This window comes from Melopsittacus undulatus, chromosome 6 (assembly GCF_012275295.1).
Source record: "Melopsittacus undulatus isolate bMelUnd1 chromosome 6, bMelUnd1.mat.Z, whole genome shotgun sequence".
Classification (NCBI taxonomy): domain Eukaryota; kingdom Metazoa; phylum Chordata; class Aves; order Psittaciformes; family Psittaculidae; genus Melopsittacus; species Melopsittacus undulatus.
In genome coordinates, this window is record NC_047532.1 from 37169515 (window position 1) to 37313693 (window position 144179).

At 41.3% G+C, this 144179-nt stretch overlaps 3 protein-coding genes across 7 annotated transcripts; 2 read left to right on the forward strand and 1 right to left on the reverse strand.

Annotated features, from left to right (window-relative positions):
* Window positions 1-711: 711 nt before the first annotated feature.
* Window positions 712-85828, reverse strand: VEPH1 (ventricular zone expressed PH domain containing 1). Of its 2 annotated transcripts, XM_005141965.3 has the most exons (13): window positions 85691-85828; window positions 83716-83931; window positions 79422-79596; window positions 64727-64893; window positions 62960-63169; window positions 52223-52443; window positions 45084-45299; window positions 43771-44165; window positions 28145-28284; window positions 24065-24199; window positions 18367-18484; window positions 7415-7551; window positions 712-1828 (listed from the first exon to the last, which is right to left on the reverse strand). In XM_005141965.3, the coding sequence occupies exons 1-13, from the start codon at window positions 85826-85828 to the stop codon at window positions 1592-1594; spliced, it is 2505 nt and encodes an 834-aa protein (XP_005142022.1). In that variant the 3' UTR covers window positions 712-1591. The 2 variants fall into 2 exon arrangements, with proteins under 2 accessions (XP_005142022.1, XP_005142023.1); XM_005141966.3 differs by lacking the exon at window positions 24065-24199.
* Window positions 70154-75800, forward strand: PTX3 (pentraxin 3). Its single transcript, XM_005141964.3, has 3 exons — window positions 70154-70492; window positions 70898-71431; window positions 74491-75800. Exons 1-3 carry the CDS (start codon window positions 70345-70347, stop codon window positions 75102-75104), a joined length of 1296 nt encoding a protein of 431 aa, XP_005142021.1. The 5' UTR covers window positions 70154-70344; the 3' UTR covers window positions 75105-75800.
* A 22154-nt stretch (window positions 85829-107982) lies between the features above and the next one.
* LOC101874960 (solute carrier family 66 member 1 like) lies at window positions 107983-125142 on the forward strand. Of its 4 annotated transcripts, none has more exons than XM_005141993.4 (9): window positions 107983-108182; window positions 110649-110774; window positions 111641-111986; window positions 113228-113357; window positions 114428-114518; window positions 116745-116869; window positions 117771-117866; window positions 118806-118991; window positions 124860-125142. In XM_005141993.4, exons 3-9 carry the CDS (start codon window positions 111649-111651, stop codon window positions 124959-124961), a joined length of 1068 nt encoding a protein of 355 aa, XP_005142050.3. In that variant the 5' UTR covers window positions 107983-108182; window positions 110649-110774; window positions 111641-111648; the 3' UTR covers window positions 124962-125142. The 4 variants fall into 4 exon arrangements, with proteins under 4 accessions (XP_005142050.3, XP_030898570.2, XP_030898573.2 ...); XM_031042710.2 differs by having other exon boundaries at window positions 110654-110774; XM_031042713.2 differs by lacking the exon at window positions 107983-108182 and adding an exon at window positions 108231-108557 and having other exon boundaries at window positions 110654-110774.
* The last annotated feature ends 19037 nt before the right edge of the window (window positions 125143-144179 follow it).

Genomic DNA, 144179 nt, shown 5'->3' on the forward strand with positions numbered 1-144179 from the left:
CTGGGCAGCCAGCCTTAGGTGCCAGCCCTGCCCCAGTCGCTTTCCCAAAGCGAGAGAAGTTCAGCACAGGCAGAACTGAGCTGTCCAGAGCCCCATTCTCAGAGCCACCCACCAGCTGCAGGCCCAGGGAAATCAAGAGATCTGGCAATATTTAGCATGGTGGGAAAATCAGGCTGTGAATTCAGAGGTACACAGCCATTCAAGCTGTGCCTCAACCGCAAGCTCTGATAGAGATATAAACCTCGTGGTGACCGCTGGGAACAGGCTGGACTCAGCAGCAGCAGCATTAGCTTTACTCAACAGACTTTAACCTGAATTTATTTCCCTGTTCATTCCTCTTGCTTCCTGTACCCCATGTGCTTTTGATGACACCTGTCACAGCTGCCCAGGCAGCGCTACCACCCTCACCTGCCTCTGCTGCCCTCTGGGCCACAAGCCAATACCAAAACTCACCCAGCAAATACTATAGGAAGTCGACAAGAGTATTTCTGAAAGCGGGTTATATTGCTGTGCTCTGCAAGGAGCTGTGAAAAAAGCCATGTGCTCCCTTGGCTACTGAGTGGAAGACAGCAGTTACAATAAAAAGCATTACACCATTTTTTTTTCCTGATTTCCCCCTCTCCCTTAAACACACCTTTTTGGCAACAACTTTTTTTGCAAAAAACTACATTTTTCTAGGTTGTAAAAATTCAAATTTTATTTCTGCTCAGCCTTGCCTGATTTCTGAGTTCATTTCATCACTCGCAGACTTCTCATTCATTATTTTCCCCTTTTCCTTTTTTAGTTTCAGTCTTTTCTACAGAACTTTGTCCAGTTTGGAATCATTTGAGAGTGACACAGAAAAGCAAACTGGGAATTTTCTGGTTTTGGAGAAAATTTGAAAAGTTACAGAATGGAGAAGACAATTAAAAAAAGAATAAAATAAAATTAATTTTAAAAAGTACATTCAGGAGGAAGGGGAGGAAAAGCAGGAGAAAGGGGGAAAATCAAAACAGTTAAATATTTTAAATTATTTTTCATCAGTATTAAATCTTTCAAATTGTTCAATATCAAACCTGAAAGGAGCAGCATACAAACAGTAAAAGGATAAAGTACACTGAGATTAAATAAGAAGGAAAATTACCTGTTTACAGACAGACAGTGACTGAGGAAAACAAAGTCCTTACATGAGCGAACGCTTTTGGCAGTGTCTACAGCCACTGAGATCATGTGCCTCTCAGAAGTAGAGGCTGAGGTGTTGAGACCCTGGCATGTTTCTAACCATGTTTCCTGGTTTGCAGGCCATTAGGCTGAAGAAAAAAACCCCTGCATTTCACAAAGCAGTGGAAGCTGGTTTGACCCCAGTGCCTGGGAGCACTCCTACATGGTGGCATTCCATCACCTGGTTGTGTTAGACCTTTCACTGCACAAAGTCCTCCCTGGGCCATGCTAGCGCATGCTCTTACTCACGGTTTCCCATGCTCCATGAGCCAGCAGGGCTTCTGGAGGTAAAAGAGGTCCAGGATACGGGGTACAGTAGTGGGATGCTCAGTACCGGAGTGGTCCCAGACACCGTTGGTTTGCTGGCATGGCCATGGAGGTGCCAGCAGCTCTACAGATAGGTGGTGGCCTCTCGGCTCTCTCTCTCTCTAGCCTGTGCAACAGCAACGTTGATGCACTGAAGCCACTCCTCAGCATTCTTCTCATCTTTGGCCTTGAAAACATAGGTTTTGCTGTCGGTGAAGATCTCAAAGGCCCGGGGCAGGCTGCGGTCCCTGCGCTTCTTTGCCACCACTTTAACGCTCTGCACCTTGCTGAGCTCAATGGGGCAGTCATCGGGGTCATCCTTCTGAAACACAGGGAAGACACACAGAAGGGTTTCCATCATCTTAATAAGCAGTTGAAGTCTGTAGAACTGGTCTTGTAAATGTTGCTCATGTGGGCAAACGCACTGATGGAGACTTCCCAAAAGAGCTTTAGGGAAGTTAGAAACCCTGCTCCCATGCAGTGCCACCCTCCCCCATGGGCTGTCAGGGCCTATTGTATGCAGCAGCCAAAGGTCCACACTGATGCCTATGAGCTGTTCCCCCTCAGCATCTGCACTTTTTAGTTGTTTAGTTGTTTAGGGTTTTTTTAGTTGTTTAGTTGTTTCGTTTTTTTAGTAGTCCAGCTTCAGCTGTCAACAGGGGCTTAGATTTTCTTTTCTCTGGCTTTTCATAATTAGACACCTTTGTTAATGGTGCCAGGCACAAGTGCCAATGGCAAACGCTTCCTAGGTACAAAGACCAGCCAATCCTTGTGGCCTGAAGAAAGCTGTCTTCTCTTAAGCAGTGATAAGTTGTTCCCCTTCTCAGTCTCCACCCAAAAATGGAAGCAACAACTCCTTTTATTGGTTCTGAAAACAGAACAGATACTTTGAGTCTGACCCAGGAATGTGAGGCATTTCTCAGTGGGGACAGGACAGCTGCCTTGCAATTTTGTTTGAAAACATATAAAGTAGGTATGTGTAGGAAATCTTGGCATCACTGTAAGAAATATGATGCAGGGAGCATAAGAGTACAAAATCATGGAAGTTTCCTTCAGGAGAAAAGATCTGTGAGCTCATAAAAAATGTACAAATTGGGTCTCCAGGTGAGAAGTTTAAGCTGAAGGCCCTGATTCCTCAAGAATATTTGGTTTTGCTGTTCAGCTTCTTATGGTTTTTACTAAGAGGAGTACTAAGTTGAGTACTTAGAGTACTTAGGAGAACTAAGAGTAGAGTACTTAGGAGTACTAAGAGGAGTTACTTTACTAAGAGGAGTAAGGCAGATTTTCCAAAAGCTTTCTGCTCCTATCATACTAGAAATATCTGGACAGATCTGAGTGAGAATTAGAGGCTAAGTATCTTTCAGGAGCTAAGCATGACTCTGGACAGGCTGAGGTGTGGGAACTGCAGTATCCAGAGCTGCTCTGCCTGCCCCAGCTTTGTTTGCTCTCCCAGCAGCTCAGGTCTGAAACATGACCAGAACTGGGCAGGGAGATTTCTTGTGCAATAATGTCTCAGTCCTTCTGGGAATGAACCAGGAAAAATATACTGCTTTAAGGAAAAGCTCATTCGAAAATACCTTCCAAAAGAAGTCCCAAGCCCAATGGCTGTGATTTCTCTCTAGGATTTGATAGTCCACTACAATTAGAATCATAGAATCACTGATCATCAAGTCCAACCATTACCCCAGGACTGCCAAGACCACCACTAAACCGTATCACGAAAGGCCTCATCTACACAGGTTTTGAAAACTTCCAGGAATGCTGATTCCACCACTTTCCTGGGAAGCCTGTGAATAAATTTTTCATAATCTAAACCTCCCCTAGTGCAGCTTGAGGCTGTTACCTCTTGTCCTGTTGCTTGTTATCTGCAAGAAGAGACCAAACCCCACCTCACTACAATGTCCTTTCGGGTAGTGGTAAAGGGTGAAAAAGTCCCCTCTGAGATTTCTCCAGACTAAACACTCCCAGTTCCATCAGCTGCTCCTCGTAAGGCTTGTGCTCCAGAACTCTCACCAGCTTTGTTGCCCTTTTCTGGACCCACTTAATGTCTTTCTTGTAGTGAGGGGCCCAGAACAGCAGCAATAGACTTGATAAGCAATACTTTACACCCTGTGAACCTGACCCTTACACTTAGAAGCCTATCGAGGAAAAATTATATACTCCCTTCCTAACCACCCTATGATTCTGTGATTCATTACCACACAGTGTTTGACCTGCTAGAGAAAATTGACTGTACCCTAGGCACATTTCTGTGGGAGGAGTTTACCACAATTTTCCAGGAGTTTAGGATCTGGCTGTTTCTCAGACCTCTTATGTTTTGCTTTTCTCCTGCCTCCCTTTACCCACTGGCCATACAGTTGCTTACACAGAGCCAGCATTGTTCGCATGGTTACTCAGATGAAGGGAAGGATCATGGTGGGGCTCCAGCAATAAGCAGGCACAGCCAGCTGGCCATCTCACAATACCTCCTCTGTCTTAGGCTGTATTTTTAAGTAAGCAGTGCGTAAAGTCCAAACACCCACACAGCACCCAGCCCTGCTCCACAGCACCAGAGATGGTGGGACAGAGCTGTCCTGCTCTGCCAGGTAAAAACCCTCTGGCTTTCAGGACCAGAACAGGCACCAGATACACCTGGGCAAGAATCTCTACTGCTTCCTTAGCTGGGCACAGCCTGGTGCCCTGCATCTTGCTTTGCTTTTGGCACCTGCACTCAGCAGGCAAGCTGTGGGGCTGGTCCTGCTGCTGGGTGCAGAGGTGCACAGGAGGGGACCTCCTGCAGGGTCTGAAAATCACACTTTTATTGTCCAAACCACTGTGTCCAGGCTTCATACCTCCAGCCCTGCTTAAAGAGCTTTAAATTTTGTGTTTGGTGTCTGCATTAGTCAGCCCAGGGCATGTGTGCAACCTAAACCAGTGGGCTCAGGTTTGCTTCAGGCTGCAACCCAAGCAATGGTTAACAGCATGACTTGACTCTCGAATTTAGGCAAAAAATGTAGAAGTAAAGGATATAAAATGTAGAAGCAATGGGATATAATGCACCAGCTTGAAAGACTGATTACTCAGGCGCAATAACTCTGCTGCTGTCCCCAGAGGGCTGGACGCCAGCCTGCTAGGCTGAAGAACCAGTCCAGGTGCTTGTTTTCAACTTGAAAAAGAAGCAAAGAAGCCTCCAGTTTGCCAGGAAAAAAGGAAAAGTCAATCTCTTGAACAAAATCTGCTATTCAACAATCTAAACTGCCAGCTTCACCTGCTTGTGACGCATTGTATGTTCTCTGCATGAGCACGGGGAGCACTGAGAATGCAAATGTAATGAGGCGATTGCACCCAGGTGTAATCAGGGTATTCTGATGTGCCTTATGCCTGTCTTGTTTTGAGAGCTAATTAAAGCCATTCCATTAAATACAATTCTATAAGCCAATCAACTTGCTAAATAATCACAGAATCACAGAATCCCAAGGGTTGGAAAGGACCTCGAAAGATCATCTAGTCCAACCCCCCTGCAAGAGCAGGGTAACCTAGAGTACTTCACACAGGAACTTGTCCAGGCGGGCCTTGAATATCTCCAATGTAGGAGACTCCACAACCTCCCTGGGCAACCTGTTCCAGTGCTCTGTCACTCTCACAGTAAAGAAGTTCTTCCTGATGTTCATGTGGAACCTCCTATGCTCGTTTACACCCATTGCCCCTCGTCCTGTCATTGGATATCACTGGAAAAAAACCTAGCTCCATCATCCTGATACCCACCCTTTACATATCTGTAAACACTGATGAGGTCACCCCTCAGTCTCCTCCAAGCTAAAGAGACCCAGCTCCCTCAGCCTCTCCTCATAAGGGAGGTGTTCCACTCCCTTCATCATCTTTGTGGCTCTGCGCTGGACTCTTTCAAGCAGTTTCCTGTCCTTCTTGAACTGAGGGGCCCAGAACTGGATGCAATATTCCAAGGCAGAGTAGAGGGGGAGGAGAACCTCTCTTGCCCTACTAACCACACCCTTTCTAATGCACCCTAGGATGCCATTGGCCTTCTTGGCCACAAGGGCACATTGCTGGCTCATGGTCATCCTCCTATCCACCAGGACCCCCAGGTCCCTTTCCCCTTCACTCCTTTCCAGCAGGTCAACCCCCAACATGTACTGGTACATGGGGTTGTTCTTCCCCAGATGCAAGACTCTACACTTGCCCTTGTTGAATTTCATCAAGTTTCTCCCTGCCCAACTCTCCAGCCTGTCCAAGTCTCACTGAATGGCAGCACAGCCTTCTGGTGTGTCAGCCACTCCTCCCAGTTTAGTGTCATCAGCGAACTTGCTGAGGGTACACTCAGTTCCCTCATCCAGGTTGTTGATGAAAATATTAAACAGCACTGGTCCCAGCACCGACCCCTGAGGGACTCCACTAGTCACAGACCTCCAGCTAGATTCTGCCCCATTGACCACAACTCTCTACCTTCTTCCTTTCAACCAGTTCTTGATCCACCTCACTACCTGATCATCAAGCCCACACTTCCTTAGCTTATCTATGAGAATGCTGTGGGAGACAGTATCAAATGCCTTACTGAAATCAAGAAAAACCACATCTACCTCTCTACCATCATCCCTCCACCTAGTCACTTCCTCATAGAAGGCTATAAGGTTGGTCAAACATGACTTCCCCCTCATAAAACCATGTTGGCTGTTCTTAATAACCCCCTCATCCTTGAAATGCCTAGATATGGAGTCAAGAATAAGTTGTTCCATCACCTTTTCAGGGATGGAGGTAAGGCTGACTGGTCTATAATGACAATTATTCTGATACTCTTTCAAAAGTGAGCATTAGCTGGTACTGAGCTGCAGTTATGGTACATGTATGGGTTAAATTGTCCACAGAATCTCAACAAAAACATCAGAAAAAGTCACTAAAAGTCAGAAAAAGGCTAATAATAATTTTCATTGTGTAAAGCTGGAGTTATTTTCTAATAATTGAGAAATAATAACTAATGAGGACTGGATTCAGCTACCTGCTCTTCCATACCCTGGGACACACTTGTCTCCAAATCCAATCAGTATGACCTTCAAACAATTTCACAGGCATTTCAGCAGAATTTCTCTGAATTTAGATGAGGACAGAAATGAAAGCAAAAAAAAAAAACCCACATTCCTTTGGGAGAAAAACATTTCAGCAGCACCTTGCTTTACACATGCTTACATTTCCTGCACAAATAACACCAATTATAATGCCATCATCTCAAGAGCAGTTACTAATGTACAAAAGGAGGCTAGACTTTCTAAAAAGGTGAACCATGGCTTGATTATGGAGACTGCCCTGAGGTGTTCAGAAGGGCCTGACTTTCTTGCCCCCGAGCATTGCTGGTCCCATGAAAATTGGGCACCCAGAAATGACAGCTCACTTTTGAGCACATTGGCTGTGGCTGCTACATGCCTTCCTATCCCATGTCATGCACTTTGCAAGTGAAAAAAATACATTTACCTGAGCAGGATTTATCAGATTTATGTTTATACAAGGACATACTTGCTGGTCAAAAGTGGAAGCGATTTTTGAGCCCACTGTAATTCATTCAGGAACAGAAGCTTTTGCAGTATCTGTGAGGTGACCCTGGGATGCCTCGAGGCAGAGCAACAATGCACAGGCACAGGTCACCCGTTAGTAGGGTATAAATTACTGTGTCACAATGTTGAGCCAAAGGCATTTGTTGGCTGAACAAGAGCAGAGCCAGTGTGAGACTGAGTACTTGCAGAAATCACACACTTTTGATCCAGAGAGAAAATTGTAACCAAAGATGGTGAGCAGCCCCTTGGCTGAAGTTGGCCATGTGGCATACAGAGACCACAGGCAAAGCTGAATGGTAAAAACTGCTGGGAAAGGGTGCTGGGGAAGAGGGAGAGAGAGAAATCTAATTGATGGTTTTCTGACTTACAGATTTTCCTTTCCGAAAAAGCAGCTGATTGCCAGCCAGGGTGAAGTAGCGAGTTTTCCACCTTTTAATAAACTTCCACCGGACTTGCTTCTCTTTAAGTTTGCCTTCGATGAGAGGCTGGCCATCCTGATTTACAACTGGGGAGGTGAACATACAAAGAGGAGGTTATTTCTGTTCTCTCACTCCGACGGAAGTCAGGCTCTTCCTATGATGCAGAAAAGGTTTTTTGCAGTTTTGCAGCTCCAAGACCACATTCCTCCCAACCTCAAGCATGCAGCTGTTACTTCAGAAAGACATTTCAGCCTTTAGACATGTTTTGCTTAGGAGGCATAGCAGATGGAGCTGACAGCTCAAACTCCTCTGTCCATCACTTTTTCTATTCCCTTAGCCATCATGTACTTAACCCCACCATTACATCTCCCAGTTCTTCCTCAGCCCTGCAATAATAAGTTTTAATTTAATTGAATTGTCTCTGATGTTTTAATCCCCACTACAGAGTTCAGTACAATATTCGTGCAGTATTTTGGATAGGAATATTTTGGAGATGTCACTCTCCATTATATGCAATAGCTTGCTTCATTGCAGCAGGAGCCCTGTGGAGAAGGAATTGAAAGCCTGAAGCAGAATGTCCACATGGGGCTGAGAGACCAGGCACCATCCTACTGGGACAATTGCCAACCTCTTGTAGGTAATTCCAGCCCAGATATATGACTTTTTGTTGAGAAAGGGGTTGGTGAGTCCAAGGGTTTTGTCTCCCAGACATGACACTTCCCATCCTCACCCTCCCAAGACAAAACTCCTTCTTCTCTTGGGAAAGGGATATGTTTGTTGTCAGCTCTTCCTTATCCAGTGTTTGAGTGATAGCCTAGCTCTACATTCTATAGAGGTCACTCACTGTTACATCTTCGCTATTTTTTCTAGTTCTCTCTTCAGGGATATTTCAGAAATCATTTTACATTAGCAATCCATTTTGTAATAATAATTCTTACAGCAAACTCAGAGTTACTTACATCCTGTAGATCTCATAGTACTGACTGGTTGGTAACATGACATTTTCTATCACTTTCACATTTCTAAAATAGCACAGTTTATTTTGACATCTGTATGGCAAAGGCCAGAGCAACTCACCACTCAGCCCCAGGGCCCCAGTATCCACCCTGCTGCCTCAGGAGCAGTCAAGGTCTTTTCACCATGTTCCCCACTGAGGATATCGATGTTTTTACTGTCTTGAGGCAAAATTTACATACAAACCATTATCATATCATTGGCCAGTAACACTGCCTGGCCTGTGCCCTGGGTGGTAAGAGCTAAACCAGCATTTCTGCCACACATGTGGCAAACTTTCCAGAGCCTGTTTTAAATCTGGGATGGGTAACTCTGCCCCAAGTCAAACGGGAGGACAGAGGAGAAGAAGAGACAAAAACTGTCCCCCTCAATGACCTGTTCTGCAGCACACTGCCCAAGAATAATCTAAAATGTAATGAAAATTACTCAGGGTACTGTATCAATATTCAATACTTGTAAGTGTACAGTACATCAATACTGTAATGACTGTAATTGGCATAGAAGCATACCCAGCTATTTTACCTTCAGCTCAGTCACTTCCCAGCCCATTCATCTTTTATCGTAGTCTGAAAAGTGGCTTCAATTTGCCTTAGGAAAAACCTTATATTTGTCACTAGATTTTTCTTCAATCAACTCCCTTAAAAATAAAAACCAGATAAAGTCTCTAGGAAAGGAAAATAAACCCTTCTTTGTTATCTTTTTGCAAAATTATTCCTATATTTAAAATTACTTTCAGAATTCAGAATTAATTCTAAAATTAATTTCAGAATTCAGAAGCCCTGCACTTTCACTTACAGTGTGTTTGTAAGGTTGTAGCCACCTCTACCTCCAGCCCTGTGCCCATGGTGCTCACCTGCCATCAGTATTCACTGACACCTCATCTTGAAGCATGTGAGGTTCTAAGAGTTGGAAGAGCATTCCCACACTTTGCGTACAAGAAGGAATATTGCAGCACAAGAAAAGCCCAGTAATCAAGGGAATCACTATGGGCTATAAACCACATCCACAGAGCAGCCTCAAGCCACTACCCTTCATATGTAGAACAAACAACTTAAAAATCCTCCATTAACATGTCTGGGTTTCTTTTTTCCCTGCTATTTTTTACACCTATAGACAAGACATTTTTTTACACCTATAGACAAGGTCTAGTGTGAGACAGCCCTGTTCATGGCAGGAGGGCTGGAATAAGATGATCTTAAGGTCCTTTCCAACCCTAACCATTCTATGATTCCATGGATGGATCAGATAAACTGAAGAGCAGTCCAAGGCATAAGCAGTCTAAGAAAAAGATGTTTGTTGATGTGTTAATTTACTTGGAGCCCTTCCCAGCACCTGTGAGGTAGTCAGTTATCCTATGGCTGGCAGTACCTTAGCACAAACGTTCACCCAGTAACACTTATTCTTGGAAGTGTTCATTGTTGCCTGTGGGTGAACCTTTCAGAACCCTGAATACAGTAGGCTGGTGCAATGCTGAAGACGTGAAGTGAGCAGGGTGGCCCAACACAGCCAGCAAAGGTAACACCTGGGGCTTCAAAGGCTTCATAGGTTTTGGGGCACATACCTCTATTCACTGCCTCCTGTCTGGTAGAGGAAAAACAAACAGTGCAAATACAGTGCATCAGATTTAGGTAAAGAATGTATTTTTCTCCCAAACACTGTTTATATACTGGCAGAGAGGCAGGCTTTGGGGGTCTTCAGTGTGTACTATTGCAATTTTCTCATGAAAGAGTATAAATATTTCTGTCTCTCTAGACAGGGAGCTTTTGGAAGGAGATGGAATGAATGAAAAGGGTAGTGGCAAAGTTTCAGCTTCAATATGGAACTGCAGCTGTGATCTCCATGATAAGAACCGGACACGCTCTGCTCCTTGTAGCCTACTTCATTCCTAACTTGATGCAGCAGCTCTTTTCTGTATATTTTCATGCCAGCACCAACATGATACACTGCCGATGCTGGCACAGGACAACGTAAACAGGCTTGCTCTCTCCCTGAGTAATTTTTATCACTGCAAAATGCCACAGGGAAGCAAATTCGAGGCTGCAGTAATTTCACAACACGCTCTTCAGCAGGATGGCGCCACTTTTTACAGTGAGCTGCTTTACAGTAACAGTGCAATTTTGTTAACAGCAGCTTTGTGAGAGAAACATGTCCTGGGAACAGAAGAGCTGGGTTCTTTTGTTTCCAAACCACTTTCTAAGGCTGTATCAGGTATTATCTGGCATTTCTGAAGCTGAGATTTGCTGGGATACCCATAATGGTCATCCTAAGGGTCATTCCTTTTTGGGAGTGGAGGAAAAGGACAGACCCGTAGGACCAGCAACTGTCTAGGAGGTCTGAGTACAAGTCCTCATGCTCTTGTAAGCAGCCTTTACATCTTCTGGTGACCTTGTTCCCCATTTATGCAATCAGCATTATATTTTGTGAAATAAAAAGATATAATGTTTTATAATTAGTTTTAAACAGCATCTGAGCTGATACTTTGCTTATTGTGCAAACACCTCATCAAATTTATAACTTCATGAGGTACAGGGTAATATCCCTGCCGTTCCCATCATTTGTTATTCACTTGCGCACTCTTTCAGCTGAGGATGTTTTGTCACCATGCGAATACAGAGCTTGGCATTGGGAAATTACCACCTCAGTAGCATGTAGGTGATAATGACAGGGCATGGCTGTGTATCATTTCCCAGGATGAAGTGTCAGAACTGCTATGACAAAGTCTACCCAGTAAGAGACAAGAGATCAAAAAGCTGTGAATCTGAGAAGCTCAAACCAGCAGCACCTAGTAGCAAGCTTTCCTGAAGTGTGCATGAAAAAAAGGGGAGAGAACTTCACTTTAATAAAAATTACAAAGATAGGGACAGAAAAAGGAGTTTTTATTGCTACATGACAGCTATAAAGAATAATATGCAGAGTAACTTTCAGAGCACGATGACAACTGTATAAACATCTAGATAGAGCAAAAGGAGGACTTGATATGAAAGGGCAATTGTTCAGTGGTTGGGTCTACTGCATCTACCTGGCTCCTGGTCCCATGGGAATGGCTTTAATACCAGTTCCAATGGAGTAGGAACATACCTTAGTCCAAAATAAGAAGGTGTAAAGCACCTAGAAATAGTTGGTGGTCAGGAATGCAACATGAGAAAGGAAGTGAATGCGTCATTTTGACCTAAAGTAGATTTTTATGGCCAACATCTTTCAAAACCAGAGTTTACCTAAAGAAATGCTGATCTCTCTTCCAGCACCCAGTGGCTAGCAGCAATGCTAACAGATCACTTTTTGCGTACATCCACAAAAAACCCCATGGGGAATTCTGATGTCAGCTTCTGAAGTCATCATAACGAATCTGATGCCAGTATGTCTGAGGGTCTGATTAAAATGAAAAGATTCATGAAAGATAAGAATGACTCTCTTTTCCAATATTTTTCTAAGTCCTTTTGCTTATTTTTATTGCAGTTAACTTCACAGAATCACAGAATAATTCAGCTGGAGGAAAGCCCAAGGGGTCTCTCATCCAACCTCCTGCTCAAAGCAAGGTCACCTATGAGGTCAGACTAGGTTGCTCATGAATTTATTCATCTGGGACTTGCAAATCTCAAGAACATTTCTAGGCAAGCTGTTCCAATGCTCAATCATATTCATGGTGGGAAAGTCTTCCCTTGTAGACGGTCTGTTGTCTCTTACCCCCCCACTACACACCACTGAAAGAGCCCTGCTCTGTCTTCTTGATGACCATCTTGGCGCTATGGACAGACTACCATGAAGTCTCCTCCAGCTCTACTTGTACCAGCCCTTGTCCCTCAGCCTCTCCTAACAGGGCAAAAACATCAGCTCCTAAACATCTTGGTGGAGGTTGTCCCCATCCTTACTGGGGTTTTACTCAGTCATCACTGTAGCCATTCAATACCTGCTGTATGCAGAGCAGGAGTAAGTGCATGGAGGTCTTTTAGCAGAGGACATAATGAGTAAATCTGTATTGCCTCAGAAATGCAGAGCTTTACTCTTCTGTCTGTACTCTTCCCAAAATCAGATTCAGTAGCTGGTGATCCCCACTTCTTTACATGGCAGAGGAGGATTATTTGAAAGAAGCATTTGCACTTCTAATATGGATAGAAGATATTTTAAAAAATGCAATCAAATGCCAATTAGAACGTGAACATTCCCTGTACACATCTTAATTATCGGAAAACTATGTCTAGTTTTGATTTCTTCACCTTGCATAAGGAAAAATTAAAAGACTTCAAAATAGGGATACAAGAATGATATAAACCTGATGTTTCGTACGATTATTCATATCACAGCAAACTAATGAAGTATATTCTCCTTAATTTGCCCAAGCAAATATCAAAATACAGTATGATAAAGCCTACAAATAGAGATCTTCTGCATAGCAGGAGAGGGCATAATGTGATGCATTGCTTAGAGAAAGACTAGAAATACACCCACATTTTAACAACACTGTTAAATTGCCTGAGCAACAACTTAGGTATGTTATGGATTCTTCATTTGACTTTTAAAGATCAGGTTTAGACATCTAAATAAAATATGCAAAGTAATATAGATCAAAGAGAAACAATTTCTTTGATCTAAGTATTATTGGACTAGATTCTTGACTATTGTGTTTTAGAAGGTCAAACTAGGTGATCACATCATCTCTGGGTTTGAAATTACTTTTTGTGGTGGTATGCTGCCATGTATAATGAGATCTTTAACTTGAAAAAAAGGAGTTAAAGGATTCAGAATGTTGTATTTACTATATATTTGTCTTTACTTTTTTTTCCCCATTCAGAACAGGGAATTAAGCTAAAAATATTACCCAAACTCAAAATGAAAAATTATTTCTGTTGAAATGTAAATGGAAAATATTCATTGCTTCTTACACAGTCTCAATATAGACACTAACTCCAAAATCAATTTAATGCTGAATGTAAGTGTCCTTTGGAATAATTTCTGTTAGTTGTATCTTGCTTTCTTTGCAGAACTACAGTGCATCAGTCTTTTAGTAGTTTGGGTACTGAATAAAAAGTAAAAACCACTCCAAACTATTCCAAGATGAACTCAAGACAGATAAAAATAAAGCATTAAATCTTGCATTTGATGAAACATAAAATCTTCCACAAAAAAAAATCAGTCCAATCATGAATGATCTCAATGATAATAAACTTCTATTAACTTGAAAGAATGGAATGTGTGGGTGGCAAGCAGACAAATTCAATTAACCTAAGGGAATATGGATTCATTCTCTCATTAATCATCACATTTAGTTTTGTTGAAAACCTGGGAAGAACACATTACTGAATGCCACTTTTTATAATTTTCAAACAAGCATTATAGCTGGGATATTTCAGTTCACTAGATAATCACCTCTGCTAGCAAAAGATAAATGTGTTCAGAAGTTAATATGGTGTAGGCTATTCTGAGTGAATTGCTTTTTTAAAGAGGAATTCATAAAAGCTCCTCAGTTTTACCCGAATCATTGCCCATGGGCACAATGTCTCTTCTGCAGCCCACAGGGATTACTACAATTTCTTTGTAAGCTTCCAGAATAGGAATGTACTGCAATTCCCTCTCCAGTTATCAAGAGGTTTTACTGATTTTTTTTTGTGCAAGAGCTTGTGAAGCCAACTGTCAATATAGGAGGTTATGTTGAAATGAGGTTCTTAAAGGACAGCTCTTCCTAACAGGGAGCTCACACGGCATTTACCAAAATTTCAAATGCCTTGAATGGTCATCATTAAAAAAAAAATAATAAAATAATAGTGTAACCTGGTTTTCCTAGCCCTGAGGACAGCTGCACAGTCAATGCAGATATGTGTATTTGAGCACGAGTTGCATTTGTGGGAATGCTCTTCCTGTATAACAGGAAAAGCCAATTTGGGATGACTTAACAGCACTTCTGGAAAACTGTGGTTATATAAGAAGTGCTTTGCAATCAGAAGAATGCATGAGAAATGTTCAAACTTTCTCTGTGTTAATTGCTACTTTGGGTATATCCACCACGTTGCTTAAGCATAACTGCCTCTTTCCTCACAAACTCATCCTCCAAGTGTAGCTTAGCTCCAAAAATCCTCCCAGCTACATCCAAACAAAACTATCATTGATCTGGCATCCTAAGGCAAGATTAAGGCTTTAAGGCATAATGCTTTCCTAAGTCTGGAGGATAAATGGCATCTTGCAACATGCATCCAAAAAATGCAACAAACCCCAACTTTAACAAAAACCAAAAGACAATAACAGAAAAAGAATTTGCCTCCAAATTAAGAAGAATTTGGTTGCTAAACAGCATTGTTGAGAGGAAGAAATTACTTTCTTATCTTTCAAAAGTACTTGAGATTTCAAAGGGTCTGTCCCACTGTGGAATGAAAATAAAAGATATTTTACAGCCTTTATGTTTCTTACCAATTCAAGGAGCTCTCTGAATCCTCTTTCTTGTGTCAGACTTTATATACCCAAAAAGACTGGAATGTCTCCAGCTCTGGTACAGCTTTTCCCAGCTACAGCAGCTCTACATCACCAATGCTAAGGCAAATTTGTCATTTACCTGCATATTTTTATTCCATTAAGCACAATCTTCCACATTCCTTTTCTACACCTGAGCTTTCATTTGAGCCATTCAATACTCTTGTTTTCTTGGTCTTCTAAAGGCTTTGAGAGCTGAGAAGCAAATGAAGGTATTCACAATGTGTCTTTCTTACAGAATTTTCTTTAAACTGAGATGAAGAAAGTACTTTCTCACAAAAAGGACAGTTACAGTCCAAAAATATTCTGTGCTTAGTTCCTCCTGTTCCTGACCATCCTCAGAGGCATGCCTGAACTTTTAGCCCTGGCTCTAAAACAAAGAGTAAATGATGATTTTGAGACACTTATGGCTATTAATGTCTTCTCCTACCTCTCGTGGGCTATGTCAGCAGAGACAGATGGAGGCTGGGCAGGAAGGACAGGCTGAGCACCTTTCTGAATGGGGGAAAGGCAGGCAGACCTGTGGGCAGTGATAGGTCTGAAAACTCCAGGCAAAACCCTCTGTGCCTTCAGTACTTGAGGAGGAAAAACCTCCTCCCAAATGTCCAGGCATCCTCCATACTCCTGAGTACTGTGGTGCTCAAGAAAAAGAAAGTGAAGTCTCAAGTTATTGCATCTGTTGAGAATTCATCATTTTGCTTACAACTTCAGTGCTGTATTTGCGTTTTTTTCCACTAGGCTTTAATTGATATCATACAGATACAAGGTGTAAAAAAGGTAAACCTGAAGAAAATAGTTTTCCCACTTCTAGAAAAGGCACTATAATTTACAGCGGCTTACATAAGTATCAGCTTATAGGAATGAAAGTCTAACTTGTACCTGGACCTGCTGTTGGGCTTGATAAAGGCAGTCGCCCCTTGCCCAGCTGGCCAAGTGCTCCCACATTCCTACATCTCCACGAATTTTGGCACTTCCTGTGAAAGACAGCAGTGCTGCACTGCCATTTGGGAACTGCTCAGGTTAGATGGCAAAACTTTGAATATATTAAACTCTTCTTTTCACACCAATGAATGAATGGAGAACTGTATTTACACACCCAAGGAAGAGGGAAGAGCACATGCATTTTGCTGCAACCTTTTCACAGCAGCTAAGGGAAATGGTGAACACTTAGAAGAGATGTGACCTTCTCCCTTATCTCTGTGGAATACTGTGATACCAAATCTACAACCTACAACAGTGCAATGTAATTTTTCACCATCCTGAGAGAACAAGTAGGTGAGAGATGTGGCGTGCTGGACCCCTGCTGCAGGCTTTCCACAGCAGGCATTACGCTCCCACTTCCTAAGGACCACTGGCATCAGGCAGAATATACAGTGTACACAACTCAAAACATCAGCTCAAGTGCTCTGCAAACAGACTCTAGAACCCCTTGTCAGTGGTACAGAGATGGTCACGCTTTTGTAAGCTCTTCTGATACTTACCAAAGAGTATTGAAGAATTCAGCAGGAATTTCTGCCTGCTGTCACAGTCTTTTATCGCTGTTTGCCTTGAGGTCAGACCCGTCTGAAGGCACCATTTGTATACTGGTAGTACTGGTGAGGTCTGGATCCCAGACCCAACTTCGTGCACCTAGCAGCAGAGCCACAGTACTGTGCCACACGGACCTCCCTGCACCATGTCCTGCTTCCGGCCCTTCTTATACCTTTCCTTGGAGGATGCAGCAGGGAAGCAAGGTGTCACCTGTCCTTTGATGTCTTCAGACTAGTGTCATTAGCAAAACCTAAGGCATCAACAAGGAATGGTGCCCCATGTCACACCAAGGACTGCCTTTTCCACCTTCATCTGCTCTGTTGTTTCTACTACAGTTGCCCTATCAGCATAATCGATAGCTTGCTACAAACACCCTAATTTTTGGACTAGTTAAATATCTTCGAAAACTCAGGACAAAGCTGTTTTACCAAGCTTTGAAATTTTAAGCAAGATACTCATAGAATCATAGAAGTGTTAGGGTTGGAAAGGACCTTAAGGTCATCTAGTTCCGATCCCCCTGCCGTGGGCAGGGACACCTCACACTAAACCATGTCACCCAAGGCTCTGTCCAACCTGGCCTTGAACACCACCAGGGATGGAGCATTCACAACTTCCTTGGGAAACCCATTCCAGTGCCTCACCACCCTAACATTAAAGAACTTCCTCCTTATATCCAGTCTAAACTTCACCTGTTTAAATCTGAAACTCTTGTCTTATCAGTCCCTAATGACTAGTTCCTCCCCAGCATCCCTATAGCCACCCTTCAATCATTATCATGTAGCTTTACCCATTATCATGTAGCTTTATCCTCATTATCCACATAGCTTGACGTATGTCTGTCACTGATGTGATGGACAAACAACAGTAAGAGCACGGTACTGACATGAAATTTCAGCTCAAAGCATGATTTCTTTTATGGACATTGAGTCCCATGAGAGTTGTGGAAAAAGGAGATGGTCCTATGAAATGAGCACAGACAGTTTGTGCCTGCAGGCCTGCAGCAGAGTCTGTGCCACTCTTGCAAGACTCACTAAAGACTTACTAAATTCAGGGTTGATGAAATATAAGGAGACGCTAGCTGTTAAAATAATAGCTGAAACAGCCAATTATTCAAAGGCTTAGCCAAAATATTCAAAATTCTTGGCCAGAATTGTGCAGATTTTTACAGAGTGGCAAAAAAACATCTAAGAAAAAAGCCATTCGTCTGAATTTCAGTGCACTGATCCAAAACATATGGGTATCAGAAAACAAAAAAGGAGAAAAGAATGTCATTAGAATCTTTTATCTGTGAAAAAGTGTATTTTCCACTCAGCCTGTTTTTTCGTATAGTTGAAGTAGTATGGCTGTTGTTAAGCACTGCCTTGCTCCTAAAAGGATGTGTACTATGGATCCAATTATATTGAAGCAAATAATACAGAAAACAAAGATGACATGAATCAGGTGTCGTATCTATGCCAGTGTCCCCTGACACATGGCAGCTGTGCAGTCTGCAGAGGACCTGGTCCAGCAAATGCAGCTGCCTTATCTGGACACTGCAAGATGGGTCCAGGTCCCTCTCATGCCCCACAAGTTAGTAGTTATACAGATTTATGAGTCTGCATTAATTTTGGATTTTATCCCTTTCATTAGTTTTGGATTTTATCCCTTTAAGCACACACCTAATGAAGTTTGTGCTTGCCTTGCTCATCAGAGAAACTGAGACCAGAGTTTAATGGAGAATTCCAACTAAAACAAGCGCTGCCTGTGCTATGCTGGACAGTTTGCTTTCCCTTTTCCCCAGCCTCTGCCACCACCACCAGAGACACAGCATTAACTAACTGTGAGCTTCACTCCATCCTCCACCCACCACAACTCCACCACCACACACACACCACCAGGGATGAAGGCAGATGACTTACCTGTTGCCTTTTCAGGGTTATTACACATGAAACACTGCCAGCTTCCTGCTTCCTCGCTGTAGCCGAATAAATCAAAGAACCTCACTTCTGCCAGGTGCATCTGCACATCGTCCAGGTCCTAGACCGGTAATGAGAAAAATCAAACCCACTCATGAGGTAAAGCACTGTGCTCTTAACAGCTCGTAACCCAAAATCAGAGAGGGATGCACAGCTGATGCCAACTAGCATCCTTTCCCATATGTCTCTTGCAGACAAACAACCTGCTGGGGCAAATGTGCTAAGCAGAACATATCTCTATCATCAGTAGTAGGTAATATATAAATTATTTATTAATCTGCAGGAGGCAGAGGGCTGGTCTGGGATTTTTTGTGTCTCTTTAGCTGTGCTGCCCAGCACATTTCCCACCAGCTGAACCACCTTTATTATCTCCATCCCTCTCAGGATTTTTTACAATGATCCAGCAAGTAGTGGTCTCTGCCAACATGCTGCAGTGCTGGGGTCTTCCTCCTGTCCAACTGGACCCCACAGAGTTAGTGGTTGGGGACCACCTTTTTGTTTTTAAAGAAAGAATAGGGGCTGTGAACACAGCCCCCTGTGAGAAACACTGGTACCAATGTTTAATGTAAATGTTCATATGAGCATTTCCAAAAGCGCAGCAACAACAGGACTGATTTAACTCACACAGAACACATCCAGGAAAATGTGACATTATTCTGCCAGTGAGAAGCCAGGAAAGGATTATGCATCTGCCAAGTAAACTGAATGTCTGATAAATGAATCCTACAGAAAGTATACTTGCAGCTTCAAGTATGGGAAAAGCCAGAGGATACTCCTTTTAAAGGAATTGCAATCAATAACACTGTATAATTCAGTGTATTCTAAATCCCATTATTTCATTTCAAAACAGTTTGTGATCTCACACTTAAACAAAGGTTGGTGTTAACTATTTATTTGCGAGGGGTCTTCACAGATCTGCAACAGTGCATGCTGAAGCCCAAAGAAAACATGGATTTGCACATCCAGTGGGGAAAATATAATCCCTTGCCAGGGACATTAGTTCACAGCACTGAACAAGGCTGTGCAAAGCATGTAGTTGTCTGATTTGGGCCTTTTCAGGCAAGCTCTCGTAAAGGAGAGGGAGCAGGAGGCCGGCTGGCTCACAGAGAGCTGTTAGCAAGATGTCTCTCCTTCAGAGCCTCTTTCAAGCCAGGAAACAGCTGTTTTCACAAGAACCAAAACACCCAAGACCAATTCAGACCTCTGCACGTTGCCTTGGATAACAAGTTCAGCTAAGCCAAACACTAAGTTTTAGCTAAATGGGAGCTCTCAGGTGCCCCCTCTGCATGCCAGAGGCCATCTCCCAATGGGTGTTAGGATGTCTGTAGGAAAGATGGCAAGGCAGAACATGAAGCACGGCTCACATCATCTGAGAAACTCCAAACAATAAAGGATTTCTTCCCTTTACAGAAGCAATATGCGGAGAAATGGGCTTCATAACACACAGGAAGACAGTAATCACACAACAAAGGTCTTGGACACACATTGGCTTTGTTTGCAAGGAAGTGCTGCAGGGTAGCATCGTCACAGCCAGGCTTTTCAATCTGAGGCCATGTGGGAGATGAGTGGGCAGGCTGCAGCAGAGAGGTCCCCTGCACTCCCTGGTTGCCTTGGTGGGCTCCACAGTAGCACTCAGCTGTGCAGTTCCATATGCCTCCTGCGCATGTTCGCTGGGGTCAGGGCTGTGTCCATAACTCTGTGCAGTCGGCCTCTGGGCTGGCCTGACCCAGCACACTAAAACTGGCTTGTACTGGCTATCACAGATAAAACTTGGTTATTTTGCTCTATAACTGCTCTTTATACATTGCTGGGTGTTCCTATTGCTGAAGTTCTTATTTTCCTCCAAAGAGGAATTTTATGCATTCGAGAAATTGAGCTGGCTGTTGTGTTGTGCAGCAGGAGCACTGTGCAGCTTCTCTCCATGTTTCTCCAGCTGCTGAGTTGGCAATGGATCTAACAGTCCAGGTCCCTGCCTTCCTTCAGATACTTTGTCTGTGGTGTGGGATCCCCAGTATGTCCCCCCGGGGTGGAGGGACAGACCACACCAGCCCACCATGGTCTCCTCCCTACTTCAGGCTCTCAGTGGAGGGGCAGATTTCCCTTCAAGAAGCGGATGGCAGAGTGGAGCATGGCCAGTAGTGCACCCTGCCCCAAAGTGCCCTGATCTTCCTCATGTATATGGGAGGACTGAAGATGTGCAAAATAACAATGGTACTGCTCTCAGTGGGTCAGCACACGACGTTATAATGGCACATAGATGACATTGAACAGAAAGTCTAGGAGCTTCTCCATCCTGTGAAAAAAACTTTTAGTGGCTGCAATGAGCCAGCTCTAGACTGAAAGTGAAATAGCACTGAAATGTCAATGCAGCAATCTTCCTTTTCCACTCTGTGCTCAAGTACACTTGAAATATCTTCAACAAGCCACTTATTTCAAGGAGGGGAAGCACAGGGGAAAAAAGCCCAATTGGAGAGAAAAGATTAATCTCATCGCCATATTCCTTTGTCTTGAAAACTTCAGTGACTCCACTGTGAAAACATAGCACTTCTTTCTGCTACATAAACAGAGATAGCAAACGAAGGAAAGGAAAGAACAAAACAATGGCTTAAAAATGTTAATTATTCTCTTGCAAGGCTGCTCAACAAAAGACTCTCTTAGAGACATCACATGGGGCTCATAAAGTAGCCAGCATCTCACTCTTCTGACACAGCATGAGTCAACACAAAGAATTCAGAAACAAGCTCAAAAATGGCTTAGTTTTTGTAATGTGTCCTGCGTATACTTTGATAAAGAACTATGAAGCAACTGAACGGAAATCCGTAAGGATGTACATCTGGAAATGCTTTACTTCTGGCATATCTTAAGCCATGTTGTATAAATATTTTTTGTGGCATGAACAGGCTGCCTGGTGAAACACAACACCAGGCAGGTATTTGCTGCAATATCTGTAAACCAGGTATTTGCTGCAATCCCTTGCACACCCGTCCTGGGCTGAAACTGAAAATTGCTTACAGTGATGTAAATCTGAAAATATGTATCCAAATTTACGCTGGAATAATCCACTGATGTTGGGTTTTTTTTGTTGTTTTTTTTTTTCCCAGGTTTGCAAAATGCTGTAGAATCTGTGTTGGGAAAAAAAAAACCAAAACAACAAACCAACAAACAAATCCCTACATTAATTTGTTCTGGATTGACCACAGGGCAAACAGGGATTGCAGAGCAGTATTGCAGTACTGGCTTCACTGTGGTTCCTGTTGGCTACTGGGGGTTGGACCTTCCCTATGTGCTCACAGCACAGAAACTCCTCAATTCTGACAAAGCATTCTGACACTGCTATAACAGAACACATGATACTTTATATAAAGTGTAGGACAAGGAGCAATGGGTGTAAACTGGAGCATAGGAGGTTCCACGTTAACATCAGGAAGAACTTCTTTACTGTAAGAGTGACAGAGCACTGGAACAGGTTGCCCAGGGGGGTTGTGGAGTCTCCTACGTTGGAGATATTCAAGGCCCGCCTGGACAAGTTCCTGTGTGATGTACTCTAGGTTACCCTGCTCTTGCAGGGGGGTTGGACTAGATGATCTTTTGAGGTCCCTTCCAACCCTCGGGATTCTGTGATTGTGTGATTCTGTGTAACAGATTACATTGATGCTGTATTCACATCAACAGATTTAAAAATATTTCAGATTAAAAGTGTTACCCTTACTGAAACAACCACAGCCACATAATTTTGCTTCCTGCTTTACTGGCAAAGGAATAACATGAACAACTAATAATTTTGTCAAGTAATTCACAACATTAGAAGTTCTATTAGAAATGGGAACAACTAATGAAATGAAAAAGTCACATTATAACAGAAGCTTAGTCTGTCAAGCAAAGTAAGGACTGGGTCATGGAAGAAATATTCCCACTAGATTTTCTGGGAAATGTAAAAGCCAAAGGAAACAGCAAGCCTAGGTCTCACTCCCAGAAAACTCAATGGCACTTTTATTGGCAAACCAAACGGAAAGTGCACTAGAAACAAACTCAGGTCCTGTACTACTAAGCAAAACCAAAACTGAGAAAGTAAATTTGGCAGCATACTCTGGAGACCAAGACTGAATGTTAAAGTCTTCAAAAGTGTTTTACATCTGCCTGACCTTCTTCAGCCTTCAAAGGCTCTTAGACAATCTGCAGCTCCCGAGTTTCCAAAATTCAATTCACTGATAATTCATTAAATCACTGAAGATCAGTATGTCATTTTCGAGCTCCAATATTTTGGGAACTCAGAGATACTGTTACTGTCACAGAGTGATGAAAGTTCCCAAAATAGGCCAAATGCTAGTATCAGAGCAGAAGTAGGATTATGCATCCAATGTTCTGGAGACTAATCCTGTTTCTAGGGTGTTTGACATGTTTTGTAGACTTTGTGTGTGATGCACTACATCTAATCCTACCCATGAAGGCATGTTCTTTCCTAAGCTTTTTATCACCCCAAACTCCTTCATACTCTACCAGCTCTGACTTTTGACTGGTAGACCTTGGCACAGACTCAAGTTAAACCAGTATTGAACAGAAAAACAGTTCTAATGCCTTTGGATGAGCCAGCTAGGATTTTAGTAGCAGCTAAAAAAAAATACTTAGTGCAAGCTCCACTGTGTCTAAGTAAAACTGGCCCATAAGCTGGGTCTCAGATGCGGGGATGCCCTTCTCCTCATACAAGTCACAGCAGGAGTTCCCACTTCAATGCAACATTATCTTGGGGGTTCAGCAGGTGTTCCTAACAAAACTCCTATTTTAAAATCAGCCATAGCCTTAGTAAATTAATCTTATTCAGTCAGACATCTTCATGCGTACACTATTCTGAGAGAGAGCATTTTAAAATCATGTTTGACAAATCATTTCATCCAATTAAGCTGGATGGAGATGTTCAGGAATAAATAGATATTTGTTTTACAATCCTACAGTGTTGTTTTCCAAAAAGCCTGATTAATAGCTTTGAAATAGCATTTGCTGAAATCCCAGAGACAGTAAACAGCTTTGAAAGATTAATCTTTTAAACTGATGGGGGTAACTAATGGTGCCTGTGCAAATGATCATTTCCATAAAATCCAAGTCTGTGTTTAACTAGGTGAATTTCCAAGTGGCTGCCAAACAGTCCACGGTGGCAGCTAATCTGAATCTACAGTTTGAAACTGCAAGCGGGGAAACATCCACATGCAGCATCACCATTTTTCATCTTGTTGGGAACAATTCACAGGAAGCAGGGAGAAGGGGGCAGAGAACTAGCCTGAAGACCTTCCAAAGCATGGTACAAAGGAACACCATGGACCCTTTGCAGAGGTTGTAAATACAATGGCTGGTGAACATTTTTCAACCTCCCCACAGGTGAGTGCTTCTTATAAAAGGGAGGTCAGAGGCATGCACCATATGGACATCCAGAAGAGGACTTGCCATGTCAGTAAGTGCGAATGCTCAGAAGATGCTGGAACTAAGACAAAGAAAGGGAAGGGGCAGGGAAGGAAGTTTTGTTTGTCATGATTTGAGCACAACAAGGGCTTCCTGTAGCTATTGTAAGGGTTCTTGTTCAGCTGTTCTAAAAGTCATGGCAAAGTTCTATTTTTTTTTCCTGAGGAAAAAAGAAAACAAGACCACTTACCTTTTGGTGTGGAAATGTAGACTGTATCATGGCAGTTTCAAAACTATGTGTCCCCTTAAGCTGTGTCTTCTCCCACAGGGCTTTAAGGACTTGCACAGAATTACTCTGTATGGACAAAGGTTCTGCAAACAAGCTCTAAAGTGAATGTTGAAAACAGGATTTCAGGCACTTTTAACTTTGTCATTAACAAAGAACATCTCTTTCTTACAGTGGGGCAGGCATGCAGATAACCGGGGGTTAGTTCATTTCTCTGTGAGGAGTTGTGATGGATCAATATGCACACAATTAGATATATCCTCCAATATTTCATTTCCTCTGGGGCTTTTCTTGTTTATTGTACATTACAAGTCTTTACAGTCTGCGGCTCACCAACGATTATCTATCAACAACCACTATGTGCAGCCACTTGCATGTCATTTTTGTTTTGAAATGCTAGTCTATCAAAACACTAGCAGCAGTGGCCTCTGTGAACCAGGTGCAGATCTCAGTGACATGCAGCTTTCTGGAAAAGACACATCGTTTACCAGTTAACGCAAAGTGATGCTTAGAACCACTGCAGATTTGTGATGTTTATCTGGACCTGACTGCAGCTCTTGGTCCTTGTGTGGGGAAGAGTAACAGTGCAACGATTGTGACTGCACTGAACAGAGAGCAGGATGAAATGCAAGAGAAAAAAACCTCCACCAAACACATTCAACACAAATTTTACTGGCAGAGGACAGGAATTTTCAGCCTGTGAACATTCACAAAACAAGACGAAACCTGTGTTGGGTTGGGTGCTTTCACTGCCAAAGCTCCCTCTTTCAAAGGACAGCAAGGATACAACCTTAGACTGCTTCATATTATTCTAGTATTTCAACAGCATTAAGTTCTTTGTTGTATAAACTGCACACAGAGTCAATGTTACAAGAACACTGCTGTGGCTGAGACAGCTTAGCATTTCTACGTCTACTTTATCTATTTGCATGCAGGAGCCATGTTAAGAGTGCACAAACAAATCTGATTTTCCATATTTCCAGTATTTGATTTTGCAATATGAACCATGAACCTTCTTTTAATGTAGGTTTCCTGGATGGACATTCCTCCCTCTCTTTCTAAGCAGAAACTGAACAATCCTAATCCCACTGTTTGGCATCCAACTGACACAGACGCATTTCAGTAAGACTCAACTGGGAAATTTATCATGGCTGAGGCAATGCATTTTTTCCAGCTAAACTCTCAGAAACAGCCAGATCATTTTGTTCAAATTAAAAGGGAGAAGCAGTCAGCTCCAGGCAGCCACCTGGCACAGGAAAATGGCAGCCCAATTAGTTTGTGTTTGGCAAATTTACGAGTGACTCTAGAGAAGGGACACGTTGGACAGCCCCTTGCTTGCTGGTGCTACCATAGTGATGTGACCCTGTCCTGCTTTAATCATTAATAACCTCATTTCATTAATCGTATAGCATTAGAGAATTATTTTAATGAATCTGTGAACCAAAGCATCCTATTGAAACCACTCTAATATTAACACTCCATTTTTGTCCCATTTGTTAATCATCACTTAACTGTAAGACACTTTCTGAGATCTTCACTGACATATACTTCTCTTCCTATTGTCCTACAGTAATAATTTGCCATTTCACAACTTCCATCCAAGGATTTTGAAGCGTGATAAAACTATTCACTAATATTTTAGAAATTAAATAGAACACAGGGTCATGAAGTTAAGGATCTGTTCTGGAGACCTAAGAGAAAAAGTCTCTCTTGCTTTTACTTTTGCAGAACAGAGATATAAATAATATGGAGTGACTGGCAAAAAAAAAGAAAAAAAAAAACATGGTAACTAGCATTGAAACAGTCAGAAACTGTGTATTAGCCATCTGTCTGTAAATCTATGACAGACCTGCTGAAAACGACATTTTTATCACCAGCCTTTCATTTAACTTATTAATAACACACTATAAATACATTTTATGTCAAATTTATCTCTTACACAATTTCACAGGCTTAAATAACATCATCCCAGGGCTGAATTTAGGGCCCTGTATTTAATTTAGTAATAGTTATATACCCGGTACTTAAAAGCTTCAGGATTTCAAACAAAATAAAATCATAAATTATCTGACATCAAACACCATCCTTATGTACAGCAGGCTCCAACACTCAAGTGCAACACAAGAGGAACCATTTGTTTAATTCCCTTCCCTCTTCTCTTCCTCTCCCCCCTCCCCCTCCCATTAATAGAGTATTAACTGCTGTGTTTACAGCATGCTTGCAAAGGCAAACTAAACTGTGATCCTTTGAGCCTGGCTCTGGCAGCATGGAGGATTTCTGCTGTGGGCTCCTTGGCGTGGGAGCCTAGGGCCAGGAGTAGCACTGGCAGAGCTGGAACAAGCTAACAAGACTGTAGTGGAAGAGGCACTGCAGTGGGGCAAATGCAATTACCCAGCCCAGAGCAGGGAAAGCAGCAGGCAATGGAGGGACCAGTGTACAGAGGCAGTGTCTGAAGGAAGCAAGACCCAACAGAGACACATGGGGATGGGGAAGGAGGGCAGTGGGCATCCTAGCGCAGAGGAATGGGGAAGGAAAGTAGTATTCCCCTGTGAGCTGGGAACTATGTGAAGCTCAATAGTCCTCATAAAAGATGGAACAGGCAGGGCTAAATTCAGAAGTACCTGGGAAGGGGTTAAAGGCAGAGAGTTTTCAGTGAAGAAATGATCAGGAAAAGGCAAGGCATGAGGGATTAAAGATGGAATCATTGCTTATGTTGTCAGTGCAACTGAGTCAAACCATCAACCACAGAAAGAGCAGAGGTCGTTGCGCTAAAGTGGAGTGGCAGGGGCAGTGGAGGCTGCAGAGTGGCAAGCGAGAAAAGCCAGTGCTGCTGCCTGTCTCCTCTGCATCTGCTCCTCCTTTCACATTTTTGTGTGGTTTTGTACTTTTGTTCATACTTTCCAATACCTGTTTTCCTCTCATCAGGAATAAAAGGATACACCTGCAACATAATTCATTTATTCTCTCTAGGTCCTGTTAAAATTCAATCTCTTTCTTCAGGTTTTCATTTGCAGAGTAAAATTCACCTCCTTTATTTTCTTTGCTTCCTTTGCTCTGCTCTGTCACTGTCCTGTCCTTCCCCAACCACCTCTCAGCTTGGCTCCCGACCATCCCCATTCCTCATCTACAGCAAAGCCCCCATTCTCACAAGCAGCTTACACAGGCATCTCCAGATCCAGAGAAATCACTTCTTGTACCAAAACACCCAAATACTCCCACTGACCTGCATTTTTTTAAATCCTTTTATTTGTACGTATTTAGGGACTAACACAAGGAAGAGCAATTCAAGCAGTGAAATTAATAGCATAACTTACTGTGAATGTTTTAAATTCATATAAATCCTTTGTATTTCTAAGGTTGCTTTAGCGTTGGTTGATTCTATAAACTACAGCAAACAGATCTAAATAGGCTGAAAAACTGAAGCTTACTATTTTAACACAAACCCCACTTGCTTAATCTTGAAATGTGAATGTAATGATTTCTCTTACAATGTCATACTATTTGTAATGTATTTAGCAAGTCCACATAGGTCCAAATACTGGGCTGGATTTGGAAACAGTATTAAAATGGGGATGTAGCTGTAGGGTTGGTAGGGGAATAGCAATAATCAGATTTGCAAATCCTGCTCAGTCAAAATGTCTGCAGTAAAAAAATCGCAGTGAGTGCTGCACCTCAAACCTCCACTTACAACCTCAGGGTCGACTCTGTTCCCCTGCAAATGTACTGCAATGTTCCTATTCATTTGCAAGGCATCTGGGACTTACTGGAAGTTTTGCCTGAATGAGGGCAACAAGGTTTAGTCCCACTTTTTTATCCCCTGACTTTGTAATCTCACCAGACTTTGAATTTGTTGTGTTTAATAGAAATATAAAAACTTATAAAATGCAAAATCATTTCAACCTACTATAACGGCTTTCTGAGAAATCACAGGGGTCACAAAGCACAGTGAGTTAGAAGTGTATTTAACAAGAGAAAGTGTTAAAACATTCTTTCCAAGTGCAACATGAACAATGTAGAGATGCCATGAATTTGTATTGCACACACCTGCTGGAAGAGGAACATGATATGGATCCACAGTGAAGGCTGCTGGCTGATGAGGGTAAAACTGGATTTACTGTACAGGCAGTAATGGCCCTTCAGGGGACAGCTAAAGAACAGCTTTGCTTCACAGCTTCTAACAGTATCTAGAAATAAATATAGAGAATATTAAAATTAACTACATTAAAGACAAAAACCTAACTGTTCATTACCAGTGTGAGGGCATGTATTTCCAGTAAGGGGGGGTATCTCAGTCTGGGTCAACTCCTGCAGCTTTCAGAACAATACTAGGGAAATTTGGCCTCCTGTTCTTTAAATCTTATATAGTCATCATTTACTTCCAAAAGGTGCAAGACAGTGCACAGTCAGGCTGTTTACCTTCTTGTTGCTTTCTCCTGCATTTGATACCAATATTTATCTTACCAAAACAGACAGATCTGTCAGAACCATTCCTTATTGCAAAACAACCACATGGGAGTCTGATATCTGTGGGATCCTTGCTGAGACTTTGCACAGCTAAAGCTGATGTCTGTAGGGATGGAGGAGTGCATCTCCTAGCTAGGAATGGGCTCATTCAGCCCCTGGTAAAAGCTGCAGTACTTCCCATTTGCAGTGGATTCTGCAGAGCCAAAAGGTGCATAAGTCAATTTACAACACTATCGTGCATGTCGCGTGTTCTCTCTGCAGGCCATCTTGTACATTTATCACCAAAAGTACCACCATTTCAAAGAAGAGCATCAGTGAGTATTCACTGAGCTGTTTGTCACCTCAGGAAGCTGAGTTGCCAGCCCCTGCCCAGCACTTCGAGGACTCCCAGCTGCAGTTCCTCTTCCCATCCACCCAGGAGCTGTAGCTCCAGAGCTCAGCTCCACCTGAACCTACCCATGCAGGGATGCTCTGCCTACAACCTGGCTTTTAAGGGGACCAGGTGCTACAACTCCCACGTTTTAACAAGCATATGTACTACGAGTCTGCTGGTCATACCCAATTTTTACACACTAGGCCAGGGAGCGGCAACTTTTGCAGCTATTCTGAGAGCCAAAACGCACGAGTCAAAGGAGTCATTGCTGCTGCCATACTGCAAGGCACAATGTGACACATTCAAATCAGCAAGCCAGTGCAAGGGCAGCCACTGCCAGAGCCCACTGGCCACAATGCCAGCCCAGCCACAGACTTTGCAGAAGAAAACACATGGAGAAGAAAAGGCACAGAGCTGAGGTCCAACCGGACAGGAGGCTGCAGATGCTTGCACAATTACACGCCAGGAAAGGTGTATAATCACCTTTGAATGTCCATTCACAGCCGCAACTCAGTGTCACACACTCAACACAGAGGTTTTTCACCAAAGTGCAGTGTGGCTTGCAGACCCAGCTCTGGGACACTACAGAGAGGCAGAGCATCTCCAGTCCACACCACTCTGTTAAATACTGGCCATTTATGCCATCAATGATCGTGTCACCTGTTGATAAAAATCCCACAGTGGTTACATGCAATCTGAAAGTGACATTTGGGATCAGCTGCTCAGTACAGAGCTATAATGTCACATAATGTTACCTGATTCTGAATTTCCATACTGGTTTTAACTGGAAATGAAACCCTTGAGATGCACAATTCCACTTTGCAGAATATTGACCTTAAACCCTCATTTTCTGTCTTTGGGTGACTACTCAGAATGACAACAGCATGTTAGGGATAACCTATTCAGACTTTTTTGTTAACTTAAAATAGTGGTGGTATTTTATAGCCCCTTTAAACAGGAACAAACAGCTATCCAAGATAAAGGCACAGAAAACAAGAGACAGAGATCCTTAGATCACGACCTTGTTGCAAACACAGGAGAGCTGTACCCCCTTTACTCAGCTGGAGGGTTGAATTTAGAAGGGGAGAGGAACAACCTGACCCACCAGAAACCCAGTTTCCTAGCTAAAGTCAGGAATGATAGACAGACAGATGAGCTGCCATGCAGTGGCTGATGAGCCCACTAGATCTATGCACCAAACCACTGTTGCTCTCCTTTCTTGGGGCCCTGGCCTGCCAGCACCTACAGAACCAGAGCTGAAGTGCTTTCAAAGAGAAGAGAGCACAGTGCAGGCTCCTGTGACACTGGACAGCCAGGTCTCACCGTACAGCATCCACAGAATGAATCACCAGTTGAGAGGGCTGACATGGGCCAGATGCACAGGCAGCATTACTCAGAGTCTCGTGGTATCCTGGTGAGCCCCTGTGCAGTGAAGGTGTAGGAATAAAATGTTGTAAGAAAACATCCTAACTGGAAAAATGAGCTGTAACTTTTTAGAGAACATGGCTAGGAGGAGACAGTTTAAATAGCATGACCTTCTGGATCTACTGACAGTGAGAGCCAGTAACAAGGAAGACAGATATCAGAAGGCTTTTCTGTTCACCAGCAGACCATCTTGAAATACTTGTTGGTTTTAACATTTTTCATCTAATCAGGACATGAAAGCATAGGAGAGAAATGTAATAAATTCAGCATTTCACATAAACCACAGTGTATGAGGAGTGAGTTTACCAGAGGCACAAAGTCTGGGTCCCTGGAATTAAGGTATCAATGGATCAGATTGTCTCTGAAAATGGAGAAAACTCAAAACTTGGATGTTGGAAGCTGTCAAAGATACTATAGAGAAGCCAGATGGTTGTTAAGGTAGGAGAAAAAACTTCAGAAGCTGGCAAGTGGAAACCACTCTGATATCCTTTGACAAAGCTGTTTGAAATTGCTGAGTAAAGGAGGGCACCAGTACCAAGCTGGGGCTGCAGAGCTCACTCAGACTCCACTGAGGCACAGAAGGGATCTGAGAAGTAGAGGTACAAGAAGGTTAAAGTTAGAGTTTGCAAGGAACAATAGAGTCACTACATGTGCTGTGAGGAAACACACACAAGCCAAAGCAGTGCATAATATTTGGAAATGAGCACAAGAACCAAACCAGATCGTAGCAACCATAAAGCAAAGGATGACAACAGCACTCCTTCCTCAGAGGAACTCAGCAACATTACAGCAGATGAAACTTGGATTATCTGGAAACCAATGGAATGTTCATTAATCTTTAATCACAAGCAGGTGCAAAAGCCAAATAGGGGGCAGAAGGAGCAATAGTGAAAGCAGAAGAAAAGCCAGAGGCACTAGGAGGTCAGAGAGTCAGACCAGGCAGTAAGCTTTCTTCCTAGAGAGGGAGTTCATGAACCATGTCAAAATGATGAGCTGAGCAGGACTACAAGCATCAACTGAATCACTCCCCACCAAAGAGACAGGAGGAAGAACCTTGGTCAGTCCTAGCTCCTTTAGCCTATGGATGAGCCAAAAAGAAAATCCACCCATATGTGCCCCTAGAAAGAGCATTTAGCAAAAGGCTACTTTGAAGATGTTTCTTTTCCTGTGAAACAGTGATGGAAATAGGAGCTGGAGTGGGGCGGGCCACTGCTCTTGTCTTCACCAAACACACCAAAAAGAGAGGCACCCTCTGTGGTGTTAGGAAACACGGCACTCTTTCCTCCTGTGAAGGCCTGAAAAAATGAATATATTACAGGAGAATGTTGCCTTGAAGGAGGAAAGAATCCACACAAAGTAGTGTCTTGATGCCAAGCATTGGGCATTTGTAGACTGCTCTTGAAGAAAACAACATTAATTGTGCATACTGACTAAATCCTGTGGAATTGTATGAGTGCCGTTTGGATCACGTCAATCAACTAAGTGCAAACATACTCTTGAGATCTACAGTGGGATGCTATTAGAAGGGTGTGTATGACCATTAGCTTTCAGCAACAGAAAGCCAGGGCTTAGTTAAGCCAACAAAGATGCAAATGCTGTTAAACTGAGATATTTGGAAGATGGGAAATTTAGATTAGATATTAGGAAGAAATTATTTGCTATGATGGTAGTGAGACACACAGAGAAACTACGGCTGCCCCATCCCTGGAAGTGTTTAAGGCCAGATTGGATGGGGATTTGAGCACAACCTGGGCTAGTGGAAGACATTCATGCTCCTGGCAAGACGGTTGGAACTTTATGATCTTTAAGGTCCCTTCCAACCCAAACCCCTCCATGATTCCATGATGCTCCAAGGAGGCTGCTGACAGAATACTCTTCCAAACTAAAGACCCCTGTTTTATGCATCACAGATGAGAACAAAACTTTAACTTCAGTACACTCCACCGGAAGTAGAGGCTTGGTGGTCTTGGTTCCTGTGTGTGAAAAGTGTAATAGTTCATTATGGGAAACCACTTTTAGCTATAAGCCACATACTGCCACTGTGAAAAGTCACAAATGTATGAATTGACAAGAAACATGGGAGACGTTTAAAGGCTGCAGGCAAATATTAGAGTGCATTTAACAACTGTGCAAGGCAGCAGAGTCCAGAGCTAGATTTCTTGTAACCTACAGTGAGTCCACAGTAAGTCCACATCAATCTGATTATATCCCACCTGGACAATCTTCCACAGAAGTCATTGCAGCTGGGAGCAGAAGGCTGCAGAATCTCAGGATACCAGCCCCCAGTTAGCAGTTAAGAGAAAGGATGCCCACTGCTAGGTGGGACTGTGTTTAACAGGACTCTGAAGGAGGTTTCTAAATGCTGTAGAATAAAAAATTGCAAAGGTTATATGGAGACACACAAACCCCTAACAAATTTCTTAGCAAGACATTGTGGATGACATTGAGAAGAATCCTGAGGCTGATAATACATGCCAAAATAAATGTAATTTCAAGGGCTGGAGTCCATGCTGGCTGAGCAAAAAGTTAGTTCCTGGAAATAAGTAGCATTCATTTGTCAATACCAACTGAAAAAATGCCTCTTACTCAGACACTCTTCAAACCTTTGGCATGAGTGATTACTCATAGCTATTTCTGCATTGGTGTGCTGAATTTGGCAATATCTGGTAACAAGCCACAGTTCACTACATGTCTTTTTCAGTGGTTTGCAATGAACTATGAGTTTCAACATAGAACAGCTAATCTCAGTTATCCCAGGGTCAGCAGAAAGTGGTATTTAAATAATAAGCCTATTCTGATGAAAATTAAGATGACCCAGATACATATCTAGCACTGTTACACTATATACTACTCAACTCCAAACCAACACACCAGTACCATAAGAAGCCAAACCTAAGCACTGAATGTTTCTAGAAATTACAATATTACTCTTGTGTTTCCCCACTTGTGGAGCAATTTCAATTCAGTCTATTCACTATATCCTACTGTAGCAGAGTAATGACATTCACCATGGGGTGTGATATTTCTAGTATACTGTTGCACTTTTATAATACATATTAAAGGATCCCAAAGAACCATTATTTAAATCTCACCATGTCTGTCACAGTAGGTCATTTTTACTGTACCTTGTGGGTAAGTTAGAAGTGTGGCATGATCATTTAGGAACAAAGTGTGCATGTGACACATACGTGTGTGTGCTTGTGCTCAGACATACTCTGAGTGAAAAAGGTGCTTTTAAAATCATTGCAGTATTTATGAATTGCATAAATTTATTTCATACATAAGTATGAATTACTGATGTAATTCATCAGTACAATACACAGTTTAAGAAGATAAATTTTGGGCTTTCCTAAAACACATGTACATAAATCAGGCGAGCTTTAGATAAACTATGTTGCATACTTTTCCCAGTCCATCATTGCAAGTTATATAAAATACTGTGAAACAAGCATAAGCCTTGTGTAATTCCAATGGATTTCAGAGGAGTTAAAGTACAGAAAATGCAACATAGAGCAAGACCAGTTAACACTGTGAGATTGGAAGGCAGTCATTTCTAAGGAAAACAACTCACTGCATTTGCATTTGGCAATGCACAGCATCTGACAAAGGGAAATCTGATGGGTGTGCAGGGATCAGGTCTGTAGCTTTAGCTAGGAGAGGGGAGCATACACCAATTTTTGCTAGGAAGAACAAAAATAAATCACTTGCAGGCTTGGGTTAGCAAAAAAGCTCTGAAGGTGAAAAGAAACCAGTCTCAGCCTATGAGCGTGGAGACAATGTAATTCCCTGAATCTCTGTGTAATTCCATGTGTGGAAACACGCAACCACTCACCCTGACTTTATGTGGTAAGGAAAGATTAATATAGCCTCAAGAACTTTTCAGATTATCAGTAAGGTACAACACACAGGAGAGTCCTGTCAACAGAACCTACTGACTCTGCAACAGCTCCCTCAGTACACAGCACATCTTGATGAGTGTTGGTAATCCAATGTTGATTAAAGGTCCTTTTGATATGCTTTAGAGAAGTGAAGTCCAAGTTATGGCAAAGATGGATTTGCAGCTCTTTAAAACAACTGGTCAAAAGTATGTAAGGGATTGAGGAAGGAAAAAATTAACTAAGTTCCCTGAGGACAGTAGGTCTATTACATTGGTCACATTTAAGCTACACATTTACAGACTCTAGAACCATTTTTTTACTTTAAAACCTATTGCCTCTTCTAAATGTGGAAAGCAAATTTTAAGCAGGGTGTTGATGCTGATTTCCATTTCACCAAGTAACCTGTCCCATGTGACCTAAATTAGGAGTTATGGAAACACCATTCCAACCACTAGGTCTGTAACTCTAATAGCACTTCTGTACTGCACAGGCTCATAGAGGCTTTGACTGTAGACAAAGAAAAAAAAACCAACCCAAAATGAGACAGACTTTGTCTTATGAGTATTTATATATATATATTATATACATATGAGTATATATATATTATGAGTGCTGGCTCTTGGAGCTGGATGATAGATACGATTGTTTTGTTTGGCACAGGAAAATCCCTTGCACATGTCAACACATCGAATGATAACACGAGAAGGAAAGGGGCAGCTCAGTGACAAGATAATATAACACCAGGTATGTCTTTATTGTGGCATTTAGCATAGACAGGCCTGGGTGAATGCATGCATTACCCTGGTCTGCACACCAGTCATTCCCGTAGCCATGCCGCTACTATATTACTGCCATGAGAAATGAGATTCTTCTGCATCCATGTTTGCTGGCTAAGCCACACTTTGAGTTTCTCAGAGACAACTGTGGCACATTTTGTACATCTCGTCAGTGCTCCCATTTGTGACACCAGAGAAACCAATTTCTCAGCACTTGGGGTCTCAGCCTGCAACCTCACATGCACGTGGAAATGTGGCCAGCCTGGATGTACTTCCTACTCAGGGAGAGGCCAGCAAGCTCTGATGCAAACCAGGTCTATTGGGTGAGAAGTCTGTGTATGGGATGAGAGTTTTGTTTAGACTAAGCAGCTGCTCAGTTAACTCAGCAAAGGAGAAAAGATATATCTGCTTGACCAACCTTACAGCCTTTTATGAGGAAGTAACTAAGTGGAGGAATGATGGTAGAGCGGTAGATGTGGTTTTTCTTGATTTCAGTAAGGCATTTGATACTGTCTCCCACAGCATTCTCATAGATAAGCTAAGGAAGTGTGGGCTTGATGATCAGGTAGTGAGGTGGATCAAGAACTGGTTGAAAGGAAGAAGGTAGAGAGTTGTGGTCAATGGGGCAGAATCTAGCTGGAGGTCTGTGACTAGTGGAGTCCCTCAGGGGTCGGTGCTGGGACCAGTGCTGTTTAATATCTTCATCAACGACCTGGATGAGGGAACTGAGTGTACCCTCAGCAAGTTTGCTGATGACACTAAACTGGGAGGAGTGGCTGACACACCAGAAGGCTGTGTTGCCATTCAGCGAGACCTGGACAGGCTGGAGAGTTGGGCAGGGAGAAACTTGATGAAATTCAACAAGGGCAAGTGTAGAGTCTTGCATCTGGGGAAGAACAACCCCATGTACCAGTACATGTTGGGGGTTGACCTGCTGGAAAGGAGTGAAGGGGAAAGGGACCTGGGGGTCCTGGTGGATAGGAGGATGACCATGAGCCAGCAATGTGCCCTTGTGGCCAAGAAGGCCAATGGCATCCTAGGGTGCATTAGAAAGGGTGTGGTTAGTAGGGCAAGAGAGGTTCTCCTCCCCCTCTACTCTGCCTTGGAATATTGCATCCAGTTCTGGGCCCCTCAGTTCAAGAAGGACAGGAAACTGCTTGAAAGAGTCCAGCGCAGAGCCACAAAGATGATGAAGGGAGTGGAACACCTCCCTTATGAGGAGAGGATGAGGGAGCTGGGTCTCTTTAGCTTGGAGGAGACTGAGGGGTGACCTCATCAGTGTTTACAGATATGTAAAGGGTGGGTATCAAGATGATGGAGCTAGTTTTTTTTCAGTGATACCCAGTGATAGGACAAGGGGCAATGGGTGTAAACGAGCATAGGAGGTTCCACGTGAACATCAGGAAGAACTTCTTTACTGTAAGAGTGACAGAGCACTGGAACAGGTTGCCCAGGGGGGTTGTGGAGTCTCCTACGTTGGAGATATTCAAGGCCCGCCTGGACAAGTTCCTGTGTGATGTACTCAAGGTTACCCTGCTCTTGCAGGGGGGTTGGACTAGATGATCTTTCGAGGTCCCTTCCAACCCTTGGGATTCTGTGATTCTGTAATTCTGCTTTATCTCGTTAGCAGCAAAGCAGTAGCTGCTGCTGCTGAGTATCTGGTGTAACACACTGCACAGACAGAACAAGTGCTTCTTTTATCCAGTTACCATGAATCATCCCTATTGATGACATCCCTAAGAGCAGACCTGAGCCAAGACACGTTAGACCTCTGTGCATCCCTCCACTCAAGCAGCTCCTCATCACAACTTCTGCCTGGGCATTGTACCTGGCTGCACCCACGTTCTGCTCTCCTGCATCACCACCAGCAGTGGCTGGTGCAACTTGGGCACACCTTCTCCATAAAGAATGAATTCTCCTCCTTCCTCAGCTTGGCTTTGGCTTGGAAGGAGAGTCCAAGCAACACAAAGAAAGGGATTTTAAAAGATGAAGAATGTGTGAAATGGAAGGCACAAAACACCACAGAGTCACCAAATGCCCCAAAGGGCCAGGACTGATCAAGGTCCCCAGGAAAGGCTCTTCCAATCAATAAACATTTCTACTCACATCTGTTGGCAAGTGTCAAACTTCTAGCAAGAGAATTAGCAACAACTTGTTTTTCCCTACAGGAAACAAGAGAATATATGTTACAGTTTTAAAGTTCACTACTAAGTGGTTGTGCCTGGAGAAAAGAAGAAAAAATATACACAAAAGAATGTCAGTAGAGTTGTTAATTGTTATTTGTTCTAACTTGACATGCTGGGCTAAAATTGGAGGTTCATAGGCAAGTAGGTCCAGAGCCACTGGTTCTGGGAACAATTAATGCATTATGTGATTTACATTGGTAAACCTTTACTATTAAATAAAATCCACTAATAGGAGTAAAAGTGTGCTCATAAATTTCCTGAACAGAATCAAACCCAGCCATAAACATGAAAACAGGGAATAAGAAATAGATGCAACTTTTTAAATTTCAGTTTTAAGCCTTTTCCCGCTTCCTCAGTTTCCTTTGCCTGATCTCTTCAGTTTGGATTAGAAATAAGTGTGCAAACAATAAATATGTTTATAGGAGAAAAGGGTAATTTTTAAAGCAACCAGCTTCAGGAAATGCTGGTTTATGTAATTTTTTAACACTACTAGCTTTTCATGCATGCCATAATTCAGTCTGACAAATTTCACCTCCAGTAAGTTACCAAAAAATAAAAGGAGAAGGCATAAATGTAATGGGTTCTGAACAGCCACCACAACACACTCAATACACAGGGTCCAAATCTGAGTGGCAAAGGCCACATTTGAGAACGTACAGATCAGCTTAACTTTATAAAACTTCTTAGCTTCCTTCCCTTTACTATCAGGGCAATGAAAAGCCTATGTCACGTGGGAAGATACAACAGGAAAGTATCTCTGCCACATTGTCCCATCTTCAGAATCAAAAGTGCATTTAAGTTTCTGCTGCCTGTACTGATGACAGACATGCAAAGAATCCATAAGGTGTGCACAAGAAAGTAGGATCCTGAGCAAATAGCTGGTCCTGCTGATGCCTGGCTCTCGTGTCCCAGGTGCATCCTTCAGCTGCCCAGCACCCACAGCCTGGCTCACCTTGCCTGCACAGCAGGGTGAGGAGGGACACAGGAGGAACCATTAGGTCCATCCTGTTCCCACCCAGAAGCTCAGAAGTCAAAGTCCTCTGGGTTGGCTTTTCCTACAGGAGAGTGATAACACCACCCCACCAGGATTCTCCCAGCTACCAGGTAAAGCGCATCTGGAGACCAGCTTGTTTAAATTGATGCTTCCAGATTAGGTGTAAAAAACACATGATTTCCTATTATCACATACGTGAAGGCAGCAAGTTATGAATGTGTTCATGTTCCTATTACGCTCTCAGTTGCACTGAGAGTTTCTCCATGGTCTAACAACACAGATCACCATAAACGCAATGGTCATCCTGTGAGTTAGCACTTCCATTCTCACTGCCTGCCCTCACATTTGGGATGCATTTGAAATACCAGTACTGTAGAATAAAATGCCAGCTAATATTTTCTTTCGGCTGAGCAGCAGCAGAGTTGATCTCTGGATATGCTGGCCTCAACCTATGCAACTTTGTGATCCCACTGAAGGACCAGAGGTCCATCTGTTCCAAATCAACATTTGGCTTATGGAATGCTGGAATTTATCAGACCGGTGCAGGGGCAAGCACAGCAGGGGAGCAATGAACTTTTCCATCTACACTGTCATATGGTATCGATTATCTCTCAGTACAGCATAAAACATAACAACAACCAGATTTAGGGCCAGCATACTGCAACCTGTTTCCCCTGCTGCTGCCTCCCCTTTCAGCATTGCTATTAATCCCACAAAATGTTTGCTGTTTGTTTCCTCCTGTAGGGCACCAAGGAGCCAGGAGTTACTCACTACTATAAAATGATTATTTTGCATTGGATGGCATTGCGTTTTGAATGTGGCTTCAGTGACTAAAGATTGAATGATCTCCCTGTGCTCTATCCTTTTAAAAAGGTGGCTAGGCAGGCTGGAGGTGTGCAAATCCTTCACAGCATCCTCTACAAGCAGTTACTATAAAATGCTTTCTTTCCAGCATCTCGCTTGACACTCAATGCTTTGAGCTGTAGGCATTAACGGTGGCAGTTTTATCCCATTTATCCAAAGAGCAAGTAGAACTATAGTGGAAAACAAGGACCTGCCCTCAAATTATAACTAAATCCAGCAGCTGTACAGGCTTGTGTCTGGGAACCGTCTGACATCAGCCACTCCCAGAGGCAGAATACACATGCCCATGCATTTTATCCATCATTCCTGTGTATCTGGGAAACAAGAATAAGTCATCCAACATGCACGAGACCTAAAAATTGCCCCATGCAGCGGTAATTGGGTTACACACTTTTGAGAATGGTTTCAGGTTCCAGCTGGATGTTGTGGCACTCCCGAAGCCAACTCTGGCAGGTCATAACACCAACAATGAGTAATACAGGAATGCCATCTCTCACCTACGCCTTTCAAAGCAACCTCCTCAAACCACTGCCAGCTTTATCTCCCCAGAATGGTACACTGAGACCTAGAAAAGCAGAAAGGTTGAAAGACTTTTTCTCTGAAAGACTTTTCAGAGAGCACCTACTGTGGCCAGTGGAGAAACTGCAAATGCAATGTGGAATCTTGAGCACAGTCTCTTGCTCTTAACCACTGGGACCCCAAAACAGTGGAACTTCTGCCCAGTGTATACTGAAAAGCAGTAACCAGACTCAGGAGTGTTCAGGAAATTATAGCTGCACAAGACTGGGCCACTGCTATCTGTAAAATCGTGGAGGTACTGATAAGATAGAAGATCCCAAACCGTTTGGAAAAATATGGGCAGATGAAAACTGTTTGCTTAGCTCTGTGAAATCTAAAGCATCTCACAAACATGGTGGCTTTCTTTTTTATTTTTCTGAGGGAAAGATCCACAGGATTAAGAGGATTAAAGTGATGAACATGACATAAAAGAATGCCTCAAATTGTTAAGGTATGGCAGAAATGGGAATCTGGGCAAAGTGATTCAAACTAAGCAGGAAGTGAACCAAACCATCAGCCGCAAACTGAAACAAACTAAAATAAATGGATTTTTGTGGTTTTGAATGCCTTCTTCCTGCCCCAGTTTAAATCCCCTCTGACTGCAGTGCTAGTTCCAAGAGATTCATGTATGCGTATACACACACACATCTGGTAAGCTGTTGTAGCTTGTCTGTTCTTCAAAATGCCCTCAACTTAGACATTTCTTAGTAAAAGACATTTTGGCTAACAGCCCAGCCTTAACCCTGCTTCTGCTGTAGGATCATCACTCAGTGCATAACTCTTCTCTGCTTGAAGCCAAAAATAGTAAATACTAAGTCAGATAAGGGAGCTGAAGGCATGACAGTTTTTCAATATGTATAGGAGACATCTTCAGACTGTCACAGACAGATCATGGATCCACCCTTGCAGTTCCTAATCCCTTCACAGCTATAAAACCTAACACTTACGTTAATAATGCATAAATTTTGACACACAGCATAATTCAGAGGAACTTATAAGACAACAAGAAGACTGAAAAAACATATTTTGTTAGGGTAAGACCTACACAGCAATGTCTGACTCAACAGCAAAAAATAAAGTTTACAAATCACAGTGTTACAGAGCAGAGGATGCAACCAAAGACATGCAAGGGACCCGGTAATTGGATCTGCCCCCTTACCCACACTCAGAGTCAAGAGTGCCTGTGACATTGTGAGTTGTAACACTTCGGTTAAGAAAACAAATTTTCTCAATTTTTGTCCTTTCAAGGGATGTTCAAATAGCAATTCTGATTTGAGTCAGAAAGTCCCACCAGGACCTTATCTTGGTATTAGCTTGCAAAGGGCAAATAAGAGAGCTCTAAGTAAGGAGTGCAAGAAAAGAACAAGCACACAGCAGTAATTTCCCTTCTGGTACCTCCATCCATGGTTGCGGTATTACCAGAGTTGGGTGGTACGATTTTGATAACTCTTGAATGGCTCTGATTTCTGAATTTACTTTTGAAAACAGGCACCCTTTCGACATACATATGTACTGTAGCAATCAGCTCCTCCATTTAATTACATGTATATAACAATGTGTTAAGAGGTGCCTGTTTTGTGTATTTTGAATTGGCTTCCTGACAACTTCATTACATGTTCTCTAGTACTTGTATTAGGATAAACAGTGAGCCACCACTCCCAATTAATCTTCTCAGTCCTTTAAGATATTGCAAATCTCTGTCAGCTGTCTTTTTTCTGGACTGTGGAGTCCAAGGCCATTCTTCATATGGAGGCCCCTGAATATCCTCATACTCCTGCTTACTAGTCTCATTTGTCCTTTAAGATTCAGGCTCCACTTAATGCAGACAATGCCATAATGATGTCATTTGATGTATCTCATTTTCTTAATAACTCTTCTCTTGCTTTTTTTCCCCCAGCTACTGAGAACTGAACTGAATGTCCTCTGTCCTTCTGCGAGGCAGTGACTCCATGTCTGGAAAACCTTCAGCAATCTCTTGCTTTCACTCCTACTATTCTTGATATCAGTGACCCCATATCTGGCATGGGCAGTACACGCTAATTCCGGATGTACCCAAAGGCATGCAAGCACCTTCTGTTCTCACCAGTGTGTCATCACAGCATCCTTTTGAGGGTGCCATCCAGTCTCACTTTTAAGCAATAAAGCATTCCCCATGTTCACAGACAGTCTGCCCAGAGGTTGGACATCATCGTCATTAGAAATGCAAGCAGGGGGTTGAATTCTGTTTAAGTAAACAGAGTTTGACCCATTTATTACATAGAAATTCTTACAACTGACATTAACGGTCTGTTGACCTGTGTGTGAGCTACCACTTGAAAGCCCAGGAAAAGCATGACCAACAAAAGGGTATGTGGGGAAATTTGCACCCTCTGTTATTAGCACACTGCAGTGTTATTTTCTTGCAACACATTTTGCCACTATTTCCTTTAAGTACTTTTTCATGGGAGAGTGCATATCTTTTAATATCTTCCACGGTTTACATATTAAATTTCCAGTTCAACAAACTATATAAGCAATGCAAAATTAGCCAACTATGTCTAATATCTTCTAGAATTATGTTACTATTTTCTAAACATCTTATTTGAGAAGTAAGCCCTACACATTTGAACAGGTCTTTAGAGTGTGCAGGAATCACAGGAGCCCAATAACTGAAAGTTTTTATGGGGTGATTTATTTAATATCTGAAATATTAACAAAGCTATCCCCTGAGTAATGAGCCAGATTTCTTCAACATATTTAGAATGAGTCACATAAATCTCCTGATCTGCACATGTGTCCCTACTCAAAGAATTTCCCTAAGAATGCTAGTCGAGGATTTTCAGGAAATTACAATAGTTTGAATGAATTTAGAAATAGTCACATGCTTAGAACATATAATAAGTACTTCAGAAAGGAAATTGAGCAATGCATTTAGAAATATTGAAATTATTGCATTTGAGTAATGCAAGATCATAGTACTCAGCACTTGAAAAGCCAGATTGTTCACTCTCATGTTTCCACTGCAATTTTACAAAACAGAAGTTTTATCATTAATTGTGTCAAATAACTCTTCAGAAACATAAGCTTTTAAAATACAGTTATATCCCTTATATGGGTAGAAACTGCTTTTCAACTTCTTGACCACTGAAAAAGTAAACAAACAAATATTTTATCCACAGAAGTTGATATCTGATGGACCTGCAGTTCCGTAGTATTAGAAGATGAGGTGTTAGGTGGCTGCAAATCAATTTGATTTATGGAGTCACCTACTCTTTGGAATCAACATGGTCCACGGAAGGGCTGAACTGTGAATAGCTCACAACCACCAGCAAGTGGTTAGATGCACACAAATTCATGTAAATAAGAGTCACAAACCAACCTATTTACTTCAAAGAGAAGTATCAAAGACCCATCAAGCAGTGCATCGCCCACCTCCCCCACAGTCTCATAAATCCAGTTTTCTCGCACTTGAAAACAAATGCCACCCCTGATGAAAGCAGAAAACATTAAACAACCCCAGGGAGATGGTGAGATAGGATCCAGCCCAACACACTGGGGATCTCATTCTGTTGTGCCCTCAAGGAGCTTTGTGTCTAGACTGGAATGTGCTGACCTGAGGCTCCTGATTTAATAATATCATGATAGTGAGGAAGGAAACACAGATCTGCTCTACACTAGCCCAGCATGCCAAGAAGGAGGCTTAAATATTAGCATGTGCTTACCCATACACTTGTGTGGCCAAGTGCAACCCACGGCACACAGTCTGTCGTACCTGACTCTCCACAACTGTTCACACAGTTCCATAACTTACAGCCTTGAGCCAGGCCACATTTTCTGTGCTTTTCTGCCCTACAGACATGCCCAGAGGCATTGCCAGCCCTAGCCCATGGCAGCATCTCTTCAGCTCAGTGTGACAGTTCCTGCCCTTTTCCAGAGAGCTCGGGGTTTGTTCCCTAAGACAGACAAAAGCTATACCCCTAAAGGAAAAGAACAACAGTCCTGAAAGATTTCAAAACACTGCAGTTTGGGAATGACATTGTTTTATAAAACTAATATTCTTCTCCATCCATGAGCTCTGTGTTAGCAGTCTTTTCTACCCATTTGCTTGGGCCTTGAGAGGACTTTCAGCATAGTGCTAAAGTTCTCATAACTGTGAAGGCTTAGAGCTCTTACCTTCAACAACACACTGATCAGGGATAGGAATTTTTCTCCCCATCTCTGTGACATACGCTTTCACTTTACCCAGGTTTTCCTTCAAGTGCAAGTAGAGCTTATCCTGGTATTCCCTGGGGCTCATCACTGCCTCTGTGCTTCCTTCGAGGGCCTTTTCTTTAGCAGAGTCTTGCAAATTTGCTGATTCCATGTAATCAATACTTTGGTGTGAAAACAAAGAATTTCGTAGTTGCATGGCTTCAGTACCGACATTGAAAGGCAATTTGTCATTCTCTTGCCTAATGTAGATCTCAGAGAAGGAGATACCAGCAGTTATCTCCCCATTGTCCTCGTCCTGTCCACACTCTGAATTTATACCCTTCATGCGGACTGCATGCAAAGCAAGGCTTTTGGACCTGGAAGGTGATAAAGGAAAGGACAAAGGTTTTGGAGTAGAGGTCAGACACAAAAACCACCCAAACACATGCTCCTCTGAGTTACCTCTGTGCAGCTGGCTCAGAGAGCTGAGTGTGGGTCTCACTTAGCCAGAAGCAAGCATCTTTTGGTAGATATGCATTTCAAAAGAAAAATGCAAGCCACAGCTTTAATAAGCAAATGAAACTAAATAATATCCATATATCACAACATCTGCATGCCATGGAGGGAGCTAGTCAGCCTATGTGCAAGAAACTTATAACCCCAGGACTGGAATATATGTATTGTTGAGCACATCATAAAAATGCCATCCAGTGCCATTTAACTGAACCAAGATTCAGCCTCAAGTTCTTCATTGCCCCATACCTATATGCTGAGGACGAAGATAAGCCTCTGTAAGAGTAAAATCGGTAGAAGGGAAGTGGCTAAAAAGGCAAATACTGGAGCAGGAAGAGAAAAGCTCTGTTGCAAAGCTGCAGTGTACAGGCAACTTAAAGACACTGTGGGTGCATGTTGCTGTTTGAGCTGCTATCTAACCCAGGGTCCCAGGAGAGTCATAATCATCTCATGGCACACAGGCAAGACTTCATTCAAACATTTGATACTTATTGTTAGCAACAATACTCAAGAAAAGTTTCCGTATTTTCCTTTCTAGTAATGTCTGTATGCAAATATTTTCCTATTCCTTGTACTGGTGTAGGGCACAAGAGATTAAATAAATAATTTAGGAAAGCTTTATCCAGTCTTTGAATTTATGGGTATGAGACTTAGTTAAAATTAGAATTATGATACCCAAAGGCATCAAGTGGGCCAAACACTCAACGTTTGCATAAAGTTTTATTGCAAAACTTATAAACTTATATTCACAAAAAGCACTCACACATTTTACAGAGCCATACCTGTTAAATCTCATATCCTTCCTTTCTTCTTTAGAAACCTGGCCTAAACTGTATCTCCGCACTGAGCCAGGAGTACCATTGTCAACATTTATTTTCTCTTCAAAAGCCTGTATTTTAACTTGAAGCTTTTCATCCTCTTCACTTTCATTCATAACAGATTTTAAATCATCCACTGGTGCAGGAGATTCTGTTTCAGTATCAGTATCGTTTTCCATCCTAAGGAAGTAGAAAGCAGAGATTTAACTCTGGCACACTATGTTCATAGGGATGCTGATGCTGCATTTCTGTCTGTGACCTTTATTATGTTTCTGGTAAAATAATTGTGTTTCAGCAGAGATTCTCCTAGAGGTTGATTAATAATTTTCAAAAGCATCTTCTGAATCAATGTCTCTGCCTGATGGATCAGAAACATTGAACATCTCTGACAACACCAGATAAGAAACTGCATGTGCTGTACCTGCATAAACAAAACCCCACTCTTTACCCTGTGGAACCATAGCAAAAAGTTTTTCAATTGAATTTAAACCATTCTCTCTAGCTTGCTAAACAGAAACTTACTACATTATTTTAATAAACTTGAAGTCAAGCTAATTGCAGAGTTTATAAAAGTCTGTGGTTTTAAAAGTTTGACAAAAGTACATGCAGTTCCTACTGGATTATTGTAGTCTGAGTAAGAAAAACACCTCTCAAAACTCAGCACAAGTACAGAAACAGGCTCAATAAAAGTCCTTAGCAATGTGACTGAAGTTCAGCAAAAGAGAAAACAACAAATTAAGATGAACTTGGTAGGACTGCAGGACAAGCTGTTTTATTTTAAAGTTGATCGTTATTTTACTTTTAGAATACGATCTTTTAATACAAAATTTCAGAGCCTAAAAGGATGCTGGGGTGGACGCTTCATTAGAGACTGTAGTGATAGGACAAGGGGTAATGGGTTGAAACTTAAACACAGGAAGTTTAGATTGGATATAAGGAAGAAGTTCTTTAATGTTAGGGTGGTGAGGCACTGGAATGTGTTCTCCAGGGAAGCTGTGAATGCTCCATCCCTGGTGGTGTTCAAGGCCAGGTTGAATGAGGCCTTGTGTGACATGGTTTAGTGTGAGGTGTCTCTGCCCATGGCAGGGGGGTTGGAACTAGATGATCTCGAGGTCTTTTCCAAACCTAAGTATTCTGATTCTATAATTTGAAGATAACTTTAAAATAAATGTAAGGGAAGCTGTTAATCTTAAGGAACAAAAAGAAATCTGTCAGATATAGTGCTGTTAAAAATTTGCTTTCTAGCCATTAAAATGTCTTTTGACCAGTAAAAATACTGTCTTTGCTGGAGGCACAGCCATGGTGCTGCTGGGGCAGTAATTGCTACTGCCAAAGCCACAGGGCAGAGAGGAAACCCTCTGCAGAAGGATCCCAAGGTGACAGACCCACCACCCCTTACCAGGGCAAGGGCAGGCACACCGTGTTGCACCCTATCCCAAGTGCAGCTTTTTCCGTGCCCAAATCCAGGTTTCCTAGGTTAAGGTTTTCAGTCTGACTGCCAGATTCCCCAGAACTGAGCTTCTGAAAATGGAGTTTGCTGGTAGGATCCTACACAGCTCATAGCCCACAGTGAGATTCGGCTTCTCCAAATATTGAGCCATTTGCCAGAGACCTAACCCTTGGATATCTGTATTCTTCTTTGAAGATGCTGCTTGGTCTTTATGCAACACCAGGACTGAATTTCCTGGGGGACCAACAGCACATGTGGCAAAACCACTGTTGCTCCTTCCCCTCTTCAGGGGGGTGCCTTCTGTTGAGGATTTCTACGTTTCCATCTTACTCCTGCAACTATGGAGTAACTGGAATAAAAAATCATGAAGGCAGCATGAAGACAATTGGAAATCTCAGGGAATTAAGGGGTATTTGACAGTATTTACTTTTTAAAGTACCCACAGCTCTTTAGAGCTCATTTTACTTCTGACCATTTCTTCATGTTTGTGTGCTTGCTTGTTTGGTGGCAGTTGTTTTTTTCCCTGATGAGGAAACATCTGAATAGCTAAATCTGTACAATATGGGTATGGAAGGCTACAAATAAGAGTTTTAACACAGCCTTTCAAAGCAGCAGAGTCTCAACGTGTCATGCTCACAGTTGGGAAGCCTATTAAAAACTCCCAAATACGGCAAATTACCTATTGTGGAAACAAAAAAGCATGTTAAAAAAAACCCCAAACCAAACTCACAAATCCTGCATCACAAAATGTACTTTCTCATTTGTTTTGATAAAGGCAGCTCAGGATATTTCTCAGAGGAGTTGGTAAGTTTTGTCTTGTTTTCAATTTAGGTATGATCTCAGAAGATATTAACAGTGCAGAACACTGAAAAAGATATTCTTCTGTAATTAAGAACCACGGTTTGACCTTTACTAACAAATCTGTCTGGAGATGTGGGAAAAGATTTAATTTGTTAGAAAGCTGTCACTCCAAGATCACTCCTAATGCTGCTCCATTGTGGGAACTGTGTGCTAAGAAAAATGTCTTGTTACATATGTAAATACATAGAAAGCCCTCTGGCCACAGGGAGGGGACTGATGGACTGATGTGGTTTTTGAATGACAGACCCAAACCAGCAAGCCTGATGATGTTTGGAAATAAAAATGGCCATTTACAACAGCATTTTTTTGTCCATCATTCTCCTGTTGAACTCTGGTGGCTTTATGAAGGAAATACAAGAAAATCCTTCTCCAAAGAAACACATTGATGAGACCTATTTGCCTTATGTGAAGCAGCAGTAAGTTAGTGCATAGAGAGCTCATTGCTGCAAGGTGTTCCTCAAGCCACCACCTTGGTTTTGATCTGGTTGTTGCCTGGGGTTCCAGGGCAACTGCAAGCACTACATAAGGAAGTCAGAGCGCTCAGCCCTGGGCATGGCTCTCACATGTACCTGCTTTACATGTTATCAATTCCCAGGAAGCCAAAAGCGCATAACCCATTTGAAACATTCAATGAAGCCTCCACCCTGTGCCCAATGGGATGCCTGGCAGGCCTTTCTGCTGGCCTCTCCTTCCAGCAACAGTAAAATAAACTATTGTTTGAAATCTTGGCAGGAGACATTCAGTACATTGCTGAGGTTGCTGGAGCAGGATCAGCTTACACCAAAGCTCAAGCTGTTTTTGAGAGGAAAAGGATGCATAAACCTATAAAGAAATCGTAAGGATCTGGCTTGAAAAGACAGTACTATGATACTCGCAATTTCACTCTTTAGAAAGAGACCTTACTATACAGGTCAGCAAGTCAAGAGTGATATATTAATTTGCAAAACATTTCTCCAGACCACCAGCACCATTATAACAGCACCAGCCAGGTGCTTAAAATGGGGAAAAGAGCATACAGAAATGGACACTGATAAAAATACATGTGAGATGGGATTGCTTCTAGGGCTTCAACTCTGTGGATGGAGGCAACACAAATGGATCAGGTGTGAGTCCTTGGGGTTCATCAATGAACAGGCATAATCATCTCCTCAAATACAGTAGACTTGCAGGTTTGAAGAAGACAAGTGGTGGACAGCGACGGCAATCTCAAAACCTCTGGGTCATGGCTGGGATGCCCATCAGGAGCTTCCAAATTATTGCTAGGAATTATCATGGAAACTCTTATCAGCCAGATAATATTCAAGGCTGAGGTTCCACAGGGAGCTGAAGCCTGCATCCTCCATCACTTCACAGGCAACGGCACTCATAGCCTCTGCACTCGCAGGTACTGATGGTAGATGCCAGAACATTTCAATAGCTGATGCTGACAAACACAGACAGCAGGCACTGGCAGGTGCTGCATGCAGGGTAGCTGCTCCTGGGAGCCAGGCAGGACATAAAGTAGCAAGGGATGCTGCATGCAGACAGGCTTCTTGGTGCTTGTGCTGAATTAAATCACACCATAATACCTTACCAGGATAGGAAAGTCTTAGATGCTGTTATAGCTCTCTTCACTACTACACATTGATTTATAGAACACTGTAGAAAATGAAACGCAAATGAATGGCAAAGGAATACCAAATGATGCCATGTGCTAGACCTCTCCCTTAAGGAAAAGAATAATTTCATCCAATCACTACACTAAAGTGAGCAGCAGTGGTATAGCCTGTTATTCTCTGTTCTTACCCAGATCAAGGACTTGGAAGTCCCATTTAATTATCTTACTTTTGTTTCTTGCCTTCTTTCAATGGACCATGCTGTCCTTCTGGGTTGAATCCGCCCATTAAAACTCCATGTTGTTAAAAAGTACCTCTGAGACTGAATAACTTGCAATTTTGTGACAGTAAGGGGCAACAGAGCATCACATGGTTTTAATTATATTCTCCAGTAACTGCATGTAAAATTCCCTGTGTCAAACAACTCCAAGCCAGCCATCACTCTAAAGAAATCAATTTCTTCTTATGTAAACACATGATTCTGGAAGGAATGGTTATAATCCAGCCACACATTTTAAAATCCTGTTTTCCTTTCACAGCACAAATATTCTGGATTGCTGCTCTTTAAAAATCACTGCAGTTCAGTAACTGCAGCAGCTCTGGAGCTAGGAGGGTATTGCCATGTCAGTGCCTGGACCGGTCCCACTTATGCTAGTACAAGTCAGAATAAACTCTGATTAAATTAGTGAAGGACTCTTATTTTAGCCTTACTTGCTGTCGTACTTTTTCTTGTCTGATTTAGCGAATACTTTGCTTGATACAGGCCTGAAATATAAAACCAAATACCTAAAAATTATAATTGTGAAAAGTCAGTGTTTCATTGTGACCTCTCAGAGCCACACTGAGATAACAGGATGATGGCAGCTGCAAGCAACCAGGGTCACCAATGATTGGTGGGGGATAAAATTACAATTAAAAAAATCAAGCAGCAGATGGAGAATAAGAAATAATTTCAGAAAGGTTTGTTTGAAAGGGCCCAGGCCCTGCCACTGGCTCAAGACAGCTGTGTGCAAGGCAGACCCTCCTGCAGCAGATGTCCTGAGACACTGGTCCTTACCCAGAGGAACATCAGGAACGGGTTTTCCTTCCCAACACTTCTGGCTACACTCACAGCTTCCTTGTGGCAAGCACAGCTGCATCACAGGGACTGTCCAGTTTCATAATAGCAGCAATTTATCCACAGAAATGTTAAAACCCAATAAAACCAAAACAAAAAGGAAGGAGGAATGTCCTTCCTTAAACCAGAATAACCTCCAAACAGCCTCACTGCAGCCCTAGGTTGGTGCATTTTCATGGTCTGCCCTTACTTTTTACCCTCCAGAGTCTGGCCCCTGGACCACATTGCAACTCTTGGATTCCAAAGAAGGCAGTACATTTTCATTCACTTATATGCATGGCTATGTTCAAACTTGCCATGTGGAAGCAAATACAACTTAAACAAGCAAACAACCAAAGCATTTTCCTTTCATGCTGAGTAGAAGCAGAATTTTTCTCCTGAGGGAAAATAAGGATATCTTCTGAAAAATCCACTGAAAAATATAATTACCTCCCTTCTCCCCACCAAGACTCTCCAACCAAACAGTATCTTGCATCTGTAACCACACTCACACAGACAAAGAAGCTTCTACTCCTCCGTTAAGCCAGGCCTCAACAAAGGGGAATTTTAGAGAGGAACAGGGAAACAAAACAACAACATTTTAATTAAAACTTTTCTTGCTTTTTACTGTTTTTTATCAGCTCTAGAGATAAATGTTAAGCACATGAGATAATAAGGAATAGAAATATCATAACATTTTAACAAATAATTTTTCTACTGTAAATCAAGGGACCACAATGGGCTCTGTGAATAATTACTATACTTTATTACTGAAGCCTCAATTCCTGTCCTGCTTCACTGTGGTTCCCAGAATACATGACATTCTTCTGGTCCCCTTCACTAAGTGTCCCAGTTGAACTTGACTAGTTTGGAAAACATGTATGTCATTGCCTGTTCATTTTACTATCTCCACTTCAGTTTTTTCACTATCTCCAATGAAGCTTTATATAAACAAGTGCTGAGGGCTTGATTTCAGCTGAGATTACAGCCACCAGGTGAAGTTTTCTTACAGCCTTGTAAAATGAGGAGCTATATCAGGGCTCCTCTCCTTTTTCATTTTTAACTCTCTCCAGGATACCAATTAATAGTTTCTTGAATGACCTCAATGTTTTGGCTCCAACTCTACAAGTCTGTCTCCAAGGCTATCCCTCATGGTTATGAGTTTTCTGACATCTGTGTTAATTTTTTTCAAAGAATTCCTATTCCTTTGTGCCCTCTTGACCTAGTTCAGTATACACAATGCTAATTATAAGTCCTTCCCTAATTAGAAGTGACTACTACCATATATTTAAATAACACTTGTACTTTTACTGACGGACGCAGAGACACTCCAAATGCTTTAACTTTAGGATACACATTTAAAAGAGGCTGAGACACTTTTAAAAGAAGCTAAATGAACAGAACATCTTTTCGTACAGGCTTGAGAATTTTTTTTCTCAGACCATTTTTAGCAAACCTTTACGAGGCAGCTATGCCAGTCATTGTTCTCATCAGCGTCAGTGGCTATCTTCTAGAATAAACCCAATGATAACTGTGCAGCCTGACTTCACTGATTTATTTTTAACTGAAGAATTTTAGACTGTCTTAGTCTACTTATCTGAGACATGGCTTTCTTCCTATCCTTTAAGTGCTCAAACTTGAACAACTTCTTTATTCTTCAGTGCCAAATGACACAATTTCTGGTGTATGATGTTTGGCGGTCATTCTGCCTGGCAGCACAAAGCTGGTGTCTGCAGTGCACCCACAGTTCTTACTGCCACCCTTTAATTACAGAATTCTACTTCAATGACAATCATCTTTATGCGTGTATTTGAAATGCATGCCTCAGGTTAGGGATGTTGCCCATCTGTTTCTGGTAAACTACTTTGCATGCTTACCTGACCCTATAAATAACACAATCCAAAGGCTAAGTGAGTATATACTGGAACGATACAAGATCAATATGAAAATGGCAATGTAATGACTTACAGGAGCTGCAGTACTAGTTACTTTCAGCTGACTGTTTGTTCATTGCAACTTGAGTATACTTAATATAAATTTACATTGTCTCACACAGCCATGGAGATGGCTGTAGCTTTATCATACAAAAAACGAGCTTTACCTGGCTCCAGACATGTTATCATTCTCTAGCTGTCGGATGAGGAGCTTGGCTATGGCTGTGAAACTGTTGCTCATGCGGTAGATATCTCTGCTCTGGGTGCCCAAGATACTTGAGAAACTGTCAGTAAGACTCTTAATTTCCAGCAAAAGAATATGGTGAAATGAGTGTTCCATATTGGCCAGCTGGTTCACCAAATACATCAGGCATATTCTGGCTCGTTCCTAGAAAATGTAAGAAGAGAAGAACAATTTTAAACAAATTAATTCATTGTTTGCTTGTGCAAGGGACATTTGCATGCATGCTGTTGATTAAAATGTCACTGGGGAATAGCGGCTACCCCATGATAAATAACAAAAAGACAACTGCATCAAACACAGTTTATTTTTGTGTACTATTGACATTATGTTTATTCCTCTTGGTATTTCTTAACCCAGCCTAACTTTAGTACACTCTGTCTCCTCTTCAGGCTTAGAGTCAGAGTCCCTAAAGCCTTTCTGAAGGAGCCTGCATTGCTCTAGTGTGGTCGATCAGCCTGAGTCAGTGATCACAGCACCAGCAGCAGACCTAGCTCCCCTTTTTCCTTTGATAAGCCTTATGAGTCTGGCCATGATACTTTACCTTCCTATACCCAGTTTCTGTGTCCTTTTTCTGCTTTATTCCTTGCTGTTTGTGGCAGGCAAACTCTAGTAAGGGGCCACGCACTCATGCATGCTGCTCAAGTTCACAGGATCATCTGCCAGAGGGTCTTTTCGCTAGTGTCTGTACCCAACCTGTTGCACATTGAGCTTACGCAAGTATTAGAAGAGACACAAACATGTTAAACTTGCAGGCTCAATGGACCCTGCAGCTGAGGTCTGTGCTAGTTTGTGGCATTGCATGACCCACAGCCAATAGCAGTTTTGCGTCTTCATTACAGCCCCACTGTACTAATGGATTTTTGCTTTTCCCATGTTACTCTCCACCCTATAACAGCAAATAACCAAGGGGCATTAGACATTTGCAGTGAATTCTGCATATGCCACTAGCTGTTACAAATAATTTTGCAAGGAATGAAGATTTATTTCTCAGACCATAAAACATTTCCCAATCATGACTTCTTTTCTGGAGCTCTTGGATGTTGCTGATTTGCTTTGTTTAGCAGTGTCACCTAAAAGCCTGTTGTCACTGGTGCTACACAGACTGAGCAGGACACCTCTGGCACAGCATCAGCAGAGGAGTGAGATGCAGTGGGCAGGAGCCGGGGGACTATCAGAATCTCTTTGCACTAATGTTGAGAGGATAAAGTACCTCATAAATCATATAGTTTCTCTCCTTTCTTAGCAATTCATTTAAGAGAAACACTCAGATATCTTAGACCTGTGACTAACACTGCAACAAAGAGACGTTTAAAATTAGATTGTGTTTTAAGATCTTATCACATGAGATAAGGTGCTGTCTGGCAAGTTGTATCAATCACTGCCAATGCACTGAAGTCTGATATGCCCTCTGTAGTCGAAGTTTTGCTAGTCAGTTTTTCAGGGGGATGTGATCTTGCCAATTTATCAGCGAGATTGCATCCCCCACAAATTAGGATTAAAGGGGCTATTTCAGATAGTAATATTAAATATGCAAGTATTTTCTAGCATAGATACTATATCACCTCTGCTTGGCAAGGGCACACAATTCCAGTTCCAACTGTTTCTGTACATACGTGTACAAATTCACAAACTAAACCAGAAATCCCAAAGGTGAAGAAACGCATTAGGATTCCTCTGTTATAAGTGTATCAGGTCTCAAAGTCCTTAAAATGTCTAAGTGGGAAAAGCAGCAGGGAAAGCAGCAATTAACTTAGGAGCTCATATCAGATCTTCCACTGGGGTAACCGGGTATGTCTCTGCTCAGCAAAATCCACTTGGTACAGAAATGGGGAAATATTTTGCTTTTAGAGCTTGTGCTGAAATGCAAGCAAAAGCAAAAATAAAAAATTATCTTCTTCCCAGAATATTAGCAGAAAAGGAGAGAAAGTTGTGTGCCATACATGTACTCCAAACACTGTGGGGCAACAGCATTATTGCCTCTTCTCTTCTGGGACCTCATAAAGGGAGAGAAAAAATTGCTGAAAGTTTGATTCTAAATACAGCTGGGCTATAAAATACATGGGGGATTTTGGCAGAACATGGCCTGAGCATCACAAGACAGACATTTTTTGAAAAAAAAGTCAACTTATTTGAAACAAAAATGGATCTGCTACACCGTGACGTGACAGAGATAAATGAGAAAAGTGTATCAGACAAATTGCTTCCCTTCAGCCATATGAGGAAAAACTACAGCTACATCCTCAGATGGGCTGGGGTGATGTGATGGAATGAGCCTTTTTTTTTCTCAATGGCTTAAGAGGTTGACTTTTTGGTACATATTCACTAGTTTATTTGGAAGATGATCCTCCCTCCAAGAGATAAACACAGGCTCAATTAACATTTAAAACACATTTTTGTTTCCTAAACAAACTGTGCAGCAGACTAACTGGAAGAGAAGTTTTGACCATTTTCATGTCACTTTGATCCAGCTGGACTCCAGCCATGCTGAAATGCTTCGCCTGGAGTGAAGTAAAAGAACAATAAACTACTGAGTAATATAATGTGTAACTGTTACACAAAACAAAATTGCAGCAAAATAATTCAAAATGAAAGCAGTCATTATCCCTGCCACATATTTTATCCAAAAATTTTCAGGCAGCCTCTTTGGATGTGCATAACCCATTGTTATTATAACAATGCTTATTTTATGCATTTGTGTATTTTTTATAAGCATCCCCTTGCATGTTATGACATTGTATCTGCCAGCAGGTGAAGATCTAAACCACAAGCTATGAGGGGTGGCAAAGTATTTTGCTTTATCTTGAAATCTGGCTCAGAAGACTACAAAAAGAGATCACAAGGCATTCAGAAGTAATTCCAATTTCCAGTTGGTTCAGACATAATTGGCGGCAAAAAAAACCCCAAACTCAACTATTAAAATGTTCAATTGACCTATGCCCCAAGATTGTGTTTTGCTTTGCACAAATTTATGGTTAAAGGACAAGGTCTGATTTCAGCTTCGCCCATGAGACTGTCACTAACATCAACAGAAGTGGCGTGTGTAAACAGGAGGGCAACCTTTAAATAAAAATCTCTTTTCAACCAAACCTCTCATCTCTCCAGGGGTCTGTCTGAACTGCCAAGGTGGAAAGAGCAGCTCAGGGAAAGCATAAGAGGCTGTTTCTAGAAGCAAGCAGAAAGGATTTTTTGCTCATATTTGCATTCTGTACCATAAAGGGTCAAAATATCAATAAACAAAATTCCAACACTTCCATTGTCGATCCATTTCCCACTTGTTTTGCTTGGCCAGAAAGGGGATGCTGGTTCATGTCTAAGTAAGAACTAACAGCATATCTATAACATGGCTCCAGTGCAGGAAAAGAAAGGGGGGGAGAAGTGACATGGACAGTGAGACTGAGTCTCAGTCTGTCTGCAAGTCTGCCGATGACACCAAGCTGTGTGGTTACGTTGATATGCTGGAGGGAAGGAATGTCATCTGGTGGGACCTTGACACGCTTGTGAGGTGGGCTGATGCCAACCTCATGAAGTTTAACCATGCCAAGTGCAAGGTCCTACACCTGGGTCAGAGCAATCCCAGGCACAGCTACAGGTTGGGCAGAGAAGAGATTCAGAGCAGCCCTGCAGAGAAGGGCTTGGGGATGTTGGTCAATGAGAAAATGAACATGAGCTGGCTTCAGTGTACACTTACAGCCCAGAAAGCCAAACGTATCCTGGACTGCATCAAGAGGAGCGTGACCAGCAGGTCCAAGGAGGTGATCCTGCCCCTCTACTCTGCTCTTGTGAAACTCCAATACTTGGAGTATTGTGTGCAGTTCTGGTGTCCTCAACATAAAAAGGACATGGAACTGTTGGAACAAGTCCAGAGGAGGGCCACGAGGATGATCAGGGGACTGGAGCACCTCCCATATGAAGACAGGCTGAGAAAGCTGGGGCTGTTCAGCCTGGAGAAGAGAAGGCTGCGTGGAGACCTCATAGCAGCCTTCCAGTATCTGAAGGGGGCCTACAGGGATGCTGGGGATGGACTCTTCATTAGAGACTGTAGTGACAGGACAAGGGGTAATGGGTTGAAACTTAAAGAGAGGAGGTTTAGATTGGATATGAGGAAGAAATTCTTTACTGTTAGGGTGGTGAGGTACTGGAATGGGTTGGCCAGGGAGGTAGTGAATGCTCCATCCCTGGCAGTGTTCAAGGCCAGATTGGATGAGGCCTTGGGTGATATGGTTTAGGGTGAGGTGTCCCTGCCCATGGCAGGGGGGTTGGAACTAGATGATCTTAAGGTCCTTTCCAACCCTAACTATTCTATGATTCTAAGTGACAAGAGAAGTTTTCAGGAAGGCATTGCCACAGTGGGCTGTGAGACACCACCAGCAGCAGTGGTCTAAGGGACCGTTTTGCTGCTTGCATGATTCTACTTGCACCTGATCTAAATACTGGGTGCACTAACACTTGTAACTTTGCAGTTACACTTACAGATCAGAGCACTATTTTAACTCTTTCTTGTGGGTGCAGTCATTGTTATATACTGAGCCTTTAAGATCTGTCCAGCTTTTATGATGCCAGATGTTTTCCTGGTTATTTTATGACAGGTTGATTGTCTCCATTTTAGTGAGTGATGCCCCCGGCATCAAAGAAATTCAATGGTATTTTTTTTCCTTTCAAGAAGCCTGATCTGCATGGGAGCATCCCGACACAACCTGTCTTCTCTTGGCTCACAAGAGGGTGGGGGCAAATTCTGCACTAGGAACCACCAGAGTAAAGTAAATAAAACCTTTATAAGTGAAAAGGAGGACTATGGGAGATCCACTGTGTTACTAAATACACACGATCCACAAGGACCCTTCAGTCACCACATATGGTCTGATGCAACCTCAAGCAATTGTGGACCAATCAGTGTCCCACTAATAGCTCCTCATACCCTCCCACCACAAAACTGCAGGCCACAAAGCACTCAAGTTCTCCTGGGCTAAATAAAATGAAATAAAAATTCTTAGGGCAAAGAAACAAAACTCACAAATAGAATATGAAAGATCATCAGTTATAATGTCTGTGAAGGGAGAACTTGCTATGTGAAAACATCCAGGTGATGTGGGGCAGCAAAGCACATCCCACACCACAGAGAGGCAAAAGCCCCATGAAACACAACATTCCATAAGGAGAAAATGGGAAACTTTAACACACACACACACACACACCCCAGCAACTCTACCGTAACTTTTGTACCCAGAACAGTGACTCACCTTAGCTCCAGCATGCAACACTCAGCCATCACCCAAGCATATTTTAAGGTTCTTTCTGTACCATTTATATCAGAGGGAATTACTGAACTGGCAATGTGGCAGTGCGGGAAGTACATTCAAACCCTTGGAGAACACCACCAACACAGACACACTGCTCCCCGACAAGGAAAGGCAGGAGACACCAGGTGTTCCAGCAAAGGGCAGTTGTGCTGGCAGAGGTGGCTGCCCAACACCTCGCAGGCAGTGCTGGGGTGCCAGCTGACTGCAGGCAGTGCCTGAGACCTCCTGCTCCTCCGGCTACCCCAAAGCTCCTCTATACTGTGCTTAGGCCTCTCCTCACCTGGAAAGCTTGACTTTGTTTTTTCACTACAATTTGCTCCTCAGCTTGAGGCACAACCTCTTTCTGCTATCCCAGCTCCTCTGCCCAGGACAAAGGGGACAGGAAACAGGAGACAGGAGACAAGCTCCACAGAAGGTCCAGTGGTGATGTTCCACAGGATATGTAATCTGTGTCCAGTGACAGAGTTGTGCCAGCCTGACATGGATGTCAGGAGTCTAATGGACTGATAGAGTTCAAAGGTGATTGCAGAAACAAAATCCAGCCACTGGAGCACTGGTAACCATTAGACATTTCAATCAGGGCAGATCTTTCATAATTCAGAATTTTTCAGCAAAATGGAAAGGAGAGGAGATATTCACCTCATGCTGGAAAGTTTGCCTCTGCCAACCTTTGCATGTTGCTTTTAGTATTGACTGAAAGGTCTCCTGGATGTCACTAAAACTGAATGTTCTATAAACAAATTAAAAGCGTGCCATCTCCACAAACACGCAGTGCTTGCGGCGGCAGAGCAGGCTGGAATGTAGTTGGATGCTAAGTCAGCAGCTTGTAGCTTCCTAGAAAAACAAGGCATATGACACAGGACAATGCCAGTTACTCGACACTTACACGAGAGATTGAAAATTAATTATGCAATGTAGGCTTGCCCAGGCTGCGTGTGTAACAGTAGCTGTGTGTATCTGCACACACCAACAAGTAAAAAATATAAGGAGAAAATGTTCTGCAAATAATTTCTTTGTAAACATTACTGTAGTCCATAATATCCACAATATATGGAATGCATGTCCAGTTGGGTCCTTGCTTAGTCTTGGTATTGATATGAAACAATAACAACAAAAGCAAAATAAATCCAGTCCCTCTGAAGTAGTAAAACACAGCAGAAAAGGAGCCTCAGAGGCTCCTGAGAAGAGCCTGGGAAGAGCTGGTTCGACACACTAAAATACAGAATCTGAATTAGATCCTTAAGTTCTGATCCCAGCTGTGCTCATTTGAAGTTTAGCTAGTTATAAGCCGTAAAGCTTCTAGACATTGACTCTTAAGTAGTAAATGCAGAATTATATGTGGTCACCTGCAGTCCTTATAAAAGTAAATTTTGCTTGGGTGACGTAAGTAAACAAGGAGAGAACAACAAACGTCACTTGGCTCACAGACTCAAATGTGATTTTGGCTTCTCCTCCCCATCCCCTTGCAACTGAAATAAGATTTACAAAGCCAAACCAAATCTGGTTTTGATTTTTACAAGATAAATTTTGTTTTAAATGAGTACAAAGCTCAAGATCAGTAGAAGTAGCAAGTACAGTGCCTTCCTGTGCTGCATCCACAACGATCAGACATCCATTGCCCAGCCAATATATGCTCAAAACTAAGTGCTAACAGAAAAAGGATTTGCCTTATTGCAACAAGTGAAATAAGACTTGCATGACATCCATCTGTGCCAGTGAACAGGAGAGCAGAGGAGCTGCCCCAACCCTCTGATCTTGCCCCACACAGCTTCTCCCTGCCTCCCATCAGGCTCTCCTGCTATGGCCATGGACACCTTCCACTAGAAGGACAGAGACAAGTCAAAGCCCTGTTCAACCTAGTCTTGAACACTGCCAGGGATAGAGGATTCACAACTTCCTTAGGCAACGGTACAAATGCCTCACCACTCTCACAGTAAGGAATTTCTTCCTTAGATCTAACTTAAACCTCTCCTGTTTAAGTTTTAACCTATCACCCCTTGTCCTATCACTACAGTCCCTAATGAATAGTCCCTCCCCAACATCCCTGTAGGCCCCCTTCAGATACTGGAAGGCTGCTATGAGGTCTCCACGCAGCCTTCTCTTCTCCAGGCTGAACAGCCCCAGCTTTCTCAGCCTGTCTTCATATGGGAGGTGCTCCAGTCCCCTGATCATCCTCGTGGCCCTCCTCTGGACTTGTTCCAACAGTTCCATGTCCTTTTTATGTTGAGGACACCAGAACTGCACACAATACTCCAAGTGGGGTCTCACAAGAGCAGAGTAGAGGGGCAGGATCACCTCCTTGGACCTGCTGGTCACGTTCCTTTTGATGCAGTCCAGGATATGTTTGGCTTTCTGGGCTGTGAGCTCACACTGAAGCCGGCTCATGTTCATTTTCTCATTGACCAACACCCCCAAGTCCTTCTCCACAAGGCTGCTCTGAATCTCTTCTCTGCCCAGCCTATAGTTGTGCCTGGGATTGCCCCAACCCAGGTGCAGGATCTTGTGCTTCGCTTTGTTGAACTACATGAGGTGTGTGTTGGCCCATCTCTCAATGTGTCAATGTCCCTTCCCTCCAGTGTGTTGAAACTATGCTTCAAATTGCATTGCTGATCTTTCATCACTGAGCAAAGCTGTTGCCTGAATGCATGACAGCTGCTGGCAAGCTGCTGTACAGGGGCACAGAGCTTGCCCCCTCCAATAACACCCACTCCAAGATTTAAGAGACTAACTTTGGTTAGGGGCCAAAAGAAACTACTTTCTGGAGGCAAAAGCCTCTCTGGAGATTCTCCAGTGACCACTGTCATTGATGAGAGCACATTATTATCTGTATCTAAACAAGTAAATAGGTGAACTGTCATTCTAAAGGCAGAAGATGAATATATGGAGGATTTTCCCCTGCAGAGCAAAATGATGCTACTTCTCCCCCCTCCTCCCTCCAAACTGGCCTCCAGCGGAGTCAAAGGAAGGACAACCAAAAAGTCTGACTCAGAAATGTAAAACCAACAGCCTTTTTGCTGACAAACTCCAGTTGACTTAGCGCAAATTTTGCCTCAAGGATCACTGAAAGGACACAGAAACTGTGGCATTCAGCTTTTTGCTGAAATAAATTAACCAGGTTACTGTATGCAGGCACCAGTGCCACACTTCAGCAATTGGTTAGATTTATTGCATACCATTCATTTTCTGCTATATAATTGAGTTTTGCCATAGCCATAAACATTTGAATTACTTAACAGAAACACTTTGAGTTCAGCAGAACATTATTTTTGCCTTTAGAGAACCATGATTTGAGGTGGAAGGAAAATGTCTAGTAACAGTGGTGAAAGGCACATAAGCTCATACCTGGGAATGAAAATAAAATCTCATTAAAGACCACAATGTGCCATAAGTAAGTCTAAGGAGTTTGATGTTCTCAGAATACCCAATGTCTTGAGCAATCAGGCAGTTTACAAGCTCATGGTGGTGATTTCCTCCAGGCTGTATTTTTAAGAGCTAGGGAAAGCAGGAGGGTAAGACAGGTCTTGTCGGGGTCTAAGGCATTTCCCAGTCCCAGCAGGACAGGGCTAATATCAGATCTTCATGAGTGTCCTGGGTTCAGTTGTAACAGTTATTTTTCTCCTTCTCAGTAGCTTGTGCAGTGCTGTGGTTTTAACCTTAGTCTGAGAAGAGCACTGGTAACACACCAATGTTTTAGTCATTGCTAAGTAATGCTTGCTCCAACCAAGGACTTTTCAGTCTCTCGTGTTCTGTCAGTGAGAAGTGGCACAAGAAGCCAGAAGGAAGCAGAGACAGGACACCTGACCCAAACTAGCCAAAGGGGTATTCCATACCACAGTGCATGATGAGCAGCATATAAACTGGGGGGAGTTGTCTGGAAGGCCCAGCTCACTACTTGGGTCGAGCTGCATATTGGTCAGCAGATGGTGAGCATTTGTATTGTGCATCACTTATGTTTATCGTTTTCTTTTCCTTTTCCCCTTTTAGTTTTATATTCTCTTCCCTTGTTATTTCCCTTATCATTATTATTATTGGTGGTAGCAGCAGTGGTTTTGTGTTATACCTTAGTTACTGAACTGTTCTTGTCTCAACCTGTGGGAAGTACATTTTTCTGATTCTCCTCCCCATCTGTCTGGGAGCAGAGGGAGAAAATGGGGAGTGAGCAAGTGACTGTGTGGTTCTGAGTTACTGCCTGGGCTTAAACCATGACAATGAGTAGCACACCTTGTTAAGGGACACAGGGGTCCTTGGGCTGCTCATCAGAGCTGGTATTATGGGGAAGGCAGAGAGCTCCAGGACCTGAGAGCTGCCTGGTGGTTTTGGCATGCACAGCGTGTTTGGGTCTGTTTATGGCGCTTGGATTAGGTGAACATAGCCTCTGCATCCATATAGCACAGCTACGATTAAAGTGCAAAGCTACTAACTTTAGTGAAAATTTGTTACACTGCCATGGAATTCCCATAATTCTTTCGTAATTAGTCATTATAAATCCATTTTAGGCATCATGTTCTCATTGGGTTACATCTCAAACCAAGATGTTCCTCTGACAAAGCTTAAGCCCAGCATTACCACTGAGTGTTTTCATTATAAAGACGTTTGTCAGAAGTATCCAATTAACTGTGGCTACAAAGCCAAAATATCTGGATTACACTATACAAGGAAGTTCATATTTCACTGCACAATTACATCATTTCTGAAGGCTTGATGCATCTAAAATATGATATCATATAATGGGTGTGCAAAATACTTTTTTCCTTTTCTCTGCCTTTAATTTCACATATAGATAACACTACAACCAGCTCAGTTAAGCCCCTGGAATAGTGAAAATCATGTGCTTTCATCAAATGGGAAGTTTAGCCATTCCATAAAAAGAAAGTTCATATAAACAGAACATACACATGCGCAGAGATAGACAGTAAATAATAATAATAACTTAGATATTTACCTTTACAGTTATGAGAATTTAAGTAGTCTTTTTTTTCATGCTCATTACGTTCTTCACAAAGTTTCTTTCTTTCCCATTAATCTAAACCCCATTTCTGCAGAGCCCCTTTACCCCTATATCAGCCCTACCTGATTGTTCCTTGGTTAGAAGGCAGAAGGACAGTCTTAGTTACAATAAATACCATACTGGATTTTTGTGCTACCTGCTCTCCTAGCCATACTGATAGTATTATAGTCCAAACCTCTCATGGTCTTATGATCAAGAGTATGTTCTGGTAGGTTACTTGTGAAGAAAGGAATACATCAATGTATAGAAGAATACAAGATACGGAAGAAAAAACCAACCGAACAAAAAGCCACACACAAAACCCCCCAAACAATCCAATCCAAAACTACTCAACTTCTTTTGGCTTTGACCTTACCTCATCAATATGTCCAACAGCTCCAAAGATCTTTGCTGTTTGCCCAATCAAACATGGAAAACTCTCACCAATTTCTTTCAGCATTGGAAGAGAGGCAGCTAAGGCTGTTGGCTCATAGTTGGATATTTCTGTAAGTATGTTTAGAACAATGTCACTATGGTTAAGGTCTCTCAAGTGTCCAAATAGAAATGGTATACACTCTTTCAGCACCTATTAAAAAAAATCAGAGAGAAAAACTTGTGAATATATTTTGTAGCTTTGAACACATATAACCCAAAGAAGTACTGTACATCAGAGTGGTAAAAATAAACACTAGACTTTGATTTAGTAAAATAGTTTTCCACCCTTGCTGACCTTTGTACACAGCTATTTCTGAGGTCAATCAAAGTTCAGCTCAACATATGGAGTAAGGGTAACTGTAGCCTTGAAATATTGCAGTTATGCATATATAAGTAAGGAAATACCCTATTGTTAATAAAGACTAAAACAAAATCATTAAAAACAAAAAAAACAACAACAAAAAAAAACCCTAACCTCCCCAAATATTTCCCTTGCTCAGGGCCAAACCTATATGTTATTGATTAAAACAACATGAGACTTGGCCTTCCCCAGTGATACAGAAAATTAAAGCACTAGCTGAAATTTTTGGTTTCCACTGGAAACTAAACGTGACAAGGTAAATAGCTGGAACAGAGGCAAAAATTTGAGGAAAAGTCCTCATCGTATACAAAAATGGTGTAGGCCAGTTGTCCTTCCTTGTAACAACACAATTTTCAAGTCTTTAAACTTGTCTCACAAACAGGATGCTGTATGTACAACTCTCTATTGAATAATTATTTTTCAGTTAAACACATACGTACACTCATGATCCTCTGATTCAGTGAAACTATTGCATCTGTGTAAAAGATGTTTCAACATAGAAATGGGGCATAAACTGACCCATTCTTCCGTCATTTTTTTGAGGATGATCAGTTTTAGCAAGTTGATACCTATCACTCAGGCAAAATACCTCAGGTGGGTGGCTGAATAAATTGTTAGTAGTAATAAATGATAATAATAGTTAGACTACAAAAGTACTTCAGATGTGTCAGCTTCAGTATGGAGCCCTGCAATTGCCAGAGATAGACCCCAGACCCCTCCAGCTGACAAGTCCCTCTACTTCTGACAGGAGCTGTATTTCCTCTGTGACTGACTGTGCATTACAATAAAGTTTCCTTGGCAATCTAAATACTAACTACTGTTGATCCTTCTTTTCCAAGGATGTTATGAATTTCATAAATTCACAAAGCAGGTAATATTGTGCCTTGTTCTAATGCGCTGGGTGCTGTCAATGACATGCAGTTTTGAAAGCATGATATATTTTGCCTGAGATAATTATTCTCCAGTTTACTTCTTATCAGCTCCTAACTCATTTTAATTTTCCTTGATACATCATTTAATACAGTTCATATAGTCTAACAAAAACATAGTTATGGGAATTCATGCTCAGCTGAAAGAGCCAAAACAGATGAAAATAATTCTGGTTTAATACAAACTTCTTTGGTCCAGTGGAGTCATTGTTATGTTCTTTATTATTAGATGGAGAATGTGGAATGGAATTAAAGAATTCATGGAGAATTAACGTAGGAAAGCACGATCATGCACGTTATAGGACTCCTCACTGTTTGGAGAGCAGCTAGCAGATAGACTTTGCCCAGTCATCTCAAACAAACTCCTCCAAAAGGAGGTGCAGTGTTTAGCAATAAGATATTCCAAACACAGCTTTACCCCAAGTTCCCTTTTCCTAGCCACGGTTTGGAGGAGCCTGAGGAGATGATGTTGTTCAGCTTGATCCAGCTGAGCCATCAGTGCCACTAGCTCCCTCAGATGGAGGTTTATTGGCTGTGGTTGCTTCTCATACAGACCAGGCAGGACACGTAGCAGCATCGAGTTCCCTGAGAACAGAGCAAATGAGAGGCCAATGACTTGCTGTCAAGCCAATACTCTACACCCGAAGAGCTCCGTGGAAAACCAGCACACACCGGATACCAGTTTTAAAAGAACCATCAGTACAAAACCAGGGACACACAAAACACAGTAGAAAAACATAAATTCAGCCAAGAAGCTTAATAAATAACCAAAAATGGATGAATCACTGCATGTATAACAACAGGCGTAAAAAAAAAGAAAAGAGAAAAGAAAATAAAATCTTACAAATTATAATTTCCATTCTCCAGTATGATATCATGAGAAGGCTGCTTAAGGAGCTTTCAGATTTGGATGATATTCTGTTGAGTTCTAGACTAAACTAAGTGAGATTCAAATTAACAAAAAAAAAAAAAAGAAAAAAAAGAATGTAGAAAGCACATAAAAGCCCTATTTCTCCTTTGTTGAGATTTGGACTTTCAAATTAAATAAGCAGCATGTGGAAAAAATAGCCATCTATTAAGAGAACTAAATACACATGACAGTAAATTTGAATGTAAATAGTTAATGGTGCCATTTTCAGGAATAGAAAGGAGCCAGAGAGAGTCAACTGCAGACAGACAAAGATATGCAAAACCCTCTGTCACACATTTTCTTAAGATGTCTGTGCATAACTCAAATTGAAGCCCAGGCTCATACCAAAATATATAACTTCACGTTGCTGTACATGCCTTCCTCAATATATTTAAGTTTCACTTGAGCAACATATGGAAAACATCTGCCTGTTGCAATGCAGTATGGCTCCTTTTTTGTAAACTTTTGAAAGTCCTTAAGGTCTCTTTGGATTTAGTTTCCAATAGGAACTAGCTCTCTGGCCTGCTGCTTTTTCTCCCATTTAAATCTTATAATTTTGGAAGATCCTGCTGCTTTTTCTCCTATTTAAATTTTATAATTTTGGAAGATAAGCAGGTCACTTCATGGATGGTAGGAAAAGGATATAGGGGCTCAGACTGGACTACATTGTGCTGTTACCAGATACAGAAAATTAATCCCAAGACACTGATTACACTGGCAATATCACCCATCACCTCTGAGGCAAGTAACTAACATAATTCCGTGCAGGTTCAGACAACTTTTAGTCAAAGAGCTTGCAATGATTCCTAAGGGGTCCTTAGGCTTCGGAGGAGTGCCCCCACACTATTCAGCCAGCCACACTTCTGCATCCTATCCTGAAGCACTTTTGCTGCTTAAAGAACCATTGGTTTCTCTTTGGAGACAACTCTGAGCCTTCCATGCAGCTGCTGCAGCACTAAAGGCAAGGTTCAGATACCACCTATAGTCCCATGGACATGGTGAATTTCTGTCTTATTCTGTTCTACAAATAAAACACAAAAGCCAGTTGCAAAGGAAAGAGATATGCTGATGAATTACCTAAAGAGATTAACAAACTGTTCAGTTCTGCCCATTTTCTAGCCACATTCTTTGTGTAAATCTCTTCCTGATGTTACAAGTCAATCTGTATAAAAGTGTTACCACTTTCACGAGTGTCACTACCATACCGTGGGATTCCTGCAAAGCACCAATTCATCCAACATTAGAACTATGGTGATGAGAGGATGTATTTACTTGAACTTTTCTAGACTCACACCTGAGTTTTAAATTGAAAGTTTTTGTAACTGAATACACTAAAAATTTTCTTCTCCAGCTAATTTAGTGTGTACAGAAATAAGTCCTTCCTTTGCACTTGCACAAGTTTAGTTTCCACTGGAAGTTTTCTGCCCATCTGGAACACAGTCCTCAATCTCCAGTTGAATTTTAGCAATAGTAACTATTGCAAAAGATTAAATTCCCATGTTCCTGGACAGGCAAAATTCATCTGAGCTGAAAAAAGTGTAGAGAAAACTAACTCAGCCGAGAGTAACAAAACCTAGCAGATTTAAACAAGGGAAGACTCTCTAAGAAGCCACTAACCCGAGAAGTGCTGTTGCCTAAACTAGGATGTCACAGATTGGAAGGTATCTGGAAAGTAAGATCTAATTATTCAATCTGAGAAAACAAGCATTTGAAGTATTGGATGTATTAGAGGACTGATGCAATTTTACATGACACAACATGACAGATAGCATCCATGAAACTTCCCTGAACAAAAATACTCTGCACAAATGCAAATTGAGGCAGTTTCCTACAGCAAACATTCCTGGGTTTATATTCACTAACTGAGAGAAATGAACAGCAAAGGCAATTTAGAAGCAACTCCATCACTTTGGAGTGACATTTAAGTGACCTCACTGACATGGAATTGCCTTTAATTGAATAAACTGAATTGAATACTGAATTTGAATATACGAGCTTGTAAACAATCCAAGCAGATACCACATTTGTATCTGCTCTTCATTGATTCGGAGGAAACTCCAGGAACAAACTTGCCAACAAAGTTTCAAGCTGACAAGCAGGTATTCTTTATTGTGGCGCTGGAAGACACAGGGGATAACTCCTCCTAATGTGTGTCTCCCTACTGCTACACAAGCCATCCTTATATAGTCCCTGGGCATACATACATATTCATGAGGCTACGTATGGATTACATCATTTTCCAGAAAGCTCCCTGTATGCATACAGAATTGTGGTGGTGGTCTCTGAGGGGCGTTTACTTCTTCCAACAATCTTCATCACTCTTGGCAGCCTCTGAATCATGCGCAGTAGATGCTTATACCAGTTTAATTGGTTTGTTAGCATCAGAAACATAATAACCCTCCTATCCTCCTACTTATCAGTTAGTTTACCTGTAGCCTATCCTGGACACCTGCTATTCCCTTATACTCCCTATCCCTGCATCCTGTTTTTCTAGACTGTTTTTCTTAAGACTACATCAACTATAATGATTTATCTTGTGCCAGTATGTTCTCTATCTGTATTCTATTTTTTCTTCTATGTACTAAGCACCTCAGTAACTTTCCACTGCTACTGTTACAAAGCCATCGAACTTAACATTGCTTACAACTAATCCTAAAGGTTTATATATTCCATTTTGTGATTTTGTATTCCCCTTGTTTCATCATATAACTTAAGAAAGGTCATGAAGCACAACCCAATTCACTATTTTCTTGTATTTCATGTTTCGAGTTGGCTCCCAGTACCTCTTGCCATCTGTTTGTCACACCTTTTCAGTTTCTAAGGGGTTTACACACATGCAGCTCACCAACCTTTTGATCTCAGAGCTTGTGCAGTCAGAAACAATATTGAGCCTGTTCCCAAGTAATTCACTTTTTCCCAATCTTGCTTCATCTGTCTAAACTAAGAGCCTGAAAAGTATGCTTGTTGTCTGAGAATGGAAAAACATTATAGTCAACTCCTTAATTACCTTCTTTCCCTTTTCCTTCCTCACCCCCAGTACTTTCCAGATTAGATTTTCTCAGACTTTCCAAGCAGACCACACACTGGGAATTATGCAATTCAGGCAGAAACTAACGCACAGTTGGGGACATTCGATGGCTTTGCACAGTTGGCTGCAAGTCAGGTAGGGAGGAAGCACGTATGGCAGAAGCAACCACAACTGGGTGCTGCAATGGTGCCAGTGCCCCCCACCTGCCCCAGGACCATGCCCTGGGTGTGCTTTGGCCATACTCCCTCTGCACATATGAATTGCAAATGTTGCGTTCAGCTCTGCCTCTGCTCTGCCCAGCCCAGCAGCACAGAGTGCTTCTAAAAACCACTCTGCAAACAGATAGCATGAGCAGGAGGAGCTATACAGTGGTGGTTTGACATTCACTCCAAATTGAGTATTCAAAGATAAAAGCCCAAGAATTAAGGCTATTTTTTTTTCCCCAGAAGGACTCAAGTTGGGCACATACATCCCCAAAAACAATCACCTCTGCTTTACCAAACATTTGAGGTTTCCAACATATTGTGTTGACATTCTTATTTATTATTTGTGTTCGCAGGAGACCAGCTGGAGGCACCACAATGGAAGAAATCCCATACACACATAGGGTGAAACTGCAATAGTGTGGCATGCAGGAATAGCACAGTACCATGGCCCACAGCCCAGTGTGTGGGTAGCTCAGGTTTGCAGAAGCAAGGCTGTATGCTGGGAGGCATCTGGTGTAGCAGTACGAGACTCTCAGCAGTCTTCTGCAGCCGCCAGAGCAGTGGGCTGCCCCAGGCTGTATGGAGCAAGCCTGGAGGAGCTGGGGAGCAGGCAGCTCTGGCCCTACCTGCCTCCTCAGCAAAAGCTGACACCTGCAAAGCGCCTCTTGGCCGCACTGCAGGACGGGCAATGACTGAGGCCACGCACACCATCTCTGCTGCCTCATACAGCCATACCTCCCACTTGTGGCCTGGATATCAGAGGCAGAATGAGCAAGAAAAGAAGTACATGGCCCTCTTCACATAGTGTATACAGCGATAAAGGGCTAACCCAGAGACTCAAACGGAAAGGCAACACAGACTGCAAATTAGATGGAATTATGCGGGATTATTTACTTTTTTTGCTATTCTCCATTTCATAACCCATATATAATTTGTACAATGTTACACCTAATCTTACCTAAGTAATGCACCTCTGAAATAATTCATGGCCCATGGAAATAAAAAGTTTTCCAGAATTTACAAGATATTAACACCAATAACAATCATGCTTAGCACTAGATAAACGTCTAATTCAGAAGTGCCTTGGCTTCAGGGGGTTTTTGTCAGAGTTAACAGAAACAATTCTAGTCATGCAGCTGCTAATCTACACATTCCCAAAACAAAATACTAGTAGTGATGTATCACCCACATAGTTAGGATGTTGGTATTGGTAATTAGGGCTAGAAAAGCAAAGCGCCAACAAGCTCTCTTTATGAGTTCTCCTTCACTTCTTAAAGAGTAAAATGTTAGTATGTAATAGAAGTTTCTATACATAACTATAAAAAAAAAGCTACAATATTTTGTTAAACCGTACATGTGTACACAAACCAGCTCCAGGTATGTTTATTTTTCTAGAGATTTCCTCCAGGGTGCTGGCGCATACCAACTACAAAATGAGTTTGCGGAGAACACTTTCCTTTTCACAAATAACACAGAACATAACCGATGCAGTCAGTGCTTGTAGGCAGCAAACTCCCAGTGATTTCATCCCCCACGCTCACCCTTGCATTGCTGCACGTTACAGCAATCTGTTCTTGGAGGGGAAGTGGTAGTTAGCAAGAGCAGCTTTCCCCGTTTCTTCCCCTCTGCGAGTCAGTACGTCTCTCCCCAGTGCAAACCTGAAAGGCTGGAATTGAGCAAGCTGCACGCCCCCTTCTCCTCTCAGCCAAAACCAACAGTCAGAAGTGCTCTTATTACAACACTGGCACTAGCACTGCTCATTCATTCAAGCCGAGGCGCTTGGAGCATTTGCTAGAGGCTCACTGCATCTCACTCGCAGTCTTGTCTCTGTTGAAGTCTGACTTGGACTCGAGCTCCAGACAGCACAGCTATTTTCAGGAAGCAGCTAGAGAATGCTGCCCCAAGAAATACTTTCTCTGCTTACGCTGTTCTGTGTTTTCAGGGCTTCTGTTTCTGTTCTGGATGAAGATGATGATTATGATCTCATGTATGTGAACCTGGATAATGAAATTGAAGGTCCAGTTCTTGGTACTGAGGAAAGTAAGTAGATTTAAACTAAATTTGTGTTAAGTGCAGAACTGCATTATTTGTTGCCTAGCTCTTGTAGCAGTTATTGTTACAAACATTATTTTTTTCCCCAGAGGAAGAAGCATCTGCTTGTACCAGTAGTTTGGTATGGTCAGCAAATGCTAAAGCACTTGGACGGTGTGTCTTCAAATTTTCTTTATACTCTTTATTTTTTAGGTTGTCTGAAAAAGACTGCTGATGATTCTTAGTTTTAGAATTGCTATAATATATGCTCCTTTACTTTTCTGTTTTGATGTAGAGGGAAACACACTGACAGTCTGGAGCACATAAGCCTTGCATGAAGCCAGATTTTGTCAAATACTCCTGTTTAAAAATGTAAGTACAAAGGAATAGCAACATCTGTGTCTCCCATTCCAGCTGTTTCATGTGATTGCCAGCGAGAGCACACCAAGTGGGACAAGCTTTTCATCATGCTTGAGAACTCGCAGATGAAAGAGAACATGATGCTGCAGGTGATCGATGAGATCCTGAAGGTGGACCTGCAGACCCTGAAAACAGAGCTGAGCCAGCTCACCACCAACTTCGCTGGCACCTTGGCCGCTGCAGTTGAGAAAGTCACCTCCCACATTGTGTCACAGGTAGAGCAGGTACTTGTGAGCAACAGTGATACAGCTGGAGAAGCCAAGAGGCTTCATGAGTTTGAGCAAGGAAAGCTTCTCGAGCACATTCTGTTGCTCAGTCACAATGTGTCCAGCAGGCTCAGCCGGCTGGAGAGCTCTTGGCTGAGGAGGTGTGAGCCAGAGGCTCAAGAAACAGCTTTTCATCAGGATAAATTCAGTCCTACCAGAGGAGACAATCCCATTTTGAACTCCCTGTGGAAAGAGCTACAGCAAACCAGAAGTGAACTGAAAGCATCACAGAAATGGGCAGCTCAGCACTTACTGCCAGGAGGTAAGTCCACATGTGCTATGGTTTACCAGGGAGCTCTCTTTCATGGCCCAGTTGGAACGTATATCCTATAAACACCCTTCTTACATATCTTCCTCTGCATATGACTCCAAAGCAATCTTACGAACAGCACAGCAGCTTTGGGCAGTCTGCACACATATGGAGAAAACCTATTACCTGTTCTTTAAAAAGAGGTGCTGAGATTTTCAAATGTAGGTTTAATCAAGGAAGGCTCCCACATCTCGCAGGCTGTTCCAGATCAAAATGGTTGCCAGAGAGTGAGAAATGTATTTTAAACATACATATTACATTCTTTCACCTTTTACCTTCCCAGCTGGTAACTCCTTCGTATATGCAGTAGTAACTGAGCTCTCATGTTCTTTTCATGCATGTACTCACTCCTTCCTCTTCCTAAACTAAACATTACCTCCTCACCAATTCCAAATGCCCAAGAGCAGAGTGAGATCTGAGGACATGCTGTTGATGTCAACCAGCTAAGCACGCTTCCCGCAGCAGGGAGGGCACATTTGCTGCATGTAATTGTCAGGACAGAACATTTCTTCAAGCATGGAAGAATTAGTTACACTGTAGTATTGTTGGGTTTTTGTTTCCCCTTCCAAAATGTTTGCATTAGTCAGCAGGCTAGGCGGCCATAGAAAGACGAGCTCATATTTGAAATTTCATGTCAATTTTTCTGTGCAGTGTAACATTACACCCAAAAAGCAGCTACAGCAACTTGGGTATGACAGAGCAGCCCCCATCTGTTCAAAATGTGAGTGCAAAATTGCTACATGCCCAATATAATCATATTGATCATAACTCTACCTGTCAGACAGCTCTCACTCTGATAAATTTTAACATGACTGTATTTTCCACAAATGTAAGTTACTGCAGCTTAAAAACCCCACGGAAATTCACACTCGCAGAATCCCACATTGTGTGTGTAAATAGGAAATTGGTGGGAAGTTACACTAACTTCACCACCAACCCTTAGCAGCACCACCAGTGTGAGCTCCTACATATGTGAGCAAGGAGGACTGCTTCTTGTAACTGCTAAAGCAAAGGCAACAACTTACACAAGCCACTTACAATATATACTCAACATAACATTGGTTTACGTCAAAGTATTTAACAGTCTAATATGAATCTATATATTCATGTAGGGCATGAAATTATCTTTATAAGTAAATTACTTTTACTGCTTTATTTGTCATAACACTTCAGTAATGTTTGCATTACAGCAATACTGGGGGGCAGGTCTTACAACATATTCCTTTCCTCCCCAAACATATCTTGCCTTCCAGAAAGCATGATCTCATTCTATATCTCTCTCCTGTAACACGGCCAGCCTCACAAACAGTTACTCAGTGTTAGGTGAGAGTAACAAATTTGATCAGCATTAACAGTCTCAGTCTCATCAGCGGAAATTCATATTATTTCCATTGGTTTCCACATGGTTTTATGTAAAATGTTCATAGTTTTTAGTTTAAAAGATATATTTTAAGTACTTCCAGAGTGTCTTCCTGGAATTTTTCTTTTTTTTTTTCAAGTGATTTTTTAGCAACTGACTTTAATTTATCACATCCTGAATTACTGCCAGCCATACTCTTGAGAGATTTTCTAATCACACTTTTTGTTCTTCAGTGAGACTGGTTTTAATTTTACTTCGGCCTTGATAATAAAGCCTGAAAGCTTGTTAATTAAAATATTTTTCACAATAGTGTTCTTAAGTAGCATTTTAAGGAGTATCCAACAGTTGCTCACTGACCATGACCCTCCTCAAAAAAGCCAATGAAGAAACATAAAATCTGCTCAAAATTTAAAGGAAGCAGTCTGCAAAATAACACAGCAGCACAATCCTGGAGGACACAGAGTCCTTCATTCACTGAAGGAGAAATTTCCACACTCATTTTAGATGTTTTAGATCTTCTAGCTTATTTAAACAAGAAACAGACCAGCCTAATTGTAGCAGGGGGCTGCTTTCCACCCCCACCCCATCACCTAGACCATGAAGCATATATAGACTATACAGCTAAAGAATAGTACACAGAATACTAAAAATTGCTTGGGTTTAGTGACCATTAGTTACTTTTCTAAGTTTAATTCGTTTCTCTTAGTGCTTTTAACTGATTTCTGTTATCAACATATCGATTAGTCGGAGATGAGAGCTGAACTGTTTTAAGAATATCAGTCATTTCCTACATTTCCTGTGTGTAACCAGTGCATACAAAAGTCACCAACCAATAGCCCTAAAGGCAGAGTCAGGAATGGGAGTCATTATAATAAGCACACATCTCAGCATGCTCCTGCTGATGTTCTCTGTGCCTGCTCTTCAGTAGCCCATGTCCTCTTTTCCTCTGCTGCCCAGTTATCCATGGGACATCCACAGGATACAGCTGTGGATGCTGCTTGAGCCACAACTACCCAGTGCTCCATTTCTCAAATCTGCCCTACTTCTCCAGCTGCATCAGCAGTTTCACGCTGCTGTCCCAAGAATAGGGACAGCTGTTTGGTAGGCCACTGAACCCATCCTCACACCACAATGCTGTTTTTATCACTCTGTACTGAAAAATAACAGAGGCTAAACAAAGACCTAAATGAAACAGAGAGACCTTATCAAACATAATTACCCAACATAAAGTGCTAATTTCTCTAGGTGATCCAGCAAAAGAGCAGCTCTCCTAAGAGATATGTTAGAGCAGAAGGCACCTGCCTCACATAGATCCTCAGGGTATCACAACTTCCCCAGGCAAGCATCAGGGCAGACAGGCAGCATTAAACATAAATAACACTTTGCACAGCCTATATAAAAGATGCTACTGTTGCAATGAAGGAAGAGCTAAGCCTTGTTTCTGCAGCCTGATTAGCCCCTAGACCTGTTGCTGTAGTGTTAGATATGACAACTTCTTCAAAGCATCCTTTAGGATCCCTACATGCTGCTGGATAAGCTGAACTCTCAGCTCCCTTTTAAAAGCCCAGAAGTGAGCATGTCAAAGGTCTTAACTGTATGTGTACAAATAGACTAGTTTCTATTTACCTAACAATCTTTCTAACTTTTGCAGGATGCGAAACAGCAGTTCTATTCCCCATGCGTTCAAAAAAAATATTTGGAAGCGTTCATCCAACTGCTGGAATGACCCTTCACTCCTTTACTGCTTGTATATGGATCAAGGTGACTGAGGCTTTGAGCAAAACTATCGTCTTCTCATATGGAACCAAGTTAAATCCATATGAAATCCAACTTTATCTCAGCCAGGAATCTGCAGTGCTTGTTGTTGGTGGTGACCAGCACAAGGTAGTTGTCAAAAACGTAGCTGTTCCTGGGAAATGGATCCACCTCTGTGGCACCTGGAGCTCAGAGAATGGATCTGCATCTCTCTGGCTGAACGGAGAGCTTACAGCCACCGCCTTGGACATTGCCAATGCTCATACTGTTCCAAATGGAGGGATTTTGCAGATCGGTCAAGAAAAGAATGGCTGCTGTGTTGGAGGTGGATTTGATGAAGCTTTAGCTTTCTCTGGAAAATTAACTGGCTTTAACATGTGGGACAGAGTGCTCAGTGCAAAAGAGATAGCAGCACAGAGCGGAGAAGATGCATGCAGTATGAGGGGCAACATTATCGGGTGGGGAGTCACAGAAGTTTTGCTATATGGAGGAGCCCAATACATTTCTTAAACTCTGACAATGCAGTTTCTGAAGCAGAGAGCGTATTTCATGAAGACCTGAACACCAATCCATGCAAGTAAACATGTAGGAGCCCACACTGCTCCAATTCCCAAGGAAGATTAGCATTGCAAGTTTACAAAAGGAGGTACTGTAGAGACAGGATTTTATCTCTGCCTGCTGCTTTGGTAAAACACTATAAAAAACAATACATCAGGGCATGACATTTGAAAAAGCTGTTCCTGAGGTTAGATGATTGCTGTCTCTCTAGCATGGTGTTTTCTGATGTATAAAAGCAAGTGCCACTGTGGATATTTCGGAGCTGAATGGTGCCCCTGGCATACCTGCCAAGGCAAACCTATCCAGCTGACCAGTATCTACAGAAGGATGCACTCCTTCCAAGCTCCTCCAGTCACTGGGGTTTATAGTACTAATGTGAATTGTACAGAGGAACCACATAAACCAAGAAATGTGTTTATTAATCATTGTTAGCAATTTATAGACTGTAAAAAAACTAGCTAATTGTTTAAAACAATATTTATGCCACAGGTTGACCTAACATATAAGAGTGATATTCCCCACCTTAATCTGATGTCACATTTGGAGAAAATGCAGCTGTATTATATTGTAAATTGACTTTTTAATAATTTTATTGAAATTATTTTTGTAAAGTTGTTCTGTAAATAAAGGTACTTTACTATACTAAAACTTTCCATGGTTCTTATAAACTCAAACTCTGAAACTAAGTAAGCACAAATTGGGAATTTTTCCATATTTTGTACCATGCAGTTTTAGCTGCCAATAGAAACATAAACATCTCATACAAAGGGAAAGACCTTCAGAGGACTGAAATCCAAGCATTAGCCAGAGACAGCTTTAAAGACCCTTCATGATAACAATCCCTCTTGTAAATGCTGCCACGTGCAAGGATCTGCTGCTCTAGTTCTCCCATGTGGGCATGGTCACTTGTACAGAAGAGATGCTTTGACATACTGGCATGTGTGCATTGGATGCTGAAGGAAGGATTGCTTTTGACCAAATTAAAAAAGTCGGTCAATACCCTTCGCATAATGCTGGCCATCTGAGAAGGACATACTCCGCTTTAAGACACACTTAGACATCCAAAGTAACCAACTTGTTTGGTGCTAACAGGAAGTTTGTACAAGGCTGACTGACGAATATTTGGTGGCAGCAGCTTTCTTCTCTCACATTCACAAGCTTATTCAAAATCCAATAAAAACTGGATACAACTCCTAAGAAGCAGATGCTGAGAGCCAAGATTTTGGTGGTGATTTGTGTGTAGAGAATAGAGCAGAAGTAGAAATGATGAACAGTTGCTCACTGTATATGTTATAATTTATGACAAGAATGATTATTCACTACCTGTTGAAGCCTCTGAACAATTTATTGTTGAGAATGTCTTATTCAAAGCAATTCTCATTCCCACTGGAAGCAGCATACCCTTCTGCTGTATTCACATGTTTCTGTGTCTTTATCATTCTCTACAGATGTTCTAAGAATGCACTTTGAAAAGTTTCTTGACATGCTGCTTCTATGCTTATTCCCATACATGATACAGCTACCAGATCTTTCCTCTACAATACAAAAGTAGTAAGAAAAAGCTATGACAAGGTAATTTCCACTTTACTATGCCATTCAAGGGGGCTGTGCTTCATACCTAAAGTTGTATGACCTGCTCCAAAGTTTTGGCAACACTGTTTGCTTAAGGTAACTGCTTCAATTGATGGAATTTCTCCTATTACCCTGTAATAAAAAAATGTATCTAAATTATAAATGCTTAGTATGACAAAAAATCCCTAAGTCATAGCTGTAGACAACCTTAACTACAGAACAATGAAAGATTACCTTTGTTCATCTCATTTCAGCCAGAAAACAAATCTCCAGAGCTACAAAAGACACTTGATGTCCCAACATTGTGTAAGTATAAAAAGACTTCCAAATCCTCTTTCCATACAGTGTCCTCTAGTAAATGAAAACAAATGCCCGTGAAATGAAACAGAAAAAGCAAAATCCTCAAAAAGATTACCGGAAGTCCTTCCTGATTACTTTTCTTACTGTACTTCATACCTGAAATGGTCTTTCCTGTCTCTGTTCTGCTTTGGCAAATGACCAAATGCAAAGCCAGTCCTCTCGTTCTCACTGGCTCAGCTGGAAAACTCTCTTCATCCCAACTGTTTTGCTATTCCTTTATCACCATTGTGCATTAGCAAACTTTCACACAGTCTACCCCTTCCTGCACAGCACACAATTCATCTCCATCAGCATGTTTCTCTCTTTCTTTCCCAGATTAACTGTATTTTAATTTGTCAGCAGTTACTTTGCCTGTTTGGGAAACCCTGGGCAAATAGTATTTTGAGGGAGTTTGGGCTCCAAATATGAAAAAGCCACTGCACCCCCGCTCTTTCATCACTGCAAACATAGAAATGAAGGAGCAAATACAAGACGTGCATGCCTGGGATATGCTGCTGAGCCCGGTTTTGCTCTCTAAGGCTCTCTGAATGCAACATCCACATTCCTTGCCTAAACTCCTCTGGAAGGCTGAGCAGCAGTGAAAGTCTCAGATTACAGGGTAGGACTGCTGCTTTCCACTGGAATTGGGAATAAATCTGCCTGATCCCTTTTGCTGATGGAAGGTGTCAGCACAGGGCCTGTCAGCATCGAGAGTGTGGTACAGATGCTTGCATGTTTAGAAGCTGAATTCACACTAACCGCAACAGAGTAGGTAAACACTTTTTCTAAAGAGCTCTTTTCTAGCTAATAAGATAAGAAAGTAATTATGCAGCCAGACAGTTGCCCCAGGTAATCAAAAAGATCCAGTTAGCTCTCAAACACTCCCAGGCAACGGGCCAAAGTTTACTATCAGTCTCACTGGTGCCATTAGGCTGAGCCATGTGTGTGCAGCACCAGAACAAGACTCTTTGTCTCCATGCTGCTTTCTAAATTCAGCTTTAGCAGCTTTATCCTCTTGCTTTTCTTCTCCCTTCAGCAAACACTCAGTGTTTAAGCACAGCTCTTAGCCTGCTGCAAATCAAACTTTTCATGCCTGAAGTACAAATTATGTACAGTGCAATTAAGCCACTACGCAAAACAAAGCACTGTGACCATTTCAAGCGCCCTCTTCTAGTCTGGAATTTCCAAACCTGATGTCCACAGCAACACCTGCTGGTAGAATAACATTAATACACAAAACCGAGCAGTCACAGTCATGATAAAACCTTCAGTTGTGGGTAGGTTTTACTTTCCCAAACCTATGACTATATAAAAAAACCTTTTACCCTATTGATGAGTTACAAGTGGTAATGCACAATGTTAACACGTAAATGCTAACATCACGAGTCTTAAGAGTTATCCAAGTGGCTTTGAAAATTGTTAGCAATATTCTGTTGTTGGATCCTACCTAATTAGTACTATCACATAGCTCATACATAATCTGTCATATTCATCACACATTTGTCCTTAAACAAAGCAGACAGAAATATGAAAACTCTTGCCATAATGTCATAAGGACAAAATTACTTTCTAGCTTAGCTGTCCTTCCATAATACACCCAATTATGTTTTTTTTTTAATAAATACAGAATGCACACATTTAATTTGAGTGCTTAACATGTTCATAACAATGTTCTTGAAATAAAGAAAGAGCTATTACCTGTACTTGAAGAAAAACAGTGATTTTACTATCACAGTAGTACTGTATTGTAACAAATATCATGAACTTTACTACTTCAACTAAATTGGACTTCCTTTGTAGAGGTATGAATATTTGTGGCTTTTGAAACCACAGAAGTAAAACATACAGAGTTTAGCAACAATATTCTGTGTAAAGCTAATAATGTAGGCAAAATTAAAGAACCACTACAGTCCTTTTATATCTTACATCTGACTGTTTTGCCACAGAACTGGATCATTTCATCCCCATTTATATTTTGGAGTATTGCCAATGACACCAAAACAAAGGATAAGAGCCTGGTAACTAGTGTCTCACATCATGGTTTATAATTTGTTGTCCATTAGTATAGTATACTACAGAAGTACAGATGTGTTTTCTGCCCTGTGGGTCATTCAATCTATAATGAAACTTCCATATTCAACAAGGTTCAGTAAATTCACATATTCTTGAAAGGTCTCCTTTGATATAGTCTGGTTGTAGATTGTCTTAGATGTTTACAGATATGTCCATATGTCTGCTTTATACATACATGCTTCATAGATGTTTTTATATGTAGCATGTTAAATTGTACATATGCCTAACTAAGCTACTGGTGGGCATGCTGCAGGACTAAAACTAAAAATCTCAGTGTGTTCATACCTTGAAGGACACTGTTGACAATGGTGTCTGTGTGATCAGCCAGAAGATCTGCTTTAGCGATTGCAGCTAAGGACAGATAACTTGACATATTTCTGCACAATTCCTTATTGCCCCTCTGAAGAAATTTCACTGCCACCGGAACAGCTAAGGCCATTACTGGAGGTTGGTTGTAATTCTGTAAAAACATGGAAAAGCACTGAAAAATAAGGAGCTGTAAAAATTATTAAATTAAAGTTTCATGCTGAACAGAGTAGGAAAACAAAAATCAAAACAACAGGGAAAACAAAAAAAAAAGTCAAGAAAGGTTATGTTTTGGTAACACTACTGAGGGCACTGCAAGTAAAGGAATTTAAAACTACTGCACCAGGAAATGCTAATGACGCACCTATTTTTGACTTCTGCAAGAGAAGGAGAAAATATGAAGTGTACTACTTCAATGTTAATTGCTGTAGCATTTCTAAGAAGACATTTTGTGCTTGGTGCTTTCAGAGAAGACAGTAGAAGCTTTATTCATCATCCACACAGAGTAGGCAATTTTCACCCCAAAGCATAGCAAACACCTTGTAACAATCACTCATACTGGTGACTGGTAAATATTGCTCCCTGCAGTAGGAGAGGCATTGCTGCCTTTTGTTCCTGTGTTGCAGCATTCTGCCCCATGTCCATGTCCAGCCTGAAGTGCAGGCTCAAGGCTCAGGGGAACAATTTCAAGCATGGGTAAATCTTCCTCAATGGAAGTCACATCTTACCTTATCTAAACTGAAGTGTGCTACTACACTTGAGTTTTGGCCTATCTTTATGCTGACAGAGAGTACATGAAGAAAAGACCCCTCTGCCCAGAACAGGATTTCTTGATAAGCCGCTGGACTAAATCAAAGGCAAACTGGTCAAACAGGGAAAAAGAATATGCATGGGTAAGTGTACTTAGAGAATTGCTCGCAGGGTAACAGCTTTAGCATTGATCATCCCCTTTCCTGTAATAATTAGGACTTTTTTAAACTCCAGCCAATTTCTCTGAACAGCAGGGTAAACGAAGATTTTTCAGGACTACTAACTTCTGTTGTCAAAATTGGCACCAAGCTTCAGCAATCTCAGGCATATCTGCACATACACTTGAGGTTTGACTTTAAGGTTGTAAAAGGTTTTCTACAACTATTTGTATACATGAAATTGTGTGCACAGATTATACACATCTATTACCCATTAAGTTCGCATACATGACTGCCCTTGAAACTAGCAGGTTATGTTTATGTGTAACTGAGGACCTATATTCTCTCTGGAGCCTCCTTAATCAATGCTTTTCTCTGCTCTTTGCTCAGATTTGGACATCTCTTTGAAAGCGGAGTACATCACTGTTTTTGAAAATAATCCTACAATATGATTCTATTTAATTAACATCTGAAACCACAGGCAGCCACTGGAATCCAGATGTTTCAGAAAGCAAGTAAACAGTGCAAAGAAAGGCAGCACAGACTGAACACATGCTCATTCTGGATCAGTGCTGAATAAATAAATTTGGACCTGAGAAAAAACAAATCTGTCATTCCGTATACGATGCTACATTGCCTCCTAGGCCAGTTCTGCCTCCATCAGCAGTTACTGCCTTTGCCATCAGCTTCACAGAGAGCAGGACTCACCCTAATTAAGGCTGCATTATGCCACTCAACTAGTACAAAAGAGCCAAGTTAAGTGGCTATGATGGTTTTTCCTTGCAAGGTAGACCTGCCAAGCAATGGAATGCTGCACCTGGTCTGGGACAGTCCTTTTCTGCTGGCCCCTGAGGAAGAAAGGGCTGCAACAACACATAGGTGTCAAGACAGCTCGTCATGGCAACTGCTATATGATCAAGAGCCACATTTTTAATTAGAAAAGGCCTCAAAATGAATAGAGCTTTATACAGCAGCATGCTTAAATCCACATAATGCCTCATTATACTTGGCTGAGAGGCACTATTGAATAAAGCCAAATTCTGCCTCCAAGTTATACTTTAGGACTCCATGCAAAAAGAGTAAGAAGATAAGGTTTGAGCTTCTGACTAAGGTTTAAAAGATCTAAGAAAATTCCAAAGAACAGTTTATTATTTTTTTCCCACAATAAAGATAAAATACTTAGTTAAGAACATGTTTGAATTCAGATGGAAGGAAAAAGGTTTCATTTGCTCTATTATAAATATCAGGGCATGAATGCATACTTATGAAAATGGGAAGGTGACAATGAAAAACAGATTTCAATAATATGATATAGTGATGTTTGAAAACCTAGGGGACCTCCCTGCTGGTAATATCAACAGAAATATGCTGTGAGATTCAACCCAGCTGTCAGATGTTCATTACTACTTCAGTTACTCCTCACATACTGTATGAAAACTCATTTTATGCCTTTTTTTTTTTCTTATGCAAAGGAACTCACTGATAATAGCTCTGTTTCAGGGAGCAGTAAATATACTTCTAGAAGTTGCTCATTTCACTTCAATGAACCCCTTTCTCAAAGCAATCTGCAACAGAGTGCAATCCCCCCAAAAATCTGGATATGAGCGATCTTGATTTAGGCACATAGTTGCCAACAGCAAAAACTGAAAGCTTAGACAAGCCATGGCATACTTTAGAAAACATATTTCATAAGAATGCTAAAGTACTGCAAAGACAACATTTGTGCAGTGTGTACATCTGTGCAGATGTACAGTGTCTCGTCTGGAAAGCTTAAGCTGTGCAGCTACTGGTATCCAAAACCAGTTACTGTCTCACCTCCAGGGACACAAGACAGAAGGGGACATAGCCAATGCCTCCAGGAATGTGTTGCCTATTGGAAAGTGTGGTACCTGCCAAAACCAGTCACTCACTGGGCAAGCCCTGGTATGCAGATAACATTCACAGGATGTGCTTCTGCACCCTGTGCTGGAGTGCAGCTTATGGTTTATGTCTTGGGGATGCCAGTGTGGTACAGAAGAAATCTTGCTAAGCCTCATCCACAGTCTTGACTGAATGTCTGGCTAGAATAAATCTCTATGCTTCCCAGAATAAAATGAACAGAAACCTAGGCTTCAGAAAAGCAGTTTTTTTCCATATTTTAATATACTATAATACACTTTTTTGTGCCTCTTCAGAGTGACACGCTGGGATTAAACAGAACTGACCATCCAAACCCAAAATTTCATTGAAGCAAATTCAGTATTATGTTATTTTTTCTGAAACTCCTTGTTTCTTTTGGACTTCAAACACTTTCAGCCAAAGTAGATGAGGAATCTCAAGTTTATGGAACAATATGTCCTACAAGGAGCTAAACAAGAATCATACTGTTTCTCCATCTGCTGTGGAACTCATCCCCCCATGAACTGTACCCACAGCTGAATCTTTAGAAACGGCCCTGATTTTCACTTCCAGTTAGGTAACTGTACACATAGGTTTCCCTGTGGGTGTCTCCAGTGTGTTACATTCCTTACCCAACAGAGAAAGATGTTGCCTGCAGGCCCAGCTAAAAAAAAATAAAAGCCAAACCGCAAACAAAAGCAAAAACCCCCACCAAACTCACCCTGATTTAATATCAGGCTTCCACACACTCCCCTTTCAAATGTCTCTTCACCCTCAGCTTATTTCTTAGAAAGCCCTGGAATAGCCCATTCCTATCTCCAAAAGATCTTGTATTCAAGGAACAGAATACCTTTTTGATCATCTTATTGCCTCAAACATTTAATAAAATATTGTAAGAAATTATTCCAACACTCTTGGCCAGAGCATAACTTCTTTCTAGTCCTCTGTTTAGAGTAGTAAACATCGGAGTTTAGTTCAGAAATCAGTTTTCTGTGTTGTATCTGGACTCAGCTTTTACAATCAAAATATTGAGATCCTCCTTACTGATAATCTACTGACCTAAATTTCATGTCATTAAAATATCTTCAGCATTTTGCTGCTTTCCAGAACGATTGGAAAGAATAACCTCTTCCCTGATATTAAGTAGTTTCAAATGAATCTTTCTGTAGCCACAGAAAATAGTCATATGTCTCCCATTTTAATATTTACATGAACTGCAAATACTTAGAATTAGCAGAGAATTAACAAAATCTGGCACTAAATCTTCAGGACATTTCTAAAGATAAGGAAGGTGTCAAAATTTTTTATTCACTGCAATGGATGCCATATACATTGTAATAACATACATTAACATTTGAGATCATATTCTTGATTCTAAACAAATGCAACCATTCCTATGCTCCCTCAGAAACCATGAAGTACAGCCACATTTTAAAAGATAAAACTGAATAGCCAACAAATGCATTACACTCCCAGTTCAATCTTACCTGCAAGATACAGCTCATGATATCAGATGCAATTTTTGCATGTGGTGCATCCTCATCTTTCCCAGAAGGCTTCAAGTTGTGCTCTAGACACGACTCCCAGAGAGCCACAAGGGCTTTCCCATGCTTTTCTATGGATGCCGTCTCCCTTATGGCAGTGGTGATGCGAGTGATGCAGATTTCCACCACAGCCTGATCATTGTCATTGGTCTGGTAGTCCTGGTCCAAGTGAAAAGAGATTTGCCAATTAATGCCCACCCTTTCCAAGGACCCCAAAAAATTAACTTGAAGACAAACTTTTTCTGTCCACTGTCATTTTCTCACTTCCACCTTTAAAACAAATGGTTAGTGTGCTTAAACACAGAAATTATTCATCCTGTAGACAGTTTACTGGTTTAGGTCTTAGTCGTTGTTACTGTAGAGGTATTGCGTTGCCAAATGGTTTTTAGTAGTCTATCTTGATGTACGGTCTTCTTGAGCAAAGACTGTAGCTGCACACCTTAGAGCCACTCACACAGGCCTCTTCTCCCATACCATCTTAAAATTGAAACTGGAATGGCTATATCCACAATATATATAGTCAAATGCAGGGTCCCAGATATTTCATACCATGTTGAGTCCCTGATGTGAACAGACTTAGTTTCAATTAGTATCAGTGTAACATGAATAAAAGTCAATTAAATAGGCTTTATCACAAAATCCTGTAATCCCTTGTAATTACTGACACAGATGCCATGTGGGCATGAAATAGCAGCACTGTGCCGTAACTGGAAGACTCAGAATACTCAGTCACTGTCCCTCAGTCTAACTTAGGCTCTTCCACCCTAAAAAGGAGCAAAGAAGAAAGACAGACTGAAGCATTAAAACTCATTGGCTTTGCTAGATAAAGCACGTACATTTTTTAAGGGCTGGAACCAAGTTCAGCACTAGCTTGTACAAGCACAGCTCCAGAGCTAGGCCTGAGGCTTTGCACTGCACTGTGGTACAGCATATTTCAGACATAAGCCATGGTGTCTGGGTCTGTTTCAAAACAATTCCCTGCCTTTCTTCACAGATAGCTGTCTACAAACTCTGCATGGCATGCATGAAAAATCCATGCACCTACTAAAAAAAAGAAAACACACTTTTTCTTTTGTATAAGGTTACCTACTGATAAAGAGGTGAACAAGTTAACAGCTACTGGCCGGGATGACATAAGAGTGAACCCCTGGAGAGAATCCTGGTGCCTGGCTGTGTGTGGACATGGAGAGCAGAGCAGTGCTGCCCACGCTGCTGTGGGATTATTTCATTTGGGGAGAAATACATGCCAAAGCCAAACTGCAGGGATTGGGCAGCGCTGGAGCAGCTCCCCGATCTCTGGAGCCCTCTGGTGGGAATCGCCGCTCGAGGTAAGGGGATGGCTTTGAGGGATGCATCAGCTGCTTAGCACAGATCGGTGCGTTTGCAAAACCATTTTGTAGTGAATTCCTCCATTTTCTCTCAAAAACTACATTAGGTGGAATTTGTGTCAAGTTCCTGATAACCTGCAGCTGAGTGAGTTGAAGTACATCACAAACAGCAGAGGCAACAGCCAAAACAACTTGATTAATGTTCTGAAGCCTGCTGATGTAACTGTTGTCAAAGAAATTACTAGAGAAGAGCTAGCGAACAGTGGCTGTCCTGATGGATGAGTCAGTTTTTGTAACATCATTCAGAACACTTTCTGCTGCAAACAGAATACACAGTGTACATACAGTGGACCTGTAACCTCTTCAATGTGACTAAAATAGCTATTGAATAAAAATTATGATAAAGATGAACTTGAAATATCTTTCAAGGAAATCCAGCTAGTGGGAACTAGATTTGGTTACCACATTTTTAAATATTACACTTTGCTTGGCATTCTTTAGGTTTTTCTAGAAACTTAAATTGTGCATGTCCTCTTAGTATTTTATTTATATATCTATTCTCATGAAATATGATTGAGTGTTTCACTTACCGCAGATGAACTAATTATTCTTATTTGTTCAAGAGCTTCTGAGAGGCTTCCTTCAATTTCAGCATCTTCTAATGAGAAAAGATCCCCTGCACGTGAAAGGTCCTTTTGTGCCAAAACCAGCCCAAACAGATGATGCATGGCTGCATTCACTGTCACTCAGCTAGATCTCTGCATGCACCATGTGCATGAATGATTCAGATGAGGACAGAATGGAAACAATCCTGTGGACTAGCAATCAGTCTAATATGAAGAATAAATTTAGGGCATATTTCAAGACTTCTTTGGCCCCAGTCTAAAAGGAAAAAGAAAAAAAAAAGGTGTGAGGGGAAGAATTAACAAATGCATTGACTGCTGTATTTCAGATTAGCAAAGCCTTTTAAACAGTGTCTGTATGCAGCATACAGGATGCCCTGATCCAGGGACATCCTTAAGCACTTAACACAAACTGCAAATTGAAGGACCTTTTGTCCTCAAACACTAAATACCTTAAAATGAACTAAACAATACGTAACTTTTAATACATAAACCCAAATATTTTTCATTTTAATGCATATTACCTGAGCAGGATAGTGACTAGATGAACTGAACTGCCTTTCTGTGGTTTCTAGCTCCAGTAGCAGAGCTAGAGGGGGCAGGTGAAGCTGCTTCCTCTGTTTTCTGGGTTGTTGTGTCTTGACTCTAGAAATACATTAGCAAGATTGAGGAGATAATGACTTTTGTTAGAAAAAGTCAGTTTTGTTGCCAAAATGATCCCTGCAGTTTTTTCAACTCATGTAAAACAAACAGTTGGCTGAGCTGAAACTATGCACTTTTTGACTGGGGAATTTAGCAAAAGCCAGGCCAAGTGTAGCCAGGCTCTGCACCATGCACACACTTGTGAGAGAACAGTCTTCACTTGTGCCCATAAACTCTGGTGTTCAAAGCACCTGCAGAGGAGACATTTGCCTTAATTATATGAGAAGTTTGGGTTTTCCATATCTCAGAAGTGTTATTTGTTATTCCAAGCTTGCTAGGACTTGCCTCAGGCTGACGAGTTCCCTCTACTCATACACCTTTGAGGCAAGACTCTTCATGGTCAGCCACAGTGCTCATGAGAAAGAGATCAACAGCACAGGGTCCTTCAAGACCAGAATATCCCACAGGGCTTGGGCAGCTCTAACTTTGCTCCCTAAACTATGCCAAGGCAGGTAAAATTCATGCAGGCAGAAAGTTTCTGTCCTTGAGTCTTCCGAGGGTCTCCATGATGGCCCTACGAGCAGGAAAAATGATAAGGGCCATCCCTCCTCCCTCAGCTCGTCATTGTACTGAACTTCATAAAATCATAGAATGGTTTGGGTTGGAAAGGACCTTAAAGATCACCAAGTACCAAACCCCCTGCCATAGGCAGGGACACCTTCCACTAGACCAGACTGCTCAAAGCCCTGTCCAGCCTAACCTTGGACACTTCTAGGGATGGGCCATCCACTGCTTCTCTGGGCAACTTGTTCCAATCTCTCATCACTTTCATAGCAAAGAATTTCTTCTTAATATCTAACGTAAATTTCTCCTCTGTCCTACCACTACATGCTCTTGTAAAAGGTTCCTCATCAGCTTTCTTGTAGGCACCTTTAGGTACTGGAAAGGTGCTTTAAGGTCTCCCTGGAGCCCTTTCTTCTGCAGGCTGAACAACCCCAGTTCTCTCCACCTATCTTCTTCCATCTTTTCCCACCAAAACTATTCACAGTGACAAAGAATCCCAGTAAGCCACAATTTCTCAGCCCCAAAAAGCATCTCTAAGTGCAGTACCCTCCAGAGGCTGCTAGCACTTCAGACAGAGCTGTGAGGGACACAGGGAAGTAGAAGACCCTGTTGCTCGAGACCCTACTGAGAAAAGGTTGAACCACATAGAGAACATTGGCTGGCACTCATAGCAGCCATGCTGGCTAGAAGAAGCACACTGAGCTTCTGTCAGCCAAAGTGGACACAAATACACATAGTGCCATGGCCCTGAATAAGCTTAAAGGAGAGGGTACAAATAGGAATGCTGCAACCTGTGTCCTGAGAAGCTGGTGCACAACTCAACAAGTTCTGCCCAATGGTCACCTCAAGTTCCCTTTGGCTTTAACTGCACCTGCGTTGGCCACCTCTTAGTGTGTAAGTTATCATTCTCATTCCTTCAACATCAACATCTTCCACATCATCAATATTTTCTCTACACTGAATTTTGGGAAGATAAACACAGCATTGTTCAGAGAAACTGTGAAGCTGCTGTTAGTTGTTGTTTTGTTAATCAAAATATATTTCTGAAATAAACAGACTTAAACATAAAGGGCATACATATATGTATGCATATATATGTCCTTTACCTTCAGATGTACAACAATCTGAAAGTTTCATCTTAGCTATTAGTGGCTGTCTTTGCAGGAATATGAGATACATAGAATCATAGAATAGTTAGGGTTGGAAAGGACCTTAAGATCATCTAGTTCCAACCCCCCTGCCATGGGCAGGGACACCTCACCCTAAACCATATCACCCAAGGCCTCATCCAATCTGGCCTTGAACACTGCCAGGGATGGAGCATTCACTACCTCCCTGGCCAACCCATTCCAGTGCTTCACCACCCTAACAGTAAAGAATTTCTTCCTTATATCCAATCTAAACCTCCTCTCTTTAAGTTTCAACCCATTACCCCTTGTCCTATCACTACAGTCCCTAATGAATAGTCCCTCCCCACCATCCCTATAGGCCCCCTTCAGATACTGGAAGGCTGCTATGAGGTCTCCACACAGCCTTCTCTTCTCCAGGCTGAACAGCCCCAGCTTTCTCAGCCTGTCTTCATATGGGAGGTGCTCCAGTCCCCTGATCATCCTCGTGACCCTCCTCTGGACTTGTTCCAACAGTTCCATGTCCTTTTTATGTTGAGGACACCAGAACTGCACACAATACTCCAAGTATTGGAGTTTCACAAGAGCAGAGTAGAGGGTCAGGACCATCTCCTTTGACCTGCTGGTCACGCTTCTTTTGATGCAGCCCAGGATAGGGTTGGCTTTCTGGGCTGCAAGTGCACACTGAAGCTGGCTTATGTTCATTTTCTCATTGACCAACACCCCCAAGTCCTTCTCCACAGGGCTGCTCTGAATTTCTTCTCTGCCCAATCTGCAGCTGTGCCTGGGATTGCTCTGACCCAGGTGTAGGACCTTGAACTTGTCATGGTTAAACTTCATGAGGTTGGCATCAGCCCACCTCACAAGTGTGTCAAGGTCCCCCTGGATGGCATTCCTTCCCTCCAGCGTATCAACTGAACCACACAGCTTGGTGTCATCGGCAAACTTGCTGAGGGCACACTCAATCCCACTGTCCATGTCACTGACAAAGATGTTGAACAATACCCGTCCCAACACCAATACATGACATGACATCCAGCTGACAAAATTATGACATTAACATAGGCACACTCTGATACTCATTAATCCAGGAGTCTGAGTTAGCTTCAAAGATTATGCTCTGGAAAAGCAGCTACTTGAACAGGATCAGTCTGCCTTTCTTCACATTGCTTAAATGACTTAGTCTATGTTTACAATGAGTAAAATTTCACTATAGCATTATAGAGAGGAAAGAGAAATATCTGAGATTTTACATATATTACTGAAGTAAAACACAACAGAAATAGGGATATAATGAAAACCAGGCTATTTGTAATCTGGACAGGAATCTGGAAGGAAGAGGCTGGGTGTGACAGTGGCCTTGAACATCACCATATTTTCCATGCAGGCTTGCATTGGATGAACCTTTTGTAGCAGTGTACAGCCACTGGCAATCCTGATGGCATGTGCCAGGTGGGGCTGGCAGAGATGTCCTGCCCACTGGAGCACTAGCAGCCTGCAGGAAGTTCTGCAAATGTGTTTCAAACCCAGGTGCATCTTGACATGAGAACACATTAAAATACTGCCATAAATTAAAACTTTCCCATTGTCTTCATTTACTAATCTAATATAGAATATTTACTGATTCTGAGGCCAGGAAGAAGTCTACCAAGCACGACTTCCGATGGCCAACTCCTCTAAGTTCTTTTCTTGAGGTCATGAACAAAATACTGCATTATCACAAACTAGATAGCTTGTAATTATTGAGATACAGAGTATCCTTAATCCCTGTTAACCTATTTTATGTTATTCTTCAGGGTGGGGGAACACACGAAAAAAGAAGACACAAAAAAAACCTCAAAAACCAAATTACCAAAAAGCCACAAAACCCACAAAAACAAAAGCCAAAACAAACACGAAGTTTCAAATGAGCGGCAAAACCAATGCAAAACACTGAGAACCTTCTGGAAACTATTCCATGAAGCAATCTCTTTTCAATAGCATAGGCAGCACCTTACACTTGATCTGTCCAGAGCTTTATTGTAAGGGGCTTTTAATTTTCCCAAATCCATTAATGTCATTACACAGGATTTTTAGTTGGATTATTTGCATCAGGACAGAAGGAGCAAAGAGCTAATAGGACTGCAAACACAGAAGGGCAACAGGCTACATCCTCCTGACAATTGCTATGGCATAGATCACCAGTCACCAGACTGAAGGGGATGGCATTAAGAACAGAGGAGATTGGTCCATCGTACTCATATGCAGCAATTCTCAATTCAAAAATAAAAGTCCAAAAAGCCACTGACACAAACTGATTTTTTTTACCTGTTCATGACTCCATTATGACATCCTCTGTGATGGTTTGAGGTGCAAAGTTTATGCTCTTTAAGCACAACCTGACCATTTGCTTTGCTCTCCTGCTAAGGCAGGCAGCATTCGAGGGAACAGCAAGTGGATAGCCGGGGAATGGGGTGGCAAGCAGTGAACCTGAAGCTGTTAGCTGCAGTGCCAGGAGTAAGGCATTTCAGGAATGCAGACTAAAGCAGCCTAAAAGTTACCAGTGGCTCTGTCAGGTGACTACAGGGACCTAAATGCAGAGAGGCCTTATCTCTGAATGAAACGCTCTGTTACTAGGACAAAGCTTCCTCCACTCAAGGCAGTTGTTTTTAATAGAGAAAACAGAACTCTCTGTATTAGTGGAAAGCTATCCTTCCTGGGAAGAACGTAAAAAAAGCCAAAACCACTTCAGAAAACTCACAGTGTTTGAAAGAAAAAGAACAAGTGAGCAAAATTGTTCAGAAAATATTTTCTGTGCAAAGGAATAAATGCTATTGTTCTGTAGCATTTTACATTAATACCAAATTGTGCAGAACTTTGCTTTGGCTTTTAACATTACTATCATAAGTAGCACAACAAAATCTGAACACATACTTTGGAGCACAGCTCTAGGAACAAAGATCCATTTGAACCCTCCCCTGGATCAGCTGCACTGAAACACAGCAACCCATTCTTGGCCTTTTGCAAATGATATTCTACTCGATGTGCTTCTGCACAAGAGTTTCTCAGAAAGGTCCTGTTCTCCGTTTGATGAACAGACACTTTTTAATGTTAAGTTTTTTAGACAACACTAAGGACAATACAGAAAAACATTTACTTACTATAAGCTCTTTGAAATGGAATTATAGAAAATCTTCTTAATACTTACATTATGAAACAGTGCCTAAAATACTTTTCTTGCATAGGGCTTAAAAGGAGAAAATTGTCCTCTAAGCTCCTCCTTTCTCACTATAAGATTGTACTGTTTCCTATTAATCGGTACCTTGCACTGAGGAAAAGGAAAAACATAACACACGTGTCTTCTAAAATACCATATTTTAACTTTTGTTTTAGAGAGCCAGGTTGGATGACAAAATCACTTCAGTATGTGGTTCCTGAGATGTCTCATCATCTTAACTCCAAAACACGCACCAGTATGTTCCCATTCAGACAGGACATAGATTACAGTATCAGTGTCTGATACAGGTGAGTTACATTTGTGTCACATGCACACAATCGAAAAGAGGCAAAAGGATGAAAAAAAGACAGCTTCCAATACAGGCCATTTCTACTTGTTTACATTGAAGTGCCACATCTAATTCAAAGTTTTCAAACTGATTTTTCACATCAAGTTTCCCTTTTCATGACAAGCCAAAAAAGCCATAATGGACCTTGAATCTGCTCCCCTGCAAGGTGAGCCTCTCAGCTTGCTGGAGGCACAGCATTCTTACCAGAGGTTCTTATCATAGAAACAATCAGAATAAAAGCTAGCCTGACAGGTTTCAGAGCTCCAAGCAACTGAATTGGTCTGTTTGCAAAATAATTCCCCCAATAATAGGAGATTAACAATAAAAATTCCATGTAAAAGGGCAGTTGGACCTAAGGACATCCAAAAGCCAATTGAACTTTGAGCTAAAAGACTGAGACTTACAGTTTAACAGAAACACAGTTTCTTCAGAATGACTTTAGAAGGACAACAACAACAAAAAAAGATATCTTTTAAAGCAAAAAAGAAGGGGAGAGGATAAAAAAAATTACATCGAAGGAAATGCTACAGTAAATTAGAATAATTTCCTTAACTTTGAAAAGACATGAAAGGTAAGTACAGTTACTTGATTTTAGCAGATGCTGCAGTTGCACTGAAAATAAAAGTGCAACCTTCATAGAACTGTGCAATGGTATTGTTAATATAGCTCCATGCTAAGCAACATAAATCAACAAAACCTTCACTATATTTAAGGAATTTTAGGAAAGAGAAACAACCTGGAGTTCATGTTAAGTGAACCTTGTACTATCACCTAGTCTGCAAAGCAAGAGGCAATTAAAACCTTGCTACACTGCTGAGCCAATTTTGTGTGTGAACTGATGTAATACTGCATTTCAGAAGAAGATTAAGCAAGCACAGTACTAAGTCATAGAATCACAGACAGCTTCAGGTTGACAAGACCTTAAAGATCATCTAGTTCCAAACCCCTGCCATGGGCAGAGGCACATTCCATTAGACCAGGTTGCTCAAAGCCCTGTTCAGCCTAGCCTTGAACACTGTTAGGGCTGGGGTGGCCAGAACTTCTCTGGGCAACTTGTTCCAATATTACACCATTTTCATAGCAAAGAATTTCTTCCTAATATCTAATGTAAATCTTCCCTCTGTCAGTTTAAAGCCATTCACCCTTATTCTACCACTACATGCTCTTGTAAAAGGTGTCTCTCCAGCTTTCTTGTAAGCCCCTTTAGGTACTGGAAAGTTGCTCTAAGATCTCACCAGAGCCTTCGCTTCTCCAGGCTGAAAAACTTCAGGTCTCTCAGGCTGTCTTCATAGAATAGGTGCTCCAGTCCTCTGATCAGTCAGTCCTGAGCTAGCTCACCCATGCAGCAATATCCATAAACTACCATCATCAGCAATAGTCCCAGCAGGCTCTTGAAGCCGCTGAACATTTGCAGTTGAATACATCAAGATACAACAGGCTGCCAGCACAAACCACTCTCCCTTGCTGGTGCCACACCAAGGACAGATGATACTCTAAACACAGCACACAGTCAGAGCTCCCTAATGAATCCAAGATCTATTCAGCACTTCCCAAACTCCATTCTCCACCATACATTTAGTTTGCCATGGGCACCATGCATGGTTCTCCTCAAACTCTTTAGCACAGCTCCCATCCGGAGCACTTCCAGCTGGTGCTTCTTGTCCTGTACTGGAAGATCAAGCTACCACAGCCACCAAAGCTCTTTGACAAACAAGAAATGACATTTGTTTTCTGAAATGTTAAAGAAAGAAATCTAAAGGGTACAAAACTTTAGCTAGCTCATAAAAGTAACTTAGACTTAAGTGTCAAGCACATTATACAGGAGAGGAAGGTGATCTAAGAATTCCCCTTAAATGGACAGACTTGTGTTAAAAGACTGAGAGGCCAGAGGTCTTGTTTTATAACAGTGATCTTGGGAAATCACAGCCCAATGCTTTGACTACTCCATCTATAAAAAGGAAAAGGGGGGGGGGGCAGAAATCAATTTCCTTACCTCCCTTACCTTGCAGACATGTTGCCATGCTTAATACTCTGTACTGTATGAAGAGCTTTGGATGCCTTGGATGAGAGACGCTATAGGAAAGCAAAAGCAAAATAGCATTAGTAACTCTTTGCCTTTCAGTACTCTGTGCACAGACTATAAAATACATGCTGCATTATACCTCCAGGCATACAACTGAGTATTTCTCCAAACAGGGTTTAATATTTAGGATGTGGTTCCATAAAAACCAAACAGGACAGCAGCTCCAGTAAACCCTGTGGGAGTTTGTGAAGTTATTCATACATGCATAGATTGAACAAAGCAAGGTTTAGATTTCCATTCTCTCTGGGGGTGGGTACAAATGTTTCCAACAACTGTATATTTAGTTTTATTTTACTTTTGCATGAATAGCAGGAAGATAACAATCATCTTCAAACCAAAATTTTACCCTGTGCATATGACGGGATTCCCTTCTCTTGGAATTCTTCTCCCCCACTTCATAGGAAAAATCTGTTTTGTGAAATTAGGAAAAGTATGTCTCAAACAGTTACAGAAGTTTGTAATATCTCAGAGACTGCTGGATACTTCCTTCCCCACATGCGCCCATCCATGAAAAAGAGAAAAAGAAAGCCTGGATACACTTCCTGTTGTTTTGTTGTTGTTGTTGTTGTTTTTTTTACCCTGAAAATTTCCCAAGAACATTCACATACACAGTTTATAGATAGAATATTGCAAGATGTTTCGGAGAACCTTTCCCCTCTGTGTTACACTAATGATTTGTTTTATTTTTATGTTTGAAAAACATTTACTCACTCAAATAGAGCACTCTTTCAAAAATTATAAATAAACTTTCCACATTTTTCAGTGAAAGAAAAAGATTAAAGATTATATTGAAAGAGCATCGTTTTCACACAGGGTGAATAGACTAGAGCGTTCCCATGGGATCAGCTGCATATATTTAAACTCTTCCCACAAGACAACCATTGTTTCCTACAAGCCTCTGTTTTTTTTCTGTCATGACAGGTTTCCACACTTCATGTTGTCTAGAAATCCCACGGATGCTGAGCTGGACCAGATGATGAAACAATAAATTATGAAGTCTACTAATTAAGCTAGTGTTAAAACTGGTTTTTGCTAATGAAACGCCTTGCTGCAGTCCTGGCAGCTGTGAAGTGACTTGCTTTCAACATCCAGTTCTTACACAAAAGAAAGCAGTATTTGTATTGAAGACAACTGCAAAATAATCAGAGGAATTACATGGCCTCTTTTAAATTCCATCTCTTCTATGAGAATTGAAGGGCTGTATGACTATCCCTCATTCAAAGTAAATTCAATGTTCTTCCTAGGTGTGTAAACGAGCATGCAAATACTCTCCCCTGTGATAAACTGGCTTAATCTATAGGTTTTATAGGTCAGATGCTGCTTGAAGTGAACCAGATTTCTCAGATCTCTGAGACAATTTTGGCTGCATAATCCATACAGAACCCAACTGATTAAGAATGGTAAGAATGTACTTACAAACTTGCTAAGTGCTATTTTTTGAAAACAGCTGAAAACTTAACTTATATATATATACATACAGATCTCCTTGATAACCTACGTGATTGAGAGACAGTTTTTTGATTTTCACTATATAAGAAATCAACAAGACTTATGTTTGACTCCTATTTCAGAATATACCAATGCTATATACAGCACTTCATAAGACTTTACATTTTTAACATCAGTAAAACAGATTTGTAAGAATTCCATTTCTAAATATCTTCATTAAAATATTATGATAAAATAAACAACACACTGCCAATATAGAAAAAAATTGCTTCATGTAACAAATACCAATATACTCATTGTTATAGGGATGTATCGAAAGCTGGACATTTTCAAGTGCTACTTAATGATCTTTCATACCTGTTACAAATTTTCAAGCCTTAGGATGTACAGAGAAATAACTTTTTATAAAATTTTACAAAATGTATAAATATGCATTTCTGTCTAAAGAAAGTGAAAGACTAAATGGAACACAGCATGAAGCACTACCAGATAGAGTCTCTAAGAATGTCATTCTGGAAGTGAAAACTGGACTAGAAAATGCAAAGTCACTGTCCTTCAAAGTCTCCTGAAACAGCAGTCACTGAACAATCACTGAATGTCCCAAGGTTCTTCCCAGGTACCTGGCAATCTACTACAGCTTCTCTTCAGCACATGTTTTAACAGGGCCAACAGCTTGCCCAGCCGCATTTTCAAAGTTTCCTTACCATAAGGCAATAATTCTACAGCACCGGGCACAAAGTACCTCCTGAGCATGGAGAGGAAAGGGTAACACACTGAGACCCAGGATGAGACCAGAGCACTGCAGAATTAACATACACGCTGTCACACACCACCATACACAGGCACTGCTTTTTCATTCTGTGGCATTTCAAGTTAACTTACAATGTTTTTCACAAACACCACTGTAATACATTTATACATAATAACCACAGTTCCTGCTTTCATATGAAAACCAGTAAGAATCACACCATTAAAGACTACATTTCCTCCACTCTCAAAAACCTCTTCCATTATTTAATACTAATATCTGCTACCCAACTTCTTTCTATACAGCAATTTATTCATTATTGATAATGTTACATGAATGCATATTTAAGTTAGTTATTCATACCTCTCAGAAGAGAAACCTCTGAAAAACATCAATAATTGAAGTCAAATTGTCGCACTTTAGAGAAATTCTTATAAAATCCATTACAGTTGTCAGTCCCCTTTCCATCCCCCTGCCTCTGGTATGCAAGGCTGCTGGCTCGGTGCACAGCCTTGTCAAACCAACCGTACAGTCTATTCAGTTACCCTGGAGTTGTCATGTGGAATCAAGCAAACAAATATCTTCCCTCCATTTTCCCCAACTTCGGCACTCAAAACCAGATCAGAATTAATTCTTCACAAAGCTTAACTTCAGCAGCAGCTTGAGTGAAAACACTCCAAGCTTGATATGGAATTTGAATTAGTTAAAAGGATTTATCAACAGCCAGTGGTTACATTCAGTTAATTAATAACTTGCTTAAGAGTAACAAGGAAATTGCAGAAGTTAATATTACTTATGGGGCCTCTTCTCAGAGGCTGGTGAGAAGGCTGGACCTTTTCAGTGTCTTTGGAGGAAGATTAGCCAAAAGAATAACTGGAGAGGATGGATCACTTCAGTTGACACCCATCAAATCTCAGAAAATCATAGAACATCAGACAGCCTTTCAAAAGTGTGACTGCTTGGGTGGAACCAGTGCCCAGGACCAATATAACACCTCTAAATATTGGTAGCCATAGCAGAGAAGTAATTTCTAAATCATTCCAGTGGCATCCTGCGTGCTTTCCTTCCTCTTTAAGCATACTATACTTTCCTCCTCAACTTCTCTTTGATAATCAAATTCCAGGGTTGCAATGAATTAACCATAACTAAAGCTTATCCTACACACAGACCCAGAGGATCTTGATGGAACTGATACTGGCTAAGTCCTCCTCTCCTGAGAGAGCATAGGAGCAAACTCACACCAGGAGTATCCCAGCACTGACATTTTTCTAATAATGGCCAAAGTAATATCAAACAAACCAACTCTCAGAGCAGCAAAGTGTAAGGTCAAGCTCTCTTTGCCAGCTGCTGGAAGAAAAGGAAGACCGTTTGCCCAGAGATAATGAGGAGGTATGTTTGTACCATTCTTGTTAGAGCTTTTATCTTTCTGCAATACAGAAAGGATTTATAAAATCATACAGGTTAAAAAAAAAAAATCTGCTCCATAGAATATGCATATGAGCCCTGAATTTGGGTGGCAAATCCTCCAAACAGCTTTTTAGCTTCTGTTCACTCTACAATGGCCTCCACAACCAAATACAAGATTAATGATTGGTGAACACATACTTTTAATGATGGTAAGAGAGTCATTGAGTTTTTTTTTTACATAAAATGCAATTGTGTGTTCTCTACATCTTCCTTTTAACCTAGTAGGTATATCAAGAACACCGCTTGCTTCTCTCCTACCTCTATAAGACTGTAAAAACCTTGCAAGCTGACAGCAAAACATAAATATTCTCACTCTGAAAATCATTTTCTAAACAAGAGATATATTAAAGAAAAAGGCAGCATGATCTAACTAGAAGAGTATAAATGAGTCTTGGATTTTACTTCTGCACCTGATAACTACTGAAGTCATTGCACTCATTATACAGTAGAAATTAAGAGACTGATTCCTTCATTCCCTGCAAGCCTACTTTTGACTTCTAACAGCAACCAAAGTAACATTTCCTCCCAGTGTCTGAAAACCTTTTAATTTTTCATGTGGAAGCAAAAATAGAACTACAAGCTGGCTTTGTACTCACTCAAATGTAACTACAGTTAAGGTTAACGACAGTCCTTGAAAGATATACATTGAAAAGCTTTTCTGATAACTATGCTGAAAGGAGCACTGTTGACTATCTTCTCAGATAATCTTTCTCTTAATGTCACAAAGTGGACAGGAAAGAGGGGCCTCTTGCTGTGAGGTGAATGCCCTCTGCTCCTGGAATCATCTGTACAGGACAGCAGGCTGGGGAATATAAAGCAGCAAAGGATCAGTGAGAGACACCCAAACAAGCTTTGAAAAGAAGACAAGGAATTACCATAGAGAAAGACAGTGATTTGGCCCTTTCCAAGCTAAGAAATTGGATCCTTTCCAATCTGTACACTTCCTGAAGATGTTCAACATGCTGGCATCCCCCTTTACAATCCTGACATAGTCATACATTAATTGTTTTGCTTCTGCTTTACCATCAATGGATTCATTGCTACAAACCATTAATGTCACTAAGACAATGAAGTCTTTGCTAATGTATAATGGTATGTGAAAGATAAAGCTGGAAAACTGACTCAAGCCACCCAGCATAGTTGTCTTAAAAGTCCTCTGACTTTCCTCTTGCTGTTTCTAAACACTGTGATCAGCTATGCAGAGAACCAAGAAATTACCACTGGACCAGAATATGCTTGCAAAGACAGATGAAATCAGAGACAGCAAATAGCACTTCAGCTACTCACAAGTCTAAAGCATGCTATGTGCATCATAAAAAATATGTTGTAGTAATAAGGCAAAGCAAGATAGTGTGACAATAAGGAAAGATTTTCACATACATTTCACTATCTGAAAAAAGAGAATTTACTTTATGAAAACCGTTTTTCCCATTCTAAAAAAAAGCAACTTAGTTTTAGTTTCTGTTATAACAGTTACATGTCCTTTCTAAACAAAGCCCTGAAAATATTTATTTTGTTACACTTTGAAATAAACATCTAGTTAGGAAAGAGACATGCTATTGTTCTCTGTCTGACTAACTGGTGAAAAGAAACAGAATATTCCATACTCATTGCATTTAGCCTAAATAAGTCATGTTATCTTCTGCCCAGACAAAGCATTTTTATTTTAATAATGACAATGCTGACAGCTACAATACTGTTCTTGCAGAAGCTTGCTTGTAAATAATTAACAATTGTTGTATAATGACAGTGGGGTTTTTGATAGCTCTATTAATTTCACAGTCAGGCTGGAGTCTCTTTAATTTAGGATATTCATAAAAATTCAACTCCCTCCCAACTTACTGACATGAAAAACTAATGGGAAAAAAAGGTTTACATCCCTGCATTTTGTATCTATGCCAAAAATCTGTTGTACACCAAAAATCAGCCACAGAAAAGCAAGGAGTATAGTATAGAAATCACAGGTCATAGCTCTAAATGGTTTACATATTTGACCAATAATGAGCTGATTATTATAGAATCATAGAATAGTTAGGATTGGAAATGACCTTAAGATCATCTAGTTGCAACCCCCCTGCCATGGGCAGGGACACCTCACACTAAACCATATCACCCAAGGCTCTGTCCAACCTGGCCTTGAACACCGCCAGGGATTCACAACTTCCCTAGGCAACCTATTCCAGTGCCTCACCACCCTAACAGTAAAAAATTTCTTCCTTATATTTTGAAGTTAAAGTCTGCATTGCAGTAAATAACAAGTTCACATCAGAAAATTCTGTTCTGTGTTGTAGGTCCTGGTGGTCAGTCACTGATGGTGACATTGTCAGAGGACAGATTCAGCACAGGAAGGGGCACCACCTTCAATATGTACACCACTCATGCCTCTCAAAAACTTGCCAAGCAAGACACTGATGAATGTTCCTCAAATACACTTGTATTTTTAAAATCTGTCAACATCCCTCTGATTCTGATGGAATCAGCAAGGATACAAATACCTAGAAGACCACAAAAATGTTTCCCATGTAAGCAAGTTTTTTATCCATCACATACCGTATAGTTGACTAATTCACAGCTACGTCTTTTACATACGTACTAGGAATTTCACCCAAAAAACATAGAACTGGATACTATGTTTCCTCTGCCACAATAAGAGACATCCAAATTGATTTTTTCCCCTTCAGATAACACATCCTGCTATATCTATTCCATTAAGGATGAAATATTTCACTCCAGAAATAACAGAGCCTCTCAAAAACCCACTGAACATAATGGAGACACTCTCACTGTCATTACAATCTCCCAGTATTCTCTCAGTAGGTATTTCGTGAAGTTACCTTATGCCCATTTCTCTGTCAGACAAAAAAAAAGTGGATAATGACATGGATATTTGTGAAGTAGTCTTCAGTTTTTATATAGGCTAGGTAACAAAAAGCATTTCTGGGCCATGCATTCGACTGGCAGCAGCCCAATATTTAGTTTACTTGCATAGTTTCATATACTAAGTGGATTATTCAGGATTGTAAACTGTCCTGCCAAAATAAAAATGTTAGATGCCAACCTAATATTTCTATCAAATTCATATTAATTACTTAAACTCCTTTCTATTTTTTCCCCACAGACTAAATATTGCTTGTACTGGAAAAGCACAGGAAACTTGTTTGACGCTTTCAGAATAGGTGTTTATTTCTAAAGGCCAAGTCTTGTGTACTAGACAAAGTCAAAGCTCCTGTTGAAATTAAAAGAGGTTTTCTCTGAACAAAATCTAAAAACTATAGGATTTGACCCATTGTCTCAGAGGAACTAGACCCTGCTTCAACACTGTAGCTGTTCATTAGTCAGGTTTGTAGGTGGTTATTGCCTGGCAGCCCTATCTTGTAACAATACACAGAGCTCATTATCAGCTGCATTGCTCCAAAAGGCTCATCTGCATCTCAAAAGACAACATCTGCTGTGCATCTAGATGTCATCTCCTTGATAAAGTATATCAGAAATAGAAAAAGTTTGCATACTCGTTTTTATATAGCCACTGCTGTTTTGGAGCCAGTTCCAAAATATTTATAGGCAACAAACAAATGTCACTGCAAGTCCATCTGACAGCACTTCAGATGCTCTGCAGCCCCCTTTGCTGTGATGGACGAACTGCAAACATACCCCATCCTTTTTTTTTGCATATACACATATGTGTACCACACTCTCACATTTTGCATATCCTGCAACTTTTTCGTTAACCATCTGCATTATTTTCCAATTGAACTGCATATTTTATTACTTCAGGCATCTATTTCCATTCACTTTGTTTCCCACATCCAGGCCTTTCTTAACTGAGCTGCATAGCTTATGAACTGTGCTAATTGAGCTGCTTAACTCCGTTGCTGAGTTTTCATATACTCCACCAAGCCAAATATTGAGCGCTGGATTTGTGCCACTGGAGTTACAAGCTCCGCAAGTGGAGCAGCACTTTTAACAGTTCTGCTGTATTTTTCACTTCTTGGATTTTTGTATCTTTTTCCTACTTTCCAATACCTGAATGGATTGAAATCTGCATTTGGCTTCAGCAAAAGTTTTTTAAGGATAGCCAGAATAAATTAATTAAACTGTTGATGGCAGCCCACATAACCCTTGTATTCTGTCCCCAAGAGCAAAAGTCAAGAAAACTTACCCTGGGAGAGCAAAGGCAGCTACTCCCACACAGAAGAAAAACTGCCTGACTACAAAGGACTGTTCCAATAGGTACTCCTGGGTTTTGGTTAAAAGCCAGGAGCCTTTAAAATGGTCCTATAAGCAGGAAGGAAAATCAGTATTGCTAACTCACCATGAGGACATGCTGTTCTCAGCTGCCACAAGTTAAGAGATCAGCAATCAGGGCATGCCTGCTGCTGAGAGACACAAGGTCCAGAGCCAAGACTGGTTCTGCAGAGTATTCAGCTGTTTCTCATCCTAATTAAGTCTATAGGCTAATAGTAATTATTAATATTAAAAACCTACTCTCTGAAGCTACTAATGAAACCCAATAATCCATACCATAGACCCACATTCAAAATTAAGACTGACATGCTAATTTAAAAGAGAAGCAGTACACATGCCACATTTGCTCACCTTTTTCTTGTGGGCAGGTTCTGCTCTTGGCTATGGACAGATGCCTCAGTAAGAGCCAGTATTTACAAAAGACTAAAACATCTGTCCAGATGCTTAACAAGCTTAGCATCATTAACACAGACATGAGCACAATGCTTTGAAAGACAAACAGGAGGAATAGCACTTCAACCAGAAACTAATTTCAGTAATGGCACCAGAGCTAAGTAATGGCAGTTATTTGTGGGCTGAGGAATCCAATGGGTGTAATAAAGAAAGAGAGGCAGCACCTCATGGGACAAGTTAATCAATTAATATGAGCACTAAAATGGCTTGTAAATGCCTTTGCAGGACAAAGTTTTGTTTGCTAGATTTGTAGAAGAAAGCCTCTATATACACAAATGAGAGTAAAGCCATAGAAATGTAGGACTGGAAAATCCTCAAGGGATTACCTAATCTACATCCTTATGCTGAGGCAAAACACATCATGTCTAGGCACACCCAGCATTTGTTCTGATCTTGCCTCCTAAGCAAAGCTTTTCAACAGTTCATAATTAGGAGTTTATCCAGTAGGCAAAGACTTCTTCCTACTCCATTAGAAACAGAGGACAACTGTTTTGAGATCGCTGTTTTGTTACTGTGTGTGAGTTTATGATTCTTTCTCCTCTCCTAATATCTCCTTTTGGAGAAAAACCCTCTTTCAGGTTGTCTTTTTTCACCTATTTTCTTGCCCCTTTTTTTTCTTTTTTTTTCCCCACTCTTGATGAATCTTCTCTGAGATATCATTTCTTGAATTTCTCAGCTCATTTCCATAGGGCATTTGGCCATCAGGGAACTGCACATAGCTGCTGATGTCTTTGGGCCTGGATTGGGCACCAGCAGGATGTCAGGATGTTCAGCACACAGCTGAAGCCTCCCTGCCTCAGTTTCTGCCCACAAAAGCAGTTTTGACTCTTGTGTCTTGGTCAGAACAACCAGTTTGGTTTATTATCCTTCACCAGCTACAGTGATCAAGCAACAAGAGATGCCAACAGGTACACCCAGCCAGCACACATTATCAGCACCCTGTCCTGTTTCTTGGCCCTCCTCTTCACCTCCTTTCCTCTACTTTATGTATGCTTCTCCATATGCATAACAAGTCTTATATAGTATTACAGATGCAGTCATCTAGATAGAGCTAGCCTTGCAAAAGTTCCCTTCCCAGCAAGCCCTCAGTATCCCCCCCAAGTGATCTATGAGGTTTGACCATTTCCCTAACAGTCCCTCTTATCCAGCTGTGCAATCCAGCCCTTGCCCATAGCTACAACTTTTGTTAGCTTCTCCCACCTTTATTTGGCACATTTGGCAATTTCACACCACCTGCCCAGTGCTTTTCCATGTCATGGATACATGGCAAAATTTACCTTACAAAATGTTCATGACCTCAGTTTCCTTGTGGTTTTGTTTGTTCATTTGCTTGCTTTTCTCAGGTTGGGTTTGTGGGGTTGGGTTTTTACCTGTTGTTTTTTTCCTTAAGCATTTCCCCTAGCCTGAGAACATCCAGACATGGCACACAGCCAAAAGCAGGGGCTCCAGTATGAAACTGACTCCCTGAATTTTCAAGACATACTGCAGAGAAGCCATTTTTTCCTCATAAACTAAAAATTTAAACCAACAGACTCTGCAACAGACTCTGCAATAAGTCAACATCTGATCCCTTGTGTCCAAAAAGTGGTTCTCAGTTTTCCCCCCACAAGGTCTGAATTTATCAAATAGTGAGGTGTACACATTGAATTAAAATCAAGTAAGAGAAAATTCAGTGTTCACCTTTCAAGTCCAGCTCAGTAGTAAACCGATTCAATTTTGCTCTCAATTATGTTTGGGAGAAAAAGAAGAAAATAGGGGGAAAAAAAAAAACAGATTAACACATTCTGAGATAAATGGTATTTCAGATAAGTTTAATCTTACTTTTGAAAGGTGCAAATGCATCAAATACATCTACATGGAAAAGTCTACAAACACCAGGAAGGCTCAATACCATAACAGTTACATCAGCATCTATTCGTTTCCTTTTTTTTTTTTCCCTAGCAGGACTCAGGGACAAAGACAAGAATTTAGGCTGGGCCTGAATTTTCCATATCCAGTCTGACTTTAACCATAAGGGTAATTTTCTCCTAATCATCAAATTATACTGCCCCTTTTGTGACCCTTGTCAGACTGTAAATAGATGTTCTTCACTCCTCTTGGAAGAAAAAGAATTAAAGAAAAGACATGGAAAAAGACTGAAACCCATACAAAATAGAGGTAGATACCATGAACTTAGGAGCTGTTATTAAGAGGTACCAGGTCTTAAGTCAACATTCTTGAGGTCTAACCATATGAGCAACAGTCTCATTCTTTTTAATTATTCATCATCCCATTTCACAGAGTCAGAGAATCACAGCATGGTTGGGAATGAAGGCAACTACAATGATCATTTAGTCCAGCCTCCTGCTCAAAGCAGGGAAATTCAGAGCAGGTTGGCCAAAACCATCTTCAATTGGACTTTGCATATCTCCAGGGAAGGAGAGTGCACAGCCTGTCCCAGTGTTTGACCTGCCCCACAGTAAAAAGCTTTTTCTTACATTTAACTAGAATTGCACATATTTCTATTTGTGCCCACTACCTTCTGTCCTGTTGCTGGATACTGCTGAGAGGAATCCTGCTTCATGCCGCCCGGTCAGGTAATTATATACATTGACAAGATCTCCCTGAGCCTTTTCTCCAGAATAAGCAGTCTCTGTTTTCTCAGCTTCAACCTCTATATCAGATGCTTCCACCTCCTAATGATCTTCATGGCTCTTTGCTGGATTTGCTTCAGTATGTCCCCACCTTCCTTGTATTGAGGATCCCATCACTGGTCCCAGCACTGCAGATGCATCTCACCTATGCCAAACAGGAAGGGTCACCTCCCTTGAGTTGTCGGCTATGCACAACCCAGTGTGCTGTTATCTGCCTCTGCTGCAAGGGCACATTGCTGGCTCATGAGCCACTGAGAGTCCTCTGTGTTAATAAACTTCTGTAGATGCTGGCTCAGTTTTCCACACATTGTTTTCAAATGTTTTCAATCACTACTTTAAAGAATCAGGCTTTAGAACAATACAAGCAGGTGCTACAGAGAAAATTCATGGCTGTCATAACTGGACCCAACCTCATTACAATAAGTAAGACATAAGGGTGATACTGATATTGTACATAGCAACTTACAAGAGAAAAAGGATTGGCAGTTCCAGAGTTAAAACCAATCAAATTGAGCTATCAGCCTTACCTGGAAGTTTTCTGATGCCTAAATGAATCTTCTCTAATTCCATATTGTTATTAAGTCTTGTAAATAAACTCTCTCTTTTGGGTTATTGTAATAGTACTCTGGCAATAGAGAGGATAAAGAACAGCATTTTCTTGTCTAAGTAACACCCAGTATCTGTTCCATTTATCACATCTTATTAACAGGAAAAGAAGTAAAGCCTTCCTGAATATCTTCAAATATGACAAACTTCATTAGCATTATTTAACCTTAAAAAAGATAAAATCTGTTTGAAACTTGCAGTCCAATAGTACCTTCACCCAACCTATGCTATCAGAAATGGGTCATGCATACATACAGACCAAATACTTTTTTATTTATTGGCAAGGCAACAAGGAAATTCACTTAATGACAGGTTCTTGGACTAATGTATTATTCATTTTGTTATGTGACAGTAGAAAAAAATTGTACACATAAATATATAATCTTGTACACCACTTTTTAATGTAGTTTATATTTATGAAATAATTGGCTGGTTTTCACCACATTATCTTCTCCTTATTAACTTTTTTTTCCAAGCAGGTCTCATAAGATGTAGTTTGTGACATAGAAGATGCATTCATTCCAGGAACAAAGGCAGCAACCAGCCTGGATAAACCTATGAATTTCAACCTCATTTCTGAAAATATCTTTTAGTCTCTGGAAGGATTTTGGAGACAGCTTTACAGTATTTTTCCACATATAAATTGCTAACTTACTAATTCTTCCTTATGATTAACATTCTGTATTTTTAAATATATTAACATATTTGAGGTCAACAAACTGTATCAAATCATCAGCACATGATGCATTTAATGATCTGTTGGACATTGACTTCATAAAAATACTCAAACCTTCTTAGTCAATATCCTGCAGTGAGGCAAGCCACGAGTAGAGTGACATCTCAGCACAGGCATCACTCACTGGCAGGCCTGGGTGCTGGCAGTGCTATCCACTAATGGTCCCAAGACAGTCAAGCAGTAAACCAAGTCCCAGATACACCCAGGGAGCCCAGCCTGAGGAGACACAGCCAAAGAAAGGACTTACACCATAGGTCCAAAGTCCATCCAGAAAACAGGGCTGGATGCAACCTGTAACATTTCACAAGGGGCCCATCCAGGAGACAAGCTGCTAATAGATGGAGCTGAACTAGGGCCCCTGAGCAAGTGAGGATGGTAGGACCAGGTGAGGATGGTCAGGTGAGGGTAGAAGGCCCAGGTGAAGATGGTCAGGGTAATCAGTACCCTCAGAGCACAAGGCCCTTCCATCTTCCATCACACATTCACTCAAGTTTTGTTTGCCTTCATAAATTGTTATGAGGTTCATCTGTAAATTATTTTATCCTCTCTGGTCACTTGCATGGTCTCCTCAGTTGCTGCCCTCACAGGTTCACATCCAGTTCTGGGTTAGGTACCCTATGGGTTACTTACACCAAGAGGTTTTTTCTTTAAGCAGCAGGGAGGTGTAGGAAACAGTTCTCTGCAGTCCTGGTGCCAGTGCAGCACCTTCTGCTGTGCAGGTGGCTTCTTCCAGCTTGCTCTCCCTCCCACTCTGCACCAGCTGTGAAACTCCATTCTATCTACACAAGTGAGGAGACTCTAGCTAGCAGGCTCTGTAACAGCATTGTAAGGCATGTAACAAAAACTATTCCTTCCTCAAGTCTTCTGAACAGTTTGCAAATCTTTTGCTTTTGCCCATCAGTAACAGATGAGTCTCATGGACATCAACAGGGAATTTCACAGTGCCAGACAAATGCTGCTCAACTGCCAAAACCAACACTGAATCATTGTTTGAGCAGCAATTAAACTAGAACAATGCAGTTACCTGGAGCCCTCTTCTAATCATTCTCCCAGTCCTGTGTTAATTACCTATGCTAGAGTAACTACAGTAATAATGAGCCTGTATGAAAATAAAAAGTAAAATTATATTAAAAATTCAGTAAATTATACAATATTGCATCCCATCAAAATATTCCTGTTCCTAAAGTACATACCCTACAAAGACCCTAGGACTGTTTGTTAGACTTCTTTATATAGCGGATTACTAACTGCCATTACCAATGAAGTCAAAACGAAGCATTTAAGAGCTGCTGAGGCCCCACAACTAGACACTACTGCTGTAGTGGCAAGATCACTATGGGGTTTATGAGGCAACCAGAGCGGAGCACAGGCTTTGGGAAGGGCATGTTGGCTTCACTTGAGGTAAACAAATGGCCAGGGGCCTCTTCACACAAGCCATCGCTTATCTGTTTCTCGCAGCGGCTATTTGGCATGTGTGCATTATACAGGACTGAAAGCGATGTTTTTGTGTGAAGAAGGGTAGCACCACTAACGTAACTGCCTAGGTGTTAAAAATACTGTAGTTATTTGCACCTTGCCAACGCCGCTCCAGGCACCTTTGTCTGTGCAGGGCTATGGTAGCTGCCCCCAGCCTCTCACTGCCAAGGCAGAAGAACGTCGGCCGCGTTCTGCGGCAGCAGCACGCGTGTGTGTTTGCTCTGCAGCCCACTTCACCCCCCGTTTCCTCACACCGGACAAACACCGTCCCCCTTGCCCGGGGCGACCAGGACCGCGGCTCTCAAGCGCACGGTGGCCCCGTGGCACTGAGGACCAGCTCCGCGGTCGGCCCGCAGAGGGCGCCGGGGCCCCGCTGCTGCGGCTGTTCATGGTGGCTGCGGGCGCGGCGGGGACCTGCGGGGGAAGGGGAAAGCAAAGGGAAGGGAAGGGGCGGGCGGCCCGGCCCTCTCTCCCGCCTCCCCGCCTCGGGCCGGGCAGACACCAGGGCTTGTGGGGCGCTGCGGGGCAGGCGGCGGCCGCTGGCCGCGGGAGCGTAACCCCATCCCTGTCCGCGGGGTCTTCAGTGGGGAGAAACCGCCCTCCGGTGGCGGCGGCGCGGGGTAGAGGTGTGCGGCGCCCAGCGCAGCCGGATCCCCGGAGCAGCAGCCCCCGGAGCTCTCGCCAGGTCGGTGCCTGCCCCGCTCGGGTGCGCGTCCTCGTCTCCCCACACAGACCCGGCCCGGTCCGCTGGGGCCGAGCCCCCTCCGCTCAAGCTCCTTTGCCATGTGCGTGGGGCCATAGAGCCGCCGCCCTGTTTAAAGCTGTTCTTCATTACTCTTCCTTTAACGTTGCCTCCCCCATTCCCGTTTCTCCCCTGAGGACCGAGTGCTGTCAAGGTGCAGGGACCAGGCCTCGTCGCACCCGAGGTCTGCAAGGCCACAAGCAGCTGATGCCGATGGACCATCCTTCCCACGAGGGATGGTGCCCAGGGGCTTCAGGAATGTGATGCCGTCCGGACTCTCCTGAACAAAGGCGCTTCCTTATATTTTGCTGTTTTGTGGTTTGTTTGTTTAGCGTTTTGAGTTATTTTTTTAATCCAAGTTGAAAAGCTTCTGTGATAACAGGTCTAGGCTTTTGGGTAAAATTTGGTCTTGCTTTCTCATCAGCTCTTTCTCATCATCATTCACAATCAGGAGTGTGTAAAAATGGGTTTAGAAAATAGCTGGAGACAAAATATGATGATTTAGTTAATATTAGTGTTTGAGGAAGCCCTGAATTATTCCTTAGCTTATCTCCACTTTTTATTTTCACTAGGAATAATTAAATTATAAATACTGTACAACTGAACATCCTTTTGGATTTCAAGCTGTTATTAGCTGGTATTTAGAGAACTTGCAAATCTGCCAAACGCACATATCTGACATCTTTACGCATTACTAGCAATGTCTCATACTTGACATCCAGAAGGCAGCAGCCAGGACTCACGGATGTGCACGGCAGCTTGGCTACTGGAGAAGCAGAGATTCTGTGGCAAGTCTCCCAGGTTCCAGGGAAAGCTTCTTTTTCCTCACTTGCACTGTGAAGCTATTCTTAATGGAGTGGATTTAATTTTTAAACCGTTGACTGTGTTTGCATGTTTTTACTCCAGAATAAGGTATTAAAATAAGAAAAAAGTGTCTAAACAGGAGTCTCAAGCTCCTAATTCTTTATTACTAAAAATCTTAGACCATGATGGTTTATTTCTAGCTAGGCAAACACTAAACCTTTTCAGAAACATATGATGTCAAGGTTCCAAGTTAACTGCTCTGTGAAAATAATACCTTTACTGTAACTTTTTCAAATGGTAGTAACTAGTATTTGGGCAATAATCTAAGACAGAATATGAGGTTACAGGCAAGTTATAGGAACATAAATCATTGTTTAGTATTGTTATCCTCTTTTCAGTTGGAAAGCAATTATTGCAAGAAAATAAAAATTAATGGCTTTATTTTTAAATGTTGAGGAAAAATTCAAATCTCTGTGCAAGAATGTAGATATTGGAAGAGGGAACCATCTGTATTGGTCTCGTTCAAACACCTTTATTCTTTTAAGGTGCAAATGTATTTATTAAATACTTCAAGGTCAGAAGGCAATTTATTTGGTGAAAAGTACATCCTAATATGGTACAGCCAGTCCAGGTGTGAGAATAGCTGAATATCAATCACTAACACCATTGCCTATTGCCTTCCCAGCAATGGCAGGAGGAGTTCAGGTTTATACATTCAGTTGATGGCATCCAGTTCTGGCCACCGGTGGAATGCTGATATTGGACCCTTACTGGGACAGAGTATTTTGCTGGGGATTTAAGAAAAGTAGTAGTTATTGTAAGATTAAGAATACGTTCACAAGGACTGGCAACGTGAGCATTATTCTGCTGTGTAAATGTTAAGTAATAACAACCCAAGAATACCCACATGCTCTAAATGTGTTAAGTGTGTTGTGTGGCAGGAGGCCAAAGCTCAAGTCTTCAGTCATCTGGGAAGTGTAAGTGGCCTGTCTAATTCCTACCGCTTTTTAAAGTGTTTGGTTTTCCATAATAGCTGCAAGGTTTTGCAGTGGGGAATAGCAGAAGATCAGGTGGTTGAGCCTGAACTGCTGTGGTTGGACTTGCTGCCACATAGTCCTTGACCTTGTAAGAGAACTTTTGCGTGAGTCCAGCAGCAGTTCTGATATTCAGACATGATTTTGCATACCGGGTTAAACCCAGTTTATCAGATATGATTTTCAGATACCCATGTTCAATCTTTTTTTTTCTGACATGTTTTGCTTATCTTGAAATGTGCATTTTGGGATGAAGCTTTATAAAATGTATAAGTTTTTTTTTACAATGTTTATGAATGGTTGAAAATTCATGCCTAAAACCTGCCTCCTAAGTAGTATGTATGCTTTGGTGTTTCTCCCTGTTTAGTGGGTAATAAAACCCTGCTCAGCTGCAGATTACCAGAATGGGAAAGCTTACTTGAAACATTGCTTAAAACTTTTTAGCTTTAACAATTATTTTCCAAGGTGGCTATAAAGTCTCATAACTTCACAAGTATAAACTGACTATATCTAATAGGCTAAGGTGAATTCTCATTGTATAAATACATGTTCTTTTTTGTTGTTTGGCTAGTTTAGGTTCAGTGATGACAGTTCTCCTGAGAGCCAGCCCGTTTCTGCAGAAAACTTGCTCCAGTTAACACTGCAGATACCTGAAGCCTCATGAAAAGAAAAAGCAGGTTTCTCAATGGCTAGAAAAGTGAGTCCTAACTTTGCACTGAATGATGTTCTGTGAAAACAAACTCTGTGAAACTTTATTTGGATTTGATACAGTGTGATGCATAATGCAGTGGCTCCAACCTGTTACATTGTGAAAGGGTACATTGTCAGCCCTTCCAAGACCTGTCCTCATGTGTGTGAAGAACATCAAAAATCCCAGACACAAACATCAGGCCTTTAGGGACTGCTGTCTGTGAGATACTGAATAACTTTATTCTGATATGGAGGGTTACTCTTATACCTCAGTATTACCTCTTCCTGGTTTCTGATTTCTCCATGCATCTGAGGTGTTCCAAATGGTCTTAACTATTTTCTTTCTTGTTAGTGGTTCTACATCTGCTTTTAATTACTAAACAGATGAACGTACTAGCATAGTAGTTATTATGTTGGGGTTTTTATTGTTAGATTCCTCTGTATAAGGAATTATTGACCTTCAGAGGACTTAAGTTATCATCAAAATGAGTCGGATACCAGCTATTTTTTGTCAGCAGGCAGTTTCAATGAATGGTAGTTGATAATTACACATTTTTGTTAAGTTTTTCTTCAATTTTGTAGTGGTTAGCCTTCTAAGTAAACATTAACATTTCAAATAGGATGGATATTTCAGCAGAACAAAAAAATACCCAGAATTACATAATTGACTACAAGAAAATATTTTTGAAGGTCAAACCCACCCCTCTGTTGGAGTGTTGCAGATTTGTCAAGAGCTAATGAGTGTTACGGGCTAGGAAGTATTTTTCTTTCTTGGAAGACTAACTTCTCTTCTGTAAGCAATAAATGTAAGCAAGCTTTGTACAGTTACTGTCTTATTCACACTAGCTATATTTATTTCTTCAAATTTGGCAGGTCCGTTTATGAGATTGGAAATAACGGCGATATCAAGCATCCGTCTGGATGCAGACGTCTTTTCACAGAGGATAATCAGCATTGGTAAACAGATTTGTGGATTTGCATGGAGTAGAAAAGGAGGCAGAAATAAACTTGTGACATCGAATCGTGGTCCAGGAATGATGGCTTCTCAGCTGAATACCCATGCTTTCAATATCTCCGCAATAGAGGATAGGAGATTGTGCATAAATGGAACACCATGGATTTGGCATCTCCTGGAAGAATGTGTCGAGAATGCGTGGGAGTATTGGAGTGTTGTCATAGGGCTGATTTCCATTGTCTGTTTTCTGTTTGCTGCACTACCGTAAGTTTAAAGTCTTAAGCAGTCCTCAAATTCAAACATGAGTAATCTTGCCTGAAGCCTTTTTCAAAAGCTGCATTTTTTTCATTTTATCTTGGATATGTTTCTCTATCTGCATAATACAGATATAATATGCCAGAGAAGCATGTTGTTCATGTTTGCAAAAATATTTGGTGGCTGACAAATGAGCTTGATGTGCTGTTCTGGTGTACTGACTTGACACTAATCTCTGCCACTTAGAGCAAATGAGAATAAATCACCTCTTTTATCTTTGCCATCCCGAGATATGTGTGCATATGCAGGCATACTTGTAGTGGGAGCTGGCTTAGTGTTCATTCAGACCACATACTATGTCACCAAAACTATTGTGCTGGCTCCTGCCAATTAAATTTGGCCTGGGAAAAGGTCAGAAGTGATACATGAGTGAACACTTCGGTAATGCTAAATCAGCTGCTGTTTGGTTTCTGGCACTGGGTTCAGGTTTCAAACATATAGGGAGGAGATGACAAAGTAGAAATGTTCCCAGCAGGTGAAAATGCCTGAAACAAAATGGGATTGACTCCAAATTCTGTCCCCATAAGGGGGATATAATTTACTGAACTAGTAAAAGGACTATGGAAATGAAGCAAAATGAAACCACTCTTAGTAAACTGTTTAGCTTCAGAGATATTAACCGAAATACGATTTGAAAAGCAACTTTACATTAAAACTGTCATATTAGTCAGCATGAAATTCATCAAGGTATGTCTAATGGACTCACGTTTGGGATTGCTTCATAGTCCCCATTGTGATTCTGAATAACAATTTTCCAATTTAGAGACATAAGCTAAATCTAGCTTATTTAGCTGCTCTTTTAGCAGCTTTGTTAATTCTTAGCCCTGGTCTTTTAAATAGCAGTGGATTTTCTTATTTCAGTATCTTAAAGACTGGTGTCTACAGCAGGCAAATATAAAATGGTTCTGGGGCATTCTAGGGCACGGTTCTGGGGACCAGAAAATGGTATTTTAATACAAGCCACAAAAAAGGAGCTCATGCAAGCAATAATGAGGTTGTGATTGGAGTCTTATGTTAGAGATGGTGAACTGTAGTGATACTGAGTTCTTCAAAAGGTAAGTGGAGTATTGCTGTGATAGGTCTCTTGTGGCTAGAGTTTTAATTTTTCTTTATTCAGATTTTGAAAAATATGCTTCTGAACTTATTAAACTTCTTTTGCTTATTGCAATTACTTCTGGAATTTGTGCCAGTCAGATTTACGTTGCCTGTCAGAATGGAAGAGTGGATCAAGCGCTGTCTTTGGGCTTTCTGCTGGGTTGGATAGCTGGAGATCTTACGAATTTCATAGGCTGCTATTTAACAAATCAACTGCCAATTCAGGTAATCTGTCAGTATTCATACTTTTTGACTTACCCTTTTCAAACTGTCTGCTTAAACTCTGAGATAACTTAATCTTGCACAGTGAAGTAGATACTGGGAAAGAAATAGTTATGCATTCTGTTCACCGTGATTTGCAAAATAGGTTATATTTTTCTAAATATTTACATTGAAACTGTTATGCTTTATAGGAACCATTTCACATGTAATTAACATTCAAAGAGACTTGCTGGGAGTTACTCAGTGATGAATGAAGTCTGGAATTTTCATTTGAGCTTCAGTGTCAAAATAAGCTTGTAGAGTACATAGGGCTGGAAGGCAGTTGTGTTGTTTAACTGGTTTGGAGCAGCTACTCTTTACATTTCCTCGTATCTTTTTATTTATTTTAAGAAAGCTGTTTATTAACAGGGAAATACTAGTTCAAAGCTGTTAAGATCTGACTATTTTGAAAATACATTTTCTTCACTAAGAGGAGGATTTCTCCGAAAGAAACAGTCATTTTCAGCAATACATTGTGCCTGAGACTATATCTGCAGTTCTTATTTTTGACTGTTAATTAAAAGAGAAAGGGCTTTGTTTCAGCCACCTGCAGAAGTTTTCACAAGCTGGAAATGGACCCCAAGCATTGATAGAGTTGTCTTCTTTTTTACAAGCTAATGCGTGATGCTAAGTGTTCCATCTTCCCATTATGAAAAGGTGAAGAGAAAGTGTAATTTTGTCTTATTGCAATAGAGGCACTGAGTAGAATTAGTAGCTTCCGAAGTGCTGGGGCAACTAGGTGGAGCAGACTTAAACTTCTGGAGAGGAAGGATTTTTAAGTCTGCCCAGGTATGAATTTGTGCTGAGCATCCTGGAAAATTACCGACTTTTCCAACTGCATTGCATAAGATTTACACTGCATTCATCTGCAGTGCTCCAACTTGTTTTGTACAGGAAACTTACTTTCTTTTTTGGCAGTACTTTGTTATTTGTCATTCACATTATGATTACGAAGCAAAATTTCCATACATTACATTAATGTGTTTTGAACTACTATTTGTATACTGAATAAGCAAATGGATCTTCTCTTTCAGATTGTCACTGCTATTTGTTATGTTAACATGGATATAATTATGATTTCACAATTTGTCTACTATAAGCTCAAGAATCAGGAAATGAAGAAATGTAAGTTTTTTCAACAATTAAAATGTTTTCCATAATGTAGCACGCTCCTTTGATATTTTTACAGTGTTTGAATATTATTTTTCAGAGGGATCCAAAAAATAGAGTGCACAAGTTCTGGCTGAAGTTGTTAGGCCCATTGCTTCCAGTTTTCTCAGGTCTTTTTGAAAATCCTGCCCTTTCTGATTTTCTCTTTTCTTACCACATAGTATCTTGAAACAAGGGGGACACAAAATGGAATATATAAACCTTTAGAATTAGTTTTAAGCAATGTTAAATTTGATGGCTTTGTAACAGTAGCAATGGAGAATTACTGAGGTGCATGATACATAGGAAAAAAAAGGTAGAGTACAGCTAGAGAACGTACTGAGAATTCTTGTTCAAGATGAATCGTTATAGTTGACATAGTTTTAAGAAAAACAGTCTAGAAGAACAGGACATAGGGATAAGGAATATCTGGGACTTGCAGGTGTCCAGGATGGGCTACAGTTAAACTAACTGATAAGTAGAAGGATAGGAGGGTTATTATGTCTCTGGTGCTAATGAACCAATTAAACTGTTATAAGCATCTACTGCGCGTGCTTCAAAGGCTGCCAGAAGTGATGAAGGTTGTTGGAAGAAGTAAACGACCCTCAGAGACCAGCACCACAATTCTGTGCGCATGCGGGGAACTTTCTGGAAAATAACGTAATCCATACATAGCTTCATGAATATGTATGTGTGCCCAGGGACTATATAAGGATGGCTTGTGTAGCAATAGAAAGACACACGTTAGGAGGAGTTATCCCCCGTGTCTCCCAGTGCCGCAATAAAGAATACCTGCTTGTCAGCTTGAAAACTTTGTTGGCAAGTTTGTTCCTGGATTTTTCTCCGAATCAATCTGTAAATATTTTTAATGTAGTACTTTCAGTTTACATAGACATAAAAAAATACAATAGTTTTGCGGAACCTGGCACCATGTTTTAACTTACTCCATGGTTTTACTATCTACTTACAACTATTTAAATGTATATGTAAGTTGAAAGCAAGCATTATTTTTTTGTGTGATTCGGTTAGTTTCCTCCGTGTTAATTGAAACCCGACTTTATTTGCTTATAGCATAAAATATATTCACATCTTCATGTGTTCTGTTTCCATACATATGGTTAAAAAACTTCCAAGGGGAATGAAATTACTTGAGTTGTGCTTCCTAAAATCCTGGCAGTAGTTGTAGCATTCAGCCTACCAATGGACTACTGTTTTGACTGAAATAGAAGACAGAAAGCTCTGTTCACATTGTATCAAATCAAAAATACTAACTCATCAACCTAAAAAAAAGTATCAAAGAAAATCCATGGCGCATCAGAGGTAACAAAAAGCTGAAGTAAAACAGATGCCTGCCTAGCAGACTAAGTAGGGATAAAGCAGATTCATTCAATGTGGAACTGATAATAAACCTGGAGATAGGTCAATGTTGAAGATCCTTCCTTCCTGCTGCCTGCTCTTGAAAACAAACACAGGGTTTTGTACATTTTAACTGCCAGTGCCTGTTTCAGCTCAATGGTTTGCATAGCTGTAGAGGCTTTGCTTAAAGCTGAAAAATAACTTTTCAGTACCCAGTTCTGGAGTGCCTGCCCTAGCAGTTTGGTCAGTTTTGGATCTCAAAGTGCAGCCTGTGGAGCAGCAGGACTAAGTCTGTGTTACTTTACAGAATCCTATTTAGGCTACAGGTCTTTAGGACAGGCTTACTAATGCCATAAGCAATTTGTTCCACTTGTAACAGTGATCACAGGAGTTTACTAGCATCTTACAGATGTGGAAGGTACTGTAGCTCCAGAGTTCTTTATGGTTGTCTGCCAGTTTCAGGCTGTCTTGTCTGTGGAGACTTATTGTATGAAGCCTGTATTTGAATATGTGGGTCTCAGTAAGACTTGTTATCTAGCTAACTATAGATGTGGAGACTGGTCCAGCACAGCACTGTATGAAAATTTTCTCTCAGTAGCAATGCACACTAAAGGAGTCCCCCTCCTGTTCCTGCACTTCTACCCTCAGTTGTTGCACAAAGACACAGCACAACTGTGATAGTGAACAGGAGTGGACACAGAGCCCGAAAGAAAGAGGTGAACATAATTGCTGCCAAGAAAAAAGATACATGAAACTGTACCTTTTCATACTTATTGCAAACAAAAAGTAACCTCAGATTAACAGCAGATGTTATTTTCCAGCTAATTTTTTTGTACGTCATTCTAGGCAGCAAAAGCCTGAAGAATTTCTGTATAACCTGGATCATGGTGTGTATAGCACTGTGTGTTATTTTACTCTGTCAGCTGCTACTAAGAAACCAAGACCAGAGTGGAGTAATCGAAAGAAGTAATGTAAGTTCTTACCTGCTTCCATTCCAAAAAAATTCCCATCCAGGTGTCTTGAAAAGATTGTGTACTGTAAGCTTGAAAGAAATTTGGATGACATTTTTAACAATGCTTTAGAAATCATAACTGCCATTATGTGGATGTTTTAACTATGGACCATAAAATCATAGAATAGTTAGGGTTGTAAAGAACCTTAAGATCATCTAGTTCCAACCCCCCTGCCATGGGCAGGGACACCTCACACTAAAGCATGCCACACAAAATAACTTGTTACATGTGTTGTGTTTCTGCTTGTGTTAAATACTGTAGACATCCATGCAGAGACTACACAGCCATGAGTTAAATCAATAGAATTGGAAAATTACAATTGTACCTGCTGCTGCTGTCAGTTCGGTAGGAAAGTTCACAGGCTGTTGTAGCAATTTGATGGCCTTTATACAAATGCCAGTAAAATAATTGTAATCCAGCAACATTGCCCAGCAGGGAAGCAGTTTATTTTCAAAACACAGCTAGAGTTAGAAAACTAAGAACTGTTAAACTGTGAAAATGAGTATTCTGCTTTCTCCAGACAGGATGATTCATTTTTTTAGTGGCCCTAGATGCAGCTCTTAGTTTTGGTTTGAATTATTGTGCCCAAGCTTTTTTAGCAGGAGGACTGGATTGATATTAGTGTCGTATCCTAAGGCCTGGCACTGGTTTTGATCTCAGTCATGGCTACAACACAGCAGTTTGCATTGTTGCAAGATAAAGATTAAACCCTTTCTAGCCCTCTATGGCCATTTGAAGAGCAGCACTGAACTGCTTTGAAAGGAGTTCTATCCAGAAAATCAGCCAGTGGACTCTCAGTTTAATCCTCTGAAATACCTGAAAACATGCTTGCCAAAATATATGTACCTTTCTTTTTCAGAACTCTCTTGGTATGATTGAAATGTCAGGCTTCATTTGTGGCTATATATCCTGCGTGTTTTACTTGGGAAGTAGATTTCCTCAGCTGTATAAAAATGTAAGTAGGTTTTTGGCTAAGTATACTTGTATATTTTACAGAATACTCTTGGTTGCTTTAGATGTTGGATTCTCCATAACAGTGAGCCCTCTTGAACTATGAAATGATTAAAAAAAAAAAAATGGGGGGTGCAGGTTTCTCCCATTCGGAAGATAGTGAGAATTTTAGGAAAACACTGGTCTTTGATGGAAGAAGATTCATTTGTGCAAGAGGATGGGAAGGGGAAATGAAGTATTTACAGCTGAGTTTATCAGATATGAGCAGAAATTGTGTGATTGTTGTTGTGAGCAAGTGATACTTCCCCTTTTCTTTCTTCAAACTAGTCTACCTTAAGTAATGAACCATGGGATCAAAAGTTAGAATTAGCACAAAATTAGTTTAGAATTTTAGCCCCTTTTCACAAAGATACCATTACTGACTGATTTTTTTTTCATAACCTCTTTGTTATCAGTGTATTAAAAACCAGAAACAAACACAAAAAAAAAACACCAGAAGATTTTACACTGTCAGTTCTATACAGGCATTTTAATTGATTATGGAAATGATTAGTTCTTTTCCTAGCCTATTCATCTTCCCCTTCTACCTTTTCCTTCACAGCTGGAATGCCACAATATTTTCAAAAAGGTCTCTTTTAAGCAGACTGATAGACCAACAGAGTTTTTAAGAGCTAAATATAATTTGGAATCAGATTATCCTTTCTACTTTACAGTTACATAAAAATCACATTAGTCAGAACTGCTTCTAAGAACTGTAACAACTGTAGTTTTCAGAGATATGTGCTGAAACTACTAAGCTTGGATGATTCAGAGCCCCAGAAGAGATGGACAAGAATGACTGAAAGGCTTTGGATGTATTAGGGGACAAAAGTATCTCTAATTGGCTACTGTGATAACAGGTTTTAAATTTTTTTTGTATTTGTAAAAATTTCCCTGTATCTAGTTCCGAAGAAGATCAACAGAAGGCACCTCTTACCTGCTGTTTGCGTTAGCCATGATGGGAAACTGTACATATGGACTGAGCCTTGTTTTAAGGATGCCAGCTACCAAATCCTTCCAGGCCCTCTACTTCTTACACCATCTTCCATGGCTTATTGGGAGCTTTGGAGTTTTGTTTCTTGACATTTTTGTATCCTTTTCATATTATACCTAGAGCTTCTCAATATAGGCTTGTTAATAAGTAGGTCAGAAATTAAGTGGGGTTTGTATCAAAATCTTTTTTCTATAATTCTAACCTGATCTTCTTTTAAACAATAATTTGTATGCTTTTTATAGTGATATTTCTCCCTTGTGGGTACATTGCATAGGTTAATTGATACCTTGTAGCTAATGTGTAGTGTACTAAAAGTTGTGGGGGGAGGTTGCACATTGTGCTACTGTTTTTCTTATGTTTGCTCTCCGATAAAAAAAACTCAAACAAATAAAATGCAAAACAACAACAACAAAACAGACAACCAAGCAAACCAAAACCTACCTGCTTCTTGTTAAATGCAAATGCAGCATTAGAACTTTGAGAATTTGGTAAAACTGTGTTATTGTAAGATTGCATTAATGTCAGGGATAAACAGTGAGGTTTTGGCAAGCTCAGTTTCAGAAAATAGCACTTAACAGAGAAATGCTGCAACTGCCCCTTAACTGCATGATTAGGGGCAAAATCAGCTGTGTTGAAACACTGAGTGCCTTTGAAAACCAGCAGCTATGCTCATGGAGTCATGCTGACAGCTAATCAACTATGTGGTTATCTAGACTAGCATGCGACTTTCTTGAAAGTCCTGAGCAAACTTAAAACACTACAAAACACTTTTTTATTCTTCTATTCAGGAGACATACATGAGATGCCCACAGTATATTCTTGTTAGTCATGCTTTTTGTAGATTGTTAACATTTTGTGATCAAGAAATTAAAAGCAAAAATGTTTAGAGTCATTAGTGTACTTTTGCTTTAAAAGCCTAGTGAATAGTAATATGGTGGTACTTGGTCTTACTATTTGCTATAGGTTTAGAGCCACCTGTTTTGTTACTATAGCTTGTATTTACTTTAAAAGAAGATAAAGAAGAGATTTTCTGATTTTTCCTAAAGTAAGAGATTTAGGTTTGTCTCTGAAAACATCTTCGTTTTCTGAAACCATCTAAAAACCTATGTCCATGAACTCAAACTGTAAAACAGGATAAAATGAAGAGTGGTTTCAGGACCATACTGAAGCATATTATCTTAATATGTTCCATATTAAAAGGAGTTTCTTTACCAGATTTACCTGGAACAGTTCCAGAAGTTATGATTCCCAGGCATCAGTTTTTTCCTTCTGATTAAAGTAATTTCATAAGCCACTCCAATTAGACTAGCAATGCAACAGCCTACCCTGGAGTTCGGATGGACTGTTAAATTACACTGTCATTCAGAATAGCCATCTGTGTTTTTTGTATCTCCAGCCATGGCGATTTAAGTAGGCACTTTAGTAAAACATTCTGCATTGTGGGAACACAATATTCCACTGCAGTGGTAAGACTGAACTGTGGCCCATGGTCCATTCTGAAATAAATTGTAGTTTTATCTTTTAGGAACTAGTGCAGATTCTTCTGCATGAGCAGACTGTAAAGTTTCAGGGTTGCTGGCTTGTGTGGCTGGATTGAGTGCTCAGGCCTTTTGTTCCATGAGCAAAGTAGTAAGTCTTTCTTCTGCCCCCAGCTGGAAACGTAAACCAGCCAGTATTTATTTACCAAATAAACCCTAGAACTTGGTCTTGATGACCCTTACAGTACATTATGTGCATATTTGCAGATGCCTTTCGATGATGTACTCTGCAAAGGAACTTACATTTGCCACAAACCTCCCCCTTGTCTGAGCCCTGCCCCGGGATTGCAGTGTATGTATGCACATGACATTCATTTCTGAGTTCTGTCTTGATTGGAGTCTGAATCCAATCTTGCTAATAGTCCTCCAGTTTAAATTATATTGAAAACAGATGCTTTCAAATCAGGTTGAGGAGCTTATAGGAATCTAGTCAAGTATATAGTGTTAGTTGAAAATGTATGAAGTATTTGTAATCAAGAGAAAACAAAAGCAGACCTCCTGCTTTGAGAAGCCCTGAAGGTAAGGAAGTCAATGCTTTTTAAAAGAGAGCTTCATTACTGTCTCTTGCCAAGCAAGAAAATAAAAAAAATCTAACAAACTGATACATCCTGTTAACCAGAAAACAAAGACCGGCATCACCTGGGTTTTGAAAAATTGAGGAATTAAATCAAAAAGTAATGATTTCTAAGAAGAAAGTGTTTCATAATTGATGATTTGTGTAACACAGTCTCTGTTTTGAGGGGTACTTGCAGAAATTGACTAATTCTAGTAGACTTTACTCCTGATAGTATCCAGAGTTTCATTACATGGAAAATAAACTCCCATTTCTCAAGGTCTAAGCCAGGATTAAGAGTTCACTTACTCTGTGTCTGTTTCAGTATTCTTTTGCTTCCATCTGACACTGCTGGTGTGGACTATTTTTAGAAACAAGTGGACTCCTGATCATAGCTGGAACAGCAGCTCCAGCATTATTTAGTGCAGGATTACACTGGAATTGTTTCATCTTGGTTTAACAGGATAACACAGTTATCCTGTTTCTTTGGTGTCTACAGTTAAAGTTATTTGGTTGCACAATAAGCAAGTTATTTTTGATAAATAATGGAAGTATCCAATTGTTCGTAAAGTATGAATTGTCCTCCTTTTTATTTTAAGAGGCATTTAGGAGCATCACACATTTGAATTATAAATGGGACATGATCTTCTTTTCCACTAAATGTTTCCTTCCAACTGCCTCTTTGCAGCTGAAGGTGCTTGGAGCCTCTCAAGAAACCACAAAGTTCAGGGTTTAATGAACCTAAGAGGGTGCATCACCAGCCAGAGACAATTGGTCCAGGTTTGCCGACTGTGGGCCTTATTAGAGCTTTCTTTTGTGATTAATTAATATTTCACTTGTACACAAGGATGCAATACTACGTATTTTAAAATACTAACTCAGTTGATGAGCAGTTCTGCCCTTAGACCCGTAGTAGTAGCCATCACTAAGTTTTTAAAAGACTGAATCTAGTGCAGGTTTTCCCAGAAAACTTGATCCTTTTCTGTAGGTCTGTTACTCTCTTTCACCCTGCTTCCTTCCTCCTCTGCTCTTACCAAAACCAAACAGCTCTGCTTTGTGCTTAGTTCTGACAAAGCCCTTTACCAAGATTTTTGCTTGCTCTTTTTTTTCCCTTTTTATTTATTTATTTATTTCTATTTTACATCACCCTATTGTCACAGAACTGTGTTCAAGTCCTCCACATGTGCTTCCTTTCATTAAGTGTGGCCTGGTTGTTACTGGATAGCCAGAATATACTCAGCAAGAGCCAATCTGTTGTACACAGACTCTTCCCTTGCACCTTTTGTGATTTGCAGAGCAACCAATTGGAATCCATTATATACTTCTACAAAACATCATGCTTTATAATTTAATTATACTGTGTGAAGAACGTAAGTCTGACCTGACAATGCAGCCAGGAGTTTCCCAGCCAAACAAACAACTTAATTCTTATAAATGCCTGCTTTTGTCTCAAAACTGTTCTGGATTTTTAATTGTCATTAAATTGTTTAAAAATCTGATGTACTAGCTCAGTGGCTGTCATAAACTGTGCTCTGAGAAGTCAGTTTGGTTGTCTCCTCTGCTTTGGGCTGTCTGCATGCTTAGGTCTTAAAGTTTCCCCTAGAAAGGCAGACTTGAGCAGCAAGTTAGTTTCTGTATTTAGTGGTCTTGGCAGTTTAGCATTTGTTTAAAAAGATATGAGCAGCTGAGTACATCTGCTACAAAAACATATTCTAGAAATACAGTTTGATAAGTTCCACATAACTTTGTGTTTATAATTTATTCCACCTTAAAGTTCTGTTCCTGTTGCCAACTTGCTGGCTAAGAGTGATAACGCAGTGTTAAAGAGCAGGCTTGTCCTGAGCCCACAGTATGTTTTCAGCAAGTTTGATTCACAGTTCACAGGTTTTTTTTCCACCAGTGCAACTATTAAGGCTTGAGGAGGTGCTCAGCTGCAAGTACAGTAAGGCCTAGGAGAAAACAAGAAAAAAGCAGGAAATTTAAGTGGTAGCTATATATACTATAAAAGTAATTTGCAAAGCTGTAAGAAGAAAGCATTCCCCACATATTACTATAGAAGTACTAAAAAAGGCATGCAGAGCTGCTGTCTCTCTGTCTCTGAAGGAAATCCTGTCTAGTCTTTAGCTGGGGAGCCTCAGATATGGGGCACTGGAAAGCTTTGAAAAGGTGGGATAATTCCTGGGGCTCTGCCTAGGATGTAGAGAATTTCCATTCACCCAGGCCTCCCAGAAAGCTTTTTTTTTCCTCTCCCTCCTTATTTTTATAGATAATTACATACATTAGCCTCAGACTTCTCACAACCATTGTCTACCAGCCAAGTTATTTTAGCTGATCTAAAGTGTTTCTGGTAGAATTCTGTATGTCACATTCCTCCCAGAGAAACTAATTCATTTTTAAAATGGGATTTTATGTCTAGCAGTAGTGGTGATCCAGGCTCTGTGTAACCTGAACTTATACACTGGACTTGGTGAAAGGTACCTGGGCATACAGGTGGCCAGTTTTTCCATACCTTTAAACCTGCTTTCGTGCAGATCCTTATATTGGAGGCTCCGTACTTGACCTCATATACTATAAATGCTTCTACTCAGCTAATATCCTTCTTAAAACTTTAATGAAGAAAATTGGATAGCAAGTAATGCTAGGATTAGAATAATCTACTGCTGAAATCACTCAGTCTTTTAGAGAAAAGTACCCATAGTGAGTAAAAAAGGTAGCAGCCATGAATCTTCCCTGCAGAGTGGCCGCTTTGCTGGCTGGCATTGGTTTGCCCTTGTGACTGCTGCTTTGCATTTCATGTCACTTCCATATCAATTTATTCCTTTATTCCGTAAAATACTATGCGTATTTCATAGAATAAAATAGAAATAGAATACTTAAGGGCATAGCTGGATGGAATTGTACCATATCCTTATATCTTAAAATGGTATCTCTATCTGAAAACAAAGTGGTTCAGTGCTCAAGTATAACAATCCTCAACTATCTAACAAAAACTCTGCAGAGTAAGAAATCTCTCCTGTCCATTGCTCAAAGTCAGTAATTTCGTTTGAGAGCTGGAGCCATCAAGAAAACAGGACAAGTACATACTTGTTAATGCTTTTTAGATTAGCAGTGTTTCCAATGGTCTGTGTTACAGTAGAAATAAATAATTATGTCTAATTGCAAACAAATCTGGATTGCAAACAGCATTAAATATTGACTCATAGTGGTGTATGCATGTCAGTGCCTGTAAATAATCAAACTGCCTAGAATTTTTCAGGAAGTGAAAGTTTTGTTTTCTGATCAGGCACAGCTCATCTGTTGCTAAGAAAAGTTTCTTAATAACTTCTCCCTTTACCAGTGCCCATGCTTAGCCCAGACCACTGAGGCTAGAGTAGTACAGAGCAATATGTTTGATTCCATGTTGTTCCTAGGCAAACCTTGCTTCTATTCTGCTAATGAATTTCACGCTTAGGATCCTTGCATCATGAGGATGAGGTAGTGAAAAATGTTACCATGTGTATTTGAGCTGTATAAGCCAGGGAGAAGGGAAGTTTTGAGTTAGAATTTTTCTTTTCCCTTTTCTAGTGTTGGAGTAAAATTTGATTAAACCTTTCACCCTAAAGAAGTAGGAAAATGGGCATTAAGTAGGGTTTTTAAAAGGTTATATGTGAATGTCAAAAATTCTACAGTTGGCATTAAATAAAAGATAATACACTAAAGTACATGAATTAGATGCAGCTTTCCTCTGTGGACTGTGGTATTTGGGGTCTGTGCCAGAACTAAATGTATGGCTGCTTTTATTCTGTATGGCTTATTTTGGTTTTAATTGAAAGCAAGTATTGCAAATGGTACCTCTGTATCCTAGTTAATTACTTCCTTACCCCAAAATAACAGGTGACTCTGCAATTCATCCTGTATCATGAGCAGAAGGAAAGGCAATCTGGTTTAGTAACACTGGAAGTGGAACCATTGTTGGTGAACGAGGAGACAACCTAGTGCTGGGCTGTGTTCTGCTCCTGGGTTTTTCATTGGATTTTGCTCTTGGATTATTTTGACAACCAGTTAAGAGTGCAGTTGCTAAGGGACCAAATTTATCACTAATTGTTATTTATTTTGTCATTAATTTCTCATTAGTTATTTGCAAATTATATGCCAATAATAAAATATTTAATATTTACTATGTTGTTTTAGGCTAGATACTTTTTTTTCCTCAATTATTTTTTGTTCCCCTGAGTTTAGCTATTTCTCCCTAAAGTTTACAGAGTGACAGCAGTAGTGCTGTAGAAATATTTATTTGACATCATGATACAGTGTGTATTGTGGGAGGACTTTATTCTTAGATGAACATGTACACCATGGTTAGCAGTCATGTGGCTGGTTTAAAGCCAGTGAATGAGATTATCCCTTGCCTTGAACCCAACCTAGATTTACAGGCTGCTCAGTCCAGTTGTGTTGTATGATAAAATTTGGCCTTTTTAAATTCATACTCAATTTTATATGCATCAGAAAAAAAAACATTAAGTGGCTTCAGTGCAGAGGATCTGCTATTGATGCAAAAACGGAATCCTGGTGTACATTGCTGGGAGTCTCAGGTACAGATCATTGCAGAGCATCATTGTGCATTTTATTTTTAAGAGTTAAAGCATTTATACATCAATACCTGTCTGTTCCAAGGATTATAATTACTGTATGGCATCATATACCCCATATAATGGTTTTATACACCATGCATTTTCTTCTGGTTTAGGTAAGTACCATGGAGGGAAAAAAACAAAAAAAACCCTAGAAGCTAAGGAGACTGTAGCTTGCAATCACTTTTTTTTTGTAATGCTGTGTTGTGTTTGAAGAAAGCTTTAATAAAATAATCTCAAAGAATATACTTGTTAATTTTTTATTGAATATATGTATAATGATTCACTCTTCAATAGATATGTTTGTAAACAAAAGGGGTCTTTCTTTAAAAAGGCCAGTATGAACATTTTATACATTTGTGGGTTTATTGTGAAGCTCCTTTCTTTTGATTTCATGTGACTGGTAAAAGGCCATGATTTAAATTTTGTTTTTAAATAATAAAACCTAATGAATAATAGATTAATTTTTAAATAATGAAGGAAAATAAGTGCAATCGATAGTGTTTAAATTGCTGCCAAAAGCATGCACTCTATGACCTCTTATAGGACTTCATGCACACTCATATAACCCTATTAAACAGGACTGGGGTGTTTGGGAGTGGGGGGGGGGTGTCAGCTTCATCCGTGTTGCCATAGATGGAAATTTAATTTCAGCTTCTGCTGCAGCAGCAAGTTATGTGAGGAACCGAATTCCGTGTTCTTGTTAGAAATTAATTGGGTCCTGTCAGGGGATGGTGGACTGTGAGATGGTAGATTAGGTGTTAGTGGCACAACATGCCATGAAAGGATAAACCCATTCCAGTGGCTTCCAGTCCTGCCACCTGCCAGCAATACTGCTCAGTAATCCCTGTGCTGGTGGTGTGGGTATAGGCAGTGCCACAACAACTGAGTAAAAGGGAATTACTAAGTTGTGTTGTGAAAAGGCAAGTGCTTCTGAAATGTTTTACAGTTCTGCGAGACGTGGAGGGTTTACACAAGCTCCACCTCAGTGAAGTCAGTTACTTTATTAGTCTCAGCTTGTACTTACGAAGAACATGTTTTCCCTGATTTCTGATGCAAGTAGAGGGTATTAGGAATTCACCTTTTCAGTACATAAATTATATGCAATTTGTCTAACTTGCAGATTTATGTGCTGTGCACATGAAATTATCAATCTCTTGCCTGACTGGTGATTGAAACCATGACTTCTCACTTCTTAATGCAGTTAGAAATTGTTCTTACATAATTTCTTCAAAGATCATTTCACCTTTCATTGCTATATGTAATCCTGGTTTAGGATGGTTTTTTATCCCTGTTTCACACTGCTGTTTGTTAAAACAGCCAAATGTGGGGTATATAAAGTTACTGTGATTTGAGACCTTTAATGGAAAATAATTTAACTTTTTAAATGTGAAGCAGTGATATCTATTTCTTGATAGTTCAGATATTTATAATATTTAGTATATGGGTTCAGTGAATACTTATACTTGGGAAACTATTATTTCCAGTTAGCTATTTGACTGCAAGAGCTGATCAAAGGCATACGGTTGTCCTTGCTGTTTCCTGTTGCCTAGTAGGATGATACCGTCTTTGTCACCCCTTTCTCAGCTCATAATTATTTTCTCGGAACCAGATCTTGCCATGTTGGAATGAGAAGGTAGAGCAATGCCCATGTACACCAGGTTAGAGACTAAAGGGCAGATCCTCATCACCTCTTTGTTAAGCCCAGGCAGGAAAACACAGCATGTAGTGTTTATCCTTCTATCACAGCTACTTGGTTGGAAAGCAGTGTCTTAATCTTCTTGCTTTATGCTACTAATTCTTCTTTCGTGCTGCATGTAATCCAAGATTAATGGCATTGTTTTCTAATTTTGCTTTTTTTACTATCATGGAAATCTCATTAACTAAAGGAAACCTCTAAAATGTCTTCAGGGCCTTATTCTTAAACAAATTAATCAAATAATTCAGCTAACATAGTTCTCCATTCTCCACAGAAGATTTTCCAGGAATGGAGTTACTCCTGGCTGTTACACATCAGTTGTGATCACCTGTTTCAATAAGAAAAATATATACCTAATTTGCCCCTTCTGACTGTCTCTAGGAATTTATGTTATTTCTACATTCTACATTGTATTCTCACTGAAAATAAAAAAAAAACAAACACCACCAAAAAAACATATGTTATTAGTCTGTAGGAAAGCAAATTGGTTCATCTAGTGAAAAACTCAGAGAAAAAGCTGCCATTGTTGGCTGCTCCAGGATCTCATTCCCTCTGTTTCCTATGAACTGGCTTTTAAGGTCTGCAGCATCTTGTGGAAGTAACAAAAGATGCTCCCGCAAGGTTTTTAGTACAATACCATTGAGAGGGGAGTTGTTTACAGCTGTGCCAAAAGTACAAGAAAAACAAGCTGATTTTCAGGTTCAAAGACCAGAAGCCAACAATATGTCCTTATTTGCCATCAGTGCTTAGACTAAACCTGTGCAAGGTCACAGCTTTATCTGTAGGTATAAAAATCTTAGAAAAGAATATCCAAGAATGGGCAACAGCCAGCTTGTTCTAATTATTCCATCACAATTTGTTTAGTTATTGCTCTGTAACCTCAGAGAGGCAAGAGAAACCCGCTTTTTGTTACAGCAGCAGTTATTATGGATATGAAATATCATTTTCCTAATAGAGTAAAGGTTGTGCAGGAGAAAAATGTCAGCTGTACCTTGTGCCACTCACTTTGTAGCTGCCTCTGTGTGACTTAACACATCGATGATGTTTTAAGTTTATGGATGTTTAAGAGTTAAATGTGTGGCACCATGTGTAAGAAGCTGCAGGTTAAGTTAAGCAAAGCTTTTTCTTAGAGAACCTTAAGAAACTGCTACCAACATCTAGGACTTGGGTTGCTTTAAACGACATTTACTAGTTCTCAACTAACAGACAATGAAGACTTTATGAATTAGGAAGAGATAGATGAGCAGCTGCTGCCAGGCAGGGTTACAGTGGGCACCACAGCTTCAACAAGGATGCATCCAGAACTGCCTTTGGCTTTGCAGCACAGCACTTCCCTTGACATGTCTGGATCCATCCCCTGAAAGCTCCTCAGTACTGCAAGAATGGCTGCCCCAGGATCTCTTCCAAATCCCCATACTGAGTGTTTCCCAGCCGTTGTTCTGACAGTCAGGTGTTAATGCGCCCCATAAACTCCAGGGTAGGTAAATCCAGACACTGCTGTTGTGTGCTTTGAGGAAATTTTAACGGTGATAGGGATGATTCATGAATATTAATTGCTTTTAGTATTTTGGTGTCCATCCATGATACTGCTGAAAATATATGGTTTGGAGACAGGGCATTGATTTGTACCATGATGAGGGGAGTTACTGTAATATGCTCCAGACAGCTTTTAAATCATGACTATAGAGGAATTAAGAAGTTTAATAAAACTAAATAATTCTCCTAATAATAAACCATTAAAATCAAGTTGACTTTTAGATTCTAGCAATTGTATCAGACAGATGATTACATTCAGCATCAGTATTGATAATCATTAAAATAGATGATTAAAATATCAACTGAGAGATAAGAAACACTGGTTGACTCTGTCAGAAGTGCAGGTTTGATGTTACAGCTGTGTCCCTTCTGCTCTCTGAAACCTTGCTGCTTCATGGAGGTTCAGTAGATACCAGTTCTTCATATACATCATGTGCCTCAAAATTACCACTGTTCTAACAGCACATTTTCTCTTGGAATGTCTCTGGAGGACAAGTTGCAGACTTCAGGAAGAAAAAAGCATTGCATCATTTTGTCTGACTTGCTAGTGGTTACAGACTTGTACCCACTCCTGTTTGGACCCCAGCTGTTCAAATAAAGGACATCTTCAGGGTCTTAACACACCCAGAGGAAATGACCCTCACTGGGAAATGTGCCTTTATTTCTCAACGCAACTAAATTTCTTAGTCGTTTAGGATCCTTAAGTGTGCAAGCCTCGGAGAGGAAGGCTAGACTCTACATTTTCTTAAGCGGCAGCCTGACCTTTCTCCTCTTAAATGAAGTTTTTATAGACATAGGCCTGAAGAGACTTGTACATGAAATGACTCAGTTCTTCTGAAGAAGCTGGACATAAGGAGCTGCCTAAGTTACTTAATGGGACCACAGCACAAGCAAAGCCAAAGCATCTCAGGTGGAGTGCAGATGGACCTAAGGTAGCTCTTAACCCACCAGCCCATAGGCCAAACTTCTCTCATAGACTAATGCTGTCTCCTTAGGGAAAATTGGTTCAGCAGAAGGTAGAACACTGAGCTAAAACCAGTGCGGGTTCAGGGAAGGCTGGAGACAACCCCAGGCGTCACAGTCCACAGGGCAAAGTGCCTGGTGTTGGTGAAGGGGAGAGGGAAGAATGCCGAAGCGGAGCAGAGCAGTGGGACAGGGTGACATGGTCATCCAAAGCATCTCTCCTCCAGAACTGTTTCCTAGCACTGAGGTTATGTCATCCACAACAAAACCAAACACCTTTGCAGGTCTGGTAGTAAGTGAAGATAATGGAGAGGACCAGAAGAAGCTAAGGAAGAGGGGTGTAATGCTGGGAGAGAGGAGTGGAAGATTTGTGTGGAGTAGAAACCACCTAGTCAGAATTGATCCTTTTTTGCTATAGGCAGCACATGATGCATGATGGACTGTCCATAACATGGGAGCTTGATGTTAAAAATATCCTCTGTATCAACAAGAGAAGATATTTTGCAACAAGAGAAGATGTTTTGCAAGTGGGGAGAATAGATCATGTAGAAGAGCTATTGAGCATGTTAGAGGAGAAATTGCTCAGTGTTTAAAACAGCTTCTTGGAAACACTGTCCCACTGCAGATCTCTTTTGTGAGCAGCGTTTTAGTGGGTGTGTTACCTTCCACCCTTTGATGGAATGCAGTGTGGCCATATTCAGGGCACTCCGGTGAAGCATGGCTGCTGGTTTTGCTTTGGAGATATTGAACACTCACTTGTTTGTGCCTTCAATTGCAAAGGGCTTTTTAAAATTTATTACTGGTCTGGCTCAAGTTATTGTATGATCCTGTAAATACAGGGAGAAGATGGGCATTTTATGATGTCTGACTTGCCTACAATATTTTTTTATTAAGTAAACTGTAATGGTAATATTGGGTTTTCATTTCTTGCTTGCTTCTTTTCCAACAATTGCCAGTAAATCAAAGTTGCAAAAAGCCATCTCTCCCTCTGTGCTGGCAGAGCTAATGGTAGCTTGGTGGTCACTTATTTTTGGAAATGATATAGCCTGATTTCTAGGCACTCAGCAGACTTCAATGCTGATGTATTGACACTTGCAGCTTTCAGATCAAGGAAATAGTGGAGGATAGCATTTCCAGCAGAGAAATGTCCATATTTTAAAATAAGGACTGCTGGCTGTAGTTATGCCAATTCACTGAGACACAAAAGTGCCATGCTTAGAAAGCAAGCAAGTATTTCTTCCCCTCTTCTTCCAGCATCTCTGCTTTTTTGCAGGTCTCCATACATGGCGTGTTGGAGAGCACAGACACCCTCTGCAAGCCCCTAGCTGTGGGCCAGCAGGGCTGAGCTTGGGGCACCTCACCCATCACACACCTAAGGACCTACAGCTGAACATTTTGACCCGTTTTGTAGCAGGGGCTCGTTTGGTTTGTTCCTGAACAAATGTACTGAGATAATGATACCTAAGCATATCTATGATCATTAATTTGGAGATGCATTCAGCAGTACATCCTCTTCTCTCAGTGCTCTCCCTGGGCTGTGAAAAATCAAAATTTCACACAGAAGGAAAGTTTAAATGCTGAACATCGAAAATCTTTTGCATTTCTGCATCTGTTTTTTAAAATACAAAAGCCAGAAGCTTTCTACAAGCCCTAGCGTGATGCAGTCCTCTCTTGTTTGTATATTTATAGTGAAGAAGCAAGGAATATTTGATGTAGGATGAAAAGATAATGGGCTGTTGAATTGTTGGCAGCTGCAGGGGCAGAGCTACTGCTAAGCTGTGAGCCAGACTTCTTTCTGCTCAGACAGGCCACACCACTGCTTCACAACTGGTTTTTGTTGAACTGAAGCTGTAGTGAAACAGGTCCTCCCACTTTTATCTTTGCTCATTGCTTTTTCTCTAAATATTAAGATTGTTCAAATAATCAGCAAAGTATTTGCCTGCAATCACAGGCGAAGACCAACAGAAGCCGTGCCCTGTGCTATGATACCAGGCTGATCCATGCTCTGTGAAACCTCCTTTTAAAGCTCTGTAATGTCATATGCTTAAAGGAAGCTGGTCTCAGCTCAGCCCCAGATTTCTTTAAGGATACATGCCCATAGTGATTCTTCCTTACACCAGAGATTTGTTCACTGAAGCCACTGGCCCAGTCCATCAGGCTGACCAGGCTTGCTGCTATGGTTGCGCTGGTTATGTGCTGTCCTTGTTCTTCAGATACCCTTGGATAAAGCCCTTCTATACCAAGATTCTCAGCATCAGTCAGTGTTCTCTGACACATCTGCCTTCATTTCCTCTTTGTACTGTATGAGCACACTCATCAGCTGTTGGTGCTCTGCTCCTCTTTTCCATGCATCTTTTATCAGCCAGTGCATTTCCCTAGGCCATCCTTGCTATATCAAGTAAGGGGACCTGGTGCACTCGAGCAGATGATAATGGTGTTGTGTCAGCCCTGTCATGTGCTGGGGCAGGCCAGGGCATCACTGCCTGCTCTGTAGGGTGAAGCTGCAAGCCCACGGTCCCAACCGAGAAGGAGCCATTCCCACCAGATGGAGCAGTTGCTGTTCCAGTGCTGCGGAGCTGTGAAACCCCAAACCCTGTGGGGCCAGAGGGGCTGCATCTCCCAGTCCTGAAGAGGGAGCCTGCAGCGTGTTCTCACAGTGCCCAGGCTGATCTCATCTTTGATCCTGCGATGTAAATCCAGAACAGAGGTCACAGAGCTGTGAGAGCCAAGCTGAAACACTGACTCTGGTTTGGTCCTTTGCTTTGCTTTATAGCAGCTCATCACTTTTCAAGCATGCCCAAGCTGCTGTCCATGTTTTATCTAACTTTGCTCTTTGCAATACGGGCCAGGCACAGGGAACCAGTGCTTTTTTACCCAACTGTCTCTTTTCAACTGGTTCTGCCAAAACACCAAGCAGGTGCTTCAAAATCACACAGGACTTAAAAATAACATGTGACCTAGCTGTGGGTGCGAGTTCCCAGGTAGGAGCAGACAGCATGGTATCCATGCAGCCATCACCCTCCCATCAGCATTGCTCCAGCCGCCACTGGCTGCAGCACTGTGACCGTGGTGCATGGATCTGGCTGCTTGTCCTGCATCAGCCAAGGTTGTGCTTTGGTTCCATGGGTGACACTGACAATGCAGTGGGGAAAGGTGGGCCTGTGTGGGGTTATGTCTGGTATGTGACCCAGAGCTGCAGCAAGCAGGTGAGTAGAGGCCTCCTGGCAATGCACTGAATAACCTGCCTCCATCTCAGAAGATCTGTGGTGACCACACATTTTTGCAAAGCTGGTAATGTTTTGCTAAGTGTATGCTTAGCAAAAACATGGAAGGAATTATGTCAAACTGCAGCAGGAGTCTTAAGCCCTCATTACCCAGATTTTCCTGAGAAGCCAGTATCTGTACAGGTGACGGGAGCTGCTAGGGTGAGCAGTGCACCCCAGCAGTGGGATGCCTGCAGTGCCATGCCATGCAGTTCAGAACTGGCTCTGTGCTGGTGAAACATAAAATTATGATTTATTATTGCATGCAGCACAATTCATTTTTACATTGAAAGTAATATTATGTTATATAATCAAATCTCATTTGCTATTTATGACAGTCTGTCCCTACACAGATGTGGAAGCTTCACCCTCTCTCCCAATAGATAATGTCCTTCATCCTTTTCTGAGTATGGCTGTATGGAACTGCTGTGGGATGGTGGGCAATACCATGGAGTCAGCAACGTTCCTGCAGAGGGCTGGAGGGATGAGGCAGGGTAAAGGTTCTCCAGAGAAAACCAACATCTCTTGCCCATTTTTGCCTATAAAACTGCAGTAACTTCTGCAGACTGTGACCTCAGAGCAGCTGAGCTGGCTGGTACTGGGACAGGTGCCATGGCTTGTCCTGGGAGATGTATCTCAGCCAAACATTTTCAATGAAATGCTTGGATGTCAAGCTGCTACCTATTGCCTTAAAACACACTCATTCCTTGTGCATATAACTCTCCAGTGCCTATTTGCTGTCTTTTTTGATGCTGCCGTGGGAGCATTACAGCAGGCAGGGCAGGCAGGCCTAGGCATCCACGGATTCCTACTGTGCTGCCCAGGCACCAAAATACATATCTAGGTGCTGCTAAAGTACAAGTCTTACTGCTTAGTGCAATGACAACCTGCAGCAGTAGCACTTTCATCTCTCACACTTCCTGCCAAACAGCTTTCCATCTGCAGAACATCTTGTGGCAAGCCAAGCCCTTGCTCTGCCAGTGCCTGCTGCCCATAGAGCACAATCCTTCCATGCCCTGTGTAAAATCCACATCTTACTGAAAGAACGTGAGACTTTTTTCTTTATGCAAATCATGCTGCATTAAGCCTAGATAGCTGGTGTGTGTCCCTGCTCCATACTGTACACCATGTCTGGCTCAATTTAGAAAGTATATGAGCTAAAGGGGCTTGGAAGGGGGTCTGCATTGCACCAAGGTCTGCAGCTCTATGGTGCCAACTCCAATTGCTGCCCACACACAGCATTTTGTTTAGAATAGATGATAAAATATATTCCAGATGTATTAACCTTTAGAACATATCTGTTCTCCTCCTCTTCCCCATGCCAACATGTATCAGTTCAATTGTCCTACCTGCAACAGACAAATTACTTTTGTTTTGCTTTGGAACCTGATGTAGCTGACAACAAATTAATGCAATCCTGGCGGCTATCACTGCTGCTTGAAGATGCCCCAAGCACAGAGCTGGAGACAGGCTTTATTTTAAGCCCTCTTTATTCAGTATTTCATTTCATACTTAAAAGTGGGTATGTGATGGGGACATATTAAATGTTCATCTTCTTGCTCAACTATCTAATATGATTTTTGGTACCACATCTTGGGGAAACTGAATTCTTTTATTTTTATGTAAAAGTGCTGTCATTAACCCAAGCAAGCTTTCAGTGTGATAAGACCTTTAAAAAGAAGGATTTGTTGCTGTTGTTATTGATGCCTTCTGAAAAGGTCATCCTTAAGATACAGGAACAGCTACAGCTACCGGTACTCTGAGTTGTTTTCATGGCTTATCCTGCAAAGGGAGCCTTGACAATAATGGATAACCTCTGCAACTTCTCAGCAGCAGGTTTGGATTACCCTGCCTTACTTTGTGTTTGTGTCAGGTTTTTCACTTGGGACTATGCTCAGCCCTTGTACACTTGCTGCCTGCTTCCCTCCTCCCCACCACAGGCAGAGCTGGCAACAAGTTCAGGAAGGGCCAGCAGGGAAAGTATGCACTTTCAGCACAGTATGCACCACTACAGTATGCACTTTCCCTCCAGCCTCCCAGCTCCAAAGATCCCAGGCAACATCCCTAAAACCACATGAGAAAGCACCAGGACACACAGTTGGGCAAGGTTTTGCTCTTGCAAGTGAATCTGGGCAAAAGAATGCTGGTAGCTCACAGTATAGGAATTTTTTGTCAACAACTCCATGTGTGTGTCAGAGCAAACTGCTTGCAAACAGTGCTGGGAGCAGCATAACCTTTCAGGAGCCTGTTGTTCATAGGCAAACACCTTTAGGTAAAGAACAGACCTTGCCAAGACATCCCTTGTGCCCCCAGTCTTTGCAGGGGGTCTTTCTACCATCTCTTATCCATGATTTCCTTCCCTCACCCCCCACCCCCTCCAGTATGTTTAAGTTATTTGCTTGTTGTTGCCTGAAACATTTTAATAAAATCACTGCACTAATATAGAAAGACTTTTCTTGACAGATTAGTATTACTTGTATAAACTCATTGATTTCATTAAAGTGATCTGGTGGTAGCAAGGAAATGACTGTGCACTTGGGAGTGTGGATTTAAGGGAATTGTTTTGTTGTGTTTGAGGTCTTGGAGATGAGACAAGAGTTTTGGCCATATTGCCTGAGTAATAAAATGTTTATAGACACAGGAAATGGCCCATGACACTTTGTAAAATCTTTGCTTAAAAAGAATTGACTAGGCAATAGCTTTAAAAAAAAAAAAGAAGAAAAAGATAGAAGATGATCGATAGAAGTGAAGGTGCTGAGACAGAAGGTGGTGAGACAGAAGGTGTTATCCTTGATGTTGTCTTTGAGGTTATCCTTGAGGTTAATCTTGAGGTTATCCTTGAGATTGTCCTTGAGGTTGTTATTCTTGGTCTGTTGTGAGTTCAGGGGCAGAAGCCATCCCTTGCCCATGTGGAGCTAGCAGCAAAGGGCAGCCTCAGTCCCAGAGGCATTGGCAGTATAACTGCCCATCACTGGCGAGGATACACATGAGCTGTGATTCAGACGTTTCTGAGTTTGAGCATCCTCTGATACAGATGTGGAAATTAATGCTTTTGTGGTTCATTACTGTGACCTCTCTCCTGCCCCTCACACTTGCAGGGTGGCACATTCCCACTTACATCTACTGCATCAGGGAAGAAAGGTAGTAGGGACTGTGGTAGGCTGAGCTGAGCTGGCTAGAGAAATAAGGAAAAAGTTACCCATGCCAGTTACTCGGGGGTATCTGAAGTGTCCCATGAAGGCCAGGTATTTCAGTGCAGGCTCACTTCTAATTAATAGCAGTATTTGTTTAAATGGATCAATGTCTGCCCTTGACCTCAATGTACAATTTAAGCTATTACCCTATCACTAAACATGAAAAGAACTATAATGCATCTGAGAGGCAAACCACTTATATCAAACCCAGCAATACAGAGGAGAATCTTTTATTACATCCAGTGAAAGCTATGTGGTTATATTTAAATACTCCACTGATAAAGGCTGCAGTGAAAGACTTTTCCACAACTAATTTACTGAGGAGCATCATGGAAGCTAACCCAGGCCTCCAGTGCACATCACATCTCCCAAGAAGAAAAATTGTTTAGGAGTGAGGAGCTCTGCTACTTGTGATTAAAATAGTTCATTCAATGCATGATGAAAATGGTGCTTGTAGTAAATACATGCAGCTATAAATGTGGGAGGAAAGACTGAGAGCAAAGTATAAGATATGGTGAAGGTTTGCTGGTACAGCTTGGGGTCTGATGATGGTGTCATGCCCTTCACATGGGGCAGGAGATGCACCCCAGGCAAAATAAAAGGCAAACAAAGCACAGGGTGCTAGTTCAGCCCTCATCAAAACCAGTGAAACCATGATTAAGAAATTATCTGTAATGGAAATTATGACAAAGGAGCTGTGGTAACTACCTGAAGGCTTGGCCTCAGTAACGTACATCTAATTAGCAGCAAGTTTAAGTCTCCTCTAGGACATGGGTAAACAATATCTTGGAGTAATATAAGGGTTGTCAATGATGCTTTTATGTTCAAAAAGAAGCCTGTATTGTACTCTGGGTCAATGAGAAGCTGTGAGAGGTGAGGACTGTTCAATACTCATGGCCTAAGGTCTGCAGAAATCTCCATAATATAGAAATGGATTCTGCAGGGACAGGAATGCTAAAAGGTAGCATCACCACTTCAGGCAGTGGCTGGTATGGTGCTCCACACACCATAAATATAATCTGTAGAGGTGCGCCTTTGTACTTTCCTATTATATTTTAAGAACAAAACAGCCAACCAACCAACCAATCAAGCAAACAAACAAAATATAGGAAATTATGAAAAATAAGACAAATTATGGCACTAGGACAAGAAAGAGGTACTGCTGGTATGGTTCTGCCATCAATCAGGCTGGTTTCCTTGTGTGCACAGACATGGTTGTGCATGGTTTCCTTAAATCATTGACAATTCTTTCATGGTTTAGTCTTAAGGTACCACATGGTGCTGTAGGTTTCATGACTACCAGATGTACTAAGTCAATTTTGTAAATTCATTATATATTTAGGGGGAAAAGATGAGATACTGGAGCAGTTTTCCTCTCTGTGCAAACCTCTCCAAGAGTGGTCTCCTGGCTCTGGCTGCTCTGCAGAATGAGAGTTTTTCATTTACCGTCCCAAAGGTAAAGTTGTTAGTGAATACTGATCATTCCTCTTTAGTCTAAATTAATTAAATGACACAGTATCTATTGTATGAAATAAATGGGGATCATTTTAAGTGTTGTACTGTAGACAGTGATTATAATGTGTGATCTTTCTAGAGAAATGTGGGAAAACAATGTCCTTTGCTGGAATAGGCACAGCATTCCCCTACTCTGCAATACATCTTCTTGTTAAGCAGTAATGCAATGTAATCCTCAGCGACTTAATAACCAACATGACAGATGTATAATCTAGAGTAATGTAAAACGTTGTAAGCACAAGATGCACGTGACTATCCTTCATCCAAAACATGTGTAAATCACCAGCATTCCCGTGGCCCCAGCAGCAAACAAAAGCTGCGCCCATGCGGGCGGAAATGCAGCCCATCAGCACATGAATGTTGCAATGCTGCTTGTGTTTTCAATCTGCATAAAATAATTATGCAATCAGATCTCCAGTGATACCTATACCCCAAATTAGTTTGCTATAAACTAAGTCTGGTTTTATAAGGCTTCCTCCCCAGCTGGTAATCTTCACTGCTTCCTGACTGGCATTGGCTGAGAACTTCAAAAGAAAAGCCTCTACATTTAGTGTTACTCCACCTCAGGGGCACTCAAACATGCATTTACTGCAAAGTGAAGTCTTTTTACTGAAAATGGCAATGGGATGTGAAGCAGCACAGTGATACACAGCTGTCAGCTGGAGGAAAGGGGTTGCAGCACACATCCATTCACAGGTGACATTCACACATCCATTCACAAAACAAGTGACGGCTGCTGTTGGAACCAAGGTTTGTCTTCGGAGTAATTATTATATCTATATAGAGTGTTGCTAAGAGAGGGGCATCTGCCAAAATTTGTCATTAATCAGTTTAAAGAATAAGACTGCAGTCAGTAAAACACATGGAAGAGGAAGAGTTTCGGAAATTTCTTGGGAAAAGACCCAGTTCCTCTCAGAATTATCATCTAGGATGCTTACAGCAGTGGTGAGCAGCTCCAAGGGCGTGGGCTTGCAGTGCTCAGGGATGTGTCTGGGAGCCAGCTGCCCAGCCCCAAGAAAGATATAGCCCCAAGGCATGGACCAGGGCTCCCCAGAGGCTGATGTGTGATGTTGACACAGAAAATAGACATTTTAATTTGTTTTTATTAAGTTTCAGTTAGTCTGTTCTTAGTTACCACAAGTGGGCATCCTAAAGCTCCTCTCACCTCTTCCCATTCTGAATGTTTGCTTATACAAAATACCTCAGGAAAAATTATAGGTTGTGTGAATGTATGCACGTACTCCTTGTATGTGTAGTATGAAGTGTCTTTCACTAAAAAATTTTCTGTGATATTGTCCTAGAAAGGAAAAGCTATTTAATACTTTTATTTTTAAAAAAGGGGGAGCTGGGGGAGTGTCTTTAATATGTAACATTTCCAGAAGCATCTCTAAGAATCACTGTTTCTCATCATGCTGGTGGTGTTGCTTCTGGGGTACAGTGCTCCCTAGAACCCTCCACATCTACAGCAGGAGCTCGGGGTTTGGGTACTTTTTTTTTTTGCTCAGGATGCAGGATACAGTTAGAAATACATTTAGGAGAGGGTTTACCTCTATTTTTGACATTCCTGGGGAATGCAGTCCTGTGGGCTCAGAGGGACAGAGGTATAAATCTGGCTGGGATATGGGAGGTCTTCAAATAGGAGACAAAAGGATAATGAACATGTATCCACAGCTGCAGCAATATCATCTCTGAAATGTGCCCAAGAGTGGAGCTGCAGTGAAGGTCGGTCTAAGCTGTATATGTCTATCCATTCCATCTCTGCTGGAGTAGAAGCAGCCATGAAATAAAAGCTTTTGAGCACCTGGGTTCAGATCTGTCAAGAAATTTTGTTGATCAGAGGTTTTGTAAAATTTCTCAGCACTTGATTACACATACTGCTTCCAGAAAGAGCAAATGGGTTATGTATCTTACAACCATGCTAAACTTGGACTCCTGATACTTGATATAAACCTTGTCCCAGCTGAGCTCTTTGCAGTTGCCCTGAAGGAAAATGGAAATATGAAGGAAATATGGAAAAAGGGAAATCAAACACAGTATGATAAAATTAAGAGCTGAATTTTTGGGAGTGATAAGCACTTCTGCACACAATACTCCTGCTCCTGTGCTCTCTATGTTCATATATTTGTGTTTTGACTCATTCTGTAACTCCAGCTGTGGCAGAAGGCTTCTGAGAAAGCAGTTCAAATGCTAATTTTATGTTGAAGTGGAGGAAACAACAAAATTATTCAATAGTGAAAAAACAACCTTAGTAAAGCAAGTGTGTGCAGCATTTCAGCTATTAATGTATTACTCCCTAACAGCATTTCTCATTCTTTGAAACTGCAGAAATGCATGATTTGGAGTGCTGAAGTTTAGATAAAAAAAAAAAAGGAAATATGCAAAAGCTCTTCCAAATAATAGTTTTTATTGATCTCTGGTGTAATCACATGGAAACCAGCTCAGGGTGATTTGGCACACTGCTCCCAGAACCCGGGTCCCCTCTCCTGCAGGTCTGAGGCAGGATTCCCCAAGCAAACCCTGTGCCCTACATCCCTGCTCCATTATGGGTGGAAGGGGCACTTGGTGTCTTATTTGCATAATAACTTAACTAGCATGTAATTAAAAGCCAAGAACCAACAGGCCCCACATGTGGCGACTCTGGGTAGCTGCACACTGAGCAGGCAGGGCAGTGGTGGATGGGCAGGATTTTACTGTGGAGAAATCACAGAATCACCCACCACTAAGCCATGTCTCTAAGGACAAACTGATCCCCCCACATGGCTGCCCCTCATGATCTCCAGTCACAGCCACCCGTCATCTGCCCCTTTATAGTGCTCCACACTATATAGCTGCTGCCCCTACCCCTCATGGCCACCCCTCACAGCCCATGCCTGCCTCTGATCTCACCTCATGATCCCCTCACAACCACCCCAGCACTCCTCTCATGATCTTTCTTCATGGCTGCCGCTGCTTTCCCCTCACAATTTCCCCTCACCCCTCATGGCCACCATTCCTGCCCCCTCGCAATCTCCCCTCATCCCTCACAGCTGCCCCTGCTCTCCCCTCACCCCTCATGGCAACCCTGCTCTCCCTTCATGATCTCCCTTTGCTCCTCATGGCTGTCCTTCCTGTCCCCTCACGATCTCTCCTCATCACCACCCCACGTCTCCCTTCATGATTTTCCCTCATGACTGCTCCTGCTTCTCCCCTCACAATCTCCTCTCACCCCTCATGGCCACCCCTCCTGTTCCTTCATGATTACCCCTCATGGCTGCCCCTCCTGTCCCCTCACTATCTCCCCTCACAACTGCCCCACCACTCCTCTCATGGCCTTCCCTCCTCTCCCCTTACGATCTCCCCTCACAGCCACTCCTCCCGTCCCCTCACAATCTTCCCTCATCCTTCACAGCCGCCCCTGCTCTCCCCTCACGACAAGCGTGATTCCTGCATCTTGTATGGAATAACCTTATGAAAACATATGGAGTTGGGACTGTCAAAGAGCTTTTCATAAAAACGGTGGCAGTTTCATACGTATTTTCTTGGAACAGTCTTTATGATGAACCAGAACTCCACTGCATAGGTTTTTATCAGTCCTGCTGTTGACTAATATAGTTTTATACATAGTACTTTTGCCACGGACTATGCTTTGAGCAATGACACAAACATTGCTGGGGTGGGAGACAAGATCTGGACATAAAGCAGCACACATCTGACACTGGCCTGCTGGTTTGATAAATTCTATTTTGGTATAAATTTAAAAATCCTAAGACAAACCCTCATAGTCTGCCAGCTGTGTGTGGCACACTGGGGTGCCCCCAGCCACCAGGAGCACTGTGAGGGCAGGGCTCCTGCCTGCGGCACCTCCCCTGCCTCCCAACTGGGCTCGCTCTTCCTGGTGGATTTGGCTGATAATTCTCTTCAACTGAGCTACCTGGGAAGTGGCTTCCCATCTAAAATGACAAAAGGAATCCAAACCCATCCTTCAAACATTTGGACTAATGAAGTAATAACACCCTGAGCAAGCAAGCGTCACTGCCACACTACCACTGGCAACAGGCTACTGCTGGTGCTGGGAGAGCATGAACTGCATGCGGGTGCTGGCAGATATCCTTCTAAGGAGCAGCCGGAGAAGAGCTGCTCATGGGAGCAGAGCACACAGCCCCATGCTGGGGCCACGCTTGTTTTCCATACCGCGTTTCACTGCATCTGGGCAGGCAGCACTGTACATGAGAGCTGGTTTAAACCTGCAGGGAGGTGGATGTGTCCTCCCAGCTGGAGGATGCTGCCAAAAGAATAAGTGGTTAAATATTGATATAAATATTTAAACTTCACTTACGGCCTTCAACGTCTATTTACTCAAAAGTATCCCCTTGGAAAGTTTGTTCGACATGATCTGCAAGTCAAACAACTTTTCAAAAGCAAACCAAGAGAAACACAAAGGACAAAACCTCTCTTTCTATTGTCATGGGATCACACTCTAAGCCTGATTTAAAAATGGGTGGCGAGCATGAACTGGGGGAGAGCCAGGCATGGAGGGTGAGAGGAGAGTGGGTACCAGGGCGGCTGTGCCCAGTGCTGCCCACCGGCACAGTGACTGCCTCCCCAGCAGCGGTAGGCACTTGCCACAGCCTGGGGAGAGAAGCAGCACATGAAAGCGGGTCTGGATTTGCCTTGCAATGACAGCTGCATATTAATCTAAAGAATTTCTGAAAAATCAAAAAGACATTTTTCAGCAAAATACACCCCTAGAGCCTCGGTCATAAAGCAAGGGAATAAACTTGAAACAGGATTGATTTCATCTTAAAGGGAATATTTCTTTGAAATGCTACCAACTGTAGTTGTCTTATTTGGTTTTCAATACTATAACAAAATTGTGCCATATTGTGTCAAATAAGGAGATAATATAACAGCTTTAAACAAATTTTGTAATTATGGGATCAATCAGAAATGAATTAAATCCATGTGCATTAGGTAAGTCATGCCACTGAATACTGAGTAGCTTCAAATACCAACCCTGAGCCCATCTCCAGTGGAAGCTGTCTTAAACCTGTGAGTTTGGGATGACACTAGCCATGGAACACAGGGGATGTGGCAATCCCCAGTGTGTGCTCCAGCACCAGGAATGACATCTTGCTTAAAAGCAAAGAAAACAAAATTATAAACTCCCAAAACTGATCTATCCCAATAGAATAAAATTTCTTCCAGAAGCCCGGGGTTTGGATGAGTTTTAAAATGGTTTTCACTGTACAGCAATGTCGATCAGTCTCTTGCGTTATTGTCTATTTTTCCCCACTGTTTTCATACTCAGTTTCAAATCTCCTCCACAAGCCACAGAACAAAGAGGTTCAATATAAATGGATATCGAACCCCTTGTGAATATTGTGAATAGATAGGGAATATAGACCCCACTTCAGCTAGGGGACATCGCTGGTACTCAGGAAAGTGTTTTCCTGATTTCTGTCTTCATTACATCACCACAGAACCTCCCCAAGGATGGGTGACTGTTTCAGTCAAGCTTCAGTAGCCTTTAACCATAGGCCTTTGCTGAAGTTTTTTCCATTGCTGAGACCTTCATGTAAACACTTTCCAGACTTTGGGCACTGGAGTGACATGGAGTGGGGAAAAGAAAGGAACCTGAAGGATGTGGCACCTTTGCCCATGTCCCCATCAGTAAGGAGAGAGAGCCTTGGAACACCAGCACCCTCTCGTAGTTTTCTCAAAAAATCAGGACAACAATTTTCTGTTGTGTAACTTCATTAAACAACATTAAACACCCTTTACTCACCAACATCATATATTTATGCATGCAAAAAAACAATGAAAAACAAATTTCCTAGAAAAATTTGTGTTTGCTTTCTTTAGGAAGTTTGACACAGTCACCTTTACTTGGGTTCAGTAAAACTCCTCCCTTTTCTCATTATAAATATCTAAGCCAAAATAAGACTAGAATATCTCCTTGGGCAGCTTCCACCCAGGACCTGCCCCAGCCAGCACCCAGCCTGCACCCAGGGCCAGAGCTATAAAAACATCCCCACCACCTAGCTTCCTCTCATGGAAAGTTAATTAGTGCAGCAAAAGCTTTCTGCAGAGGGAAGTACTGGGTATTTTGGCGTCATTAGGAAAGAGACAAATCATGCAGTATGGGGGGTGTAGATGTGTAGTTTTGCACTCCCTACTGACTCCTGGATGTTCATGTGATCTCTCTGAAGGAGACTCCAACAGCAAACACCTACTTCAATTTTCACCCTAGTAAATAATTCATTTTAATCTTATTTTAAAGATAATATATATTAAAAAATCAAATGAGGTTTGATGCTGTGCGGGAACCAGGATGAGACTGGGAGAGGTGCCTTATTTCCCTTTAGTGCAGGGGCACTGGTGGGTGCTGTGGGAGCTGCCCTTTGCAGGGCTGACCGTAGGCTGGGGCAGCCCCT

Excerpts from the sequence above, each read along its gene's own strand:
- PTX3 (XM_005141964.3), top strand. The coding sequence starts at position 70,345 with ATGCTGCCCCAAGAAATACTTTCTCTGCTTACGCTGTTCTGTGTTTTC. Across the intron at positions 70,493-70,897 it reads AGTTCTTGGTACTGAGGAAA|CTGTTTCATGTGATTGCCAG; the intron begins GTAAGTAGATTT and ends CTCCCATTCCAG. Across the intron at positions 71,432-74,490 it reads TCAGCACTTACTGCCAGGAG|GATGCGAAACAGCAGTTCTA; the intron begins GTAAGTCCACAT and ends TAACTTTTGCAG.
- VEPH1 (XM_005141965.3), bottom strand. The coding sequence starts at position 85,828 with ATGCATCATCTGTTTGGGCTGGTTTTGGCACAAAAGGACCTTTCACGT. Across the intron at positions 79,597-83,715 it reads TCATGAGCTGTATCTTGCAG|AATTACAACCAACCTCCAGT; the intron begins GTAAGATTGAAC and ends ATGTTTTTACAG. Across the intron at positions 64,894-79,421 it reads TGTCAACAGTGTCCTTCAAG|GGAACTCGATGCTGCTACGT; the intron begins GTATGAACACAC and ends CTCTGTTCTCAG.
- LOC101874960 (XM_005141993.4), top strand. The coding sequence starts at position 111,649 with ATGAGATTGGAAATAACGGCGATATCAAGCATCCGTCTGGATGCAGAC. Across the intron at positions 114,519-116,744 it reads GAATCAGGAAATGAAGAAAT|GCAGCAAAAGCCTGAAGAAT; the intron begins GTAAGTTTTTTC and ends ACGTCATTCTAG. Across the intron at positions 117,867-118,805 it reads TTCCTCAGCTGTATAAAAAT|TTCCGAAGAAGATCAACAGA; the intron begins GTAAGTAGGTTT and ends CCCTGTATCTAG.